This window comes from Neomonachus schauinslandi, chromosome 10, assembly GCF_002201575.2.
Source record: "Neomonachus schauinslandi chromosome 10, ASM220157v2, whole genome shotgun sequence".
In the NCBI taxonomy this organism is placed as follows: Eukaryota; Metazoa; Chordata; class Mammalia; order Carnivora; family Phocidae; genus Neomonachus; species Neomonachus schauinslandi.
In genome coordinates, this window is record NC_058412.1 from 106,916,646 (window position 1) to 107,060,824 (window position 144,179).

At 43.4% G+C, this 144,179-nt stretch overlaps 1 protein-coding gene and 1 pseudogene across 1 annotated transcript; one reads left to right on the forward strand and one right to left on the reverse strand.

The window, feature by feature from the left end:
* Positions 1 to 15,162: 15,162 nt before the first annotated feature.
* SHLD1 (shieldin complex subunit 1) lies at positions 15,163 to 96,563 on the reverse strand. The gene is made up of 3 exons (XM_021689188.1): positions 96,538 to 96,563; positions 85,666 to 85,847; positions 15,163 to 16,102 (listed from the first exon to the last, which is right to left on the reverse strand). The coding sequence occupies exons 2-3, from the start codon at positions 85,841 to 85,843 to the stop codon at positions 15,660 to 15,662; spliced, it is 621 nt and encodes a 206-aa protein (XP_021544863.1). The 5' UTR covers positions 85,844 to 85,847; positions 96,538 to 96,563; the 3' UTR covers positions 15,163 to 15,659.
* LOC110579519 lies at positions 76,817 to 77,084 on the forward strand (annotated as a pseudogene).
* Positions 96,564 to 144,179: the final 47,616 nt, after the last annotated feature.

Below are 144,179 nucleotides of genomic sequence, written 5' to 3' on the forward strand. Positions count from 1 at the left end.
TACAGGGAAGCAAAGCTATTTGGTAAAAGTCACAGTCTACGGAAGCCACAGGGATTTGCTCTTGTTTGTCTTATCTCCATGTTCTCAATTTCACCTGGAAACATCATTTCTCTTTTGTCTTGGCTTACAAGTCAGCTTATGTGCCTAAGGAGGCTTAAATGAATGTGGTAGCTGAGGTGCTGTTTGGTCCAGAATCCAAGGTCTTTTAACTACTCTGTGGCCCAAAGCACTCAGCCAAATAGTAGGATCTGCGGCTTCCATTGTACAAACTACATGTGTTCCAGCCCAGACCATTTCATGTGGAACCAGATGTGATCAAACCATGTCATGTTCTCAGCAATGATTGCTCTTTTGAGAATAAATTATTCTCTATCACCCTATTAGAGATAACGGCATCTATACCAGATGCCCTCTGGTCCTGGGGGACTGGCAAGCAAAGAGAGGGCATGAATGAAATCCAGCAGGCCCATGCTTCACTTCTCATTTCAATCCAACTCAAAATGGAAGCCTCTTTGGTTTCCACTTCTAGGAACCAAAGTTGTCCTTGGAAACCAGGACAAAGCCAGCAAAGAGCTCATGCCTCTTACACTTTAAGGAGTGTGATCGACAATGGTCAACCTCTGTTCCACTCACATTTTTTTTTTAATTTCTTTATTGTTATGTTAATCACCATACATTACATCCTTAGTTTTTGATGTAGTGTTCCATGACTCACTGTTTGTGCATAACACCCAGTGCTCCATGCAGAATGTGCCCTCCTCAATACCCACCACCAGGCTAACCCATCCTCCCACCCCCTCCCCTCTAGAACCCTCAGTTTGTTTTTCAGAGTCCATCGTCTCTCATGGTTCGTCTCCCCCTCCGATTCCCCCCCTTCATTCTTCCCCTCCTGCTATCTTCTTCTTCTTTTTTTTTTCTTAACATATATTGCATTATTTGTTTCAGAGGTACAGATCTGAGATTCAACAGTCTTGCACAATTCACAGCGCTTACCAGAGCACATACCCTCCCCAGTGTCTATCACCCAGTCACCCCATCCCTCCCACCCCACCCCCCACTCCAGCAACCCTCAGTTTGTTTCCTGAGATTAAGAATTCCTCATATCAGTGAGGTCATATGATACATGTCTTTCTCTGTTTGACTTATTTTGCTCAGCATAATATCCTCCAGTTCCATCCACGTCGTTGCAAATGGCAAGATCTCATTCCTTTAGATGGCTGCATAATATTCCATTGTATATATATACCACATCTTCTTTATCCATTCATCTGTTGATGGGCATCTTGGCTGTTTCCACAGTTTGGCTATTTCCACTCACATTTTTGTATGTGGCCAGAGGAGGAGAGAATTAAAATTCTCATTCTGATATAACAAGTAGGCTCTGAGCTGCTAATTAGGTATACAGGTAGATGCAGAAATAAAAGATGTACATCATATAGACATGGATGTTGTCTGTGGTGAAATAGTAGATATTGTAAATGCTGTGATGAGGCTGTCCATGACACAGAAGTAAATGCAGATGTAGCTGATATCTATATAAATATAGATGTACATAGAGTAGCTGCCAATAGAGATGTAGATGGGATTGGCAAAGCTTTAAACAAGGATGTAGTTGATGTGGATGATAGATTAGAGTTTCTCAATGTCAGCACTATTGACATTTTAGGCTGAATAATTCTTTATTGCAGGGGCTGTCCTGTGCATTGTAGGATGGTTAGCAGCATCTCTGGCCTCTACTCACTAGATTCCAGGGACACGCCTTTCCTGCCTGGAGTTGTGACAATCAGAAATGTTTCTGCATGTTGCCAGATGTCTCCTGGGTACAAAGTTGTCCTGGTTGAGAACCACTGACTTAGACAATGTAGATGTAAACGTCAGGTAAACATTGATGTGGATGTGAGCATAGATGGAGACGATGCAGAGGATGAACAAGAAAGTGTAGCTGTAGGTAATATAGATGCAAACATAGATGTCGGTAAAAAATATGTAAAGACAGACGGAGGAGATGATGTAAGAGGAGATGTAAATGCTATCACTTTGAACATAGGTGTAGATAACATACGTGACATGGCTAATGCTGATGGTATAAATGTAAGTTGTATGATCTGGGGAGAAAAATGCTGGTGTTGATGATGCTGACGATATAGATCAGGTATAACCAGCGTTCAGGTATACGAGATAGATATCTAGATAGATCAAAATAAAAAGAATTTTCCCAATGTGAATTTAAGTTTTTTGAAGATGAGGATCATATCTATATATATTGATAGCTCCCAGAGCAATTTGGAGGTACTTATGAACAATCTATTGATTGTTTAATTAGTTCTACCTATTAAGAGCCAATAAAGTTATCTCTTATATTCAAGTATGTTTTCAATTAAGAAAATAGATTGTCTTCAGGAGAGTTTGTGGTTATTTAAAACTCCAAGTTATAAATAAAAGTATGTGGGTAGACATTTAAATACTCAAAACATAGCCTGCATATATTTTCCCAACATTTTGTTATGAAAATTTTCAAACATACAGAAGACTTGATAAAAATTTACAAATAAGACCTATATACCCACCACTTTACCATTAACATTTACTCTACCATTAACATTTACTTCACGATATATAAAACATTTACTGTACATTTACTATACTATATACTTGTTTAACTCATGTCTATCCATCTGTCCATCCATCACTCCATCTTATTTGTTGATGCATTTCAAAGCAAGTCCTACATGTGTTTTTCACTGATTCCCTAGAAGACTAAATTCCCCAAATACTACTTTTGACTTCCTATAATTACATATTGTCACCTTGCCTAGGACGGTCATAGGTCACCTGGGATGTTTTGCAGAATAAACCTTTGTAGAACTTAGGAGATCAAGACATTTGTTAAAAATTTGAAGCTGAAATTCAAGCAAGGATAGACCCAGAGTTTATTAAGGTGAGACACTGAGAACAGGCAGGCTGTGGCATTTCTCCCACTTCTTTAGGAGAGTTTTCAGACCCTGGGCAAGCAGCATCCTGTCAGGAATGGTTTTTTTAAGTGTGGTATTGCCTGAAGGCAGAGAAACTGTCCTGTGATCTATTAAGGTCCTTTTTGATAGAGCCATCTGATTCTGAGGTCTCTCATTCTCCACTAAAGACTGATACTCAGCGGGCGCCTGGGTGGCTCAGATGGTTAAACGTTTGCCTTCGGCTCAGGTCATGATCTCAGGGTCCTGGGATCGAGTCCCACATCAGGCTCCCTGCTTCTCCCTCTGCTTTTCTCTCTCACTCTCTCACGAATAAATAAATAAAATCTTAAAAAAAAAAAAGACTGATACTCAGATTGAAAAAAGAAAAAAAATCAATGATGAAAACCAGAAAGACATTAGACTTCAAGATATAGATAACTTCAGGGCGCCTGGGTGGCTCAGCTGGTTAAGCGACTGCCTTCAGCTCAGGTCATGATCCCAGGGTCCTGGGATCGAGTCCCGCATCGGGTTCCCTGCTCTGCGGGGAGCCTGCTTCTCCCTCTCCCACTCCCCCTGCTTGTGTTCCCTCTCTCGCTGTGTTTCTCTCTGTCAAATAAATAAATAAAATCTTTAAAAAAAAAAAAAAAAAGATATAGATAACTTCATTAGTACAAGATCACATGACAAGCGTCAGGTGGTCTCTCAACTCATTCAGTAAAGCTTTTTTTTTTTTTTAAGATATATGTATTTATTTATTTGAGAGGAGAGAGAGAGTGAGCATGAGCGGGGGTAGGAGCAGAGGGAGAGAGAGAGAGAATCTCTCAATCAGACTCCACACTGAGCCTGCAGCTTGATGTGGAGCTTGACGCAGGGCTCGATCCCACGACCCTGAGATCATGACCTGAGTGGAAACCAAGAGGCGGACGCTTAACTGACTGAGCCACCCAGGCGCCCCTTCAGTAAACCTTGGTAGTATGTTCACACACCAGACAGCAACTGAGGAAATGTTTCTGCTTTCACGGAGGTCCTAGCCTTTCTCCCAGACATTGCCAAGTTGTCAACTCACAGCTGGCTGACCCACAGTTTACGCAATTCATAGTCCTGTTTATGCTATTCATAGTCCTGAGGAACCTGACTTCTTCCCCTAGAAATGAGCAATACTATATTTTTCGGAATCACAGTTCTCTACATACCCAAAACTCATTATGCTTAGCAAATTTGTAAATCTCTCCAAAACATCAAAGCTGACAAGAACCTGCTGAAAGTACATTGGCTGTGGATGGCAGCATTTCCAAATATCCAATCAGATGTTTACTGAATGGAAGGAAGTGTCAGTCTGTCAAGTTTATTGAATTGTTACAGGGCTGTGGTCAGTCTGAGCTGCCAACATGTTACCAGGCTGGGCTAAAGAGGACTAGATGTGGGGTGATCCTACGACATGGGTGGAGAGCTACTGAATAGTAAACAGTGAAATTAGCAATCTGCACCAGTCTGTACTGAGATTTGGTTCGGGGGTGGCACCTCCTACTTGATTCTGGGAAGGTTTCCTCTGGGCTTTGATGGGTGGGGAACAGAAAGTTTGTCTACAAGTCTGGAGGATGAGAGAACACAGAGTAGCAGATGCTGTAGATGCCCAGCCTGTATCTCCTTGGGCCTTGACATTGCATGTATAACTGACGTGATTTCCAATCACCAGCATGTGCCTCTTTACCTGAGGGCTCTGTGCGGTGCCTGGCGTCCCCTCTGCCCATACACACAGCAGGCCAGAAGTGCTGGAGTATGAGTGCCTCCCCGGGTGCGGCCTTTGACAAAAGACTGACGGGAGCTGGTGCTCACATGCCCTCGCTCTCTCACCCCTCGTGCAGGATAACTCTGAGGCTTACGTTCTGCCCTGGCGCCCTGAGTTCTGAAGGGGGATTGAGCTCCAGTTGCCCACAGGAGCAACTTGCTGGATGATGTACCTCCTATTGGCCTCCTTTTCTCCCATCTCAGCTCCCCGCTCTCCCACTCAAATAAACTACTTGCACTTGAATTTGTGCCCCAGAGTCTGTTTCTGAGGGGACCTAAACCAAGCCACACAGGCAGTGAACAAATGCTCTAAAGGTCCCTCTGGCTCATTATTTTCTGTCTTGTAATCCGTGAAGGCAATCAGAATGCAGAGAAGACAGGGCCTGCCAAACTCTCTTACCTCAGCCCAGAAAACTCAAGGGCATCTTTTCCTAGTAACAGAAATTCTGTGCCTTTGGGAACAGCAGTCACGGTGTCAGCCCTGGCTTCACATTACTTAACCATGCACACCACCTCCTCCCATTATGGAATTTGAGAGCCATCAGAAATACAATGAGGGAACAGAGGCAGAATCCTGGCTGTGGCAACAAATCTCCTATGGCCCCGTTCATCTCTGCCCCAGCCTGATCTGTAGCAGCATGGAATACCTTCAAGTGCAAGTCCAGTCACTAATGGAACCCTTGGAGAAGAGGTTTTAATGGGCCTGGAAGACCCTGTGCTTACACTGAGCATCTGAGTGAAAGTCAAGGGGACAGATCGATCTTTGGTTTTCCTCCAGAGATTAGGCCAGGAAACAATCACTGAAACACCAAGACACAGAAGAAACTGTTAGCTCTTCAATGAGGTTAAAGCCTTTGCAAACTCGGTGTTTAAGGGGTGCTGTTTAGGGGAACCTGGATGGCTCAGTCGGTTAAGTGGCCGACTCTTGATTTCAGCTCAGGTCATGATCTCAGGGTCCGGGGACTGAGCCCTGCATCAGGCTCTGTGCTCAGCGGGGGGAGGGGGGGTCAGCTTGGAGATTCTCTCTCTCCCTCTCCCTTTGCCTTCCCCCTGCTCGTGCTCTGCCCACCCCCCTAAAATAAATACATAAATCTTTTTTTTTTTTTGAGAGAGAGAATGAGAGACAGAGAGCACGAGAGGGAAGAGGGCAGAGGGAGAAGCAGAACCCCTGCTGAGCAGGGAGCCCGATGCGGGACTCGATCCCGGGACTCCAGGATCATGACCTGAGCCGAAGGCAGTCGCTTAACCAACTGAGCCACCCAGGCGTCCAAATACATAAATCTTTAAAAAAAAAAAAAAAAGAGTGCTATTCTGTTGATGTAATCCATTTTGGGGGTTGGGAAATACCTCCATATTTTGTTGAAATAAAGTAACTACTGTTGTCTTTGTCTATACACTAACAGAAGTTCAAGTGGAGAGATGGGCAGGTCATTTGCTGTTATGGGGAATGCTTAGCATCCTAATTCCCTTTTCTCTATGATGTGGGAAATGGTGAGAAGCAGGATTCACCCCCCTACTATAGAAGGGAGCCAAACCAGATGGCCCTTTCCCTGACCCCCGGCTGCTAGAGGACAGCCACATGATCTAGCCTCAGCAAATCAGGTGTTCCCACGCAGGACTTAATTTAGATGCAGGGACAGCTTAGAATTTAATGCAGCAGTGGCACCTAGGCTCCTGGACCTAGCTGCAGTGGTATTCAACAGCCAGAGAGCAGAAGGGCCAGAGTTAGGAACATTCCAACCAGACTATCCCTGTAGCATGACCTCAGCTGCGCTCCTCCTGCCTAGCCTCCTTTGGATCTGCCTGTTTTCAAAAACCTGATTATCCAGACTTCTGGTCAATTCCATTTGGCACCCATTCACCTTCTCCTAAAGTCAGCTAGAGTCCACTTCTGTTGTGTGCAGTGCCGAACTCTGACTGGCACAGAAAGTGACATCCTCTAGTATACAGAGTCACCCTGGAGGTTGGACACCTGGGTTCTTGTCGGGGAGGGGGTCATCTAGATAACTAGACAAAGGGGTCTTTACCTCCCTCCCTGCAGAGGGCTTGACTGCATAATTGCTAAGTTTCCCTTACTGTTATGTAAGTATGTAAATTACTGTTCAAAGTCTATGATTCTACATGAAGTATTGGTCGGTGAAGACCCAAAGCTATTTGAGTTTCTGCATCCTTAGTGATAGGGAAAGTGTGTCTGGAAAAAGGTGTCATTGTGTGAAGCCCACAGATAGATTTGGTCCAAATCAAATAATCAAAGAGTGTCTCAAGCCACTATATGTGTTCCCCAAAGGGGTGAATGTACCTGGTAAACACTGCTTTGGGCATGTCAAGGCCAAGAATATGCATGGTTCATTTAATAGTGTCCATAAGTGTCTGCTATATGAGTGGTCCCACTGGAGACAAAGAAAATCAGAGATCAGACAGTGAGAGTGACTGGCACTTTTATATATGCAGTAATCTAAATAACTGTGTAGCCATGAAAACAAGTCTGGGGAGTGGGAAATGTGGTCATAATGTGCACAGACCATGGATTTTTAGGGGGAGAGTAGAGGTCACTCACTTTGAAGCGCTTCCCATGTTCATACTATAACAGATGCTGGAAAAACCCACGGGAAACATGATGAGTCAGGAAAACTTTTGTGGTTTAATGATAAACCAATTTATTTGGAGAGTAATTCCAGTTTTTACAGGAGAGCAGCTAGTGCAGATTGAAAGAGGTTTAAGAAATACAAATGCAATGGTAGATCCTTGTTTAAATCCTGATTCAAATCAAACAACTCTAAGAAGGCATTTTTGAGACAATTGGGAAAAACTGAACATGGACTGAGTATCAGATAACATTAAGGAGTTATGGATGATTATCTTCAGGTATTCATGGTCAGGTGGTGCTTTGTTTTGTTTTGTTCTGTCGAGTCCTTATCCATTAGCGACAGATGCTCCGTTCACAGGTGAAATAAAAGAATGTCTCGGATTTGTTTTAAAATACTCTAGCATTGGGACGCCCGAGTGGCTCAGTCAGTTAAGCGTCTGCCTTTGGCTCAGGTCATGATCCTAGGGTCCTGAGATCGAGCCCCACATCGGGTTCCCTGCTCAGCAGGGAGCCTGCTTCTCCCTCTGCCTCTGCCTCTCCCCCTGCTTGTGCGTGCACGCTCGCTCGCTCTCTCTGACAAATAAATAAATAAAATCTTTTAAAAAATAATAAAATAAAATACTCTAGCATCATACTCCTCAAAGTATGGCCTGTGGATCAATGCCTATTTACAAATTGTGTGCTGTTGGTCTGTGGTAAGTGCAGATATTAACAGTAAGGGTTTAGAAACTGTTATGACACTTTGCATTGTCGTGGCACCCAAGCAGGGATTAGTGTGTCATTGGCCGGAGAAGAGCCCGGTCCCGGTGTTGTTGAACTTGCACGGTGAGCTGCATGTGCCGTGAGCATGAGCTGTGTGCTGGAGTGGGCCAGGACGGAATGGACATCAGACAAAAAGGCGCTTCACCGTTGACAGCTGAAGAAGCAATGCTTTAGCACACATGCAGAAAGGCTGGGGGCAGGGGAGATTAATGAAAAAGAGTGCAGGAGGCTGGTGGCTGTTGAAGCTAGGTGATGGGCACATAGCACAGTGCTCTCTACATTTGGGAAAGGTTGAAGATCTCCATCATTTGGTTTACTAAAAAGTTAAAAAGAAATCTAGTCTGTCAAGGGAGATATTTTAAATAGGTACGTCTTCAGTACATTTCATAGCTTTATATCGACATGTATAGCATATGTATAATAGGTGTGTGTTTCACATAAACTACTATAGAAATGACATGCAGAATAATACATAGTTCACACAGGGATTAGGGTTCAGGTAAAACTTTATTTTACAGAAGTCGTGGGTAAACAAAGTAATTTGCTGCGTCATGAGCTTGGTGAGCTTTTATTATATAATAAATTCTGATTATATAATAAACTCCTTGACGCCAAGGTTTCCTGTGAGATACCACTTCTGTGTCTCCACAGGACTCAACACAGGGTACCTCAGAGTAAATGGTGTTTAATGAACACTCGCCGGTAGGCTAAACTCAGGAAATGAATTGCTCTGAACAGTAGTTTAATTCTCCATGCAGTAACGCCACACCGCTCAATCAATTTGAAAATCAGTTTCCTGAATCCACTCTCGTGGAGATTTGTCACAGAATGTTTGAGCCTGAGGGGGACTTGGAGCTTTGCTGATGTCCTCATTCTGCAGATGGAAATGAGGCCTGGAGGAGTTAGATGAGCCTCACTAGACATCCTGCTTGTTAATGGCAGCATTGTGCCTCTGCCAGCTCCAGTTGGACTCTTCCTTCCGCCACGAGGTTTCCCAGAAGGGCCAAAGCCACCTCCTACTTTCCCCCACCCCTTACTCCTGCTCTGCAATTATATGGTTTCAGTTGCAGGAAAGAGAAAGAGTTGTCAAGCTCCCTCTACCAGGAGGCTGAACAGAAGATGGGACCCCACAGAACGAGCTCATGTCATAATCGGTATTTACCCAGGACTGGTCTGTGCCTAGCCTGGCTAAGATAAGCTCCCTAGCCTTTAGGAACTTTCCATCTCTTTGGGGAGAGATGTACACACATTCATAGCTACAGGAGGGTCCTCCTATGTAAGATTAGAGCATAAATGAGAGGTTGGGTAGAATCATGGGGACTAGAGAAGGGATGGGATGTTTTGGAGGCCATGGAGCTCGGGCATAAGGTTTGAGGACTGAGAAGAGGGAAGAACACAGATTAGAATAGCATGGGCCTGGGTTTGTGCTTCACCCTGTTGGTGTTAAGGAGCTTGGGAAGTTTCTGGGGGGTGAGGGGAATGGTAGAATGGGATCTAGTACTGACTAGATTTAGGAAGACCAATATGGTAGTAACAGTGCATGGGAATGGCTGGAAGCAGGAACCTTAAGGAGGGCCTTAAGGAGATAAAAGCTCAGAGCAGGTAATGGCAGGAGGAAGAGAAAGAAGCAGCAGATGTAAGAATTTCAATTTTTAAGCAACTCCTCCCCCCCCCCCCCCCAAAAAAAAATCTCTAAAAAAACCAACACTAACTGCCAGGTGCTATTCTAAACACCCTACAAATATGAACTCATTTGACCATCCTGAACTAGGGACGATGGTTACTTCTGTTTTACAGATGAGGAAACTGAGACACAGTAAGAGCAAATAACATGCCCAAGGGCATATGCCAATAAATGATAGAGTCAAGATTCATACCCAGGCAGGGCCTCCCAGGTCTCAGCTCTTAAGGACCACTGGCATGCTATAGTGGAATGTTTAGAAGCAGAAGTCATGATGAATCCAAATATTTTCAAGCCTGAGTGACTTAGCAAATGTTAATGCCATTGATGGATTACATATATCAAATGGGAGTATTATCAGCCTGTGGGAAAGAGGATACACTTGACTTTTTATACATTTTGTTTATGGTGACAAGAACACATCTGAGTAGAATGTCCCATGGGAAATCAGAACTACAGGACAAGCTTGGGGAAGACACGGTTGTAAGTTTGTTTCTTTATTTCTTTCAACCCTTGAAAAATGTTGTGCCACTTTCTTCTGGCCTCCATGATTTCAAAAGAGAAATCTGCTGTCATTCGAATTGGTGTTTGCCTGTAACTAAGACGTGCATCATTTCTCTCTGGTTGCTCTTAAGATTTTTTTCTTTAGTTTCCAGAAGTTTAATTATGCTGTGTTTTGATGAGGATTTCTTTAGATTTATCCTAGTTCAGATTCATATTAGCTCTTGAGTCTGTAGGTTTTGTTTTTCACCAAATGGAAGTTTTCAGCCATTATTTCTTTGAATATTTGTTAAGCCCCACAATCCTTCTTGTCTCCTTCTGGGATTCTGATGATATCAATGTCAGTATCTTTTGTTACTGTGCCGCAGATTCCTTTTCTCCCCCCACTCCCTGTTCTCTTGTCAGATTGAGTAAATTTGATTGAACTGTTCTCAATTCAGCGATTCCATCTTCTGTCATCTCCACTCTACCGTTGAACCCATCCAATGAGGTTTTTCTTTTTCTTTTTTAATTTTGGTGGCTCTGCTTTTCAGTTCTATAATTTCCACTTGGTTCTTTTTTGTAACTTCTATTTCTTTGAGGAGGTTTTATATTTCTTCATATGTTTCAAGGGATTTCATAATTACTTGCTGAAACCATTTTATGGTAACTGCTTTAAAATCTCTGCCAGATAGTTCCAACATCTGATTCATCTCACTATTGGTGTCAGTTGACTATCTTTTCTCACTCACATTGTGATTTTCCTGGTTCTTGGTATGACAAGTGATTTTTTTTTTACTGTATCCTGGGCATTTTGCATATTATGTTAGGAGACTCTTAATCTTATATAAATCTTCTATTTTAGTAGGCAGCCACCCTGTTTGGGCTTTGGATTTTTTTTTTAAGGTTTACTTTTGTAGTCTATAGTTTCAGTGACAGTTTTCTGAGCCCTTGCAACGCTGTTTTGGTCTACTTTGTTCTGGTTTTGCTTAAGCTCCCACTGGATCCCTGCATGTGATGCCTACATGGATATCATTGGGCAGATACAGGGGGATGCCCTAGATCACCACCTGCCATTGCATGGAGGGCTGGGAGACACCGGGCCTGCTGGCGCGACTGGTGCACATGAATGTATCTACATCGTTCACTTTTTATTCTAGCATTTTTATGATTTTATCTTTTTATTTTTAATCCATCTAAAATTCATTTGGATATCAAGAGTGAGGTGAAGAATACTCTCCTCCCCCCGTTGGGGAGCCAATTACTCTAAAACCATCTGCTAAAAATTCCACCTTCTCCTTACAAATTTGAAATGCTACCTTCATCAAATTCTCAATTTCCATGTGCATTTATATCTATGGGCCGAACTCTTTTTCTTAGATTTGTCTCTTTTTGTTGCTGCTTGTGTTACTGTAGAGTTAAAAATGTTTTCATATTTGACAAGGCTAGTCCCTTCTCTTTAATTTGCTGACTGTGTTTTGCTTTTTAAAAGGATTTGCGACATGGCTGCAGGGCAAAGACAGGCAAAGGAAGATGTGGCTTGATCTGATAGAAGTTTCTTGCAGTGTTCCAGGAGAGAGATGGTGGAATACTATAAGGTAGGATAGATTATCTATCCCATTGTCTTCCAGATTTCAGTCATTTTCTGGTATACCAGCTGTGTAATTTTTGACATATCTATACGTTGTCTGCACTGTTAACTTTTTCGCTAATTCAATTCACTTTTTAAAAAAAGATTATTTATGGGTCCTGGGATTGAGTCCCACATCAGGCTCCCTGCTCAGCAGGAAGCCTGCTTCCCCCTCTCCCACTCCCCCTGCTTGTGTTCCTGCTCTCACGATCTCTCTCTCTCTCTGTCAAATAAATAAATAAAATCTTAAAAATAAATAAATTAATTAATTAATTTAAAAAGATTATTTATTTATTTATTTATTTATTTATTTATTTAGAGAGCACGTGAGGGGGCAGGTAGGGGAAGAGGGAGAGGGATAGAGAATCTCAAGCAGACTCTGCTGAACACAGAGCCCAACACAGGGCTCGATATTACCGCCCTGAGGTCAAGACCTGAGCTGAAATCAGGAGTCAGACGCTTAACCGACTGAGACACCCAGACCCCCCTAATTCAGTTCACTTTTAAATTTTAAATATTTATATTAGGCTTATCCTCCGTGCTATCTGTAAAAGCACAGATTAGATGCAGTAGCTATATATTTTTCTAGCATATTAAACCAAAGAGATAACAGTGAAAAGAAACATTGTTTTTCCATGTGGTGCCTACGGTATGGTGTCAGCAGTTTGAGAAACAAAGGGTCTGAGCAAACCATTCTCATCTGTTCTCCAGATGAAAATCCTCACTCAGAAGGGAGCCGCCTGGGTTGGCTGGTGATCTCTGTCACTTGAGCTGGATGCTGGGCGCACGGGTGGGTTCAGGGTTCAGTTTGTGAAAATCATCAAGGGGTTCACTTAGAAATACTTTTCTGTGTGATAGGTGTGATTCAATGAAAAGTTTTAAAAGTATCTCCATATTGTTTTGTGCTAATGACTGGTACTAAGATCTGTGGCATGTACTCACGCAGGTCATGCAAAGCAATGACTAATGGAGTGAGTAGCCGCCATACAAACTTAAAACACTGGTAACAATTTCTCTTCTTCAGAGTTCTGATGTTCCTGCAGGCAAATCCACCCTCATGGAGACTGCTGGAAAGGGCCGCAGAGGATATCACAGGCCAGTCAAATTGTTCACGGGATGGTAAGACATTGGTGAAGTAATCTGCAGGGCAGAAACAGACGATAAGGGCGCCTGGGTGGCTCAGTTGGTTAAGCGACTGCCTTCGGCTCAGGTCATGATCCCAGGGTCCTGGGATCGAGTCCCACGTCGGGTTCCCGGCTTGGCGGGGAGCCTGCTTCTCCCTCTGACCCTCTCCTCTCTCATGCTGTTTCTCTCTCGCTCGGTCTCCAATAAATAAATAAATAAAATCTTTAAAAAAAATAAAAAGAAAGAAACAGACGATAATGCCAAAGGCCAGAGCCTTAATATCTTTATCTCTTAGTCTTTATTAAAGGTAAACAGAGATAAATGGAAAATGCCATCCGAACCTCACGAAGATCAAATTAGAGAGCGAGATTGCAGGGAATCAAATTGTACTGACCTGTCACAAGCACTTACTCAGATGTAAGCAAACACACAGCACACTCTTTTCTTCTTCTTCTTTTTTTAACCCTAAGGTGATACTGGCTTTTAGATTTCTAAATTCTTTGGTCTCAGAGTCTGTCTCCTGCTGAGCACCCTCAGCACCCAGAATAAAAAAGGTTACAAAATCACTGATAACTAAAATCTCTCTGCCAAACAGAAGTAGCTTCCATCTTCTGTTCTTTAAGAACAGTAGAAAATAATCCGGTCTCCTCCTGTTAGTGGCCATGGAAACTAATCTCCAATATTTCTTTCGGCGACTGAATAATACTAAAAACCACAGCATTCTTCAGAGTCGTCCATTAACTGGCTCCACACTAAAAAACAATAAAACTACCGGACCTTAAAATTCAACCTGCACATGGTCCATGATAAGTACCCCCGGTTTCCCGATTATTTCGGGGCCAGTTGAATAGGAGAAGCCCCTGGGGAGAGAGTCACATGATGGCTTGTCAGAGGCTGTGTAATTTTTGACATATCTATACGTTGCACTGTTAACTTTTTCGCTAATTCAATTCACTTTTTAAAAAAAGATTATTTATGGGTCCTGGGATTGAGTGAAGTGAAGTGTTTTTTCTTGTCAGAGAAAAACCTGGAGTCTTGTTTCCTCAAGTATCTCTGAAAGACCTACTCCTTTCCTATTTCCTACCATTTGGGTCTCCTTCCAGTGGTGTTTCTGCACTTCAGTGTGAAACACTGTTTCTTACCTCTGATCGTCTCAGAACTGGAAGCCCCAGTATGGAATTGCTGACCTTTAGAAGTCTCCTCTCCCCAGCCGAGCGTTCCCAAGAGACCTGCCTGAGAGGGCTCCCTCACCCTTCATGGACACTTGGAAGCCGATCTATTTGCAAAATCCGCTTTCTGGCAAGCTTCTGTCTTAGGCCAACCAAATTTCACCTCCAGTTTCTCAAAATCTATCTGCACAGGGTTGCCAGCTTCTCGGTTTCCCCCGAAAGAAAGACGAACCTCCTTCCGTCAATGTCATGTATGGGAAGGGCTGTCAAGGCAGGGATCAGCAGGAGGCCTCCAATGACAGTTTCAGAGAGCTTGGTGCCAGGTGATGTCATTCGACCCCCTGAGTCTCGAATGGGGGTTCAGGACACGGCCGTGGAGCGGAGCACCTGCTGGCATGAGCCCGGGGCCAGCTAATTTAAAACCACGAAGCAAGGACAGGACAGGGGCGAGGGGCCAACTGTTCTGAGGGTGCTGAGGGTGCTGGTAGCAGGCAGGCAGAAGGCAACAATGCCGGGGAGGAATCCACCTGGGCAAAGGATTCCTTTTTCTCTTCCTCCACGGACGGCCAAGGCCGTACCTCGTCAGCCTGGCGTGGCCTGATGGAGCTTACACAGACTTCAGTAGGTGGCGCACATTTGTTTTCTTCACACCTTTCACACTGGCAATCTGGTGGAGACAAAGAGCCTTTCTTTCCTTTTTTTTTTTTAATTTGCGAATCTTAGCTCTTATTTTAGAGGGTCCAAATGTTCCTTCCACGCCCTGTTAGTATTATAAAACAGGGAATTCTGGCTTTGGAGAGGCAAGGGTATGATTAATATGTGATGCATCTTAAACCATATTTAAATCTTAAATGTATTTTGGGAAATACATTCTCAACCACATGGTCTCAGTTTTACAACTTGGTAGGATTCTTATACTTGATTCGGCACAGAGCTTTAAATCCTTCAAAAGACTCATCTAATGAAAAAGTCTGTTCTCTTAGGTTGGGTTCTCCTAGAAGCAGACTTTGAGTCAAGGATTCAGGTACAAGAGCTTTATTAAGGAAAAGCTCCCAGGAGACACCAGTAGGTGAACGGGAGAAGGAGGACAGGGAGACGGAAGAAGCTGAGCAAGGTGTGATTTCGTGGGAAGGCCCAGTCTTGGCCTGATCCAGAGGGGAGTCCTGGAGAGTAAATTATGCCTCAGAACATGTCCTTCCTTCCTCGGGACAAGGAAGCTGTGCTTTTGGATTTCCCAACCAGTCAGTCGCTGGCCTTAAGTCAAAGGGAGTGGTAGGGTGGGGTGGGGTGGGAGGTAGTGTGGACACAGGGGCTCTCAGGCCCACAAACACTGCTGGCTCTCCATGTGGGCTGACCTGGCTCCGGTATCAGCTCACAGGGGGCTGCACCCACAGGGCTGGCCAGAGAGGCCCGAGGGGATGTGGGTGGGGCCCTGACAGCCACAGGGCCATCCTCCACACTGCCTGTTTTTACCACCGGGAGCTACTTAGAGATCTTTCATCACCTTCTGCTGCAAGAGGAAACGAATGATGTCTTTTGAAAGTCCCGGGGTAGGCTTTTCATCATCCAGAGACACACCTCCTTCTCCCCGTGGGTAGAAGTGGGTGTCCTTGGAATGCCTCCGTAAGACGGAGCAGCCGTCCCGGTTGAAGATGACCTGGGCCATCTGAAAACTGCGAAGGGCGTACTTTTGGTTCTCCTGGCCCTTCAGTTCGTTGATTTTCTGAGATAGGCACTGGCAGACGGATGCGGAGAGTGGATTTCTAGCGGCTGGCTGGGGATGGCCAAACATTTCATAGAATCTATCCAGGGATTTCCGAAGCCCATCATCCTCCGCCTTGGTCTCCGTCTGGCCCTTCACACCAGGGTCAAGCCAGAAGTTCTCAGAGGTCCAGGAATCATTTTGTTCACTATTTAGGTGACTGGTGTCTGCAAGAGAGAACACATTCCAATACTCGAACACATATTCAAAAAAGCCAAAAGCAGATGATGTCTCTTCAATCCACCACACCTACTGCTCTCGGGTGACTGGTAATGGGCAGGATTAGCTGATTCCAGAATTGATTCCCACCATCCTGGGGTTATGCCCCTTGTTTGCTCAAAACAAGAACATCTTATTTGCATGTTTCAGGAGTTCTTCATCTATGGTCTTTGCATAGAGGTTCAGGGTAGCTGTGAATTTGGATGGGGAAAAAAATCATATCTTATTTTCACCAACCTCTACCAGAAATTAAGCATTTCCTTCCATAATAAATGTAGGCAACAAACCTATTAGCAGCAGTACCTATGACTTTGTTACCAACAGCTCACAGCTATTTTCACATCACATTATAGTTTCCGGAAGATGTTTTTAAATATCATTTATGCCTATCACTATGCTATGGACTGAGGTGTGGCCCTCCAAAATTCTTATGTTGAAGCCCTAACCCCTAATGTGACTGTATTTGGAGATGGGGCTTTTAGGAGGTTATTAGGGTTAAATGAAATTGTAAGGGTGGAAGCCAAATCTGATAGGAGTGGTGGCTTTATAAAAAGAGGAAGAGATCTCTCTTTTTTTCTGTTTCTCTCTCTCTCTCTGTCCACGTGCAGGAACTGAAGGAGGACCATGAGAGGACACAATGAGAAGGTGGCCTTCTCAAAGCCAGGAAGCCCTTCCCAGAACCCAGCCATAGCGGCATTGTGATCTCAGACTTCCGGTCTCTACAACTCTGAGAAAATAAATTTCTGTTGTTTAGGCCACCCAGTCTATGGCATTTTGTTATGGCGACCCAAGGAGACTAAATTACCACAGTTATTAGTCCTGATACTAGATCTTATTATTTAAGCATTAATTTACAAAGCATATATTGGAGACTCTTAACTATAGGGAACAAACTGAGGGTTGCTGGAGGGGAGGGGGGTGGGGAGATGGGTTAACTGGGTGATGGGCATTAAGGAGGGCACGTGATGTAAGGAGAGCACTGGGTATTAAATGCAAGTGATGAATCACTAGATTCTACCCCTGAAACTAATAATACAAATGCAGTAAAGACCCCTAATGTAGACAGTGCTGGGCATTTACACAGTTCAGACACTGTCTTTCTCTATTCCCTACACTCATCCTATAGACTCTTTGTCTCTCAATTAAAATCACCACCTTTGTGTTTTTTAAAAGAGTAACAAATAAACTAAGTGACTCAATAATAGACAATACGAAGCCAGAATTGGAGCCAAACCCTAGTCCCTGATCTCACTTTCTGTACCTCTCTGGAAACCCTAATTCTTAACATGGGAATCTCTCAGCTCTTCTGAAACAAAGGACTTTCCTCTCAATGTGTTCTAGGAAAGATCCCACACAAATAATTTGCAGAATTCCTTACGCACCAACCAGTTTTATTCTTTAAAACTTTATACTTTAAATCAAAATATTATATTTTCTTTTTCTGCTCTGATAGAAGCTTTACTAAATTACTAGCTTTAATTCCACACACACGCCCCTCACCCCCACTAACTCAATTAGTAGCTATCATAAAAATATTTGCACTTGCTAATGATGAAGAAAGTTGTGTGATACAGTGGGTGGTTTTAGAAAAGGAGAAGGGATTTGGGGATTTGCCTTTAGTCTTGCTACTAGCTAGACAGCATACTACCTTGCTGAGCTTTGGCTTATCTCCTTCTCTGTTCCTTGTCTTACCGCAGAAGTTCTCGAAGAGAGACCATTTACTGAAACTCTTGTAGGTGAGAAAGCCAAAGCATCCAAGGATATGGACACATGTGGTATGAGACACACGTAGGCCCACACATGGACAGACATTCACTGGCCCACCATATAAGGAGCCCAACAACAAACCACTTAGCCACCTTGAAGAATGGCTGATTCCAGGGTGGTTACAGGAAAGTACATGATGGCACTGGTATATTTTATTGTTCTAGAATGCTCAAATACTGATGGGGGCTTGTCAAGGGGGAGTAGAGGCCAGCTCGAAAGGGATCACCTGGCCACATCTGGAACAACTTGAGCATGAAAATAAAATGAGAGTAACAGATGACAGACCATTTATTAAAACAGAAAACCATGAATCCATAAAATAATTGAAAGTTTGTTGAGGAACAGGATAGTTGCAGTCTCAGAGTACTTCCCCCTAAAATACTTATTAGTCACAAATGGAAAAAGAATAACTTCATCGTGGAGAAACCTGGCACATATCACCTCAATCAAGTCACCTAAGTGAGGGGACCAATCGAAATCCTGTTGCCATGGGACCAGATGCAACAGGAAGACCCTGAGCCACTTTTCTGATAGTCCTGCCAAAGCTGCATCACCTGAACCCGATTATGAGGAAGTGGCAGACAAAACCAAATTGAGGGACATTCTGCAAAAGGACTGGCCTATACTCTTCAGACGTGCCAAGGTCATGAGAACCCAGAGAAGAGTGAGCAAGGCTGTTCCACACTGAAGGGCACCAGAGAGACATGACAACTAAACACAGCACATGATTTTCACCTGGATCTTTTTGCTATAAAGAACATTCCCGGGATTGCCTGAATGGGAGCTGAGGATTACATGGTAATAATGTACCCCACTAAACTTCCTGATTTTGAGAGTTTCACTGGGTTATGGAAGAGGATGTCCTTGTTCATAGGAAAATCAGGGGTGGTGGGCATCAGGCTGGCAACTTACTCTCAAATAATTCGTGGGAAAAAAAAGTTCTTTGTATTGTACTTGCAAGTTTTCTATGAGTTTGGGATTCTCTCAAGAAAAATAATGAAAACAAACCTCTGGAGGAATAATTGTTAAAACTTCCTTTGGTGGCCTACTTTGATATTAACACAAACAAAAAAATCCTTAGCCCAGGGCTTGGCAAACAGTCCTTATCTAACAAATGGTAGTGGCTATTACAGAGCCAAGGGGAGAGGGGGGCGGGCAAGGGATCCCACGATGGCAGGAAGAGCTGTCCCTTCCCACCTTCTCCCCCAAAGATGATCTAGTCCCGGGGACGTAAGGCAGGAAGACAGGGGCTGAGAAGGGTCAATGGGGAGAGTGGAAGAGAGAAGGAAGATCCTCAGCAGTGACACTGAGAAAGCTGGGGAGTTCCTCAAACAGCCACCCGAGGCAGCCATTGACGCAGAACCCTCCCAGTAGCACAGCATGTACTTGTTAAGGAACTGGTCAATAACTGATTTGAACCCAATGAGCCTAAAAACTGGGCTTGTCTCCTCCGTTTTTCATGTAAATATCAAGCAGATTGCAACTCATTTTCAAAGAAACCCTCCTTCGCCTTTCCAGAAGAGCAATGACAACATGGGTTGAGTTATTTACTACATCAGTTCTTTTGAACACCGTCCACAGCTCATTTCAGTCGTTGACTTCCTTTGAAAACTTGCTTTACTACCAACAACAAAGCTATCTCTCTAATCATGTGGCTGTTGGCAGCCTTTCGGATATCTGGGATTTCTTTGCCAGCAAATAGAGTTAATTGCTTTTCTTTTCCTGATGCGCCTACATATGGACAGCATGGCGATCTTTGATAACTCAGTCAGTCCCTGCACCCTCACAGCTAAGTTCAAACCGCACCTTGTTCTTATATTAACATAGCCCAGATTTGTAGGGCTCTCAACTTGGGACAGTAATGTCTACTCTAGGGAGAGTCTGGGGATGTTTGTGTGTCAGGGATTGGAAAATGCTACTTGTATTTAGTGAGTAGGGTCAAGGATGTAAATATCCTATAAGGCACAGATCAATCCCATACAACAAAGAATCATCCTCCCCCAAATGCCAATAATGCCTCTTACCCCTTGAGAGGAACAGTGGCTCAAAGGCTGGATTCTGGGAAGAGTAGGAAGTGAATGCTGCATCCCACCGCGTTGTAATATATTGCTTTGCCTTGCCCCCAGGCACCTTTGGTGTTGATCCCTGCACAGTGCCTTTCTTGCTGGTACCCATTTGTACCATGCATTCCTCCCTTCTCAGACCTTGAAACCATTTTATTTTTCTCAGCAAAGGCCCCAGTCCCAGTGATTTTGGCATTATCTAAATTGAGTGGAATTTCCCTTTTTTTTTTTTAAGATTTTATTTATTTATTTGACAGAGAGAGACACAGCGAGAGAGGGAACACAAGCAGGGGGAGTGGGAGAGGGAGAGGCAGGCTTCCCGCAGAGCAGGGAGCCCGATGCGGGGCTCGATCCCAGGACCCTGGGATCATGACCTGAGCCGAAGGCAGACACTTAACGACTGAGCCACCCGGGCACCCCTGGAATTTCCCTTTTTATCGCAATTTGCTTCCATCACGAATAGACTTTCTTTAGGAATTGACAAGAAGAAAGGGAGGAGGATGGCGCTGGGTATGGCCAGGCTTTTGCATGCATTGTTTCAAGGTCACCTATCTACTAGAGCATCCGTTTGTTAAATTTTCTTTCAACTGGAGAGAAAACAGCTAACATACAGATGTTTGGGACTCTTACAAACCTAAAAGTATTTTTATATCTTTAGGAGTTACAGATGATAGTTTGTTCAGTAATGCCAGGCAATCAATTAGCATGGAGGATTTGAGATTAATGGTTGCATTCTGTGAGACGCCATTAGCCTTTAGAAACCCAGATGTTTAATGGGGGTTTCTTCTAGAGAATCTTCCATGGCTCCATCTGTGGTTGATAAATACGCAGCAGGATTTTATCTCTGTGAAACATTTTAGCTTTCAACTTTAACACGTTTTTCCTAAATGGATTTGATATTTAGAATTCTGTCTCCCTCATGCACCAGCCTCAATAGCCGCCCACTCCACCTTATTTGTTCAGACTTTCTTTTACTCGCAACTGCTAACTGCGAGGATCTGTGGTTTCAAGGCTGCACAGAGCCGAAAGAAATCAAAGACTTAATAAAAGAAGAGAATTATCAGGATTTAAGGAAGTGTGGCTCATACAGTCTCCTTTTATGTTGCTCAAAGGGAACAGCTGCCCCCTTTCTCAGGGGGGTACATGGCACACTCCTACGAGTGGCCCCACTGCGTTGGTTCATCTGTTGGAGGCTCCTTGGGTTCTGTGTGGCTCTAAGTCGTGGGTGTAAGAAGAACAAGGGGAGTGGGGAGGGGGCATGTCTTTGTCATCAGTGGTCACGAATTAACACAATTTGGATGCACTGACGCCTCTCCTTTATGAGAACAGTCAGACTTCCGAGGCCCCACAGGCTCTCTACATGGGTGACACTGTCGTTTTTAATGTATTAATATATATTGCCCAAGGATCTGGAGCCCCGCTCTGCAGGCCGCATCTCCCTGCCCAGATCTTTTGTTCCTTCCTACCCTCTTCTGTTCCTCTCACCCCTGCCACTCCACTCCATACCCTGCAGAGGAAAAGAGGAGTGAACAGCATCACTGGGTGAGCAAGATTAAGTCCTATACCTCCAGCCCCACAGGCTGCGTGGAAGTCTGAGTGGAGCAACACGTCTGCATCATTGCCTTGAGAAATCTGGCTCCCTTTTCAGAACCTCTGCAGCTGCTGTTCCTCTGTGTGGAACACGCTTTCTCCACATTTCTGCATGGTTGGTTCTCTCATGTCCTCAGGTCTCTGTTCAGATGTCATCTTCTCAGTGAGGGCTCCTGTATCAGTCAGGATGGGCTGGGTTATGCTATGTAACAAGCAAGTGCCAAATCTCAGGGGCTTAAACAACAAAGGATCATTTCTCACTACTTACAGCTCTGTGTCATACCGGTAGATCTGTGTCATGCTTGCCCTTTACCCTGGAACCCAGGCCAACGGGGCAGCCACCACCTCAACATTGCTTAGTGGCTGTGACAGCAGAGGGAAAAGAGCCCGGGGGAGCAGGCAGTGACTGGGAAAGCCCTGTCACGTCTGTTCACAAATCACTGGCCAATGTCAATTCATATGGCCAAGCCTGATTTTAAGAGGATGAGGGTGAAAAATTCTTCTGTAGGGGGAGGCAGAGAGTATTGGTGACCAATCTTCTGTATGAGCCACAATTCCTTCTTTCCTTAAATCCTGATAATTCTCTTCTTTTATTAAGTCTTTGATTTCTTTCGGCTCCGGGCAGCCTTGAAACCACAGATCCTCCCAATGTGTGCCTTCCCTGAGCACACTATTTAAAATGACCTTTCCCTCACTCCTCTAGGCCCTGACTGTCCCTCTATCCCTTCTCTGCCTTGTATTTCCATGTAAACCTAGTAGCGTCTAATAATGTATGATTTGTTTATTGTCTGTCTTCTCCGGCTTATGGCATTTGTTTCCCTGCTGTACCCCCAGGGCCTAAAGCAGTGCTAGCACAAGATAGATAAATTGGAAACTTTTTGATGGTCTGTGTTACTTGATGAATTTCATTTTCAAATAAAGATGTAAAGGTGCATGATTACTAAGGTGAACAGTAAGGCGACTGGGAGGGAGGTTTGCTCAGGACAACCCCCGTTGATGCCTGTTGTCTCAATTAATTATTAATAGCACCCTCGTTCCCTCTCAAAAGGGCCCTGGGGCACATGATTCATTACATGTATACACGTATCAGGATACAGCCATCACATATATGTTCCTGCCATACATCCTGTGTCCCGGGGGGGCTGAGTTTTGATGCCAGAGATCATCCCAGTCTGTGGGTTAAATAATAAGGTGTCTGCACACTTTTTTTCCCTAAACTTTCTATTCTACTGTCCTCCAAGACAATCTTCCTTTCCTTCCCCTTTGTTTTCACAGCAGTCTTTTCCCCTACCCCTTGGCTGTCCAAGAACTGTTTGGTTTCTGCCCTGCAAGTAAAGGGGCTCAATTCATTATACCCCATCGGTAACTCACTCTGATTCCGCTTTCTGGTCTCATGTGACTTTCCACCTCGGTACAATAACGTTGGCATTGGAGTTCTAAGGTACCTTATTTTCTGTCTCTTTAATAACATAAAATTAATGACCAAAAAAATTACAGGCTTATGCCTCCTTTTGCCTGATAGCAAGCCTGCCATCTGCAGCTTGAACATTTTAGAATTTGCAACTGTTCCTTTAAAGGACAAAACCCGCAGACTTACAAAGGGGCGGGGGCAGGGTGTGGATCTCAAGATATTTAATCCAAATTAACACTTCAAAGGATGGGTGGTCTGGTCAGGTGCTTTTGAAACCGCAGTCTGAGTCTGTACTTGTTTACATCTGAGAGCTAATCCTGATGAATCACCCAGAGGGGAGGTGGCATATGCTGTCACCCTTCCTCCTAATGGTGAACAGATGCAATGGGCAGAAGCTAGGGTCCTCTAAAAGGCAACTGCTGAGAACAGAAGTGAATGCTGGAAAAAGCCAAAAATATGTATGATCGGTGAAGAGCCCTAAAATTAAGTGCCCAGGGCAATTAATAAGGCTCATCTCTGCCGTCTGACTGGTAAGCTATCTTACCTGTACCTTGGCATTTTATATTTTCTTAAGAAACTAAAATGTTCTGAAGATTACAAAGAACTAGGATATCCAAGTTCACACCACTTCAAATTGACAACTACCACATTGTCATATTTGCTTCAAGTCTTTTTTCTTAGTAAAGAAGGAAGCACTGGGAAGCCTGGGTGGCTCAGTCGGTTAAGCATCTGCCTTCGGCTCAGGGCATGATCCCGTGGTCCTGGGATCGAGTCCCGCATGGGGCTCCCTGCTCAGCCGAGAGTCTGCTTCTCCCTCTGCCACTCCCCCTGCTCTTGCTCTCTCTCTGACAAATAAATGAATAAATCTAAAAAAAAGAAATCTTAAAAAAGTGAAACAGGTGATGGGGATTAAGCAGTGCACTTGTGATGAGCACTGGGTGTTTTAAGTGCTGAATCACTCTATCGTACACCCGAAACTAATAGAACACTGTATGTTCACTACACTGGCATTAAAATCAAAACAACAAAAAAAAGAAGTAAATATATATTTTTTAAAGATTTTATTTATTTATTTGACAGAGAGAGACACAGCGAGAGAGGGAACACAAGCAGGGGGAGTGGGAGAGGGAGAAGCAGGCTTCCCGCAGAGCAGGGAGCCCGATGTGGGACTCGATCCCAGGACCGTGGGATCATGACCTGAGCTGAAGGCAGTCGCTTAAACAACTGAGCCACCCAGGCGCCCAAGAAGTAAATATTTTAATTAAAGTTGACCACTTCCACACAGAGATTCATTCCTTCTAGGCCATTTTTATTTATGTCTTATTTTTTTATTATTTGTTTTTAAATATTTTATTTTTAAGTAATCTCTACACCCAACGTGGGGCTCGAAGTCACAACCCCGAGAACGAGTCACGTGCTCTACCTACGGAGCCAGCTCTGCGCCCTTTCCAGCCCATTTTTTTTACCTTACATATATTATGTATCCCTAAGCAATACCGTGTTGCTTTGTGTGATGGTCATTTTAATTTTATTTTCCATATACGAAGTTTTGCTTTTTTTCACTCCACTTTATGATTTTTTTCCTTCCTGCCGTTGTCGATATTATATATGAATCTGCTTGAGAGTATTCTAAGAACATCCTGCATTATTTTTCATCCATTTCATCCTCTTGCGATGGCCATGTGGGTTGTGTCTAATTTTTCCCTGGCACAGTGAGCCCCCGGTACCTGCTTCCTGTGTATTTGCTCTACATCCAACCGTAGAACTGCCGAGTCGAAGGGAACGTGCGTTTTCAATTTCACCAGAACCGGCCAAATCACTCTCCAGAGTGGCTGCGGCACTCCCACCACCAGGATCTGGGTTTCCCTGTTTCTCCACAGCTTTGCCAAACTCGGCTACTGTCGGGCGGGCGTATCCAATCCTGGCTCCTCACATGGGGTCACATTTCCCTCCTCACTCAAAGTGGCCGAGCTGCTCTCCAGACGCTTAGTGGCCACTTGGGTTTCCTATACTGTGAAAAATCCATCTTCTTTACCCTTTTCCTACTGGGCTTTGTCTCTTTTCTATCTTCTTTTTAATGGCATACAAAATGAATTACAGAGAAAACAGTGTATTTGACTTTTCTCCGCTTGATCTCATGACTTGATTATCCCAGTCTGAGGCTGGACAAAAGACCTCGAGGTTTGTTTTTGTTTTCATGGCAAAGCTTCTCAAGTACGACAACCTTCACGGTGTCAGTTTATCACTTCCAAAAAGTGATACTGTGTCTCTACTCCATTTAGTAAAAAAGTCACGCACCAAACCGGATCCAGGGGCAGGGCCAACAGCCGGCTCACCGGGTCTCTTTTTCCAGACAAGAAAATTGAGACAAAGACCAAGTCTCCAGAATCACTGCATGAGGGGGTTGGTGACTAGACCATGGACAAGGCTAATCTGCTTATCAATTTTCTTCATTAAAATGATCTTCATGTGGCTAACATTTGCCATAATTAGGACCACGTTGGCCGTGATGAGCCAGGCAGAGGCGTTCTCCCTCGATGATTCAGGTAATACAAGTTTAGGAATCACAGGCCGGGATCCTAAAAATGCTTAACAATTCTCCTCTTTAGTAGGAGATTAAGGTTTAGCCTGAGGCTTGATTTAAAACAGATTCGTTTTGCATGTTGTTAAGTAATAACCAAATTAAAGGATCAGAACCTGACCCCTTTGCAGCTAGAAAAGCCATGGCGGATTATCTGGTTCAGCTCTCACACTTTCAGGACCAGAATCTGGGAGCTGGAATAAGAACTTGGATCCTCTGACCTGGTCCAGGTTCTGGGGCACGGCTCTTGGGCACTTTTGCACCTGGAGCCCCAACAGGGGACAAGAGCGAAGGCTGTCAGACCAGGGAACCTGAGACAGAATCCCCTTCAGGAGCCATTGGGAATTAGGAGCTTCCCTGCAACACTTAAAGCAATCATTTAAAAATGTTCCCCCCCCCACCCCGCCCCCCGCCCTGCCCCGCTAAATGCTTTTTTTTAAATCTCATTTTACATGGGATGTTTCAGCAGATTTGTTTCATATCATGGCCTAGATAGTAAGGCGCAATCAGGGGCAGAAAAGAAAATCAAATGATTCTGATCTAGGTTGCTATGGCAACGTTGCTATTTTTGAATACGATTGTTTACTTCAGCAGAATTAAGTTCAGTGCCAGCAGCTAATTAAGATGAGGCTTGAAACTTTAACCTTAACCTTCACTGTAAGAAAAAAAAAAATAAGCACTTTAAAAATGATGCTTGAAGTGTTGCTGGAGACAGATTTAGCAGAGGGCTCATCTCCCTTTGCTGGGGAAGCAGAAAACGGATTCTTTTTTCTTGAAGAGGAACGGGGACCTACTCACCATCTGTCCAAATCCACAAGTCAATATTTCCTAATTTCAAGAGATAAAGAGGAACAGAACAGAACTCTTATCAAAACAGAGCCAGTTCCAGTGTTGACATCAGCAGACTTGCTGAGACTGACAGACAAGGGAAGTTCGATGCTTTCCTATACACAGTAGTAGTTTTGTTAGATGCGTATTTGTGTAAACAGACTTCACTCCACATCAGATCAACATTAGGTATATCTGTGAAGTAACAGGTTGAATGTAAACAAACACACCGGAAAGCAAAGGTATAGCTGAGCACTGCCCCTTCAAAGTAATCACCCTGCGAGGCCAAGCTCTTATTTTCAAAACGCTGACATCACTGAGAACATGCTGGAGCCTCTCAGGAAGGGTCTCCACTCCCCCTGGAAACCTCTTCTGGATGTCCTCATTGGTGGCAAATCTCCATCCTCGGAGGACAGAATTATCTTTTTGGAAACTGTCAAAAGGCATTAGGAGTAAAAGCTGATAAATAATGTAGGTGATCAAGCAGGGTAACATGGAATGAGGTAAAAAGCAAGGTTTATCTCCAAAAAGAAACTGCTTTTCTTACGTTTCACACACTAGTTCTTACAAAGGAATTCCAAAACCAGTTCTGCACGTGGCAGGCAGCATGGTATTTCGTACTTTCAGATTTGTTACTTTAAAGGGCAGAACGAACGTGAATTTAAGTTCTAGCTTCTGTAAAACAGCTCATAGTCACAGATCAGAAATCTGAATTTCTGTCCTGATAGATGAGATGCTTTCGAGCATGGACTGGGTTTAGAAGGCCTGAGTTTGAGCGCCAATGTGTCCACTTCCTGGCTGTGTGACCTTGGGCAAGTTACTTGACATCTCTGAATCTTCATGGCCTCCTCCGTAAAATGAGAATGATAATATTAATGATCCATACCTCCTAGGACAGTTGTAAGAATTAAATGCTTCATTAGCATTGAGCCTAGCACACAGTTCACAGTAAGTAAAAGCTACTCTGTCATTATTATTATAGTGACAAGAACAGCCCCAGCAGCAGTGATGTTACATATAAATATTAAGGCATTTGTCATTTAACACCCGAGATTTTTAAGAGTGAAGTGCAAATGCTCTTGGGTAACAACCTGCCGCGATAGACACACATCACAGGGAAAATCCCGATGAACAAAGTGTTCATTCCTGACTGGAAGAAACATCACCTTTACCAACAGCTGGTGCCCCATCCTGGCATCAGAGTAAACATCACCCATCTCACGGTTAGGACTGACTCCGGAGAGGTCCCAAGTGCATGCTCTGCAAAGCACACAGGATCCCACTGTGGGTGGGAACAGCAGCTTCCTCAGTGTGTGGGAGTGTCAAACACAGAAGCCCAGGCTGGTGGGGCCCTCCAGCTGTCCCCTGACACATCGCCCCAAGGAGGGGACCAGCACCAGAGAGCGTGGGTGGGATTGAAATGACTCGACCTGCAGCGGTTTTGTAGTTGATGGAAACTATGAATCAAGTGAAGAGCTTCAGGGAAAAGCTGAGGTTAGTAAATACACTGAAGAAGGAGAAACAGACTGCATCAAACAAACAAAATCTCTTTTTTTAAGAGATTGGGAAATCAGGCAGAAAAGATCTATGTTCACAGACTGACTGCTGGTGGAGTCAGAACTGTAGTGCTGAGTTAGATTTTAAAAGGCAAGATAAGACTGAGAAATACACTGCGAAGAGTCAGAGGAGTGAATCCTTCACTCTTCCCCTGCCCTCCCCCCATTCACAGTTGAATCTGAAGAAGGGCAAAGCTATGAGCCTTCTTTTCTGGAGCAAATAACATCAGAAAATACAGAGAGCTCAGAAACTGGGGGAAAGTCATAAATATTCAAAAACAGTGTAACATAATAAAACCAATGCAGAAAAGGCCTTAGAGACAGCAGAGAAATAAAAGCTGGGGTTGACTGAGTGGCAGAAAATATGAGACATGAGGGGTTTAGGATGTATTTGTGTTGAAAATGTTTCCAGCATCGATTACTAAGGGCTAGTAGTGGGGGCAAATATGATTGAATTTCCCACTTTATAAGGACACCTCTAGTAGGATGGCAGAGATAGTTATATATTTTTGACAACAACAAAAAAAATGTAATGGGCAAGATATTATGAAAATCCTTCTTGTTACCAAATATCTAAAAATTCCAGGTAAATTTTTTTTTTTCAATCTTTTAAAATGCATGACTGAGCAGGAGTAAAGGAAGGGGAATCCTCAGAGACCAAAAGCAAAATCACAGTGGGCATTCCAAGAGGTAAATGAACCCTGAGCTGGTGTCTTGATCTGGCAAATCAACTTTAATGGCACTCAGGTTTCAGCACACAGGCTAGCATCGAGGCAAGATGGGGGCTTGAAAGGAGGTCACTGCGTGAAGCTGAGAGCCCTGAAGTTACACCCTGAAGATGAACTAGGAAAAAAAAAATGCCTTGCAAAGGGTCCCAGTAAGAAAACTTGTTTGTCTTGGCTTTGGCCCTGGGTAGAGAGAAGAAAAAAGAAACATCCTTCTGGAGCTTTAACTATGAGCCTGACCTCATATGTGTTTGTGGCCTGAACTGAGTGAGACTATTTTTGTGGTCTGAAAACCCCCAGCCAGGAATTTATTTCAGTATGGTTCCAAAATAATGTGCCCTTATTTGTTTAGAGAAAGCAAATGCAAATCCTCTTTAGAGAAATGTACCCTCACTCAAATGTCAAAAGAAACCCTGCACATAAAATTTCACTGAACAGGGGTGCCTGGGTGGCTCAGTCGTTAAGCGTCTGCCTTCGGCTCAGGTCATGATCCCAGGGTCCTGGGATCGAGTCCCACATCGGGCTCCCTCCTCGAGGGGAAGCCTGCTTCTCCCTCTCCCACTCCCGCTGCTTGTGTTCCTGCTCTCGCTATCTCTGTCTCTGTCAAATAAATAAATAAAATCTTTAAAAAAAAAAAATTTCACTGAACAGGAGGTCAATAAAAACAATACTCACAAAATACGCACTGAAACGAGGCAATGGAGCCAGTCCCAGAATGAATCTCACAGAAACTTTAGACATTAGTTAACGGTCACAGAATATAAAACAAGTATGTTTAATATGTTAAAGAAATAAATTAAGAAATAGAAAGTTTGAGTTCGGAACAAGAGACTACAAAAAATAAATCGGTAAACTAGAAAAAGAAACAAAAATAACTTAGAAAAATGGAGAATTATGATAATAGGTATTTATGCCTCTGTAGATGGGTCAAACAGAAGACTAAACACCACTGGAAAGAGAATTAGGGAATAGGAATCAGATTTGAAGATACTATTCAGAATTTAGCAAAGAGAGACAAAGGGATGGAGAAAACAAAAAAAATGAAGAGATATGTAAGTCCAAGTGAAATGGTCCCACATGCATCTAATTGGAATTTCAGAAAGACATAATAGAGGGAATGGGGAAAAGGCAATGCACAATGAGTTAATGGGTAGAAATTTCCTAGAACTGATAAAAGCATGAATTCTCAAATTTAGCGATCACCATGTTTTGCAAGCAGGATAAATGAAAAGAACCCCTATTGCTAAGCATGAGATAAGACTATAGATTATCAAAGGCAAAAATAAAAATTCTTAAACCACCCAGTTAGAAAAGACAGATTCCCCATAAATGAATGACAATTCAGTTGATGGTTGATGTCTGGACAGCAACAATAGAAGCAAGAAGGCGGTAGAATAGGGGCGCCTGGGTGGCTCAGTTGGTTAAGCGTCTGCCTTTGGCTCAGGTCATGATCCCAGGGTCCTGGGATCAAGCCCCGCATTGGGCTCCTTGCTCAGCGGGGAGCCTCCTTCTCCCTCTCCCTCTTGTCAAATCAATAAATAAAATCTTAAAAAAAAAAAAAAGAAGGCTGTGGAATAAATAATATGTTCAAGTTCTAACAGACAAGAACTGCCAACCTAGGACCACTATCTTCCCTGGCCAGATCAACAGAGTAATATATGTCATAGCCAGATTGCCCCCCTACCCAAAGTTCATTCTTTAAGAACACTCAAAATGGACAACATTCATATCACCTAGGTCAATTTATGGAGATTTTGCCTGAAGGCAAAGAAATGAGCCACAGAGAATTTTCATGTTTTCTATTTCTTTGGTGATGTGAATCTGTTTAATTCACTAATATGGACCAGCTCTCCTTGAAACAGGGTCCCAATGCTAGACTTTGATCCCAAATCACATGTGACCATCTTAAAAGTGTAATTCATGTCCACCGTACATTTTGTGTCTGAAAGTTTTATTCTGTAATGAGCCAATTATGCAAAATAATTCAACTTCAAAGTTGTTCTCGTTGGTTTTATAAAAAATATAGATGCTCTCAATGTTTTGTTTTGCAGATGACATTTTCTCTCTGCAATCAACTGTTTCCATTTGCTTTTCAAATGATTACCAACTTTATCTTCATAACTCAGCTAAAGTCTGCTGCTCTGGTGGTCTTGGCCTCGCAATGCTAATTATGCAGGCATTGGCTCCAAACACTCTTTTGAAAAAAAGGAAAATAATTATTTTTATGCTCATGATATTCACTCTCTTTGAAGAGATCACATGAAAAAAGCTGTATAGCTTAGTTTTAAGAAAGCAGTTAAATTCTCCTTTAGTCAATAAACTATGACAATCCTAAGAAGACAAACAGAGACAGAGGTTTTGACTCACAAAGGCAAATGGTAACAGTTAGTGCCTTACTGATATTTTGCAATTTTCTGTTACCTGAGGTCCTCCTTAATTTCATTTCCTGTGTAAATGAAATCATTTTCTTTCATAAATCTAGAAGGAGACACCAATTTGTAGGGGAGTACGAAAAAGAAAAAAGAAAAAGTGACCTGATTATACTGTTTATTCTAAAGGACTAAATTTTTTTTGAGCTCTGAGTAGCAAAAATCTCAAATGCATTTGAAACTTTAGCTTCTAAAAAAAGCCTCCCCACCAAATCCATACACACAATAAATCTTTCATGCACATTTTTTCTCTCTATCTCGATCTGGGTAGTGGTTAATTGGGTGTATACATCTGTAAAAATCCACCAAGCCATAACACATAAAATTTGTGTACTTTATTGTATGAAAATAGTATCTCAATTAAGAAATTATCTACAGGGGTGCCTGGGTGGCTCAGGCAGTTGGGTGTCCAACTCTTGATTTTGGCTCAGGTCGTGATCTTGGGATCCTGGGATTGCTCCCACTTTGGGCTCCATGCCCAGCATGAAGCCTGCTTGGAATTCTCTCTTTCCCCCTCTCTCTGCCCCTCCCTGCTTTCCCAGGTATGCAGGCACACACTCTCTCTAAAAAAAAAAAAAGAAAGAAAGAAAATATCTACACACAACACACACTCCCTGTCTTCAGTAAGTCCTAGATGTGGTATAGAAATTAAGGTTTTAAAAAAAGATTCCCAGATGGTTCTAATGTTCACTTAGGTTGTAACCACTACCCTAGGGCAGCTGGAACATCTCTTGATTAGAATAAACATTCAGGGGCGCCTGGGTGGCTCAGTCGGTTAAGCGGCTGCCTTCGGCTCAGGTCATGATCCCAGCGTCCTGGGATCGAGTCCCACATCGGGCTCCCCGCTCTGCGGGGAGCCTGCTTCTCCCTCTCCCTCTGCCTACTTGTGTTCTCTCTCTATCTCTCTGTCAAATAAATAAATAAAATCTTTAAAAAAAAAAGAATAAACATTCAGCAAATACTTATTTCAATGAATGAATGAATGAGTGAGTGAATGAACCAACAAACTAATAAATATCTGTGTTATTCGTGGTCGTGGGTGTAACATTGACTAGGTCCAGAAAAAGCCCTAAGCATATTTTAAAAAAGAAAAAGCATGCCAGATGTTCTAAGCACTGTAAATGCTTTATCTCATTAACTCTATCAACAAATCTACAAGCTAAGTGGACTGTTCTTGATCTTTAGGTGCAGCCAACATAACTTTGGCTACTTGAAGAAGAAAGAGAGGTACTTAGATGTAAACCACAGTACACACTGCCGTTGAGAGAGCTGCAGAAATAGACTCTAGGCTAAGCTTTTAGGAATTACTCCCCAAATCAGCCAAAGGAGCTGCCGGCTCTTCATTATTTGAAACCTAAACAATTAGGAAGCTGCTGCTACAGATGCTGCTTCAAGTCAACACAGCTTCTGCTACAATCTGGAAGCTTCCCAATCAGGAAGCTGCCTGTTGGATCAGGAAGCCATCAGTTGCTGGTTCCAGACCATGCTGCCTCTGCCCTTATCCACCCCAGCCAAAAAGGAATGTCCCATGCCCCAGCTCTCTTCCCACATAATCTAGGTCTGAATCCAGATGTTTATGGGAATGCATTTGATTAGCAGATCTAACTCACATCCAGAACACTAGCTATGAGAGATTCTGAAAATGGTAACTTCCATCCTCTGTAAGAGGAGGATGTTGGAATAGGCATTGAGTGAGCTCGTTGATAGACTCACAGATAATGAACTTGAGGCACAGAGATTATGAAACTTGGTCGAAGACACACAGCTAGTAAGTGGCAAGGGCAGGATTCAAACTCAGGAAGTATGGCCCTAAACACTACAAAGGCATATAAGAGAATAATCATACGGAGCACAAGCAAGCTAATGGGCGTAAGGTCTCCAGGTCTTGACATACACACTTTCATGCTCATAGCGACTGTACTCATTAATTCTGACATCACCTCTAGAATTTTAAGTCTCACAGTTTCTCATCTTCATAATTCAAAAATATATTAATTTACTTGACCACTTAATTTTTGGCTTGGGAAGTGTTCTCAAGTGTTGGCGGGGAGGGTTGTCGAAAAGGTTCTATCACCCAACAGTGACCGAAGACACCACACCCAGGCTTCAACAACTACCTCCAACTCTAGCTCCTCACACTAGTTCCATGGTACAAATTAAAAGAACATTTACAAGTATCCTGAAATTATTTTAGGACTTTCTAATGGAACATCTAACTAATTCCATTTTCCTCAAAAAGCTTGGGAAACTGTGTTGGATGTAATAGAATGATGTTTATTTAGCTTCTGCTTAGAAAGCTATTACATAGCTCTTAGGAACTGGAAACCATGTGACTAAAGCTTGTGATGTATCCTCTGTTATCTGAAACTGTATTTGCACACATCTTTAGTACAGTTCGGTCTGTCCATCTATCTCCATCCACCCAACCATCCATCCATCCAACCACCCATCTCTCTATGTGAATGACTCAGATAACAGAATAAAAATATTAAACTGTATCTAAAATAAATAGATCAGTAAATACAGACTAAGGTTGAGAGGAGTGAGAAGAGTCAGTTCCAAATCATAGGATGGAAATGTTGAAAGTTCCTCACAAAGGGGAGTATGTTAGCTCTTTTTAAAAGACTATAATTTTGAAAAGAGATCCTTCTAGGTGCAGGGAAAAGAGAAATGCTACATTTGACATGACACGTTATAAACTGCAAACCTGCCAGTTTGGGAAGGGTAAATATTTGCTGAAGATCAAGTGCATGGCAGAGGGATGTCATTAAATCTACAGTAATTAAAAAGTTCAATTTAGTATTGACGTGCATCTACTCCATTTTTGATGAGCATACAGCCTCAACAACTCCAAGCCATAGTCTAATAGTCTCCATGGTGTAGAAGGAAATGATAAATGTCTTCAGCATGACTTCCAGCAAAGTGAGTCAGAGTTAATTACTCTGTGTGCCAGTGAAAATGGATTTGTTTAAACAAATGAGCCTGCCAGCCAATAACATCGGCCACATGCTGGACTAAATCTCATATAAATCAAATGCACATCAAATGCTATCAGACATGTGCCCAGAAGGAAGGCTTTATTCCTTTATTTCTTATTAGTCTTGGTCTCTGTATGTTGTGATGGAGGATTCTTCCAAGTATCTGGTGATTTTTGGCTATGTGTTCATCATTTAAGGGTGTGGCATTAAAAAGGGATTTTGAAGCCCTTGCCCCGGGTACAGCTTATATAGATGGGTGGGCTTCATATAGGGGGACTGGTAATTCATTCAGGCTTTCCAGAGATGGATCCTCTCATCTCCAAACTGGCCAGAGTGATGGATGAAGATGCTGTTTTAGACAGGAAGGTCCAGAAAGCCCTCTTGGAGGAGGTGGCACTTAACCAGAGCCATAAATGCAATGAGGGAGGGAGGAAGCAATGCAAATATCTGAGTGGCGGGGTCCAGACAGAGGACATGGCAAATGCCGAGTCCCTGAGATGGGGTCAGGTTAATAAGGCTAAGAACCAGCCAGGAGGCCACTGTGGCCAGAGCCCAGTGAGAAGGAGGAGACAGAAAGGAACAGTGTGCATTTATAACATATGAAAACAATTTCCCATGGGGCGCCTTGCTGGTTCAATAGGTAGGGCGTGTGACTCTTGATCTCAGGGGTCGTGAGTTCAAGCCCACGTTGGGTGTAGACCTTACTTTAAGTAAGTAAATAAATAAAATTATTTTTAAAAAATTTTCCACCGGGACCTTGTCAGAGACATTAAAAAGCGTAACATTAAAATATTTAGTGATACCTTATAAAAACAAAAAAAGCACTCTGACTTGCCTTTGGTTTAATCAGGCAGGCTAACAGTTATGTGAAAGTATTTATCACCGTTCAACCTTGTGAAGATGGTGCAAAATAAAAAATCCATACCTCATAAACAGTTACACTAGAGACTCTCTGAATAAGATAGAAATCTGTACACGCATCGGAGCTAAATCAAAGGAAGCAGCTCGCATTGTTGAGAAAAATCAAAAGCTTAAAACAAAACCCAACCCGTTGCCAAGGCAACAAGAAAATCATTCGACAGAAAATATAGTTTCCATCTCAAGCACGTTCACATGGAGAAGCCAAGTATCTTCCGGCCCTTTGTTGGGAGTTTTATGTAACCTTTATCCAGTCCTTTGTGGAGATGGGGCAAGAGTTGAGAACCCACAGCACCGGGACCTGGGTCAAAGCTGGACAGCAGGGCAACTCGCCAGTAAAACGCCCTTTAGGAGAGTGAGAATTAACCCAGTGGTTCACAGGCTAAGGCACAAGAACTCTTCTCTTCTCTTGAAATCATTCGGCCACTTTTCCTGAATGACCCAATTTTACAGAGAACTCCCATTTCTGAGCTAGACACCAGATGATTATTGAGATACTAGAAGGTCACAGAGCTGGGCTGGAGGGCTTCCAAATCCTTCTCCTTGAATTTCTGTAATTTCAAAGAGTGACTCAGAGCTGACTTTAAACACCATCTGTGCCCCTCACTGGGCACCCTGCTCAAAGCTCTGCCACTTGCATGCGGCCAAATATGGTCTTGATTGTCCCCTCACTGGCCTGCTCCACCTGGAGACTCCACTGCTCCTGGGGTCCCTGTGCCTGCGCCCCTCCTCTATGGAGCCTCCCCAGTTGCCCAGGGGCAGCTGGCCGGCCCCTCCCCCAGGGCCCGCAGTGCTCAGTACATGGTATTCAGCGTCTCTTCCCTCCTATTACTGAGAGCTCGTGCATGGCCAGTTTCTTATCCGAGTGTGACTTCCTAGAGATAGGGTCCCTGTCCTACCTTTAGTGGGACACCAGGGCGGAGGTAACTGGTTTTAGCAAATCAGAAAAAACTGAATTAATATATTGCTCTTGGTTTGAAGGTGGAAGGGCGATCCCAAAGCACCATCGACACAACTCACAGGAAGAATCTGAAAGCCCCCGGTGGTAGAGGGAGGCAGCTGCGTCTGGTCCGAGCCCGGGCCCTCGCTAGTGAGACCGCTGAACCTCTACTTTTCTGAACCATGTCTTCAGAACACCACCTGCATCCTGACAGGTGGAGCAGGTGTTTCACAGAAACGAGGACTTGGTTTTCCAATAAGTTCAAGATGGCAGGGTTAAAAACATTAACCAGCTTTATAACAGTATCTCACCCACAGAACTAGAGGGGATGACATGAAGCACAACGGGGAAGCGTGAGTGCTCGATAAATGCTAACTGTTGTTCTCATTACTGTTACTCTTCTCATCCATCTATACTCGGGAGATTTTTTTTTTTCGTAATGACTATAGATCACTTTTAATTTAAAAATAAGAAAGCAAAAACAAAAACAAGCAAACCAAAAATCCAAGAAAGCTATTTTACTCAAAGAATTAGTCCAGTTAGAATGCAACCCCCCTGGATAAGTTTGTAATATGTTTTTTTCCTGTATCGTGATAGAAATTGTCCCGTCCCTAGTTCTTCCTCTGCATGAAAGTTATACACTGTTAATTTTTCTGTCCAAAAATAAAAATTTTTTTTTAACTTTGGAAAGTCATGTTTGAAGAAAAGGACTCCCAGGATAGGAGAACCACTCACCCAGAGGGAGAAAGTCTCCAGCATACATACACCCCGCTCCTGGCGGGCAGCTCTCAGAAGGCTCAGACATGAGTGGGAGTTGCCCATTTGCTTTCCCAAGCACTGAGCATAATAACATAAACATCACATCTATAAATTTGCCCTCAGCATGTATCTGCATTCCAGGGGTCACTAAGTTGAAGGGAATCCAATGTAAACACACGTGAAGTCTTGTCTCCTCAATGCCAAGGACAGCAGGTGCATCTTACCTGAGGATTATAGGACCACTTCAGGTAACTGATGTAGGCCAAGAGTTAGTCAAGAAGGAAATGATAAAGGTGCAAATCCAAACGCTATATATTTCTTTTCCCTTTTCTATAACTATTTTGGTAACTAGATTTTCTAAAATTATTCTCTCTGTCTCTGTTGCACACACACACCATACAGCAGGGGTCTCACTTTAGATGGCTTCTGTTCAGGACAATGATTTACAGGCTTAGGGATAATGCAAATGTCACATGGGCCCCAACCACAGCTGAACAAACAAAACAATGGGCTCGTTAAGGTATTTTAAAGGTCAAGAGAAACAGTCTGTCAGTGTTACGGGAGGGATTTTTTTTTTTTACCAATAACTAATCTCATTTTATTGAGTATCATTTAAATACTTCTTGAGTCTAAAGAGAACCAAGGACAAAGCTCGAGGAGTCTAGAGGAGAAAAACGGAAGAAAGTTAAGGAGAGAAGCACAGGAGTGTATTTCAGGAGGAAAAACAAGAGTGCACACACCACACAGAATGTGCCCACGGGCGCTCCAGGTGATGGATGGGGAGCTCTGGGGCATGACGAAGAAGACACAGCGCTGGGAGAGGGAAGGGGATCACCCCGTGGTTCCAGAAACAGAAAGAACAGTGCAGCCTAGGACAAAAGCCCAGAAATCTCTGCCTAGAGAGGCAATTCTTCTGCTCTGATTCTCAGGCAGAGAATTAGGATTCATGGGATTTCCAGGGTCTGAAAGATGTTGAAGTCTAAGAAATTTAAAAGCTCTCATCCTGCTTTCGGGATGAGATTGAGGACAGTAACATGAGGAAACAGAATAGTTCTATCCTGGAAGAACTCTAAGTTCTTTTTCGTGCTTTGGAGTATAATGTATGCACATTGAAGCTAATCTAAAATCTTGAAGCCGGGGATCAGAGAAGCCTGACTTACATCTTCATGTGATACTATTCTGTAGCAAGGCATGAAAGCCCAGCTCTTAAACTAAGTCACACGTTAGCATATGGAGAGTCAGGAAAATGGAGGCCGTAACTAAAGTGCACGGTTTCTATCCTATCCGAGAACCCTTTAAAAATGCGGAGCAGTAAAAAAAAAATTTTTTTTAATTTAAAAAATGGGAGCAGTTTCTTTGCTTGACTCATTCCCATTACTCTTCAGAAGTAAAAGAAATGGAGTGGAGGGCAGGGAGCATGAAAGCAATGGCATTATAGCAAAAACAAGAAAAAACCAGCAAAATATTAAAAGAGTTTTTCCTCTGAGTGGGAGGATTATGGGTGTTTCTCCTTTACTTCTGTGTGCGTTTTCATAATCCCCAATCTTCTACAATAAACAAGTAAACAAGAAAATTTTAAAGAGAGAGAAAGATATCAAAGGGATTGGAGAAATCAAATTGAGACAATTTGAAGCAATACAACTATTACCGCTTAAAAGCAAATGCTTGCCCTGCCTCGGGCAGAGCCTCTGTTCATCTCCCTGCTTCTTCAAGAGCAACGGTCATTTGTCAAATATTATTCAAATGTCCACAAATGCCTGACCTTGGATGGAGAGGTGAAAGGTGGAGCTGCTGGCCTGGACAAAGTCAGAGTCAAGAAAGAATCAAAAGAAATAAAACACCTAGAGCACTATTAACTGCTAACCGGGTTCTTTTGGTGATGGCTGTAATTGGAGCTCATAAGAGAAGAGACGTCAGAAAGGAACTAGGAGGGGAGCCTGGGTGGCTCAGTCGTTAAGCGTCTGCCTTTGGCTCAGGTCATGATCCCAGGGTCCTGGGATCGAGCCCCGCATCGGGCTCCCTGCTCTGCGGGAGGCCTGCTTCTCCCTCTCCCACTCCCCCTGCTTGTGTTCCCTCTCTCGCTGTCTCTCTCTGTCAAATAAATAAATAAAATCTTAAAAAAAAAAAAAAAAAAGAAAGGAACTGGGAAATTAGAGCTGGGCCAGAAAGGAAATGGGGGTTTGGATAAGCTCCCCTGGTTCTCCACACACAAAAATCATGGCTAGGCTGAAGTGTCCCGGTAGTTTCATCTCGTAGATAATATGGTTCAGCCTTAAGACAAAGCAGTACAGTATTCACGTACCCTTGAACCTTTGTCAAAGTGTCACTGTAAACTTCTGCCTTCTAATGAGTCAACTCAAAAATTATAGCAATGTCTGTTTTTCAAATTGTATATTTGTAACTTTTTTTTTTTAAGTAGGCTCCACGCCTAGTGTGGAGCCAAACTCAGGGCTTGAACTCACGACCCTGAGATCAAGACCTGAGCTGAGATCAACAGTCTGACGCTTAACCAGCTGAGCCACCCAAGTGCCCCTGTAACTTCTTTTTTTTTTAAAGATATTATTTATTTATTTGAGAGAGAGAATGAGAAAGAGAGAGCACGATATGGGGGAGGGTCAGAGGGAGAAACAGACTCCCCGCTGAGCAGGGAGCCCGATGCGGGACTCGATCCCAGGACTCTGGGATCATGACCTGAGCCGAAGGCAGTCGCTTAACCAACTGAGCCACCCAGGCGCCCTGCCCCTGTAGCTTTTTATTAAATTATAATATCATATTTAAAGTGCCTAAATAATGGCTCTACTAATTTTCACAAACTGAACATACCCAGTAGAACGAGCACCCAGGTCAAGAAACAGAACAGCAACAGAAGCCCAGAAGCCCTTCTTGTGTCCCTTTCCAGTTACTACCCTTCCAAGGGTTACTGTCATTTTGACTTCTAACACCTAGATTGCTTTATCTGTTTTATACTGCATACAGAAGGAATTATACAGTAGGTACTTTTTGGCATCTGACTTCTTCCTCTCAACCTTCTATTTGTGAGACTCATTCACATTGTTATACAGAGTAGCAGTTTGTTCATTTTCCACTGTAGGAACACACACCACTTACTTACCCATTCCACAGATGTTAGGCATGTAGGTAGTTCCTAGTTATGGCTGTTATAATTAGTGCTGCTATGACTACTTCCATGAATGTTTTTCCATGGACGTAAGAATGCACGTCTGTTGGGTATGTTATCTGGGAGCAGAGAAGCTTCGGCTTTTGGAGATACTGCAAATAGACGTAGTAGTTTATCCGAGAATTAAGGGCCCATCTCTGCTTTTGCCTGTTCCTGGCTCTAACTAGGATGTCCTGTACCAGGCCTGATCTAAATCTAACCTTCTGTCATCCAAGACTGAGAGCTCCCAAACCATTCTATTTGCATCTACCTTAAAAATATTATCTTCATAGATATTGCCTATGCTTATTTTTTTCCCTAAAGGAAAGTCTGATCACCAGAAGGGCAGAACAAATTATATTGTAGTTAAAGGCAAATTATATTACCAAGGACAAGCCGTCTAGTAAAACACAACTTTGATTCAACACAATTGATTCAAAATGAATCAATTATTCATATAAACCCAACCACTCACTGGTAAATTAATGAAAAATATAACAGTGTTGAGCTTTTAATTGCTTCTATCACAAAACCCTTAACTTAAACTTCGGTTATCAGGCAGAAAAGAGGCAATTGGTTTAAAACAGGTGCATCAGGAAAAGCCTGTTACAACATGGCCCCAGAGCAAATATTCTCCAAGTCTGTGAAGTACATCTGTCCAATTTTTTCAGGCTTTCACTTTAGACAATCCTACGTAGTCCCTCTAAACTAATTACTTTTTTGCTTTTTTTTTTTTTTTTGGATCAGGATCTTTTTCTAACATCTCCAGTATATAAGCTTTATAAGAGTCCTGTTATCTGAACCCTCAAGTTTAATTTCCTCCCCAGAACTGTTTTTTTTTTTTCCAGAATATTAAATGTCAGAGAAACGGAGGATAAAAAGATTACTGAGTGGTGATAGAGCTTCAATAAATGAGGGCTTCCAGCTGGTGTTGCTACTTCCTCTTCCCAAAAAGTAATCTTTTTTGAGGATATTAAACATCACTTGTGACCTTTAAAAAGAACTCCCTGAAGTCATTCATTCACAATAAAATCTGGTTAGACTATCCCAGTAGGGAATAACATAAAATGATGCCAATTTTCCATTATAAGACCCGATAATGCTCCATGACACACTTTCAAGATTGCTGAATAAGTGTGAAATGGTCCAAATAACAATCCAATATATTTTGCTGGGCACCATCAGGTTAATAAACTACAAATAAACACAATCGGGAGAGAGAAATGAGAAACAGAGTCATTTCAGAAAAAATAATTCCCCCCATTATATTCCCTATGAAGATTGAAAGAAGAGGCAATTTGTTCTTGGTACCAGACCTGTGCCCATAGAAGCAGAGAGGGCGGCCGCTGCAGTGGTGGGGAGGGAGGGTCATAAGGAAATGACCCCTCGCAGCAGAAAGGAATGAGCTGAAGGGCATGGGAAGGAACTTCCTGGGCCCTTCCATGGCACCTGGAATCCCCACTCTGCTGGACTCCTGAGGTTGTGACAGGTCACAGACTGTTGTGACGAGCATGTTTATTCACTCAACAAATATGTGTGAAGGATCTATAGCGTCCCATATTCTGTTCTAAGGTTTGGAGATTCCATGATGAACAACACAGATCCGGTCCCTGTCCTTATGGAGCTAAAGATCTAGAAGAGCAGGTAAAACAGGAATAAATGAGTACATAGGTAAATTCTAAAAAGTGAGATCTAGGGTGCCCCCCCGCCCCAGAGAATATGAAAGCAACTAAATCTGGATGCGGGGACAGGGGGCCAGAGAGTGACTTGGTTACGTACAGCATGTGCTAGAGTTCGCCACTGTTAAATATGTTGAATCCATTATTCATAACGAATGCCATCTTTAGCCAGGAGAGTGGTATTTATTGTCTTTCCACTAGTCATTTCCATGCCATTAATTTTTTTAAAGATTTATTTATTTGAGAGACAGAGAGAGCACGAGTCGGGGGAGGGCCAGAGGGAGAGAATCCTCAAGCAGACTCCCCACTGAGCATGGAGCCGGATATGGGGTTATAACCCAAACTGAGTGGGCGCTGCAGACCAGGGGTCCTCAGGGCACAATGCAGATATTTTGCCCCCTACCCTCCGGTCTAGACCCACTCTCCACCTGGCTCCACCCTGCTCTACCCTGGGAGGCTGACTCATGGACTGCATCAATGGATGGGTGCCTTTGCTCTCTGTCTTGGAGCTAGGAACCGGGGGCAGGGTGGGGGGGCTCGGCAGGAGATGCAAAGAGGGAGAAAGGTTAGGTCAGGTTCCTTACTTCCCTGGCTCTCTTCCAGGGTGGTTGCCATGGGCTGGCTGCATCCCTCCACCCAGCTCATGGCTCTGGTCAGGCAGCCCTCTCAACATAGCTCCTGTGAGCGTGCTCTCTCTGGGTTTCTACGCCTGGGCACTGTGCTTCCCCTTGTGCTTTCCTCACCTGCTCACACCTTTGTACATCATGTCTTTATTTAGCTTTCCTCAACTTACCTGGTCGGACAGTGTCATCTGTAGCCTACCAGGACCTGAACTGAAACAGTCATGCAGCAAGGATTTCAGGGAGGGGGTGCTGGTGAAGGCCTGAGAGACAAATGCAGACACGAAGATGCTTGTGGGAGATGGCAGGGGGCGGCGCGGGGGAGGCCAGGGGATGGAAGGTCATGATGGCGGGGAAGAGGGGATGATGGGAGAGGGGGGATGACAGACTAGCCACGGACTACAGCACTTATGGGAAACCTACTGTGTGCCAGGCACTATTCCACAGGCTTGAACATAACTCACTGACCTCCTTGATCTTTCTCATGAAGCATCCCATTGACGGATCAGGAAACGGAGGCACAGAGAGGCCTAGGGAGTTGCTCAAGGTCCTAAGCTAGTAAGTGGGGAAGCTTAGATTCAAACCCAGGGAGGTCTAGTATCAAAATAATGTTCTCAGCCTCTGTGCTAGAATGACCACTCTGGCTGGGGCAAAGAAAGGGACTTCAGAATTCAAGATCTTGCAGGAGGAAGGCACTGGTGATGACATTCTTGGGACAGCCATCTGAGCAGATCGCTGCAGTAAAGCTACTTGAAGAAAGTCTTGCTACCCTCCACAAACCCTGCCTCGGTGACAGTGCAGAATCCTGTACAGATATGTGAATGGCAGAAATCCTGAAGGAAACAAAAAGACCGTATCCAAATAAATTATAGTCATTTGTGTTATAAACCACAGCTATGATCCTAAGAAACCTCACATTACAAAAAAACATACATAAGTAATTATTTCAATATGGGAAAAGGAGGGTTATGGTCACAGAGAATTGATAAAGCTAAATAATTCTTCCTGTAGGAGCTTCGATCATAGAGAGTTTAATGACATTTTGTTGCCATCTGAAAATCATGAACGGCTTGAGCACATACCAACAAAAGAGAACCTTGAACAGCACAGGACAATAACCTGCTGCCAAGTTCACACCCACTGACGATAAAGAAAAGCCCAGGGCTCCCTCCGATGGTGCTTAAATCACAACCCCTCAAGGTCCAGAAAATGCAAACCATGCTTCTCACGTGTGCAGGTTCGTAATAACCAGTTCTCGAGACGAAAACTGACACCATAAGGGAAATATCAATCAGTGATGTTTGTGTAAGGTCTCTTGCAGCAGATAAGATCGTGAAAACAACAGTGCTCGGGAAAACAAGGAGCACCAGGGACAGGGAACGATAGCGCGTTCCTCCCCTTACTTGTTCTAAATGGCACCTCACCATCTTAACTCAGGCTGCCTTCCTTTGGCCAACAGAGCCAGGCCATCCTGTTCCTATTAATATCAGAAATAGCTTCCATGGCAATCGCTTTCCTTTCCTTCAGGAGAAAGGGAGGAGAGGACATGCTCCCTGAGTCAGACTCATCTATTTTTCATTTGCACCGTGGGCTGCCAAGCATGCCAGCCCAGCCGAGGCTGTAATGACGAATCCAATAACAAGCTCGTACAAACGTCGGCTGGGGGCCTGGGTTCAATAATCGCTACGACTGTGTTGACCAGCCTCTGCCTTCCTGTTCTTGCGGAACATCCTCTTGCTGGGTCCCACGCACAGTAAAGACAGGGCTGCACAAAATGGTCCATTTCTACAGTCCTTCACTCAACACCTGGGGCTGGTGGCTGTGATTATGCGGACGCTCAGCTTTTCCGTGCAAGTGGGGGTGGGGGGGCGCGGGGGGGGTAGCAGGCAGATGACACTTGTTCATCAGTGATGTTCCATACGTTCATACAACAGGAGCCAAGAAAAGCTGACACTACTGAAAATATTTATCCTTTCAGGTTCAGACTGCTCATTTGTTTTATTTATTTATTTTTATTTTTTAAAGATTTTATTTATTTATTTGACAGAGAGCACAAGCAGGGGGGAGCAGCAGAGGGAGAGGGAGAAGCAGGCTCCCCTCTGAGCAGGCAGCCCGATGCGGGGCTTGATCCCAGGACCGTGGGATCATGACCTGAGCTGAAGGCAGATGCTTAACCGACTGAGCCACCCAGGCACCCCTGCTCATTTGTTTTAAAGGAGTGCACCCTCTCTTTTGGGTAGAGCAGAAGGAGAGATTTGATGAAGTACTTTGGAAGGGATGTGGCTTAGCTAAGTGTATTGCCAGGTTTTGAAACTTCCCATTTTTCTGATGCCTCAACATCCCCACACACAGGCTGTGAGCCTCCGCCCTAGCAGCGAGATACCCACCAGCTCGATAAGGCTGGTCCCTGCTACAGTTCCTCTTCTTCGCCCCACCCCCACCCCCGCCCTCGACTGTGACTGAATGACACTCAAACACACCAATAAAATCTCCCGCCTTTGCTTGACTAGCCCACCCTGATCACCAAAAAGGCACTTGCCCATGGGTGCATACTCTCGGCTCCCCACCTGCTTGGTTCAGTCTGCTCCCTGGGTGCTCCTCCCAGGTGGCCTCCCTCCTCTAGGCCCTGTGAGTATAATGGATCCTCTCATTTCATATGCCTCTCTGTAATTTCTGTGGCCATGTTGGAATCATCCTCAAAGACCCCACAAGGGAGACTTACTCCCCCGTTTACATGATGCTAAGCCACCCAGTGGTTTTGGAAAGGAAGCTAAGGCCTCTGATGACCATGAAGATCAAGATACAGGCCACAGGAATGGACCCCCAATTTCAGGTTTGAAAAATGCCATCTGAACATTAGGGTTTGGAAAAGACAATCTAAATTTTAGGATCTTCAAATAAAATTGGAAGGACGCAAGCTTCAGTCCACATTGCAGAGAACTGGGGAGTTCATCAGAAAATTGCTCCTGGATACTGGACACATTTCCCCCTTAAACATGCAACCTTCGTGACACCGAATGAACCAGGTGTACCACCATCTTCAGCACAAGTTGTAAAGCAAAATATCTGTGTGTTCTGCTTGGTGAACAAATGGATACTTGCAGATCTTTCATGTGATAGGATTCAAGCTGTTTATAAAAAGCAAAACAAAAAAAATGATATAGAAAATTGCCTTCCTAGACAGAAATATAGAATAACAACGTTTGGGCGCCTGGGTGGCTCAGATGGTTGGGCATCTGCCTTAGGCTCAGGTCACGGTCCCTGCTCAGCGGGCAGTCTGCTTCTCCCTCTGCCTCTGCCTCTCTTCTCTGTCTCTCATGAATAAATAAATAAAATCTTTAAAAAAAAAGAATGGCAACGTTTATGGACATCACAAAGAATCCAATTCTTTACATGAAAAACAAAAAGTAAGCTTCATCTTCTAAAGTCAAGATTGGGAAACCTGTTGCTGAGAGCACCTCTTCTGGTCTCTTCCTCGGGGATCCGACTATACAGAGCACAGCCCTGCTCCTGTGGGCGGGGCTATGCTGTTCAGAGGCGCTGGGGGCTCTTTCTTTTTTTATTATTAAAGATTTTACTTATTTGACAGAGAGCACAAGCAGGGCGAGCAGCAGAGACAGGGAGAAGCAGGCTCCCTGCTCCATCCCTGGACCCTGGGATCATGACCTGAGCCAAAGGCAGATGCTTAACCAACTGAGCCACCCAGGCGACCCCGCCTGTGGTTCTTAAAATTCTTCAGTTAAGGTTCACATGGAGGAGATGGTCCATTCACATCCCGCTCCATTCTATGCAAGGAGTCACTCCGAAATAGTTCTCCTTTTCCCCTTCACCTTGCTCTACCTGTCCCCCCCAATCTGATTTCCCCTTCTCTTGAGCACACAGCTAGGCTGCATTTGCCAGCCTCCTTAGCTGTCAAGTGTGGCCACAGGACTAATCCAGAAGCCCAGTGCCGGACTGTATGTGGGGCAGGGGAGGTGGGGGTGAGTGGAGGGGTGGGTGGGAGGAGAGGCACAGGCCTGGCTGGGGTGGGTTGGAGAAAATGAGAAGGGAAGAATGGAGAGAGTGAGTAGAGACAAATTAGACATGTCTTTCACAGCCCTTTGCTGTAAAAAGGAACAGAAACGTGGGGCAGGAGCCAAAGAGCAATATGGGGTCAAGGGAGGACTTCTCTTTTTTTAAGATGAGGGATATTACAGCCTGTTTTAGGTGGCTAAGATAAGCCAGTCGAGAGGGTAAAATCAATATGCAGGAAAGAGGAGGTAAGTGGAAGTGTGAGGCATGTGACCGTGACCCGGAGAGGAGGTGGGACAGCCTACCTTAGGGACCGGCTTTAAATAGGAGCAGAGATAACGTACCCACTCTAACAGATGGGGGCCTCTGGGGACAGGGGCAGGCAGCCCGCAGTGACAAAGTTCTTTTTCTGTTGTTTGAATTTCCCAGTAAAATAAGAAGCAAAAGCAAGATTTGGGGCTCAGAGGGTGATCCTTAGAAGAGGTAGTAGAAACAACCTGGTTTCCTCTAAACCCCGGCAACAAGCAGCCTCAAGCTGGACCAGTGGGGCGCCAAAGCTCACTGGGCAGCCCAGCTCCCAACCCAAGGACTGCTGAGCCACCTCTTTTTCTTCCCTTCTCCCTTTCTCTCGCTCTTTTTTCAAAAATTATTTATTTACATATTGTCACTGCAGGGTCATGTTCATGTTGTGAGCTGCGACTTAGATTCAGCAAAACAAAATAATGTGTAACATTAAATTAATGTTGATTTATTAGTTTTGTTCTTTACTGTCTTGGCTCTTCAGCTGTGTAAGCACCCTAAGCCTGAGGCATTTTTTGACCTTAAGCCTTCTCACCACGTGTGCACACACACAGTTAATTATGCAAGGTGATGGATGTTAATTATTTTGATCTTGGTAATTATTTCACCATATATAATCAAATCATGTTGTACACTTTAAAGACATACAATTTTATTTGTCAATTATTCTTCAGCAAAGCTGTAAAAAAAAAAAAAAAATACCAGGCCCATTTCTAAGGAGAGAAAACAGTTGGGAAACGCAGGATTAGCAGCCAGGAGGGTCAAATGTAGGCAAATCTCTCAGGAATCAAGACCAGGCAGAGAAAACCCACCAATCTTTTAACAACACTTAAAAAACTAAAAATCCTTGATCCATTCACTCTCAATTTTCCTAGTAAACTCTTCCCACTCCATGAGAAAAATACTAATGCCCCAATAGGAAATATAGGCTGAGGACATTTACAAAGAATTGATAGGTAAAGAAATGTGAATGGCCAATAATATGAAAACATTGCAGGGGCGCCTGGGTGGCTCAGTCCGTTGAGCGACTGCCTTCAGCTCAGGTCATGATCCCAGAGTCCTGGGATCGAGTCCCGCATCAGGCTCCCGGCTCGGCGGGGAGCCTGCTTCTCCCTCTGACCCTCCCCCCTCTCATGCTGTTTCTCTCTCGCTCGTTCTCTAATAAATAAATAAATAAAATCTTTAAAAAAAAAAAAAAAAGAAAACATTGCATTCACCCACAGAGGCAGAAAATAGAATGGTGGTTGCCGGGGACGGGGCAAGGGGAGTGGGGAGTGAGTGTCTGATGGGTACAGAGTTTCAGTTTGGGAAGATAAAAAAGTTCTGGGGGTGCCTGGGTGGCTCAGTCGGTTAAGCATCTGCCTTCAGCTCAGGTCATGACCCCAGAGTCCTGGGATCAAGCCCTGAGTCCGGCTCCCAGCTCAGCGGAGAGACTGCTCTCCCTCTCTCTGCTGCTCCCCCTGCTTGTGCTCTCTTGCTTTCTCTCTCTGCCAAATAAATAAGTAAAAACTTTAAAACAAACAAAAAACCATTTGAGCCAGGTGCCCCTCAATATACATCCTAAACATGCATCTTCTCAGAGTTGCCAGTTCCAGTGTGTGTGAAGCAGGGCCCAACACAAAACACGTGGGACAGTTATGTTCATAGTGGCATTATCTGTAAGAGTAAAAATATTAGTGACAGTCAGCAAAACACAGTTAATAAATTATGGCATGGCTGTATAATGGAATGTTTTTCAGCCATTAAAAAATGATATTTTGGGGGCACCTGCGTGGCTCAGTGAGTTAAGTGTACAATTCTTGATCTCAGCTCAGGTCTTGATCTCAGGGTCATGAGTTCAAGCCCTGTGTTGGGCTTCATGCCTACTTAAAAAAAAATATATATATATATTTATTTTATTTTATTTTATTATGTTACGTTAATCACCATACATTACATCATTAGTTTTAAAAAAGATATTTTTGAATTTAAATGCTATTTTTAAAAGGCTCACAGTAGGGCGCCTGGGTGGCTCAGTCGGTTAAGCGACTGCCTTCGGCTCAGGTCATGATCCTGGAGTCCCGGGATCGAGTCCCGCATCGGGCTCCCTGCTTGGCGGGGAGTCTGCTTCTCCCTCTGACCCTCCTCCCTCTCGTGCTCTCTGTCTCTCATTCTCTCTCTCGCAAATAAATAAATAAAATCTTTAAAAAAAAAAAAAAGGCTCACAGTATAATGTTTACAGAAAATTGAGACAGTTGGCAAAAATGGAATTGGGTCTGTAGCTTAGATAATAGTTCTGTATAAATGTTCATTTTCCCAATTTTCATAATTGCACTGTACTTATATAAGAAAGCAACCCTGTTTTTTAGGAAATACACACTGCACTAAAGTATTTATGGGTAATAGAGCATCATGTCTATACTTACTCTCAAATGATTAAGAGAAAATAATAATATACAGAGAATGATGAAGCAAATGTGGCAAAATGTTTACAATGGGAGAATCTGGATAGAGGGTATAATTCTTTTTTTTTTTTAAAGATTTTATTTATTTATTTGACAGAGAGAGAGAGACAGAGAGAGAGGGAACACAAGCAGGGGGAGTGGGAGAGGGAGAAGCAGGCTTCCTGGCGAGCAGGGAGCCCCATGCGGTGCTCGATCCCAGGGCCCTGGGATCATGACCTGAGCCAAAGGCAGACGCTTAACGACTGAGCCACCCAGGCGCCCCCAGAGGGTATAATTCTTTTTTTTTTTTTAATTTTATTTATTTATTTATTCATGAAAGTCAGAGAGAGAGGCAGAGGCAGAGGGAGAGAAGCAGGCTCCCCGCCTAGCAGGGAGCCCGATGCGGGACTCGATCCCAGGACCCTGGGATCATGACCTGAGCCGAAGGCAGACGCTTAACCGTCTGAGCCACCCAGGCGCCCCAAGGGTATAATTCTTTAGAAAAGCAAATAACCCAATAAAAAAAGGTCCAACGATACGGACAGGCCATTTACGGGAGAATAAATAAAGATGTCTAATAAAATTCTACAGGATGATGCTCAACCTTATTAATAAGCAAGTGAAATGCAAATGAGTTATTTTTTACCTGTGTTGGCCAGGATGTGGGGCACTTTTGGCACAGCCTTTTGAAATGTTATCAGTAGTTATCTAACAAATTTGGAGATGTGCATGCCCTTTGATGCAGTAATTCCGCTTCTAGGGCGCTATTCTACAGAGGGGAAAAAGGTGCATGCACAATTATACAGAGAGTGTGATCCTTCTTTGGCTAACAATAAAAAGCTACAAGTAAATCACAAAAATGGGAACAATGATTAATGATTACCTCCTGGTTTTAGAAAGGAGACTGGGTTCTCAGCGCTGCTTCTTAAAAATATATGAAATAGTCCACAACTGCCAAACGATGGAAAGAGCCCAGATGTCCATCAACGGATGAACGGATAAAGAAGATGTGGTGTGTGTGTGTGTGTATATATATATATATATATACACATATATATATATACAGTTGTGTATATATATATATACAATGTGTATATATATATATACACACACACACACACAACTGAATATTATGCAGCCATCAAAAAATGAAATCTTGCCATTTGCAGCGACGTGGATGGAACCAGAGGGTATTATGCTAAGCAAAGTAAGTCAATCAGAAAAAGACAATTATCATATGATCTCACTGATATGTGGAACTTAAGAAACATAGAGGCAGAGATCATAGAAGAAGAGAGGGAAAAAGGAAACAAGGCCAGAGAGGGAGATAAACCATAAGAGACTCTTAATCTCAGGAAACAAACTGAGGGTTGCTGGAGGGGAGGGGGGTGAGGGGATGGAGTAACTGGGTGATGGACATTGGGGAGGGCATGTGATGTAATGAGCACTGGGTATCATATAAGACTGAGGAATCACAGACCTGTACTTCTGAAACCAATCATACATTATGTGTTAATTAACTGAATTTAAATTTAAAAAATTATATCAAAAATATCTGAAATATTAAAATAGGTAGGAAACATACAAAAGCGACTACAGCAAACCTCCATGTACCCGCCAACCAGAGTTAACAAATGTGAAGTTATAAGTCATTAGATATATTTGAGCACCATCCCAACTTTTTTCCACCCTTCTTCTTCCAGAGGTTCTTCTTCCTAAGCTTTCTTCTTTAAGCTTTTCTATATTTACCATGAAAACCTACTATCCTCATAATAACCATAAGCCTTTGGGAAAAGCAGCATGGATGCAAAACAAGCAAATCACTTGCACGCTGCTCAGTATGTCTGGGAGACTCTGGTAATTCCGTCTGACTACCTGTTACTGGAGAAACTGCTATTGTCAGGTACCTTCACTTGCATGCCACAGGACTGGCTCATTGGAGGGTTGAAATAAAATGCCATTTGGGAACCAGTAGCTTTCACGTTTTAATGCGCAGGTAATTCTCCAGTGGAACAATAGCTGGAACAATACCAGTTGCAGCACGACTTAGCCAGGAGGTGCTGTACCCATTACCTTTCCTTCTAGTCCAACTGCTCTGTTACTGTTAAGGAATCTACCATCCAGAGCAAGCATGTGACTTGCTCGAGACCAGACCCCAGGTCTGCTATGGGGGAGAATAAGGGAGGGCCTCCACGAGCAAGATGGCACTGGATCCCTTTGCATCCCTTTTTGGAAAATAAGAACTAGAAGGGTTCCCAGAATGTTCCACTGAAAAAAGGTTCCCTCTTCAGATTTCCCACAACTTAAGCCTGGTCAGTGCTCCCTTCGATGAACAAAACAGATGGGGCTTTTCCTTTGTACTGGACCACTGGTCTTATTCGGGTTGAGATTTATTCAGCCACACTCAAAAGTCTTGGCAAGCAAACCCTGCCTCTCAGGTGTCAGCTCTCTGACCCTATGATATGACAAGGAATTACACAATTGGCCTCATTGCTGAGACTTCAGGACACACATACACACACACACACGCACAGCCCCATAGCTCTGGGTTTTCACTTTTACATCTCTCAAGAAGATAAACAATGGAAGCAGTAAATATCAATGCCCCTGAGCCAACATCATAGACTTTTAAATGAAATTTTGCATGGCCAATAGCCCATGTGGTAGCCAGCCTCCATGATGGCCCCCAGAGATCCACCTCTCCTGATGTTCACACTCCTGTGTAGTCTCCTTCCGGGCTGTAGCACGGTTGGTCTGTGTGACCCAGAGAACAGGCAGAAGTGATGTCTGTCACTTCTAAGATTAGGTTATGAAAGGCACTGTCGCTTCTGTTTTGAACCCCCTCGCCCTCCAACTCTGTCTCCTCACTCGGGCAGAAGTCAACCGCCCTGTCTTGAGGACACTCAGCAGCCCTGTGGAGAGGCCCATGTGGAGAATTAAACGAGTCACATGAGTGAATCTTCTGGGAAGCAGATTCTCTGGCTCCAGTCGAGGCTGTAGCTTGATTGCAACCTCGTGAGAGACCGTGAACCAGAACCCTCCAGCTGAGCCACCCCCAGACTTCTGTCTCCAGAAACTGTGAGATAATTAATGTTTGTTGTTTTAAGCCACTGAGTTTTGGGGTAATTTATTACTCCCAATAAATAACTCCCTCTCCCTCAATATCCAGTCTGTTATAACAATAACTCTAGTTTTACTAAACTATATTTTAGAGGTTAAAAAATGTTGGTCACAGACTTTCTTTCTTTTTTTTTTTTTAAAGATTTTATTTATTTATTTGTCAGAGAGCTAGAGCACAAGCAGGGGGAGTGGCAGGCAGAGGGAGAAGCAGGCTTCCCACTGAGCAAGGTGCCCGATGCGGGACTCAATCCTAGCATCCTGGGACCATGACCTGAGCCGAAGGCAGACACTTAACTGACTGAGCCACCCAGGCATCCTGGTCACAGACTTTCACATAATTTTTAAAGCCCTTTATTTAATACATATAATTGATGGATCCAAATTTTTAAAAAATTTTCTCAGTTGACTGAACTCAAATAGTAAAAGATTCTTCAAAGGACTACAGATTGCTGTCATAACATCCAATATCCAAGCAAATTGTATATTTCAGAGAAGGACTGGAAAGCTCTTTATTTCATGAGGCTTTAGGGGAGCTGCCTTCCCAGCAGGCTCTCCCTGAGCACCTGCTGAAATCCTCCATGTGGCTCTCAGCCCGCTCCGGATCTAGGACAACACAAGGGCTTTTAGGTACGCCTGGCTGGCTTTGTCATCCCCGGTCTCTTTCTCTAGAACACTGTAAATCAAAGGCCCCAGCTAACGCTTATACATCAAACCTGGAGATGAAAAGAAGACGAGACCAAAAGAGACATAAATAAAACCCTTCCCCTGTGAGATAGTACGGCAGCTGGCTAAGCAATCACTGAATGCCAGCCTCAAGTAACATTTTCCCTTCTTGATTTTATGAACTTAGCCTGGTCTTTCACAGCTCTTCTTTTTTAAGCCTACCCATGACAAACAATTCCAAGCTTGCCTAGTAAAAATACCACTGAGGGAGAATGTCTTCTAATCTGAACATTTCAGAGGCTGATTTCTTGGATTTTCTATCGCTAGAGGTAAGTACGTATCCAGCTCACACTTTATTCCCAGGAACAAACGCAGTGCCTGGCACACAGTAGGTGCTCACTCAATATCTGAATTTACTTTCCATCTCTGAGGGCCTATCAATCAATCGATCAATCAGTCAAAGGGTATCTGTTGAGGGGCTATGGGTATAGCACAGAGCCAAGAGCTGTGAGGACCACGAAACTTAACACAGCAGATACATACCTGAAGCACTTAAAAAAAGATTATCAAGCCCTCCTGGTGAATCCACTGGAATCCAGTGTTCTTTATATAGAAACACAAAGTTGTGACTTTCTTAGCAAGTTACGTGTTTTAAATATTCTACGTAGTTCCTGTGGTACCTGAAAGTGATAAGCATTCACTGGGTACTTTATCTGCTGAGGGCCAAGCAGTTACACAGGTGAGCATTACAGTTCATAAGCAAAGTCTGGGATTGGAAATAATGTATAAGGGTAAGAGTAGAGATGATTTTGTTTCCTTCTAATATTCTGTATTTTCAACATCTCCTCCAATTAGCATGTATTAGTTTAAATAAAGTCAGAGGAAATAAATGTACTCTTAAAGGAGTGGAATGAGATGGAAGGGGGAAAAAGATCAGGCAAGTCAACAACGAGTCAGGGAAAGGCGACCTCTGAGGAAGAGCATTAGCTTTGGAGTCTTCGGATCTGGGTTCAGATCTCAGCATTGCTACAGTATCAGCTGTCTCTGGGCAGATAAGTTTGCCTTTCTGAGCCCCCACTTCCTACTCTGTAAAATAGGGATAATAGTGTCTTCTTTAGGTAGAAAATGAAGATTAAATGAGACAGTATACTTGAAAGCTCTCTGCACAATGGTCAGGGTGGAGTCATGGCGGGTATTATCTCTACATTATCATGGGTGACAGGGAGTGATATCTGATGCAATTCTTGGGGTCTCTGTGTCTCTCCTGATAAACAGCTGAAGAGCTTTCCCCTCCCCCCATTCTTCTACACCATCCTGTTTTACCCCTTCTTCTCTTCTTTTTTCTACTGCTTTTGTCTCTGCCAGTTACGTAAACCCGCCAGCGTGCTTGGGTCTGCCGGTGGGATCTAGTTTCGCGAGGCAGGGTCAGGTCACGTGATCCAGGATCCTGCCATCCTACCATCTCAGTATGTGATTGCAAGCCTCTTAACTCACTCTTGGCAACTTTGTGTCATCTAACCTATAAAATGGTGACAGGACCCCTGCCTTTACTTACAACAGGAAAATATTCGAAGAAAAAAAGATCTAAGTAAATAGCCTCCAGCAAGGACAGAGTAGCTGGCGCCAGACCTGCCCTTCTGCTGTGAACAGCTAGAAAGCTGGACAAAACCCTGCTTCCAGATACTGAACACAGGACGTTTAGGAGAGAGAGGGGAAACAAGTAAGATGTGCCTACGACTGCCCCCACTTTCTGCCTGGAGGCAGCTTCTGGCCCACAGTGCCAGGAGGGAGAATCCAAGCAGGGCACAGAGACTGGAATTTGAGGTACCTGAAATTTAGGAAGCCAAGTCCTGCAGAGGAGGGAGTTGCATAGAGAAGAAACTCCAGAAATCAGCATAGAGTTTATTCTTTAGAGTTTCACTGAATACTAACCTGTGCATATTTAAGACAGAAGTCCATAAAGCCAGGCAAAGCCAGGCAAAGCCAGGGGAGCTGGGAGCTGGACACCTCTCAGAAGCCCCACAGGGCCGGGAGGCACGCATGTTCTGACGGTCGAAGTGGAGCGCCCTTGTTGAACAGCTGGGGTATTCAGGACAGACCCAGCAAGGTCACACCTTGGTAGGAACCTAAACTAGCTATAGAGTAAAGGCTGCCCTAAAATCTCCCCAACAAGCTTAGAAACAAGCTTTGAAAGGATCAAGTCCACTAGCAAGTAATCTACCAGTTATACCATTACTGTTACATAAAAGCAAATTCCGTACAGGAAGAAAAGCAGCCCATGGGTCCCATTAAGTGGGATAATACTAAGAAGGATTTTCAGTGGTTACAGGGGGCTTTATAAAGAGTCCTTCTAGGGCGCCTGGGTGGCTCAGTTGGTTAAGCGACTGCCTTCGGCTCAGGTCATGATCCTGGAGTCCCTGGATCAAGTCCCACATCAGGCTCCCTGCTTAGCAGGGAGTCTGCTTCTCCCTCTGACCCTCCCCCCTCTCACATGCTTGCTCTCTCTCATTCTCTCTCTCTCAAATAAATAAAATCTTTAAAAAAAAAAAAAAAGAGTCCTTCTAGAGCAGGCGTTGGCAAACTTTTTCTGTAAAGGGCCAGAAAGCTGTACAAAATCAGGCCTTGGGTCAGATTTGGTCCACAGGCCTTAGTCTGCCAACCTCTGCCAACCTCCGTCTTACTGAGCTATCACTGGTCTTTCCACGGCATACTCTACGGAGTTAGAATCTGCACTTTCACCAGCTCCCTCCCGGACTGATACACACATTTCCTCTTGAAAAGCACTGCCCTAAGGCAGCAGTTTTTAAGCTTGGCTGCATATTAGAACCACCTAAGGAGCTTTTAAAAAATTCTGATGCCCAGGCTGCCCTCCTTACCCATTAAATCAGAGCTTCTAGAGGTAGATCCCAGGTATCAGTATCATTAAAGCCCCCTCCAGGTGATACCAATGTGCAGCTAAGGCTGAGAACCAAGGCTGAAGAGGCTCATTTAGTACAGTCACAACACAGAGAAAGCAGCCCGATGCCCCACCAGGCCCACTCGCTCTCAGAGACGAATGGATTCCAGAATCACAGAAAACCCCAAGGTGCGTGAGTGGTAAAAAAGAATGTTGGAGCTAATTCTTTTTTTTTTTTTTTTTGAAGTATAGTTGACACACAATGTTACATGAGTTTCAGGTGTACAACATAATGATTCCAGAACTCTCTACCTTATGCTATGCTCACCACAAGTGTAGCTCCTATCTGTCACCATACAACTCATTAGAGCTAGTTCTTTTTTTTTTAAAGATTTTATTTATTTATTTGTCAAAGAGAGAGGGAGAGGCAGATGGAGAAGCAGGCTCCCCACTGAGCAGAGAGCCTGATGCAGGACCCGATCCCAGGACCCTGAGATCATGACCTGAACAGACGGCAGATGCTTAACTGATAAGCCACCCAGGCGTCCCTAGAGCTAGTTCTTGATGTCTGTTTCCGGGACCCTGGTGGTGTGTGCCATTAAAAAAAGTAATCTTGGAAATGTAGACTCTATTTAAAAAGATGTTATCGATTTCAGACTCAAAAGTTAAACATTTAGCTAAAAGTAGACAACTCATTAATCTTTTTTTGACTTTGGAATTACGTTAAAGACTTCATTCCATAGGGCTGAGCTCAGAAGCATTTTAAATTCAGGAACATTTAACACAAAAAATACAGATATTCCTAAATAAACCACCACTGAGTGCTCAGTACTTTTCTTCAAGATTCTTGGGTCCCATACAATTTCACAGATGAGCTTTACTTTTTCCAGTGTTTATAAATATTTAACATCTTTACAGATGCTTTCTGGATCAATACTCAGGATGCCATGGAAGAGAGGCAGTAATAGGTGTTTTGAGAAAAGCTGGCTCATTTCTTGATATACAAAACAACCACTTAACTCAGTTCTTTTTGTTTGTTTCTCTTTGCCTTTATCATTTGAGGAAATAGTGCTGTAAATACATGATTCTTCTTCCTGCTGCTCTTTTATAATATTTGCATTTTCTCCTGTCCATAGAAAAGTACAGAAGCTCTTTATCACATGATTAAGTTTACAAGCAAAAGAAAAATCTATTAATTTACTCCATTAATACTAAAATTCTTCTAGACTCTATTCACATGTCACTTCTCAGAGAGGCCTTTCCTGGCCATGGTGTTTAAATCACACCCCCATCACTTATATTGCATTCCCTTCTTCCATAGCACCAGCTGATATATTATTTAATTTTTTGTTTTGTTGTCTCTGTACCCCTTCTGTACCCCCTCTAGCCATGACCGCAGTAACCAGAATTAAAGCTCCTTGAAGGCAAGGTCTTCACCTATTTCGTTCACCGTGTCTCCCCAGTGTCAAGCACAGGGCTTGGCACATAGTAGATGCTCATTAATCATTTCTTGAATGGAAGAACAAACAACATCCACTACATTTTAAAGAATCCAGTCATCAGGAGTTCAGGCAAACAACCCAATACAGTAAGGAGAAAACCAAAAAGAACTCAGTGTGATGCATATGGCAACCTCGCCTCTCATCAGTGTAACCATTTACCCTGAAAGGCAGAGAGACAGACAACGTCACTGAGCTTGAAGCTTATAATCTACTAAAAATATCATCCACAAACTTCACGAAAATCTCTCCACCAAAGGAAATGTAATCCACAGAAAAGAATAGCCTTGCTGTCTTATAAGAGGCCACCCATTCACTTGTTCAAAGATACCAGAATTTTTAGAAATGGAAGAAAGGGCTCTTAAATTTCAGGCAGCATCATCTCTAAGCAGTAGGTTATTAATCATCCTACTACATTTTCCAGTTGCCTCTTAAGCACCCGGGCAGAGGAAGGAGTGCTTTATGCACTATGTTCATCAAAGTGTCCCAGGTACTGGCCTCTAGACTCATGGTAGGCCATGATGAAATTCTCACCAGTCCATGGCCAACCGAGAAAACTAGCAACCACAGAAGGCTGATCTTTATTTGGGGATTAGGTCCTCTTTCTATTTTACATATTAAAATAGGCTTTCTTTTACGAAATGAGAGTAGATTTGTGGAGTCAGTGGTATAAGCTGTTTTTAAGGTCTTTCCTTGACAAAACAGAAAGTGGGCCCATCTATGTTGGTCCCCAAGAAAGAAGGAGAGGAGGGAGAAGGCGAGAGAGGAGGAGAGGGAGAAGGAAGAAGGGAAAGGGAACCAAAAATGTATCCAAACTTTGACAAATGTCCCTAGGGTGAGGAGGGCAAAATTGCCCCTGGTTGAGAAACACTGGTTGAGTTATCTACACAAACAAGGGAGGATGGATGCAGTTATCATGAGATAGTGGTAGTTAGAAGAAAACCTGTCCAGGGCTGTAGCTAGATGCCGAGGGCCAACTGCACAGAGTCATTCTTGGTGGTAGAATGGCACTCCACCCAGGAGCAAGCTGAGGTGGGGAACTGGAGACCCACCTCACGCAAGACCATGGACGCTGCTAATCAGACACCTGACCGCATGGATGTGCCTATAAAGGGAAAGAGGGACTTAACTGCGAATTCAGAGCGGATCAATCTAAATCTAAGGATCTACTTGAGAGCCATATCTGTTCATGCCATTTAGATGAACTCTAAACAGTTAGCATTCATTAAATTGGGTTAGTATTCATTAAATTCATTGAAATGGGTTGTCTATTCTTGTGCAAACATGAACATTCAGATCCCTTCTATTAGGCATGCATCTGGTTCTATAATGACTTTTTAAAAGCTGTCATTGTAATCACTTATGAACACAGTTTTAGAAAGAAAAATCCACCCCCAACATTTCTCACCTCCTTGTATGAGAAATTATTCTGTTTTAGCTCCACCTCTGGAAGTACATTCTCATGATATATGTACCACAGCTCTTTATCGGCCGCTATGGCAACTCGTTAAAAAGTGCCACCCCCTTAATTCCTGTGGTGTATTAATTTGGTGTTCCAAAACAAATATTTTACCATGAAATAATTCCTAGCAAATAATAAGATTAACCTCACTAAACTGGCTTCTATAACACTTCCACTATCTGTAAATATGTTTTTTGTACGTTTTTAAGGAGATCTTCTGTGACTATTGAAGGCTTCATTTTAAATATTCTCTGCTAGGGGCACCTGGGTGGCTCAGCCAGTTAAAATATTAAAATAGCATCCGCTGGTCGTTATGCAGCAAACCCTTACAGAGGCAGCTCGTACCTTGGAAGTGAGAGCAGCCCTGCCAAGCTCCTTCCTGGGACCTACACTCAGCATCTCTGCATCAAGCCACCATAACTTTGAACTGTGTCTGTGGGCCTCTGTGTTTTACCTCAATTTATTCCATGCATCTGTTAGCAAGGTGTGTCCTAAGGTGTCAGGAAAGCTTAAAAGAGGTTATTTTTGGAATCTGGGAATGTTCAAAAAATTTTCCATATAAATTAATGGTAACTGCTTCTTCATTTTATTGCATTTTACGAAAGCTTTCATAGGAACACTCTACTTATGGATAGCACAGGAAACCTGTATCTAAAATGCAGCAATATAGTTCTTAAGGTATGATACGACTAATGAGAACAGGCATTCACCAAATGCACTGGGTAAGATAGATATGAGGAAGTCCACTACAAGATTATTTGTGAGAGGAAAATAGTGTGAACAACCTCAGCATCCATCAACAGACATCACATTAAATAAATTATGGTCAAACCACACAACCGAATAGTACATAGCCACTAAAAATATGAGATCTGCATGTACTAACATGGCAAGATGCCCTGATACAGCATTAAGTGAAAAGAGTAAGATAGAAAATGGTATGTCCAATAGAATCCCATTGGTATTTCTAAAGAAGAGATATGCACACTCTGTGTGCAACATACGTGTATATGTATGTATGTATATGTATAGCTATACAGATATTTATGCTCAGAAATGTTGCACGGAAAATATCTGGAGACATACACAAAAGGTATTTACAATTACCTCTAGGAAGCACTGAGGAGACACCAGACTTGTACGTTTCATTTTGTGCCTTCTGTACCACTTATTTTCCCAGCTTTTTCTTTTAAAAGGATGACTATTGCCTTCCTCACAAGTATCATAACTATCATACGTATATCAAAGTGGAGACCTCCCCACAAAGACAAGAAGAAAGATATGGTTTGGATTTATTCTCTTCATTCCCTAATGGCCTCTAGGGAGCATGAGTCCTGAAGCCTGACAAAGAAAGGCTACATCCTCAAAAGGGAAGTCTAAGGGGTGCCTCTTTTCCAGCAATGTTAAAATAATTCTAGGGCATTTGACTTGCCAAATTGGGAACATTCCACAGAAATAGGACTCTAACTTACGAAACGGCTTTGAATAATGCAGTGTTTTAGAGAGAGAGAGAGAGAGAGAGAGAAATGGATATTATCTTCAGAAATATTTTCGGAAGTTAGGAGTTTCTATTATATTTGTGGATTTTAATCTTTTTTTTAAAAACCAATGATATCACTGTGCCAGTTTTGAGTCACAATTCAAGCACAATCAAATGTGGCCAAGAGCTGCCCTCGGCCCCGCACAGGAGAGGGACTTGAGACAAGGCTGGCTGAGGACTGGCACGGCGCTGTGGGACTCTAGCTGAAAGCAGGGGGCGCTGTCGTGGCACACAGCTGCGAGCCCATTGATTCCTAAGCCAGTGTGTCCAGGAGCAAATACGAGAACTCAAGGCAGAAGATTACAGGTAATGGTTACAAGACCACTTACTCTCAGACACCAAAAGCAAGTCTTGCAACAGAAAGAAACAATGTGTGGCAACCATCTCAATCACCACTCTGCACCTTCCCCCACCCCAGGTCCCTCAGTTCAAACCCCCTGGGCGCGCCAAATCACAAACACGGAATGTAATAAGGAATGCTGGGACCTTGTCTGAGCAGCAGATCATGGGCAGGCCAGGTGGCTAGGAAAACCAACTCTACCATCATTCTGCAGTGACATGGAGATGCTGAATCTCCCTGTCCATGGTCAGAAGCAGATGTCAGGAACCTCAGCAGTCCCTGGGACAACACCATGGGCCTCTGTGCCCTTTCTGTCGAGATTACTATTTGGTTTCTTTTCGGCCTAAACCTAATTCCTTCAGCACCTAGGAAGCTGCTTATCAAAACTGCATGCCCGACTGGTAGGAGTGGAAATGGCCCCCAGCACCTATTGCAGAGAATCTGCTTCCTCACACTAATACAGGAAATGATCAGTGCTCCTTAACCATCATAAGGGATGGGACATATGAATGGCAGAAAAAGAGACAGGCAAATGTTCTCATGTTCAGCGGGGAGGAAGAAGATACAATCCATAAGTGTATTCATTACGGACCATTGAGCCTGATGCCTGAAGAGTTTAAACTGTGGGGTGGGACTGTCATCTGTGACACCTTTGTGTGCCCAACTCCATTGGGGAAGTATTATTATCCCCATAAAACAGATGAAAAAACTGAGGCTCGGGGAAGTTCTTTAACACACCTAAGGACACCAAGTAAAATGTGTTAAAGCCCTTCAAACCCCAAAGGCTGTACTTTCTCCAAATTCATCAGAGAAACTGAGGTCACCAGGCCCAGCCATCAGTCCTACCACGCTAGGCCCACCTGTGTCTGATCACAAATTTAGCAGAGTTCAAGCACTTACATTCCTGTTTTGTTGTCTGTCCCACATAATCTACCTTTTCCTCTTTTTTAAGGAACTGAATGGCTGTTAACTAGACTTCTTGTGGTGATCATTTTGTAATATATACATATACTGATTATGTTGTACATCTGAAACTAATAGAATGCTATATGTTAATCATATCTCAGTTTCTAAAGAGATATTACATAGGGGCACCTGAGTGCCTCAGTTGGTTAAATATCTGCCTTCGGCTCAGGTCATGATCCTGGGGTCCTGGGATCAAGCCCCACATCGGGCTTCCCGCTTGGCAGGGAGCCTGCTTCTCCCTCTCCTTCTGCCCCTCCCCCAGCTTGTGCTCTCTCTCTCTCTCTCTCTCTCTCTCTATTTCTCTGTGTCAAGTAAATAAATAAATAAATAAATAAAAAGACATTACATAAAAAAGAAAGTGATACAATGTATTACTATAGAAAAGCCTAATTTCTTAAAGAATCCAAAAGGGGGTTTGGGACACTGATCGATAAAGAAGAGTAAGAAGGAGAAACAGCATCCTATCCCTGCAGCTTCATGACCCGTAGACCAAAAGTCAGGCATTAAGGTGCAGCTTGCCTACGTTGGGACAATACCGTCTCCTTAGAGGGAAAAAGGGCATTCGGGGTTCGTGCTGTAAGATGTTGCTTTTCTCTCAGCTAATAACTAGAGCCTTGCCTGGGTTCCTGCCACCTGGACTCCACCCAGATACCCTGTGTGGGGCCTGGGCTTTATTCCAGCACCAGCGCATAGTCTTCTTTCCTGCAAACCAACTGCCAAGGAGTCTTTGAATATGTACAATCTCTTGGGTTGTTTGTTGTTCTCCTGCCTTTGAACACCTTGTTTTCCAAAAGTCAACAGGAAACATCTTGTGCAAAACTGAATAAAATCCTGCTTCTTGGGCGCCTGGGTGGCTCAGTTGGTTAAGCGACTGCCTTCGGCTCAGGTCATGATCCTGGAGTCCTGGGATCAAGTCCAGCATCGGACTCCCCGCTCGGCGGGGAGTCTGCTTCTCCCTCTGACCCTCCCTGCTCTCATGCTCTCTCTGTCTCATTCTTTCTCTCTCAAATAAATAAAATCTTAAAAAAAAAAAAAAATCCTGCTTCTTCACGCAAATTCCCGCTAGGAGCACCAGCATGTGTCCCTGTGCCAGGCACAGAGTGTCAAGTGCACTGGGACATATAACTGGGTGACAGGGATGGCGGACGGACGGACACCTGCACCACAATAACTTCTGCCATGAAATTCTTGGGGTACACCTTGTGTGAGGCCATGATTGACATGTTCTTTCTTAAAAAATATTTTATTTATTTTAGAAAGAGAGCATGGCAGGGAGGGGCAGAGGGAGAAGAGAATCTTACGCAGGCTCCACGCTGAGCACAGAGCCCAAGGCTCGATCCCACGACCCTGAGATCATTATCTGAGCAGAACCCAAGAGTTGGGCGCCCAACCGACTGAGCCACCCAGGTGCCCCAGGCTGTGCTTGACATGTTCTTGTGCAGCCACAGATCAGCTCTACGATAAAAAAAGATTACAGACCCTGAGCAAACAAAACTAGCCTGCAGGAACTGTTACATAAAAAACACTAAAGGAGGGGCGCCTGGGTGGCTCAGTTGGTTAAGCGACTGCCTTCGGCTCAGGTCATGATCCTGGAGTCCCGGGATTGAGTCCCGCATCAGGCTCCCTGCTCAGCGGGGGGTCTGCTTCTCCCTCTGACCCTCTTCCCTCTCGTGCTCTCTGTCTCTCATTCTCTCTCTCTCTCAAATAAATAAATAAAATCTTTAAAAAAAAAAAAACACTAAAGGAGACAGTATAAACTAGTTATTTTTTTCTTGCTCTATGCTAATGTTTCACATTAATTTTATTTTTTAAATTTATTTTTTTAAAGATTCTTTTATTTATTTGAGAGGTGGGGGGCAAAGGGAGACAAGAGAGAATCTCAAGCAGACTTCCCGTTGAGTGCAGAGCCCGATGCAGGGCTCAATCCCAGGACCCTGAGATCATAACCTGAGCCAAAATCAAGAGTGAGACACTTAACTGACTGAGCCACCCAGGCATCCCTCTCGTTAATTTTATTAATCCAGCATAGGATCTTTCAACTGAGGCAGGAGACAGGCTCCCAACACCCCAATAGCAAGCCCACCACCACCTACTCTTATTATTCTTGTTTTATTCCTTTAAATGTTAAATCCAAGGCCGAGGCTTCTAGGGGTTCCCCTGAAACCACATGCCACATTTGAAGGCCATTCTCCCCTCCCCTGGGGAAAGCTTTTTACTCTATCAGATTCTCAAAGGGATCTGAAATCAAACCACGGTAAAGCACAAATGTCTTCAAGCCTTCAAGAATGTTGTGTTAAAATACAGCCCCTCTTGAGTTGCAAGTGTTGGGGGCTGACTGAGTATGGGCAGAGGTCAGGAATAAGCCCGGGACAGTGAGAAGGAACAGCCAGCGCTGGTCATCAGGCCAGATGGGAGCCAGAGCAAAATGTAACCCATTTCACTTTGTCTTGGCACTGGCCCTGGCCTGTAGCATGCATGACAGAGAATTTGATTGTGTAGCCATTAGAAGTAACCTCCAGAAGCCCTGCTGCATTACAAGGCCGTGGCTTGAAGGAAGCACCTGGTTAGCTGGGGAGCAATGTGGCATGTGGTGATCGCTGACTAAGCTCTGGAGATCAGCTGCTTAGTTCCACCACGGCCTCAGTGAAATAACCTAGCCACGCATCAGTTTTCTCAACTGTCAACGCGGATAAAAATAGTCTCTCTCCCCTTGCTTACTGGGATAAGGCCAAGTAAACACTCGATAAATGTCAGGGATCATGATTACTATTTAGAGAAGACATTTCACTCCTTTTGTAATCATTTTCTTGTGTGACCTTTGCAGTGAACACTTCCTGACGATGCAAGATTTATTGTCATCTCTATGTTAATTTTTCCCTTTAAGAACTTGCGGCCACATGTTTTAAAAAGCATATTCTTAGCTCTCCTGCCTACTTCAGAACTTCGATCTTCAAAGGACCGAAGCAAATGTATCTCCTCCACATTTTTCTTATATTCTATTTTCTGTAAATATCACATGAAGTCAAGTTGACAATGATTTGAACGTTTCTAAGTTTGACCGACAAAACGACAAAGTGGATTTTTCCAATCTCCGCCACAGATAACGCTTTCCGGCTAAAAATGCCTTGTGTGTGTTTGATGCTTTGACCTTCTTCCAGCGCTTTCATAACTACTCCTTATTTTATTTATGTGCTTCTTTATTTATTTATACCTGTACCTTTTCCCATCAAGGACTGAAGGTGGCTTTAAGGACACACAAAAGTTGACAGGTTGGCATGAAATAAAGGCAGAGCCAAAGAAGAAAAACAAGGAAGAAAGCAAATCGAAACCCCTGGGAAAAGGTAAGAAAAAGGCATTATTTCTACTTCACAGAGAAGGAAACCAGGACACAAAGCCACGTAATGCTTTTTGAAGCAATGTGGGTTAAAAGCTAGAAATAAGCTGACACTAAGCCAGCCCTACAAATATCCTGCGGCTCTGGGGTATTGGGAAATCGACTCAAAACAAAACACACCAATCCAAAAAAAGACCACCGTCCAGCTCAGCAAAAGTGGGACAGAGAGATGGGGACTCCTCCCGGGAGAAGTCCTGGGAGCTGATGGGACGGAGCTTGGAGGAAAGTGGCGTTGACAGCAACGATGATGATCCATACCACGGATCAGGTATTAGAAAGGGCCAGGCACCATTCAAGAGCTGTTCCTCATTCATCTCCTCATTCACTACTCACTACAGTGCCTTATGACATAGCACTGGTATTCAAATTTTGCAAAGGAGGCCCAGAATATTTAAGTAACTTGCTCAAAGTCATAGAGTGAGTGGGTGGCAGATTTGGACCCAGGCGATCTGACTCCAGAACACACTCCTAACCTCTGTTTCTCCAGAGACCCAATGCAGACAGAGCCCATCGATGGGAAAGCTGGATGACCAGGGACAGCCTCTCACAAAGCTGAGAGGGTGAGGAAAGCATGCCATGGTAGGTGGGTCTAGGAAGTTGCAAGGGAAAATGAGGACACAGACACAGTTTTTTCTTGTAATTTCTTGAAGTTTGAGATGAAAGAAAGAAGGTGGGATGTATGGATTACCAGCCACCTTGATCCAGTCTCTGTATATAAATTATTTAAATACAAAAGTCAGCGGAAGTTGTAGTGGGGCACCTGGCTGGCTCAGTTGAAGAAGCACGCAACTCTTGATCTTGGCATTATGAGTTCAAGCCCCACGTTGGGTGTAGAGATTGCTAAAAAAAATAAATAAATAAACTAAGAGAAAAAAAAGTTGCAGACTTTGAGAACCCTTAGAGAATCTCACAATTTGAATCTGGAAATATATAGATAAAAGATTTCTTTGTAAGATGAAAGGCACAAATGATGTCTTAGGGTATAAAAAGCAATGCATTCTATATGAACGAACAAGGCAATCTAGGAAGCCTCTTTGCTCCAATTCAGGGTTTCTCAGCCTCAGGACTACTCACATTTGGGGCCAGAAAATTCTTTGTTGTGAGAGACGGCTGTCCTATGTAGGATGCCTACTATCATCTGGCTTCTACTCACCAGATACCAGGAGCACTGGCCTGCACCCCAGATGTGACGACCAGAAACGCCACTAGACATTGCCAAACACCACCTGGAGAACAAATCATCTTCAGCTGAGAGTCACTGCACTAGCTATCATCACACACAGACCTGAACCTTCTCCCACAGAATTGGATGTCAGTTTTCTTTCATAGAAGATGAGTTAGTGTCGTGTTTACGACACAAGTGTTGTCCTAATGCCACCCACCTGGATCCAAGACAAATCAGTCTGGGCTCCAATGGTTATAGGTGAATGATAGCTCACCACCTTGTCCAGTATTACTTCCAGGGCGTGAACCTCGAGCCTGTGAGTGTCCTTTTAAAAGACTTAGACTCAGGGCGCCTGGGTGGCTCAGTTGGTTGAGCGACTGCCTTCGGCTCAGGTCATGATCCCAGGGTCCTGGGATTGAGCCCCGCATCGGGCTCCCTGCTTGGCGGGGAGTCTGCTTCTCCCTCTGACCCTCCTCCCTCTCATGCTCTCTGTCAAATAAATAAATAAAATCTTTAAAAATAAATAAAAAGTTGGAAATAAGTCTTTAAAGGGCTCTCATATAAACTCACTGCTTCATTCAACCAATAAAAAGTAATGAAGAAAAGGGGCGCCTGGGTGGCTCAGTCGGTTAAGCGACTGCCTTCGGCTCAGGTCATGATCCTGGAGTCCCGGGATCAAGTCCCGCATCGGGCTCTCTGCTCGGCGGGGAGTCTGCTTCTCCCTCTGACCCTCCCCCCTCTCATGTGCTCTCTCTCTCTCATTCTCTCTGTCCCAAATAAATAAATAAAATCTTTAAAAATAAATAAATAAATAAATAAATAAAAGACTTAGACTCAGTTAAGACAAATTTAAAGGAAGGTAGTATTTACCCTATAGTAAGATGGTCACTCATTAACTTCTCTCCCTGTATGCATATGCCATTCCTGCATCAAGAGTGGAGTCAATTCCTTCATCCCCTTGAATCTGAGCTGGTCTGTGACTGCTCTGACCTACAGAATACAACATAAGTGAGGCAAGCCTTTAAGAAGACTACCAGTTTCTGCTTGTCTTCTCTTGGAAGGCTCACTCTTGGGATTCTCCCTCTAGGAACTCTCCCTTTAGAACTCAGCCGCCATGCTGTTAGAAGCCCGAGTCATGTGGGCACAAAGAGGTCCCACGTAGGTGTTCCAGTGGACAGCCCCGCTGAACTTCCGGCTGATGGCTAGCATCAACTGTCAGCAATGTGAGTAAGATCTTGAACTTCATTTCAGGCAATTCAAGCTCCCAGGGGACTGCAGCTCCAGCCAACATCCCACGGAGCGTAAGCACCACCCAGCTGAATCAAGTCAACCCAAAACACTGTGAGAGAAAATAAAATGATTGTTGTTTCAAATCACTACGTTTTGGAGGAGTTAGGCTGCAAAAGATAACCCAAACACAACCGCAGGTCCAAATGTACATATGTGACATGCATGGAGTCCAAGCAATAGGACAGGAGATAGTGAGCAGAGAGGTCCAGAACAATGGCAGAGTCTAGGATTGCATGGCCAGGAGGGTGTAATTCCAGAGAGGTCAGTGAAATCAAGTCATTGTATGTTCATGAGTAGCAAAGTCATTATAATGTGACTTCTTAAATAAGTGTAGATGTGCCTTCAGTCAAATACTATTCCTGGAACATACAATTTTACATGATCATCATCACGGAGGATCCTATTACTGGTGCACCTAGTGTGTGTGAACACAGTGCTGGGTACTTTACACGCATTGTCCTTAGTCCTCGAAAGAGCCTTGAAAAATAAGCATACTTATCTTTCCCTCTTTCCTTTACACTCTCTCCTTCCCTCTCTTCTACTTCCTTCTTTCATGAGAAAAGGTAGTTTAAAATTTTTGTAAATCACATCACACATTGTTCAATGCAAGAAAGCTTCCTCTTATTACTTTAAGCAAAAAACAGAATCCAGAGCTCTGTTTTTTCCTTCCCAGTTCTTTCTTTTTTAAATTCCAGTATAATTAATGTACAATGCTGTATTAGTTTCAGGTGTACAATACAGTGTTCGGCAGTCTATCCATTACTCAGTGCTCATCATGATAACTGTACTCTTAATCCCCCTCACCTGTTTCACCCCTCCCCACTGTCCCTTCCCTTCTGGTAACTCTGTTTGTTCTCTATAATTAAGAATCTGTTTGTTTCCCTCTTTCTTTTCTTTGTTCGTTTGTTTTGTTTCTTAAATTCCACACATGAGCGAAATCATGGGGTATGTGTCTTTCTCGGACTGACTTAGTTTGCTTAGCATAATTCTCCCTAGCTCCATCCATGTCATTGCAAATGGCAGTATTTCATTCTTTTTTATGTTTCTTAATATGCTGAAAGACATTCAATATCCTTCTTAGTTTCCTGGCTAGTTATGAACAACTTCAACTTCCCATGCCTGCTGAAGGTTGAGTTACTATTTGGAAAGTGATATGTGGGTTTACAATCTGCTAGTGGCAGAAACCAAGTATCCTTCAGCTCACCTCCCATGCTCTGACACCTTGCACGTGTTTACTGAGTGTCCACCACATGGGTGAATGCCATGGCCCCTCCTCAGTAGATGAAATCAGGAAATCGATCACAAGTAGGAAGATTCTATCTAGACGGACATAAAGGCTGCAGCTAGGGACAAGTGTTGTGGCAACACTCTAACAGTAGGAAAGACATTTCCTTTCAACCATTCTGTAAGGTAGCTGGATCGCCAACAGCAAGCACAGCATTCAATACAGAGCACGCACTTACTCAGTGCTTACTGGATGAATAAACAGCATTAAATAGACAGCAATATGAATGTGTGGAAATGTTAGACAACTGTGTTCACTGTATAAAATAAGTAAAGTAGGATTATCTGATATTATTGGTTCATGCTGACCCCACAAAATTCACCTGAATGCATAAAAAAAATTCTCACTTATGGGTGGCTCAGGCTGTTAAGAGTCCAACTCTTGATTTCGGCTCAGGTCATGATCTCAGGGTCATGGGATTGAGCCTCGAGTGGGGCTCTGCACTCAGCACAGAGTCTGCTTGTCTCTCTCCCTCTGCTCCTCCTCCTGCTCTCTCTCTTTCAATAAATAAAATCTTTTTTAAAAAAATTCTCCTTAACAGTATTATGTAGATAATTCCTAATTTGTTTTTCCCAATTTCTGAATCTTGCTAATTCCTATTTTTGCTCAGGTTGCTATTGTCTTGAAGCTGTAGGAAGTTACCACGTAATCCATATTCATGAGGTACCTATTTGAGAGACAACATATTTCAATCAACTCATTCTTTGAAGGAAGAAGGCACAATTAACCACAGACTTGGCCACAAAGACCAATGATCTTCTCATCTTCACAAAGTAATTCAGATTCAAATTTAGGGAATTAGCTGAGAATTTATAGGCAGAGATAAAGCAGTGGGAAACTGTAGGGCACTTCTCAGTTGTAGCATAAAAGGAAAAATTCCACTGGCACCACCTTAAATCATAATTGAGCAATTGCCTGTTTCTTATTATGACTATTTATCTATACTTCATTAATAATATATTAATAACATTAATAATAACTATGGCCAACAGGGCAATTTAAAAAAATAATTTAAAAACTCTACAGGTAATTCTGAAAGTACTCACAATAAGAAAATTCTCAAGGTCTAGTAATAAACAGTTATAAAAATGTTCCCTCCAAGGGGCGCCTGGGTGGCTCAGTTGTTAAGCGTCTGCCTTCAGCTCAGGTCATGATCCCAGGGTCCTGGGATCGAGCCCCGCATCGGGCTCCCTGCTCAGCGGGAAAACTGCTTCTCCCTCTCCCACTCCCCCTGCTTGTGTTCCCTCTCTCACTGGCTCTCTCTCTGTCAAATAAAGAAATAAAATCTTAAAAAAAAAAAATCTTAAAAAACAAAACAAAAAACGCCATAGGATACATTCTCCCAAACGTGGCTTTGCTTAAAACCACCTCAAGTTAATTAGGATCCTTCATCATAAGGTGATTTGTGGAGACTGCATGGAAGGCATCTTCAAATACAAATCAAAGGACTTTGCAAATGAGAAGGCATCTGCTGACATACACATTTGCAATGAAGAGATTATATGAGAATAGGATTAGATTATTTGCCTAAAATTATACCCAAAGTTAGGAGAAAACATTTATAGCAATAGCAAATGCTAGGAAGTAATTCTATGGATACTTTGGGTCAGTATTAGAACAACTTCCCTGTAAAGGCTCTGTGCCAGTACAAATCACGTTTTTGCCCAGTATTGAGCAACATGAAGGATGAGAAGTTTTAGTCTCTTCCTGAAAGGAGTTCAGCAAGTAACGAAGTCTAGAAACACCTGCAGGGGCTCTACCAGCTGCAACAGCAGCAGTGGTAATGACCGCTTGCTTTTACTAAGTGTTCTAAGCTCCGGTGCCTCACTCAATCATCATGACAACCTAGGAAGCACGCAATATCATCATTTTCATTCTACAGACGAGGAAATTGAACAAGGCGAAGTATAGCAACTCGCCCAAGGTCAGAATCAAGGTCAAACCCAAACTAGTCTGGCTCTAAAGCCAAAAATAAGAATGTAGATGTTATTTTTTTTTTTTTAAGTGAGGGCAACACTTAAAACCAGAGGGAAATGATAGAATTAAATCAATAGCATTAAGGGGTGCCTCGGTGGCTCCGTCGGTTGAGCTTCTGACTCTTGGTTTTGGCTCAGGTCCCAATCTCATGGGTCCTGGAATCAAGCCTGGCGTGGGGTTCCCTGCTCGGTGGGCAGTCTGTTTGAGATTCTCTCCCTATGCCCCTCCCCCCCACACTCTTTCTCGCTCTCAAGTAAGTAAATCTTTAAAATAAATAGGTAGATAAATAAATGGGGGTGCCCGGTTGCTCAGTTGGTAAAGAGTATGCCTTTGGCTCAGGTCATGATTCCAGGGTCCTGGGATCGAGTCCCACATCTGGCTCCCTGCTCAGCGGGGAGCCTGCTTCTCCCTTTCCCCCGATTGTGCTCTTGCACATGCTCTCTGTCAAATAAATAAAATCTTTATTAAAAATAAACAAGCAAATAAATAAATAGCATTAAGACAACTGACTCCCATTGGGAAAATAATAAAGCTATCACCCTGCCTCACACCTTACACCAAGATACACATTTCAAAGTAGAAAAAAAAAATTAAAACTGTAAAATTGCCAGGAGATTCCTATTCATATAATCTCGGGTGTTATAATGAATTTCTAAATATTGCACCAAAGCAGAAGCATTGATTGATAACATTAACTATATAAGAATCTAAAATCTCTGTACAACAACAAAAAAAACCACATTTCCTTATAGTAGCCAAAACTGGGAGACAAACTAAGGACCACTAATAGGGGGAAAGTTAAAAAGACGATAGTGTATTTGTACTCCAGAACACCTTAAACTGGCGTAGATATTAACATCTAAAGGATGGTTGTGATAGAATGGGGAATTTTAAAAGGCAAGTTGCCGAACAATACGTTTTTGTTAGAGATTTCTGGCGTGCTAAAATCAAACACAGAGACCAGACTTGAAAGTTCACTGAGAGGACACAACCAGTTAATCACACAAGCAAAGCTTAATTCAGTTTATTTTGCGAGATAAGAGAGGTTAACTTGACCTGGGTCACTTCTTGCTTATGCCTCTGAAAATCATAAGCAAAACTTAAATTGTTCCTCCAAATTGATTGGCGGTAACCACTCACCAATTCCTTTACCTTTAAGAAAATTCTAACATTGTAACCAATTACTGCAAGGACTACATAAGCTGCTTTATAACAATATACCTCTGAGCCTTGTTCCATGTTTCGGTTTGAGCACTCCCAGTTTGCAAACTGGCTTTTTAGTGTGTGTACGATAAACTCTTACTAATTACTACTTCAGGGATTCATTGGGTTTTTTTTTAAGATTTTATTTATTTATTTGACAGAGAGACACAGTGAGAGAAGGAACACAAGCAGGGGGAGTGGGAGAGGGAGAAGCAGGCTCCCCGCTGAGCAAGGAGCCCGATGCGGGGCTTGATCCCAGGACCCTGGGATCATGACCTGAGCCAAAGGCAGATGCTTAATGATTGAGCCACCCGGGCACCCCCAGATTCATTGGTTTTACTTGTTTTCTTTCCTGAACTTTTGACAGGTTAAAAGCTACGCATAATCAATTGTACTAAAATACATACATTTACATACACAGTTTACACCACGGAGATAGATATATTTATAGTACACCCCCCTAAAAATATACACAGTGCTATTGGTTACCACTAGGAAGGAGAAAGGGAGGGTGAGAATAGAGAATGTTCTCTTTTTGCTTCCTTTTGATCTACGTATTTTACTTTTTTTTAAAGTACACATTGCTTTGGTCACTTTATTATTTTTTTTATTTTACTTATTTGAGAGAGAGAGAGCACAAGAGGGGAGAGGGTCAGAGGGGGAAGCAGACTCCCTGCTGAGCAGGGAGCCCGATGCGGGACTCGATCCCAAGACTCTGGGATCATGACCTGAGCTGAAGGGAGTCACTTACTCAACTGAGCCACCCAGGCGCCCTACTTTGGTCATTTTAGAGAAAACAAATATTTCAATCAAAGTGTATAAAAATTAAAAGGCAAAACTGGGAAAAATTTTTGTAAAAAATGCTAAAGATTTAGTATTCTTGAAGTATAAAGTACTCTTATGAGTTAGTAAGGTTACAATTCCAATAGAAAAAAGGCAATCCATAGAAAAGAAAATGTCCAAGAAAACACAATATTTCTTCACACTGAAATCTTTTTTCCCTATGATACAATAAGCAGAGTTTCAAAAATTATAATATTAGTGTTAAGAAGAGTCTTGGAAAAAATGATTTTCATCCATTTTCTGGAGGACAAACTAGTAATATGTGCCAAAAAAGTTTTAATGTGATAGAGCAATTTTTCTTATAGAAATTTAGCTTGAAGAATAATTTAAGATAAATACAAGGGCTTAATCAGAAGGATGTTGAACACAGCTCTCTACAGCAAAGCCTCAGAAACAATGAAAACGATCAAAGATAGGGAACTGTTTATTTGTGTAATGATCTTTAAAGTTGTTTCAGAGAAAAAATTATTTCAGAGAAACACAAGGAAGCAAAGGAAAACAAGGAAAAGGTGATCTCATAAGCACTTAAAAGAAAAAGGGCCTGGGGCGCCTGGCTGGCTCAGTCGGAGGAGCATGCGACTTTTGATCTCAGGGTCATGAGTTCGAGCCCCATGCTGGGGGTAAAGATTACTAAAAAATAAATAAACTTGAAAAAAATAAAGAAAGAAAAGAAAAGAAAAAGGGCCAGGATCTTTTTGATGCCCTACAGATTTTTTAGTTGAAAGTTTTACTGAGTTCGTTAAGACTTGCATGCAGTGCTAGGGACCAAAGCAGACAAATATTGTGAACCTTTATCCACTTTCCCCCCGTGTACTTCAAACTATGGAATACTGGCAAGGATAAATCCGGATTTCTCCAGTTTTCCCTGTACTCATTTATGTGTGTCTCTACAATCTTATCACATGCCTGGGTTCACCCATCCACAACCACAGTCAACATACAAACTATTTCCATCACAAGGATCCCACATGTTGCCCTTCTGCCCAACCCCAAACCCTGACATCCACCAGTCTGTTCTCCAATTTCTAAAAATTTTGTCCCTTCAGAAACATTATGTAAATGAAACACAATATGTAAACTTTTGAAATTTGCTCCCCCCCGCTTGCAGCTGAATTCCCTGGGAGATTCACCCACGTCGTTGTGTGTCTGGATAGCTCATTACCCTTAACCGCTGACGGGTACTCCCTGGTACGGACACACCACAGTTTGCTTAACCATCTCCTGAGGAAGGATATCTGGGCTGTTCTAGTTCTTCGCTGTTATAAATAAACCTGCTACGAACATTCGTGTATAGGTTTTTGCTTAAATGTAAGTTTTCGTTTCTCTCAGCAATCACTGGGTCATATGCTAATTGCCAGTTTAATTGTATAAGAAACTGCCAAACTCTTTTCCAGAGCAGCTGTGCCATTTTACGTTCCCACCAGCAATGTGTGAGTGGTCCAGCTTCCCTGCTCCTTTACCAGCATTTGGTGGTGTCGATTTTTTTTTTTTAAAGATTATTTATTTATTTATTTGACAGAGAGAGACACAGTGAGAGAGGGAACAGAAGCAGGGGGAGTGGGAGAGGGAGAAGCAGGCTTCCCGCAGAGCAGGGAGCCCGACGCGGGGCTCGATCCCAGGACCCTGGGATCATGACCTGAGCCGAAGGCAGGCGCTTAATGACTGAGCCACCCAGGCGCCCTGGTGGTGTCGATTTTTATCCTAGCCATTTCTACAGGTATCATTATTAGTTTAATTTGTTTTTCTGATGGCTTACCTGAATATCCTCTTCGGAGACATGTCTCCCCGTGTCTTTTGCCCATTTTCTATTTGAATGGTTTACTTTTCTACAGTTGAGTTTTGACAGTTCTTTATGTACTGGAGGCACTAGTCCTTTGTCAGATAACAGATTTGCAAATATTTTTTCCTGGTATGTACCTTGTCTTTTCATCCACTTTATGTGGGCTTTCAGAGAGCAAAAGTTTTTAATTCGGATGAGGCCCAATTTATCAATTTTTTGGCTATTGTAGATTTCATGTCAATCATTTCCATTTGCTTTTTTTATAACTTGGATTTCTTCGCTGGAGCTTTTCTATTTTGTCATCTGTTTCAACAGAATCTGTAACCGATCCTGGAAGTGCTTGTATGGTGACTGCTTTAAAAGCCATAGCAGTTCATGCCAATGTCAGCTTCGTCTCAGTGTTGGTGTCTGTGACCTGACATTCCAGTTGTGATTTTTGTTTCTTGGTAGGATGAGTGATCTTGGTCCTATTTAAATCCTTTATTTTAGCATATAGCCATCCTGTTTAGGTTTAGCACACAGCTCATGGCCTACTTTTATGGGCTGTGGTTCTAATGACAGGTTAATTTTCAGAGCCTTTGCTGTTACTTTTGGTCTCCTTGGTTTATTGGGTGCGGCTGCCCGAGGGACTAGCCCAGCCTCTGGGTGTCTTTCAGTGGGGGGTGGATCTCAGGCCCCTCTAAAGGTAGGCTTTCCGGGTGGGCTGCTTGTTGTACTAAAATTCCCCTTTTCCAGCGCCCCCAGCTGCTCCCCAGCTGCCCCAGTGAATGTAACAGGGAAGGGAGCAAGGGGAGTCTCAGGCCCATGGGGACAAAGGGGCTTCTCAGGCCAGGTCACTTACTGTGTTGGCAGAATCCCCTTGCTTATGCCCCCTCATCACCTGGGTCTGGCTTAGCAGAGGAGTAGAGTCTCTGGCCCAGTGGAGGAGAGTGCTTCCTCTGGTCTCTGATTATTATGGGTTTTTCTACAGATTCCCTTTTGGTGGGTGCTGGGCTCTCCTGGTGATGTGGCAGTCCTGGGGAGAAACGAACCTACCTGGGCCCCTTCTTGTTGCTAGGTGGCAGGCTGAAAGGCACCAAGTTCTGGTCACCTTCTGTTGGGGGGGGGGGGGGGAACAGAAGACACCCTGCCTCTGTGTGGTTCCTTCAGTCGTGGGGCCCAGAACCAATTCATCTTCTTACCATTGCTTGATATTCTTCGACTGCCTCCCACACTTCTACGGTTTATAGTTGTGTTTAGCAGGAAGTAATGGGTATGCCATCTTGTCAGATTAGAAATCCCAAAAGATTTTTAAAATCTCATTATCCTTTAATGCTACTATAATTTCATCAAATAAGGCAAATTTAAATCCTTTGGTCTTATCTTTGCAGAAAAGCACAACTTTTCTTGGCAAAGGAACAAAGAAAAATCAGATATCATTTTCTAATGTTTGTATTCTAGCCTGCTATCAGTCAAGAAAGATAAATGAAAAGGTGTCCTCAAATCGTACAATGCATGTACAGTAACTAGATTTAACACTGGTGGCCTTAAGACAAGTTAGCTTCTCAGATCCCAACTGAGTAATCTCTAATAACTTGGAGGTTTTATTTCTAGTAGGCACAAAAACTCTGCAAACAATGAATTATAAAGGCTTAACACATCTGGTACACTTAAATTCTTGTTTTTGGTAAGGCTCAGGAATATGCAAAAAGTAGTCACTAGAGGGCAGCAGACTCAAACACTGCCTCATAGCAAGCAATTGCCAGGCGCCATCTCCAGGTTCTAGACCCAGGGCCAGTTTTACCGGCTAAAAACATGCAATATTATTTTACCCCATTGTCCCTCAAACTCAATTTCTAAAATGGCATGGGCCCATGGGTAACTGCCTTATCTTTTTACTTATCCTGTGCCCAACATGCCCTAATATTTTCCAGGAGTTCTTTATAGAAGAAAATTCTGGATCTATTGACTGAGTACATTGTGAAGAAATGGGGCGAAATCTCTTGGCTTGTTTTTAGAACTTATTTAAATTTTCCACTCAATTGCCTTATTTTGTGAGCAGGAAAAATTCATAATGCTATGAAATGTAATGAGAGTTTTCTCGGGGCGCCTGGAAGAGCGTGTGGATCTTGGTTTGGGGTCATGAGTTCAAGCCCCACGTTGGGTGTTGAGATTACTTAAATAAACTTATTAAAAAAAAAGATAGTTTTAAAAAGCAGTCCTTAGGGGCGCCTGGGTGGCTCAGTCGTTGGGCGTCTGCCTTCGGCTCAGGTCATGATCTCCAGGTCCTGGGATTGAGCCCCGCATCGGGCTCCCTGCTCAGCGGGGAGTCTGCTTCTCCCTCTCCCTCCGCCTCTCCCCACTGCTCCTACTCTCTCTCTCTCTCTCTGTATCTCTCTGTCTCAAGTGAATAAATAAAAAATTCTTAAAAAAAAAATAAAGCAGTCCTTAGAGGGTGCTTTGCAAGCGAACTGGGCATGAAGTTGTAACAAACCAGCAGCTGGAGTTGCCACTGTTCTGTCTGCAGCTTCCTGATGTTCCCATGGCCAAAAAACCCCCCAGCTCTAAGCCATCTCCAAGTTCAAAGGATTCGGCAAACAATGGCAAAGCAGAGCCACCAGAAACGGACACCTGATATCCGTGACAAATATGGTAAGGCTGCCTCAGCCAGTGGGGCCACTTTCTGCGTTGCTGTGTGGGCATACAGAGCAACACAAACTAGAAGAGAATGGAATAGAATGGAACCTGTCCCCCGTTGGCAGAGTCACCCCAAAGAAATGGAGAGATCAGTAATTATCCCAGCTGGTGTAATACTGAATTGTTTCAAAACCAACTCATAATTGATGCCAAGTAAAAGCACTGTGCACCCATTAAAATAAGGCACGACTGAAGAAATAAAGTACATGTGAAACCTTCAAAAAAATTAAAATAAAATAAGTAAAAAGCAGTCGTTAGGGATATTCCTTAAAGCCATAGTCTCATGCACTAGAATTAAGAGAAATATTTGCTGGAAAAATAAATTAAGGAAACAATTCTGCTTGGAACATACTTTCTTCACCATAGAGAAATGGGAGTGATCATTGTCTGCTCTCAGAAGCCTTCTGTCTCCTCACAGATGTTCATTTCTCTGCTGTATTCTCATCAAGAGAAAAAGCTGAGGGCTTTTGAGAGGCCAGGGTGGGCTAGTCTGAAGACTTTCCAAATGAGAGTTAAGCAAATCTGCAGGGATTAGGTAAGAGTATATACTATTTAACTTAGAAGCTTTCTCATCCTAGAGTACACGTAAGATCACTCACAGCTTAAATTTGATGACAAAGCTCTAATCTGGTGATCAAGGGACTGTAATACTTTATATCTATTTTCATACCTTATCAAATTCCATGTATATATGCTTTCCATTGATTCATTCAACCAGCCTTTACTGAGCACCTACTATGTGCCAGGCACTATATACCCTTATTCTCTGCTCACCCGTCAGGGTCTAGGTTTAAAAGGCAACAACTGCAGGCACCGTGTGATGAGACAGGCAGAGAACAAAATGTGAATCCTGAAAGACAAGTATGGGTGACCCAGGAATGGATAAAGCACTTACCCTTAAAAAGTATGTTCCAGTAAGCTGGGTTTTTGTCACTTCAAGCACGTTATCAAAACCCAGCTCTAGGAAAACCTCCAGGGAGCCTGGAGGTAAATAAAGGGCAGCCACTCAGCAAACAGCATGATTTATAACTTCAAAGGGCAGAGAGCCAAGTTAAGAATAGTTCCTGGGCCAGATGAGAAAATTTCTTCTGGACAGAAAAGTTATCAAGGGTTGTATTTATTCCAGCAAACAGACTGAGAAGACTCGTTTTCTTCCCTTGGTTTTTAAAGATTTTATTTATTTATTTGAGAAAGAGAAAGAGAGTGCGAGCTCGAGCAGGGGGAGTGGCAGAGGGAGAGGGAGAAGCAGGCTCCCAGCTGAGCAGGGAGCAGGATGTGGGGCTGGATCCCAGGACCCTGGGATCATGACCTGAGCCAAAGGCAGACATTTAACCAACTGAGCCACCTAGGCATCCCTCTTCCCTTGGTTTTAACATAAGCAGTTGGATCCTACTTGGTGTTGAGAAATTTAACTGAGAAGGCAATGCCTTCTCTCCAATTAGTCTGCAGGTGGTTAGAGCTTCTTCAGCAATGGGAAGATGAGAGGCTGAAAGGCGAGCTCAGGGAGCAGTGGATAGGACCCTGGTCAAAATGAACCACAGTCCTGGTCACCCCTGGGACGGTGCTGATACTAAAGGTATATTCAGGGTTAGCAGGGTTAGCAGAAAGAAGCCAGCAGAGACTGAAGGAGAAACACTTAGGAGGAGAAATATTTAAGACTTACTACTTAGCACTTACTCATGCCTGAATGTTTGCATTTCTTTAAAGTTCTGCCTTTGAAGTCAGCCTGACCCAGATTTGAGTCTTGGCTTTCCATTATTCTTTGGGTAACATATCAATATGTAACCTCTCAAAGACTATTTCCTCCTGGGTAACATGGAGATCACAACAGTACTTATTTCTCAGGGGTGGATATAAGAATCAGTAGGAACGGTGCACAGAAAATGCACAGCACGGCGCCTGGAATGTACGTGTACAACAAATGATAAACTATTAATCTCTTCTCAACTGCATATAGTGTCCTCTGTCCTACAAACACATCACAGTGAATGGTACTTATGATGGGGTACATTTGATTATTTCAATCAAGTTGTTTTCTCATACTTTAAGAAGACACAGGGCGCCTGGGTGGCTCAGTCGGTTAAGCGTCTGCCTTCGGCTCAGGTCATGATCCCAGGCTCCTGGGATCGAGCCCCACATCGGGCTCCCTGCTCAGTGGGGAGTCTGCTTCTTCCTCTCCCTCTGCCCCCCTGCCCCCGCTCATGCTCTCTCTCTCTCTCAAACAAATAAATAAAATCTTTAAAAAAAAAGACACAGCTGAGTGACAAGTCATGAGTGAATGCTCACTTGCAGTAGCCTTGAGAGAGAGCTATCAGGTCGGACTCTGTACACCTGAACTTCAGAGATAAATGTCAGTAGGTGCGGCTCTCAACAGGAATACAGCCTGTCTTTCAAATCAGCTGGGATTTCTTTTTAAAACTATAGGGGAAGGCGAAGTACACAGAAGTAAACAAGTCTCTTCTCCCACAGCAGGTGTCTTTGAAACTCAGAACAGAGGAGCAGTGAGAGATGCCGCAGTCAGCAAATAGCCTTTGAAAATAATTCTCCTCTTATACTAGTATTTCTAATGACTATTTAACGTTATCTACAATTTAGTAGCCTAAAATAGAGAACTATATTCTTCTATTTTTAGAAAAGGGGTGGAAAAGTCACAGTTACAATAGTCTGTATAGAGGGTCACCGAGGAAATAGGAGTTGCCAGGTTACTCTGTGACCTCGGGTGATTCATTGAAAGGAAAAAAGATATAGTTATCTACTCTTTTTTTTTTTAAGATTTTATTTATGTATTTGTCAGAGAGAGAGAGAGCGAGGGAGTACAAGCAGGGGGAGTGGCAGGCAGAGGGAGAGTCAGGCTCCCCGCTGAGCAAGGAGCCCGATGTGGAACTTGATCCCGGGACCCTGGGATCATGACCTGAGACGAAGGCAGACACTTAACTGAATGGGCCACCCAGGCACTCCTTATATTTATCTACTCTTAAATAGCAAATTCCTTGGATGAAATGCCTAAGTATACATTAGTTACAATGTATATTTGTACATAAATGTACATAAATATATATTAAATATGTAATAAACATAAATATACATTTCTACATAAATGTACATAAATATACATTAGTTACAAAATGGCCTTTGAAGATTGGGATGTTGACAGATTCCAAAAGCAAAAAAAGGGGACATTAAACCGCTATTTAACTTTAGACACAGAGCTTGGGCAGTCAGCTAGGGCTTTTAATCATCAAAGACTTACTGTGTTTAATGTTCAATTTGCTGTATCAGCCAATTTCTCAACAGATGCTCTTCGAAGTTAAAGTTTGAGGAAAGGGCTCAAAAAGAAAGATTTCCCACCTCCATATTGCAATGTGTAAGCAAAAACTTCAGAGGAGCTCTTTGTCCTGATGAGAATGTGTCTGGGGCACTCCCCGGAACAAAGGTTGCAGAGGGCCCTGATGAGATCAGCAACATGAACTAGGCAGACTTTCTCAAGCGAGAGTAGTACACACAGGACTTCACCTCCAGGAAACCTTGGTGACTGCTTTTGAGGGGTTTATCCAAGACCATTGACCACCTCCCTTGGCACTTCCATTCTGCCTACTCTATGCTTTTCTCAAGCCCAGTAACAAAAGAGAAAGGGAACAAGTATTTAAGAGGCAAGGCGTCCAAGCCCATCAATAAGTGTGTGTTGGAGATTAACGGACGGGCTGAACTGGACTCAATTCGGCAGTCTCTGGAGTGGCCTGCAGTTGACCAGGGAGGAAGGAGCACATTTCAAGGACCCAAACAATGCAGCTGAGGCATTTCGGCCTGACTCTGCGTTAAAACCAGCCCAACAGGAGTGGCAGGCCCATGTGAATGGGTAGTTACACATCCACCAGCAGGGGCCTTGGCATGCACCTGTATGTTGCCCGGGGCCTTGCCAGTTATTAAAATATTGCAATCCTGCAGAATTGTCGTTAAATATTTTGAACACACGCCCCGGACATGAGATTACACACATCTCCAAGGGACTTAAACAGAGGAATGTGACAGAAATGCGGTTTCAGGAAGACCTTTTTGGCAAGTGTGGTCTTCTGCCGGATCTCACCAGGAAGGACAGAGGGAGGCACTTTCATGCTCCTGCGCCTGGCTTAGGTGACAAGTTGTTTGTTCTATCATCACTTCATAAGGAGTGGTCAGACAACCCTCGCCCAAGCCACCAGTTCAAGACAGATGAGCTGTGTTCATGTGGACAGACACAGCCCAGTCTCGCCTGCCTTTGGGTACTCAGACTGAAATGACCAAGGCTTTCAGGTTTTTCTGACTAATACTTTCAGATTCTTATCAACTCATTGAGTTTCCTAGAAAGTGCTCTTAAGTCTCATGTCCCTTGCTACTAATATCCTCCTCCAGGGCATGAACAGTGATATGGCAGTTGGGCATACAAGATAAGGGCAGGGAAGTATCCATTAGGGGGGCACCTGGGTGGCTCGCTAGGATATGCATCCGACTCTTGATTTCGGCTCAGGTCATGATCTCAGGATGGTCAGACTGAGCCCCTCTTTGGGCTCCGAGCTCAGCGGCGAGTCTGCTTGAGATTCTCTCCCTCTGCCCCTCCCCCCACTCACATGTGCATGCTTATGTGCGTGCGCACACGCTCTCTCAAATAAATAAATAAATCTTTTATTTATTTGACAGAGAGACAGGGAGAGAGCGAACACAAGCAGTGGGAGTGGGAGAGGGAGAAGCAGGCTCCCTGCAGAGCAGGGAGCCCAATGCAGGGTTCGATCCCAGGACCCTGGGACCACGACCTGAGCCCAAGGCAGATGCCCAACGACTGAGCCACCCAGGCGCCCCTCAGATAAATAAATAAATCTTAAAAAAAAAAAATCCATAAGGTTTAGCTCCTGGGGAAGATCACTGGCATGGGAGCAAGGGCAGGCCTAGTCTTGTGCGTAATGGGGGTGGAGGATATGTGCCCAGGAATGAGGAACAACTGTAAGAAGCAGCAGAATGGAAGATAGGCAACCCCTTCAAAAAGCCTCACTGGGAAGAGCAGGTGAGTGATGGCCAAAGCCAGAGGCAGCTGCACGGTGAAATGGGGGATCCTCTACAAAAGTGAGGCTTCAGGGGTGCCTGGGTGGCTCAGTTGGTTAGGCGACTGCCTTCGGCTCAGGTCATGATCCTGGAGTCCCTGGATCGAGTCCTGCATCGGGCTCCCTGCTCGGCGGGGAGTCTGCTTCTCCCTCTGGCCCTCCCCCCTCTCATGTGCTCTCTCTCATTCTCTCTCTCTCAAATAAATAAATAAAATCTTTAAAAAAAAAAAAAAAGTGAGGCTTCAGCTTGGGTCCCTTTCCTTACAACGTGGCTTCTCCAGTGGTCCCTGCCATCTCCTAAAACAGAGGCCACTCGTCCCTAGCCTGCTACTCTTCCAGGGTTTACAACTGTGATGCTGACTCCAACCTTGAAGTTGGGACCTCGCCACTCACTGATAAGCCATCTGCACACTGACTGCCACCTGCCGGGATTTCTGGGTACTCTCGCTGCGTTACCCCTTGCAGGGCTGTGCTCTGCTACCAGTGGGCTATTCTATACCACCATGGTGGACCCCACCCCCTTGCTAACTGTGTGTCTGAATTTCGACTGTAGGTTTTGACAATTGGGCTAATTTGACTGAATCTTTTTTTTTTTAGATTATTTATTTGTTTTTGAGAGAGAGAGAGAGAGAAAGAGCGAGAGCAGGGGGAGGGGCAGAGGGAGAAGCAGACTCCCCGTTGAGCAGAGAGCCTGACACGGCGCTTGATCCTGGGACTCCGGGATCATGACCTGAGCCGAAGGCAGATGCATAACTGACTGAGCCACCAGGTGCCCGCCCATGACTGAATCTTAAAGGTCAGCTCCTGGCTCCTATTTCACCCAGCAGCCAGAGAAGCCAGATCCTGGCTTCATCCTCAGACCTCCATTCCACTATGAGCAACCTACCATACTCAACCAGTTCTTGAGACAGTCAACCACACGGTGAGCCAAACACAAGCCACATGAGTGTAGCCAACAGTGAGCGAGTACTAGGGTGGGTACAGCTCAATGGTGACTGTCAGCTGGAAATCTCTGACTGTATTCACCAACCCCTAGAAGGTCAACTTCCTAACAACACACAACAGCAAACAAGCAAACCAAGAATGCAAGTTGGCCAGGGAGTGGGATATGTTAAGAATCTGAAATAGAAGAGTAGCCATCAGAGCACCAAGAGAGACCAATGTGTCTCTGAGTAAAGAACAGATCCAGAGTTATCAGAACTAGATTAAAATGTGGGCAAAATCTGCTGGAGGGCTATGGGGGAGGGAACCTGTAAGTACACCTACTCATGAACACAGTGAAGGGAAGGAAAGTGGATCTACTTATAAACAGAAAATCAAAACTCAAGACCCTGGACAGTTTTGAGAAATTGGAGATGGAAGATGATCAGCCCAGAGTAAATCAGGCTGGGCAGTTAGGACAGCGACTTCCCCCAGAGTTTAGGACTGCATTTTAGGAACATCAGAAAGAGCCTCCAAATCTCTCTTCTACCTGTCCCTGATTCCTGAAATTAAACCATTCTTTTAGGGCTAGGTCCTCTTGAACAAAGAGCTTCCTGGAAAAGCCAACACTTGAAGCTACGGTTAGTCATTTGTCTTTCAGTCTAAGTTTCAAATTGTTTTTTGGGAGGCTTTGATGGGTGACATGTGAAGGCCCCCAGCACCCAAGGATGGGGCGGAGGCCCAAGCAGGGAGGAGAGAAATGAGAGCTGAGACCCCAAAGGGCACAGGCCCAGAGTGACTCACCCGGGTGTGGGGTGCCCATTATAAGCCTCTTGTGTTCGTTCTATCTTGACAAAAATGGCACAGGATTTATATCACTGCACATGAGTTGATAACTTCCTTTGCACACACTGATGGCTGACAATTTGGCCGTGTCTCCAGCAGTTACACAATTTGACTTTTCTTCTGGAAGCCAGAGGCAATCTGACAATCTCCTCCAACACTGATCGTGCTATGGGGCTAAATTCAGGCTTCACCTAATTCAGTGCCGCCTATGACTCCCACTCCTTATACATGGAACGTTCCAAAGTCACTCATAACCAGCCTTAAGCTAGGCGTGTAGGGAGTAGAGAGGAGAACAGAGTTTTATGTTAGGATCGAGTTCAGCCCCAAATCCATACAGGTATATCTCTTAATGAAATAATAATGGCAGTTAACATTTACTCATTCTTTCCTCATACAAGTACTTACTGAGTACCTCCCATCCTGGAGTTTATATTCCAATGCAGGGAGACAAAGAAATTAACAGTCCTACCTAGGGTGCCCAATGGCCCTGCTGCTGTGGAGAGGAATAAAGCCGGGGTAGGGGATGACAGAGAACCTCAGTAGGAGGGAGGGGGGCTGGCTCTTAGATGCGGGAGGCAAGGGTGGGCCTCCGTGAAGGGCGACGCACACTTGGTGTGGCGGAGGCCCAGCCCGGAGAGGGCAAGGAGATGGGTAGGAGGTGAGGTTAGAGAGGTGGCAGGTCCAGGGCCCAGAGGGCATGGGCACCAGCTAAGGACTTAGGCTTTTGCTCTGAGACAGATGAGAAGCCATGGGAGCTTTGCGCCAAGGACTAACATGATCTGATTTGTATTTTAAAGGGATCTTCTGGTGGCTGTGTTGAGAAGAAACTTTAGGAGGACAAGGGCAGGTATGGAAAGAGGTGGTTAGGAGATGTAACAATAATCCAGAAGACAGACAACAGTGGCTCACACCAGGGTGGTGGCCATGGAGATGGCAAAACTCTTCAGATTCTAGATTTATTCAGTGGAGCTGACAGTGAGGGACCGAACGTGAGAGAGGTTGAGAAGGACTCCTAGGTTTGGGCCTAAGTGAACAGATGGGTAAAAGTGCTTTTCTGAGATGAGAAAGCCTCAAAGAACAGGTGTGTGTATATGAGAGGGAAGGAACTGGGGAGGCGGGGAGAGAAATTAGCAATCTGGTTTAGGATGTATCAAATTTAAGAAGTCTAACAGAAGTCTAAGTGATGATGTCAAGTACACAGAGCTCAAAACTGTTAAGAAATGTCCCCCCAAGTCCCATAGCCAGTAAGTGGCAGAGCTCTGAGTCCATGTCCGTGGACCTCCGGGTCTGGACCGGGCAACGAATGGGGAAGACAAGGGCTTTGCAACCAGAGATGGTCACTAACTATGTCAAGGAATCATCAGTAAGCTTAAGTAATAGACTTTTTGGCAATTCTGCCAGGGAAACTTGCAGAAAAGTTGTTCCCCAAATGCAGAGCATACTTCATACAAGGAATACTAAAATCCCTGTTACTATCACCTATAACGTAAAACAGGCCCACACTGCCACTTTCTGAAGTTTTAAAAGAACAAAACAAAAAACACTTCCACCCTCTCCCTGTTGAGCCTCTGAATGCAGCTGGACGGAGATTAGAAAGGGACTGAGACAAAAAAGGCCTCCAGGAAAAAGCTCCCTGTCATGGTTACACCAGGGAGCTTGTCCTTTGAAGTCTCTCCCCACAGTGCTTAGATAAGATGTTTTCTACCCCAGACAATGGGCCATTCCTCAGAGAGGTGCTACCGGAAGGGAGAGAAACAAACATATACCCGTATGTAGAGTGTGTGTGTGTGTGTGTGTGTGTGTGTCAATGTTAGCTTGTTTTGAACTCTGCTTCTTACCTGAATCCACATCGGAAGAGGAAGGAAGAGAAAGGGTTTCCACAGAATTAAACGCCTCGCTGTCGGCCTCCTGGTGGGGTCTCTGCAGCACATAATCTCTTATGTCATCAACTGATGGCAAGTCCAAAGCACTGCTCTCCTCTGACTGGCTGTCTGGAGTGGCTTCCTGGGTCGCCATAGTCCTGCCATGGGAAAAACAATTCAATACAAAAGGCACTGCAGAAGAGGAGTCTCCATTTCCTCCACAGCTTGAAGGGCGAAAGTCCCAGAATACTTCATGTTCCCGTTAGTAACGGTCTTCCTTGTCCTTACTTTAGACCCAGTATTTGTTTACCATGTTTCTTCATCAGGAGAAACAGACACTCTCAGCACAGAAAGAAGCCATTAATAGGGCACCTGGGTGGCTCAGTTGGTTGGGCGACTGCCTTGGGCTCAGGTCGTGATGCGGAGTCCTGGGATCGAGTCCCGCATTGGGCTCCCGGCTCAGCGGGGGGCCTGCTTCTCCCTCTGACCCTCTCCCCTCTCATGCTGTTTCTCTCTCTCTCAAATAAGTAAATAAATAAAATCTTTAAAAAAAAAAAGAAAGAAACCATTAATAATTTCAGCTGGAGGGCGCCTGTGTGGCTCAGTCGGTTAAGCGTCTGACTCTTGGTTTCAGCTCAGGGGGTGATCTCAGGGTCGTGAGATCGAGCCCCACGACAGGCTCTGTGTTCAGTGTGGAGTCTGCTGGAGACTCTCCCTCTCCCTCTGCCCTTCCTGCTCATGCTATCTCTCCAAAATAACAAAGAAGGAGCACCTGGGTGGCTCAGTCGTTAAGTGTCTGCCTTCGGCTCAGGTCATGGTCCCAGGGTCCTGGGATCGAGCCCCGCATCAGGCTCCCTGCTTGGCAGGAAGCCTGCTTCTCCCTCTCCCACTCCCCCTGCTTGTGTTCCCTCTCTCACTGTGTCTCTCTCTGTCAAATAAATAAATTTAAAAATCTTTAAAAAATAAAATAAAACAAAATAACAAATATATCTTTAAAAAAATAAAATAATTTCAGCTGGAGAATAAGCTGCATGTCTGATAAGGATGAAACACCATGTAGCACCATAATCCAAGGGCTACAAGAATATTTAATGAGACAAGAAACTGTTCATGAGGGTGCCTGGGTGGCTCAGTTGGTTAAGCTACTGCCTTCGGCTCAGGTTATGATCTGGAGTCCCCGGATTGAGTCCCGCTTCGGGCTCCCTGCTCAGCGGGGAGTCCGCTTCTCCCTCTGACCCTCCCTCCTCTCATGCTCTCTCTCTCTCAAATAAATAAAATCTTTAAAAAAAAAAAAAAACTGTTCATGATATATTACGTGGAAAAAAGATTTCTATAAAATACAGTATCGTGTGTGGGGTGTCAGCGTGTGTGTGTGTGTGTGTATGTATGAGTAAGAAATCTACAGTTCTATAGCTAAAAAAAAGCATCTGCAAGGGTATATTCCAAATTAACTTAATGGTAATTAATTCAGTGGTTTAGTTTCTGAACAGTGAGATTATAGATGATTTGTATTTTTATCTGTGGCATACTCAAACACACATTCACTCAATTATTTCACATGCCAGGCCCTGGGTATACGAAGGGGAATGTAATAGACCCTTCCTTCAAGTTGCTCACAGCTTGGGACGATCCAAACACAGAGATATACCATGTAAACACAAGGACAAGACAGAGGAGAACCCAGAAAGGGACAGTAAGCTTTCTGGATGAGGTTATCCCCAAGCAAGGGGCAGGCCAGACCATGGCTGGAGGAGAGCATAAACACCAGTAGAACCAGCTTAGGCAACCACAATGGCATGGCTGTCGGAAGTTCAAAGTGAGACTCAAAGAATAGTCACGCATGAGTAACTGGGGAGAAACAAACCCTGTGGTTTCAGCTGGATGACCGTGGGGCTCTCTCCTGTTCCTACACCAGCTCTGGGAAGGACGGCAAGGCCCGGCAGCTGTCAGCAACGTGGAAACACAAACTCTCCAGCTGAGCTCTAGAGACCACAAAGGTGACTTACTGGGTTCATCATTTGGACATTCCTTGTTAAAAATTAGGTGTTCCGGGGCGCCTGGGTGGCTCAGTTGGTTAAGTGACTGCTTTCGGCTCAGGTCATGATCCTGGAGTCCCTGGATCGAGTCCCGCATCGGGCTCCCTGCTTGGCAGGGAGCCTGCTTCTCCCTCTGACCCTCCCCCCCTCTCATGTGCTCTCTCTCTCTCATTCTCTCTGTCTCAAATAAATAAATAAAATCTTAAAAAAAAAAAAAAATTAGGTGTTCCTAAAAAAATAAAATAAGGGCGCCTGGGTGGCTCAGTCAGTTAAGCATCTGCCTTCGGCTCGGGTCATGATCCCAGGGTCCCGGGATCAAGTCCTGCATCGGGCTCCCTGCTCAGCGGGGAGTCTGCTTCTCCCTTTGCCCCTCCCACCTGCTCGTGCTCGCTCGCGCTCTCTCTCTCTCTCTCTCTCTTGCAAGCTCGCACACAAAAATAAATAAAATCTCTTAAAAAACCAACACTTAAAAAATAAAATAAGGTGTTCTCCCTCTGCAAGTCTGACTCATAAATTGCTGTCATCAATAAATCATATTGTAGCCAACACCACACATTGTGACTGCCGTGGGCCACCACGCACCATGCAGAGGAGCTACACGGTCAGATCTGCAGATTTGGCAGCTGGATAGGAGATGCACTTGCAGGGTTTCAGCCCAGTGGCAGGCAATCTCAGAAGCAACAGGAATTCCTTCACCTGTCATGGTCCCAGTGAGAGAGGAGGAGCATGTGACTAAGGGCAGGGCAATAAAGAGCAGGGGACAGATTAAGTGACATATTTAGGAACTAAAATGAGAGTAGAACTTAATAACTGAATGGATAACAAGGTTGAAGAGAAACTGAGAGTCAACAAGGAGTGGCAGCTTTGACGATGGGGTGGTTTTATGGCCTGAGTTAGAGAAGAGTAGAGGAGGAATAGCTTTGGGAGGAGGCCGTATTCCAAATTATGGAATATGGTGCAGCTGTTAAAATGATGGTTGGAACTTGAAAGATCTCAAAGACGTATGTTTGAATGAAACAAGCAATTTCAGAATAAGCATAAGAGTAGATAACATTTATCCAGTGTTGGTTGGATGCCAAGCCTTGTGCTAAGAGCTTTATGGACAACAGCCCTAGGAGGCAGGTAATCCTGCTACTACCCTCATTTACAGTCAGAGAGTCAGACACAGAGAGAAGCAGAGTAACCTGCCCAAAGAAACTCATCTAGAAAGTACCAATCTAGGATGAACCCAGCTCCAAGGCCTCCCAGCCTCCTGCGTCTGCACAGCCCGAAGTACCACCTGATCAGGCAAAGATAGGGGTGTATAAAAACAAATCAACAGAGAGGCCTGGCAAGATTCTTCTTGTTTGAGGACGCCTGATCACATGCTGTTGTGGACATCCGCTCAGGCAGAGAGTGAGCCAAGACAGCAGCTGATTGCTTCTGCAAGAAGCAAAGGGATCAAGGTTCCCAAAGAAGCAAGAACATCCTATCTTTCACACATTATATTAGCCAACCAAGCCTGAAGTTTTTTTTTTTTTTAAAGATTTTATTTATTTGGGCGCCTGGGTGGCTCAGTTGGTTAAGCGACTGCCTTCGGCTTAGGTCATGATCCTGGAGTCCCGGGATCGAGTCCCACATTGGGCTCCTTGCTCGGCAGGGAGTCTGCTTCTCCCTCTGACCCTCCTCCCTCTCGTGCTGTCTCTCATTCTCTCTCTCGCAAATAAATAAAGTCTTAAAAAATAAAAAAATAAAATAAAAAAAGATTTTATTTATTTATTTGAGAGAGAGAATGAGATAGAGAGACAGAGCATGAGAAGGGGGAGGGTCAGAGGGAGAAGCAGACTCCCCGCTAAGCAGGGAGCCCGATGCGGGACTCGATCCCGGGACTCCAGGATCATGACCTGAGCCGAAGGCAGTGGCTTAACCAACTGAGCCACCCAGGTGCCCAAGCCTGAAGTTTTAGCAAAGACCTCCACCACAGGCATCTGTGTCTCCTTCGCCCCTCATGTTACCAAACACTGCTCTGGAAGCTCCTGGAAGGGAAAAAAAAAACAGGTCAGTGAAGGACAGCTGTATATCCTGCCTGCCTGAAAAGGAGCCTTGAAATCGCCCCTCAAGCAAGAGCATCATTAGTGATACAAACTAAAGGAATCCTTGGAAACAAACAGCACAACTGATGTGACATCTATCTTTTCTTTTAGAATCACTTGTATTAAATGTCAAATACATTCCAAACTGGGCATTCGAACAAAAAGAGAAAAAAGAAAGCCTACTGAAAGGCAGAATCCTGTTTCTTACAAAGTCAGAATCTGTGACTGCAGAACATCTGGAACTCTGTGTTTGCACAGGAGAAAGCAAGTACGAGGGACAGATGAGACCCTTTCTATCGTCTACAACCACAAGTAAAATGTGATGATTATTTTTTTTAATATTTTATTTATCTATTTGAGAGAGAAAGAGAGAGAGCACAAAAGCAGGGGGAGGGGCAGAGGGAGAAGCAGACTCCCCGCTGAGCAGGGAGCCCGATGAGGGGCTCGATCCCAGGACCCTGAGATCATGACCTGAGCTGAAGGCAGACGCTTAACCGACTGAGCCACCCAGGTGTCCCCGCAATGATTATCTTTGCCCTAAAACTTTAAATAGGTGGTTCCACTTCCTTCTCCAGAAGAGCTTATTTTCCTCTCTTAAAAGTACTTTAGTTACACAATTTGAGCATTCTTTCCCAATACTGGAGAGGCAGAGACACAAGAAGTCTCTCTGTACATCAAAACCTGCTTGCCGAGCAAAGACAGTCATCTTCCACGATTACGGATTCTTACAGACCTACGAATCCAAGTCAGCCAGGGTCCCCATATAAAAGGCTGTTTAACTTCACTTCTTTTTTCAATCAAGGCTCTTCCCTCCCAACATTTTACATGAAAACTTTCAAACGTGAAGAAAAGTGGAATGAATTATCCAATGAATACCCCTATAGCTACTGTCTAGAGTTCACAATCAACATTTTACTGTGATTTTCCTTATCACAATACTGTCCACCTACCCAACTCTCTATTCATCTGTCAGTTCATCTTTGTATACATATTTCCATTTAAATGTAATGAAAGCTTCTGAGTTAGGGTATGATAAGATCAATTTGCATTTCCCCATGCTCACGCCGTTAGCCAAATGAAGCATGAGTGGGAGGAGGGTAAAAGTGAAGCAGGTAACACAGCTGGGAAGCTCTGCAGAAAGGTCCAGAGATGCGCAGGGTCTCTGGAGTGAGAGACTTGGGTTTGAACCCCTGCTGTCACTTTTTAGCTGTGTCACCTTGGGCAGGTCATCTCATCTATAACAATGGCCTGGGGCGCCTGGGTGGCTCAGTCGGTTAAATGTCTGACTCTTGATTTCAGCTCAGGTTGTGATCTCAGGGTGGTGAGATCGAGCCCTGTGTGGGGCTCTGTGCTGGGTGTAGAGCCTGCTTAAGATTCTCTCTCTCCCTCTCCTCTGTCCCCCCTCCCCACTCATACACACCCATGTGCTCTTGAAAGAAGAAAAGAAAGAAAGAAAGAAAGAAAGAAAGAAAGAAAGAAAGAAAGAAAGAAAGAAAGAAAGAAAGAAAGAAAGAAAGAAAGAAAGTTTTTTTAAAAAATGGCTTGATGACTATGCTTACCTCATAGGGTTGTCATAGGAATTACATGAAATTAATGCACATAAAATACTCAGTACAGAATGCATGTTCAATAATGTCAAGCTCCAATAAGTGAAATAGTAATAATTAAAAAACAATTTACAGGCTCCTATCTTCCCAGCCTACCTCCCATCCATTTACCCTTCTATTTCTTTTTTTTTTTAATTTTATTTATTTATTTGACAGAGAGAGACACAGCTAGAGAGGAAACACAAGCAGGGGGAATGGGAGAGGAAGAAGCAGGCCTCCTGCGGAGCAGGGAGCCTGATGCGGGGCTCGATCCCAGGACCCTGGGATCATGACCTGAGCTGAAGGCAGAGGCTCAACGACTGAGCCACCGAGGCGCCCCTACCCTTCTATTTCCCATTCAGTAGCCATCTTATTTCTTTCATCCTTATCCAGTGTATTCTATAGTCCATTATCTTCTTAGTACCCTAAACTTCCCTTCCCTAACCATTCTGTCCTTTTATCATACTCCTTTGGCAAAACTCCAGCCTAGATGAACTCAACTTATCTACCCACTCTCCAGTGCTAAACGTGAGTCACCAAATAGGACAAGCTGGCTTACCCTAAATGAATGAGCATCAGCCTGAAATGGGCTGTCTGGCCACACGAAACTTGAGATGTTTATCTCATAACTCCCTCTTCCCCTCTCCTTGACTCTCGCGTTTTCTCCAATCTTCTTCAACTCAGGCCCTTCCCATTTCTCACACACCTTCCTGCTCTTTTCAGTAGATCTGTTCACATCCTAATTGATAAAGGAAACAGAATCCAGCAGAGAGGAACTTCCTCCACTCCCCTATCAAACAGAACAAAGATTCCCACATCTGCCCACTGCTTCACCTCTCTTCACAACAGAGAGCCGTCCCTCCTGTGGCAAAGTCCAACCCCTCCACCTGCACCTTAAATCCCACCCTCTGGACCCTTTAACAAGCCTTCAGTGATGACAACCCCTTCTCCCACTTCTGTTCCACTGGACCTTCACTTGGATATTTCAATATGCCCAAACCCATTTTCAACAAAACCTAGTATATAAGAGAATGTCCTTGTTCTTTGGGAATGCCACTCAAATATTCATTGGTAGGGGGACATAATGTGTGCAACATACTCTCAAATAGTTCTGTGTGTGTGTGTGTGTGTATGAGAGAGAATGATAAAGTAAAGGGATGGGGCAAGTGTAGACAATAGACAACTGGCGAATCTGGAAAATGTTATTTGGGAGTTCTTTGTACTAGTCTTGCAATTTTTTGAAGGTATAAAATCATATCAGCATTATGATGGGAATGCAAGCTGGTACAGCTACTCTGGAAAACAGTATGGCGGTTCCTCAAAAAGTTGAAAATAGAGCTACCCTACGACCCAGGAATTGCACTACTAAGGATTTACCCCAAAGATACAAATGTAGTGATCCAAAGGGGCACCTGCACCCCAATGTTTATAGCAGCAATGTCCACAATAACCAAACTATGGAAAGAGCCCAGATATCCATCAACAGATAAATGGATAAAGAAGATGTGGTGTATATATATACAATGGAATACTACTCAGCCATCAAAAGGAATGAAATCTTACCATTTGCAACGACATGAATGGAACTAAAGGGTAGGATGCTAAGTGAAATAAGTCAATCAGAGAGAGAGAATTATCATATGATCCTACTCATATGTGGAATTTAAGAAACAAAACAGGATCATAAGGGAAGGGAGGAAAAAAAAAAAATCAGAGAGAGAGACAAACCATAAGAGACTCTCAATCATAGGAAACAAACTGAGGGCTATTGGAGGGGAGGGAGTTGGGGAATGGGGTAACTGGGTGAGGGACATTGAGAAGGGCACATGATGTAACGAGCACTGGGTGTTATATAAGACTGATGTATCACTGAACTCTACCTCCGAAACTTATAATACATTATATGTTAATTAATTGAATTTAAATAAAAAGTAAATATATACATTACTTTAAAAAAATCATATCAACATTAAAAGTTGTCAAGAAAGAAAGAAAAGTGAAAAGGAAATCTTTGACACCTGCCCTCCCCACAGCCAGTCTCCTCTCCCTTCCACAAACTTCTCAAGAGTCTAAATTTACTCACTTCCTCATCTCCACCAACTCAATCACTTCAGCATATAACTTCTGGAAACTCTGCCATCCTTTGTTTGCTTTTCAGGGAGCCAGTCTCCTGATTGCCCTCCCATCTCTTTGCCTTTGTTCCTTCCTGCCTGCTCTGTGGCTCATCTTCCAATCCCAACTGGGCTTCCTCCATGCTTAGCCCAAGGCTCTCTCTTCTTTCCTCCTCTGAGACGTTAATCACCACCTAGAAATTTCTCTCTAGCCAAATCCTCCAACCTTCACTGCTTTCCAGGCTTCAAGCATAATGGCTTTCCTTCAGGTTCTCCAATAAGCCCTACTTCCTCCTATTGCACTTGTCCTTCCCTCACCTAGATAACTCCTAAAAAATGGAAGAGGAGGGAACACGTCCCAATTTACTCTAAGTCCACGTATCAGCCTGACACCAAAACAAGACAAAGACATCACAAAAAACTAGAGACTGATATTATGAATATAGACACAAAAATCCTTGACAGAAAACAAGCAAACCAAACCCATCAAAATATAAGAAGGATTATACTCCATGACAAGTGGAACTTATTCTAGGAATTCAAAGTTGTTTTAACATCTGAAAATCAATGTAATATACTATAATAGAATAAAGGACAAAAACCACAACACACACAGACACACAGAGCATTTGATAAAGTCAAACACTCATGATCAAAATACTCAACAAACTAGAAATATAAAGGAACTTCCTCAATCTGATAAATTTTTTCAAAAAATGCATAGCTAGCATCATACTTCGTGGTAAAAGACTAAATGTTTTCCCCCTAAAATCAGGAACAAGGTAATGATGTCTGCTCTGATCACTTCCATTCAACATTATACTGGAGGTTTTAGCCGCACAATTAGGCAAGAAAATGGAGTAGAAGTCTTCCATAAAGATTTTCATAAAAGAGAGAAGTAAAACTATAGAAAATCCCAAGGAATCCTCTTTAAAAACTAGTAGAACCACTAAACAAGTTAAACAAGATTGCTGGATACAAGATCAATATAGTAAAAGTATATGCAAATGATTTTACACTAGCAATAAAGATGTGTCAAATATTGTGTAAATATTTATATACACTAGCAATAAACCATCCTAAAATTAAGAATATAATTCCATTTACAATAGCATCAAAAAGAATACAATACTTAGGAATATAATTAATAAAAATGTGTAAGGCATGTACAATGAAAACTAAAAAAAAAAAAAAAAATGTTGAAAGAGGGGTGCCTGGCTGGTTCAGCCGGTAGAGCATATGACTTTTGATCTTGTGGTTATAAATTTGAGTCTCACATTGGGTACAGAGAATACTTAAAAATAAAATCTTTAAAAAAATGTTGAAAGAAATTAAAAATCTAAACAAATGGAAAGACATCCTATATTCAGGGATTGGAAGACAATATTTTGAGATAGCAATATGGCTCAAATCGATCTACAGAGCAATGTAATTCTTAGCTGCATCTCAGTTGGCTTTTTTTTTTTTCTTTTTGCAGACATTGACAAAAGTGTTTAAAAAATTCATACAGAAATGCAAGGGACCCAGAATAGGCAAAACAATCTTGAAAAAGAACAAAGTTGGAGGATTCATACTTTTTTATTTCAAAACTTACTAAAAAGCCACAATAATCCAGACTGTGTAGCACTGGCCTAAGAATGGACATACAGATCAATGGAATAGAACTCAGAGTCCAGAAGTAAAACCTTACAGTTATGGTCAATTGATTTTCCACAGGGTGTCAAAACAATTTCACAGGAAAAGGAAAGGGCAGTCTTTTCAACACTGAGACAACTGGATATCCACATACAAAGTCACTGGCACTTTGGAAAACAGTTCGGTAGTTATTCAAAAGGTTAAACGGGGTTACTCTTTAACCTGGCAATTCCACTCCTAGGCATATGCTCAAGAGAAATAAAAATACATGTCCACACAAACGTTCACAGCAGTTTTATCCATAATAAACAATAAGTGGAAACAATCCAAATGTCCATCAACTAATGAATGGATGAATAAAATGTGGTCTATGCACACATGGAATATTTTTCAGCTTTATAAAAAAATTAAATTCTAATACATTCCACAAGGACAAACTTTGAAAATATTATACTTAGTGATAAGAAGCTAGTGTTAAAAAACAAGACAACAGATCCAAAATGATGTCACTTGTCTAAACTCCACAACCAATCAGGAATCGCCTGATCAGCACTAGTTAGGTAATCTGCCAGGTAGATCCTTGCCATCCCCTAAAGAGATGTAACGTTGCAATAACCAACCTGCTTTCTTGGCCTAGTATTACTTCCTTGTTTCTCCTCCCTTCTGCCTATAAGTCTTTCATTTTGTTCAGCTCCTCAGAACTCCTTATTAACTGCTGCATTGGATACTGCCCAATTCGAATCGCTTCTTGCGCGAATTAACTTAGAATTTTAAATATGCCTCAGTTTATCTTTTAGCCACATGTTGTATGATTCAGTTTATATCGAATTCCAAACTGGCAAATCTATAGACAGTAGGCTAGTATTAGCCTAAGACTGAAAGGTCATGGTGAATGGAGACCGCTAATGGGTACAGGGTATTTCTTTAGGGTGATGAAAATGTTCTAAAATTAGATTGTGGCGATGGCTGCACAATCCTGGGAATATATGAAAAGCCAGTGAATTTTACATTTTAAACAGGTGAATTTTATGGACTGTTAATTATATCTTTAAAAAGCTGTTTTTTAAAATAAATAATTATATAAAAATAAAAAGCTGATTTTTAAAAAAGGAGAAGAGGAACGGAAGAGCATCCGGTCACACTGTCTGCAAATTTAGGGGATTTCCCCAAAGAGGTGGCTGCGGAGGCCATGTGTTGCTGGGGAGAAGGAGGCGGTGGGACAGGGGGAAATTGGAAGTGTGCCAGGAGAAGCCGCCGTAATTTCCCAATTATGAGAGAACGATCTGATGCGTTGCCCAGACCCCCTACCTACTCCTAATTCCAGGTCACTCCTCAGTCCACGGAGACAACTGATTGAGAAAAATTGCAAAGTCCCCGTTACACTCACCGACCCGCAAGAGAAGCTCACCGAAATCCGGAAGCGGAGGCGCCATATTTGTTGTGGGAAAAGCCGGTTTGAAAGGAAGTCACTGGAGCCACCTTTGCTGAGGGCAAACAAGGGCAGTGGAATGTAGCCGCAGCCATCTTGACTGAGGGCATTCTCCCAGCCCGTGAAGTTTTGCGCACTTGACAGTTTGGGCAATTTCTAAAGGCTTATTGATAAATGCTCTTGGTGGACGCGAAAGGGAACAGGAAAAAACATTTAAATTAAAAAAATTTAAATGTCTACGTTTTAAAAAACATAAAGAGTAGAGAGAAATTATCAAAGACAATGAAAATATTTTAGTATGTTGCATGTAACTTAGCTGTACACAGCTGCTGGAATTGCAGGACCCCAGAAAGGACACTGAAGGTTATTGTCCCATTTCGGCATCTTCTTGAAAGAGTCCTTTACATTCACATCCTCCTACAGATGCCTATCTTAGGATAGAACCCCATAAATTAGGGAGTCCTTCACTTGCGATGAATATTTTAAATAATGCTAGCTGAGGTTTGGTCAACCATATGCCAAATTTGAAGGCAAATTTAAAGATAAAATCAGAAGTAAAAACATATTCAGACAAACGTAAAACAGCAACTGTAAATTTCATTTTCTCTTCCAGCGTTGGTAATCAAAGTGTATAGATTCATTTTTCACCTTTTTTGGTGTAATGAATCTCACAAAAACATTCTTCTAAAGTAACATAGAGGGGCACCTGGGTGGCTCAGATAGTTAAGCACGTGCCTTCCGCTGGGTTTGTGATCCCAGGGTCCTAGAATAGAGCCCGGCATCAGGCTCCCTGCTCAGCGGGGAGCCTGCTTCTCCCTCTCCCTCTACTGCTCCCCCTGCTTGTGTGCTCTCTCTCTCTGTCAAATAAATTTTTAAAATCTTAAAAAAAAAAAAAAATAAATAAAATAAAGTAACATAGATTGTGACAAAGCCTGGAATAATACTAAATTACTTTCCTGTTTGTTTCATAAAATGACTAACTCAAATATAATTGAATGAACTTAATTATCTGGATTATTATATAAGCATTAAAAATGATAGAAGATAGAGCAAAAGAAAATCCCAGATCATGCATTGCATTCTCAGTTTTCATGGTTTGGTTTGGTTTTGTTTTGTCTCCTTTAATCTCCATTTCTCAATCTTTGTATTTCTTGGTGTTGACATTTTTAAATGTCAGTTATTTTGTAGAATGTCCTTCAGTTGGAGTTTGTCTGATGCTTCTACCTGGTTTTCAATGGCATTGAACACTGTTGATCACTCCCTCCCCCTGGAAAACTCTTGTCCTTAGGTTTCCCTGATACTACCTTCTTCTGATTTTTCTTTCTTCTCTCAAAAAATCCATCTAAATCTCCTTTACGAGCGTTTCTTTCTCTTCATTGTGGGCCTTTCTCAGGAGTCTGTCTTGAACCTTCTCTTCTCCCATTTATGCAGATGATTCCCAAACCGCTAAGCTTAGTCTCCTGTGAGTCAAATCAACGCACCCTCCAGCCACCTTTAACTCAACCTTCCCCCACCTCTCAATCAAACTACTCCTACCCCAGTGTCTCCTGTCTCAGTTGAGCTGGACTATTCAGTTGCCAAAGCCAGAAACTTTTTCTACCCCTTTGTCCGCTTGTCCTGTACCCATCCATAATCAAATCCTCTCCTGCTGATTCTTTCTCTTTAAGATCTCTTGACTATTTCTTCATTCTCTCCATCCTCACAGCAACTTTCTGGGTACAGCTAACCATTAGCTGCCACCTGGGTGACAACAGCTTCCAACTCTCTGGCAGCCAGTTGTTTTTTTGTTTTGTTTTGTTTTGTTTTTTAATGAAGATTGAATATACCCCTTCCTGACCCTCAGGCTAAATCTCAAACTTCTTAACTAGACTTAGAGGACGCCTATGCCTTATTTCTCATCACTGTCCCCAACCCTCCACCATTATTTTCTTTTCCTTAAACACACCATGCTTGCCCTCTTTCGCCTCTGAGCTTTTTACCTATACGATTCCCTTCCTTAGGGACACTCTTCTTTGGTCTTTCTCATCCTTCAGATGTCAGCTTTAAGGAATTCTTCCAGGAAACCTCTGACTTTTCAAATTCGAGGTAGTTGTCCTTCCAGGAATCCCCGTGTTCCTCCATTTACCCTGATTAGCTTCCTTTGCCCTTTGTGTTCCTCCCACTAACTGTAACTCCTTTGAGGACGAGGACCATGTCTATCTCATACTTACTTGTAGTCCAGAACCCAGCCCATTGACTCACACACAAAAGTAAGTGCTCAGAAAGCGTTTAAAAAAAATTTTTTTTTAGTTTTTAAAAGGTTTATTTAATTATGTAATCTCTACTCCCAATGTGGAGTTTGTACTCAAAACCCCGAGATCAGCAGTTGCATGCTCTTCCGACAGAGCCAGCATTTTTATATGCATGAATGGATAAGTCTCTTCCCAGTGTCCCCCATCCCCCACTGCCATCCAACTCAACCCATCCAAGAAGTCTCAAAAACACAACTTCTTTGGGCCCCTGTGTGGCTCAGTCGGTTAAGCGGCTGGCTCTTGATTTCAGCTCAGGTCATGATCTCAGGGTCATGGGATTGAGCTGGGTATAGGGCTCTGTGTTGCAGGGGGGGGGGGGTTGGGGGTGTGGGAGTCTGCTTGAGAGTCTCTTTCCCTCTCCCTCTGACCCTCTTCCTGCTTGGCCTCACATGTGTTCTCTATCTCAAATAAATAAATAAATAAAATCTTTAAAAAAAAACAACAAAACTTCTTCCTGACCTGTTAATCAGTGAAACAAACCTTGAAACCCTTTGTCATTGTCACCCTTTCCTTGAAAAACAAGTTTGTTTGCTTATAAACTACTTATGTACTCTCCTGTGGCCTTTCCATGAGAGGTTTTATCTTTCTCATGGACTTCCTGGAGCAAATTTCTGAAGTCTCATGTGACTTTTCTTTGCCACATAGCATGCCTCTGACCATCCTTTCTTACCACTTTCAATTGGTTAGTGCACAAGAGATGAAAACTAATTGAAGTCATCATCAAAACAAAATAGGGACTTTAAATCTAGAAACAGCAAAATAGAGATTTTATTGCATTCCAAAAGTAAGGTATAAACTACTTTTGTTCCCCTGCTGTTCTGCCATTGATTATACAATGGCTGTAAAAATGGGGCCATGTCACAATCTTATGAAACCTTTATAGCTCATGGTTGATTTTTCTGCCATCCGCTAGGCTAGCTGCTGCCAAATCTCTTTCAGCAGAAAGAAGTCACTTTAGGTGAAAGACCAAAATAGGACTTTCAAAGTGGGATGATGTTGTTTGCAGTTACTTTATCTGTCTTTGTCATTCTGAACCTTGATCTAATTAATTACTCACCCATCTGGGGATTTAGCTTTAAAAAAAAAGAAAGAAAACCTTACAAAAGTTCAAGGGTTAAGTAACTGATGAGTCTCAAGGCATCTTATTGCTTTTCATTCATACAATATTAAAAAACCATAATTAGGCAATAAGTTGGTAACCAAGAAAAAAAAATATCAGACAGACTGTAAGGTCCCAGACTAGACTGGAAGATCCACGAAAGTGAGGGTGTGGGTTTTATTTGCCAGTGGATACCCAGCACTTGGACAGTGTATATTTATAATGAACATAAGCTTGGACCTTAATTTCTAAGGTCAGTACTAGCACAATGGTAAAGACTTTAAAAATATTGCTGGAGGGGCGCCTGGGTGGCTCAGTTGGTTAAGCGACTGCCTTCGGCTCAGGTCATGATCCTGGAGTCCCTGGATCGAGTCCTGCATCGGGCTCCCTGCTCGGCAGGGAGCCTGCTTCTCCCTCTGACCCTCCCCCCTCTCATGTGCTCTCTGTCTCTCTCATTCTCTCTGTCTCAAATAAATAAATAAAATCTTTAAAAAAAAAAATATTGCTGGATGGACATTCCATGACGCTAGGACAAAGCATCCATTTCCTGGCACCCCACACCAGTGAGGGCTTAACAAGTGACATATAACTTCATGATAGGGACAGACACATCTGAGCTATAATCAGAGCCACTCTGGACTATGCACACTCAGAGGTGAAGAAACATGTGCCCTTAGCTTAGAGTCAGGAGGCTGGGCTTCAACCTTAGCTCTCTCATTAACCAATTATGTGGTTGTAGTCACTTACTCTCTGTGAGCCTTAATTTTCTTATCTGTACAAAGGCAACAATAAATGCCTTCCAGGACTACTTAAAAAAAAACAAAAACAAAAAACTGCTTGATGGAGTAATTGACAGACTGATGGCCAGCAATTCTAAATTCACTTTCCTCCCAAATTAATGATTTGAAGAATGCCAGGTATAACGAAAGTATTACGTCAGCCGAAAACAAATGCAGCTTGTAGAGGCTATAGATTTAAAAATTGATGATGCTTATGAATACTAAAGAAATAATTTGATTCTTTTTTTTTAAGGATGTATTTATTTATTTGAGAGAGAGCACATGGGGGGAAGGACAGAGGGAGAGGGACAGAGAGAATCCTCAAGCAGACTCCCCGCTGAGCACAGAGCCTGATGTGGGGCTTGATCCCAAGACCCTGAGATCACGACCTGAGCTGAAATCAAGAGTCAGACACTCAGCCAACTCAACCACCCAGGTGCCCCAAAATGATTTGATTCTTATACATTTATTGGGATGTGATGTCTGAGGTCTTAGTAGTTACTGCAAAGCTTAGAAACCATCAGATACAATATGGTGATGAAGATTTTTGTGTGTTTATGTTCTGTCCACCTCCAAGAATTATTGAAGGAAGTGAATGAGCATTTTACTTGGGGACTTTAAACAATATGTAACATGCCATTTATGATGGCTGCATAATAAATTACCCCAAAACTTTGAGGTTTCAAATAACAATTGTCATTTATTATCTCTTATGGCTGTGCTTCAGCTATTGTTTTAGCTAGATGGTTCTGGCTCAGCGTCTCTCATGAGGACACAGGCTGATGGCAGGTAAGGCTGCAATCTTCTGAAGGCTTAACTGGAGCTGAAGACTCTACTTTCCTGCCGGTTCCCTCATGACTAGCAAGCTTGTGTTGACTCTGGGTGGGAGGCCTCAGCTCCTCTCCATACTGGCCTTTCCATAGGACCATCTGAGGCCCAGGACACTCCATATACGTGTCCTTACAGCAAGGTGCTGCATTGCTCAGAGCAGGGACAGCAAACTCTTTCTGTCAAGGACCAGATAGTCAATATTTTAAGCCTGTGGGCCACCTCCAGTCTCTGTTACATATTCTTCTTCTTTAAAAAAAAAATTTTTTTTTTAAATAGGAAAACCAATCTTAGTTCACAGGCATACCAAACAATCAGCAGGCTGGGTTTTGCCCATTACCCCGAATTCTAGTCCTTCCCCTAGAGTAAGCAATCCATGAGACCAAGATGGAAGCTGCCATATCTTTAAAGACCTAGCCTGCCAAGTCACACGCTATCCCCTCCGTTGTATTCTTTTGGTCAGTTAGGGCTTGATTCATTGCGGGAAAGGACTATACAAGGGTTTGAAGACTATGCCAAAGGCAAGGATCATCAGAGGCCATCCTGGTGGCTGACTGCTACACAGTGCCTTTAAAAATAGTATGTCTGAGGAGCATACCGATTAACACGATAGACCACACAGAGAATTGTCCTTACCATAAAATATAAAATATTCTGCTCCTAATTGCTTGGTGTTCTTCTAAATTATTGCCTGAAAGGTCTAGAAAATATTAAAGAATATAAATAACTAGATTATGAGACTATCTTTTTTATCTTCAAAAATCTTACAACTCCTAACGACATTATTTTTACATAGTGGACGTTAAATACATGTTTGTTGAATATATATATATTAGTATCAATAAGGCCTCAAAATAGGCCTTCTTTTTTAATTGATCCAATTATTTGGCACTCTGTAAGTCAAATATAAAAGATTATTTAATTATCTAGTTGTGCTGATTTTGTATAGACACAGCATGCGTCTACTGAGAAAGAAGAGGAGTAGGAAAAAGCATGAGTAGTAAGATGTTTATGGAAATACCTCACTGTCAAAGATATAGCAATCACTCAATTTTTTTCTTTTTAAACATCCACTTGTCTTTTTGGCAAATACCTTTGAGTGATGTTCTCAAAGGTAGTGTCTCAATGCCCAGATGTGAGCAAGTATGCAGAGGACTTGATGGAACATGCCAAGAACTACTGCCTTCAGCTGGCTTTGTTGGTAATTTTGAGGCTCCACACAATTTTGCTCTCATGATCTTTGACAATGACCTTCTGAAATGAGGTCATTGAAGGTAAAGCCAGCTTCTTACACTCCGTGCTGGTTAAAGCGCAGGTTCAACTTCATCGAACACCAAATTATGGACTTCTACCCCCGACTCACTCCACACCATGACCTATAAAAAGCCTGTGGGTGCCATGAAGAGGCCTGTGCAGATTGTGGGGTGTCTTCACTCCTGCATTTCTTGTCTTTAGCTGAAGGTAGCATTTCCCCTCAACACCTAAAAGCATTTCAGTCTTTGAACCTCTCCAGTAAAAAGTAAAATACACTCACACTAATGAATCACAAAGTTTAATGTATGTTCCAAAAGTTCTCTTGAACTGTGCAAGTCTTTGTTTTCCAGTCCTGGGAAGTGTATTTCTAAGTGCTGGTCCCAGAGGAGGTCTTCCTACGCATTGTACATACCCCAGGAGGCGTAAGGAAAAGAGCAAGGATTTGACTGCACAAAAATGTGAAAAGCTGCCTTAAACACATTCTGGAGCCACAGACAAATCAGACGAGGAGCTAATGCCCATCTTGTGTAAAGAGGGGGCTCCAGGGGACCTGCTTAGGGAGGATGTCCACGATCAGTTGTTAGATGGGGCAAGGAAAGTTCTAAGGTGGTTGCATGAATGTGCATAGAAAAATTGCGGTCAATATACAGTGGCTATCTCTAGAAAGTATGGCTGGATGGGGCTGGGTGAAGAGTGGACACTATCATTTTTTACTTTATAAACCTCTACATTGTTCGGATTTTTTTTTTTTTACAACAAGTACGTATTACTTTTGTAATTCAAACAGTTATAATATGCTAACGATAGCTAAGTTTGGTAGAGCACTCTAGACTGTGCTAAGGGCATTAATGACACAGATATGTTCATGTAATCTTCAGAACAAAGCTGTGAGTAAGGTACTATTTTTATGTCTGTTTCACAGATGAGGAAACAGAGACACAGAGAATGCAGGTAACCTGTGACAGAGCTCGTAAATGGCTGGCTAAGATTAAATATTATTAAAATATATAAACTGCAAAGAATATGATTATCCTTAAAGGAATCAGTGGTACTATTCCTAGCTTCCGAACATAATTTAAAAATAATTTATAATTTATAAAAGGATTTAAATTTTAATTTTAAAAAATGACCCAGAGCACACTGAACTCATAAATTATTTTCTTTAAAAACATTATTAAAATAGAGCAGACACGACCTTCTGCTAGATATCTGTGACCTAAATCCTTTGTGTGCTTTAGAAATATCCCTGTTGTGTGCTATAAAAACCCCATGTCAGGGTGCCTTGTTGCTAAACTGGCTCATTTAAAGGCCAAGAGAGGGAAACATCACTAGCAAACGAGCATAGGCAAGGAGAAATGTGTAATTACAAAGCTCAGATGCTCCAAACCGATTGATGTAGAAAATAAAAATGTGAAGACATCTCCCTTCCTTGGGCTTATTATCTTAAATTGGCTACATCCTTTGTTGTGGATAGCCAGACAGACTCGTTAGAGAGGCAGAGTGCTCACATCATGTCTGGGGACACTCCAAGAGTCAGCAGTTTCAGCTCCTGGGGTTCCTCATGTTCCTTTTCTATAAAGAGGAGGTAATAAAATCCACCTCCCCTCAGTACCTGAAGGCAGCGTGTGAAACATGCTCTCCCTTTGCTATCAAAGTGATGGGAAAAGCACTGACCTACTGTTTTTTACTGATAATATTGAGTTCTAAATACCCATTAACAGTAAGTCCTTGGAGTGAACCGAAATCCACCCACCTTCGAGAAAGACAATGAGTCAGATGTTTCTGAAGTTCCAAAAGGCAGAGCCAACCCTCTCAAAAGGGCAAAGTAGGAGAGGCTACCTAGTCAATCATTTGAAGAGCACAAGTTAGAACATCCTGTCCCGAAACATCTTTGGTCACACTAGGTACTTGAAGTTCCACCATTAGAAATTCATTCCTTTGAATGGTTAGCATCCTCCTGCAGAATGAAAATATCTTCACATCAGCTTTCCACTGCCCAAGTTCAAAGTTGATTCACTGGAAGTAATGCTTAGAAGGTCCATCAGTCCTCAAGTCAGGAGGTGGGAGGGGCCTGCCCAGGAGAGAGACACAAAAAGATGTTAAAGTAAACTGCAAAGAATTTGATTATTCTAAGAGGAATCAGAGTTACTGTTCCCAGCTTTGAATCAGCCCTAGGACTCCAAGAGCTCTAGTCTTTCCCAGGTCAGTATGTCCCACATAAATAAGGTCAGGCTGGTCATGTACTTTCCAACTGCACAAATACCTCAAACTTTGGCTGGGTTTCCTGCGAAGTCACCTCCCTCCCTACCTGGGAATAGCAGTTTTCCAGCAAATAGCCAGACTTGGTGACTCACTGGCATATTCTCTCTCCTGCTTTGAGGCCCCATAGACACACAGAGCTGGGCTCTGGCAGTGCCTAGATGCAAACATATCTTTCCAAGCTGGACCCCTGAACCCCAGAAGATTGGCTTGTTTTTGTTTTTGTTTTTGCTTTTAAATGATATTGTCATCATAGATTTTCTAATCCTTTCCATGGAGAATGAGTCCGTATTCTGCTCCGATTAAGGCTCTCAAGGTCCTAAACAGGAATACCTTGTCCCCTCTGCAAAAGGAACTCACTCCATTCACATTCTTCCTCTTAGCACAGAACCTACCATCCCCTGAGCACCAGCAACACTAAACCAAGGGTCATTCCCACCAGCCCTGGCTGTGAAGAGGTTTTCAGAACAGAAAACTATTATTGTATATTTAATCTGAAGACTGAATGGAACTGGGGGGAGGGGGAAGCAGCAGGCAAGGAAGAAGGAACTAGCAAATTGCAAATGTTGACATGTCTGCTGCCCCTACAATCCATCAAGAGACAGACACACCCCCTGTACCAACCCCTTCAGAGAACCACATCAAAGATTAACACCATTAGGAAGCGTTCGGACTTTGAGCTCTAAGCAAGGGCTTTTTCACTCAACCATGGAACAAAATGCCATGAGAACAAGCTCTGAATGAAGGTGATAAGATAAACTTAACCGCTAGCCCTCTCCTAGCAGCTGTCCCTAATGTTTCTCTCGGGACCTTTGGCAATTCTCTGCCTCTCTGCATGTCTGACACTGCTTACCTGTGTTACTTGACAAACTGAATGAGTTGGTTCATAATATTTTTCATATAAATTCAATTGCTTCTTGCTGACCATGCCTTCATTTCCTCCCTCCTCCTGGATCTGGAGGAAAAAAGTTCCCAGGATGATAGAGTCGAATTAGGAGGAACTCTTTTCCCCAAGAAGACAATAAAGAGTCGAATAACTCCGCTCTCAAGGACTGCCAGGGAAAAGTCCCTCGTGGGGCACAAGGGCTCCTTTGTAAGTTCACCCTCACCAACTGCACTCACTCAGCAGGCTCTGGTCTTTCTGGGCATTTCTCTGGTCAGTGCAGGTTCCTTCCCTCCACCATGATTATTTTAAATTTCTTTCCTTTCCCTCTGGGCTGCTCACTTGCTTCCTAATGCTATTAAACATCCGACCCCATCCAGACCCTCTTTCTGTCCATTTAACACAGAAGTTGCTGATGGTCCCTTTTTGTCTTTCTCTGCCCTCTTCTCTGTCCTGGCCTGTTCACATGACACTCAAACTATTGATCTTCTCTGCTCCTTCCCTTCCCTCCTCTTCCCTCCCCTTCCCTTCTCTAACCAATTGCTTCCTCTCCACTGTTCTTTATATCTATATCTATATAGCCATTCCTTTACCTGTAACACACATAACATATATAATGCATGCTGCAAATATTTCCTCCAGGTTGTCATTTGTCTTTTAACTTTGTTTCTGATGGGTTTTTTTTGTTTGCCTCCTTACTGTGTTTTTTTGGCATGCAAAGGTTTCTAAATGATAACATTTATCAATCTTTTCTTTTATTGCATCTGGATTTTGCGTTAAAAATACTTTTCCCTTACTAACTACATAAATACAGACAGACAGACATGCATACATACATACAAAGGGACGTCGGGCTGGCTCAGTCAGAAGAACGTGGAATTCTTGATCTCGGGGTTGTGAGTTCAAGCTCCACATTGGGTGTAGAGATTACCAAAAAACCGACCAAAAACAAAACCTTGCCCTACCCTTAAGATATCAAGGAATTCATGCATGTTTTCTTCTAGAATTGTATGGTTTTGTTTTTACATTTTTACGGGCAGGGAGCCCGATGTGGGGCTCGATCCCAGGACCCTGGGATCATGACCTGAGTCGAAGGCAGACGCTTAACTGACTGAGCCACCCAGGTGTCCCTCCAATCTGGTTTTTACCCTTGTCATTCCATCAAAACATTTTGAGCTTGAATCATCACCATGGCACTGGATTCCACTGGCAGATTTTGGGCCTCATCTTCTTTGTTCCCTCAGCAGCTTTTGACATTGTCGAACACTCCTCGAAATGCTGTCCTGATTGGCCTGCAAGTCTCCACCATCTCCTGCTTTTCCTCCTTCTTCCTTAGCCAGTCTGGCCCCACTTCCTTCGTGGGTTCCTGCTGTTCTACCTGGCCACCCAGCCCTGGTGGTTCTCCCGCTCACTCCCCACACACACACGCCACCAGGCGGTCTCATCCCTGCCTCCCAGCCTGCAGTTTCAGTTCGAACCAACCCAAGGTAACTCACCCCTCTCTTCCACCCAGTTGCTGCTTCTAAGTGATTCTAGATGACATTTACACTTGGGTATTTCAAAGGCATCGTAAAATCAGCATGTTCAAAACCGGACTCAAGAAAGACCCATTTCATGTTACCCTCTTCCCCAAATCTGGTTTGTCTTCTCCCCATCTCACTGGATAATATCATCATCCACGGTGACAAAACCCAAAAACCCAACTGTCCTCCTTGCCATCTCTTCCCTACATCCCAGACCCAAGCCATCGCTAAGTCCTCCAGAAGACTCCTCCTATCAGTCTATTTTTCCCCACAACACACCCTTATCCAGGCTAGTCTCAACTCACAGCTGCATTCCTGCTGTGGCTACCAAACTGGTCTCCCTGCTTCCTACTCTTTCCTCACCCCTACATTTCACTCTTCGCTTGGCAGCCAGAAAGATCTGTTTGAAATCAAATCACTTCACTTGCTTCCTGTTGCTCTTCTAATAAGCCAAAGTTGTAATGTGGTCTACAGGAGCCTCTGTGGTCTGGCGCCTGCTTACCTCTCCCTTCTCCTCTTACACCACCTTCCCTTTGCTAGGCTCCATCTCCACCTCCCCTCCTCAGCCCAGCCCCTGCCATGGTCTTCCTAACAAGGACCAACGCTCCCATTATTTCCTCTCTGGGTACCATATATCTCCCCTTGGAAATGTTTTCATCACAGTTAGCGTTTGATGTTTACATGGGAGACGTATTTTTAATATCTATGAGGACAAGACCCCATCAGTCATTTGCTTCATTATTACCCCAACATCTACCTCTCATCCTGACAATGGTAAACAAATGAATAAACTTAAATCAGCTCCTACTTCTTTCACAGTCCTTGTTTTCTTTTTTTAAACTTTTAGATAAGTAAGATTTTGTTTTTCAAGATGTTTTTATGAAACATGGGATGATGGCTTAGGGTGGAGTCTGATATGACCAGAATACTGAGGATCAGGAAACTCTAGTTCTAATGCCAGTCTTATAAACTGCAGTGGTAAATTCAGGAAAAGAGTTTAAATACTGCATACTTCCCCAAAACATGCTAAATATGGCTGCCTCACTTCTATTTTCATTATGTTAATTGCTTTCATATTCTTCTCTTCCCCTAGATCGTCAAATTCTTGATGGAATACCCTATTGTGTCATAGTGATTTTTGTTTCTCCATGGTGTCCATCACTTCAGAAAGTGATCAAAGTTGAATAAATGAATTAATAAACGTGTAACATATGATGGCACGATTTTTTCTCTTTTTTATTATCTTTTTTGGGGGGGGGGGCTGTGTAGGCAAATAGAGAGAGAAGAGGGAGATAGCCTGATGAAAACACACAGGCAAGGGAGGCCTGAACCTTTTTTATTATCTTATTTTATTTAAATTCAATTAATTAACAAATAGTGTATCATTAGTTTCAGATGTAGAGTTCAGTTATTCATCAGTTGCATGTTACACCCAGAGCTCATTACATCACGTGCCCTCCTTAATTGATAGCATGATTTTTAATAGCACAGTGAAAACAATGCAATACTAAAAAATAGTTGAGGAAAAATTGAGGGTATTTCCACTTAATCAGAAGTAAAATATAAACTGAAATGCCCCAAATATGATAAGCCTTTGGCCAGAGTTTTGAATAAGCAGGGCTGATGTCAGATCAAACCATGAGGTAGGTGTTCAGGAAGACTTTAGAGGAAGCTTAAACCGGGAGTTGAGGAATACATAGGCATATGGAATTGACAGACTATCAGTGTAGATGAGGGTCTCCAAGAGAGCAGTGAATATGGACGTTTAGAATTAGCTTCACTTATATAAAACAGAAAATTAATTTAAACATAGTAGAATATTTTTCTTCACGTAAATGATATTCAACGGTAGCTGGTCCAGCACTGATATATTGGCTCCATGACATTTTGGGACCAAGATCCTTTCTATCTTGTTGCTTTGTCATTTAAATACGTGGCTTCTCCCTCATAATCCAAAATAGTTGCTCAGGTTCAAGCGACTGTATCTGCATTCCAGCTGGGGAGAAACAGGAAGAGAGAAAGATGGCCATGCCCAGTACCTTAAAGACCCTTACTGACACTCTTATCCCATTGGTCAGTATTTAGTCACATGGCCACAACTAACTGCAAGGGAAGCTTGGAAATACAATCTTTTTTTTTTTTTTAAGATCTTATTTTTAAATAATCTCCACACCCAACGTGGGGTCAAACTCACAGTCCCAAGGTCATGAGTTACACTCCTGACTGAGCCAGCCAGGTGGCCCAGAAATGTAATCTTTGATCAAGAAAGCCACGTGCCCAGTAAAACTTAATAATCAGAAGAACTAAAAGAGTTTGTGTTGCACGGAACAAAGTTAGGAGGAAATCCATGGATTGAGCCAGTATTCACATTTCTAGTTCCTACACACAGACTGCCAAGTGCTACTCAGTTTGCACAGGGAGTGGCCAGATGAGTGATCATCAAGCCTCAGGTGGATCTCAGCATCCCAGTGAATCCTGCATTGGTGCCTGGTCAGCAACCTCCTCCACACCCATAGAGGCTGTTCCAAAGCTTCTCCACTCTTCTACAGCCACTGTCTTCCTGGCTCTTGGATCTCTGAGCATCCAGAGGAAATGCATGCTATCAAGCATGGGTAACTCATTTCCCCATCCCCAAATCTACAACCTTATCGCTCTCATTCACCCCCACAATGCCTACCTACCCTCTAGTTTTGTGTTTGTTTTCTTTCATTCTTTGTTTTGTGGCAACCTTTCTCCTGATTAAGATAAATCTTGCCTCTCAGGAAACAAGCCCCAGTGGATATTATGGCTTTTCTTTTTTTTTTTTTAAAGATTTTATTTATTTATTTGAGAGAAAGGATGAGAGGAGAGAGAGAGCACATGACGGGGGGGAGGGTCAGAGGGAGAAGCAGACTCCCTGCTGAGCAGGGAGCCCGATGCGGGACTCGATCCCGGGACTCCAGGATCATGACCTGAGCCGAAGGCAGTCGCTTAACCAACTGAGCCACCCAGGCGCCCTATGGCTTTTCTTAATATCTTCCCTGTCCCAGCCCTTTCTAAATATTTTCAAGCCTCCTGTATCTTGAAAGACAAAAGGAAGGTTCAGGCCTCCCTTGCCTGTGTGTTTTCATCAAGCTATCTCCCTCTTCTCTCTCTATTTGCCTACACAGCCCAAACTCCCAGAAAAAACAGTCTACTTCCTGCCTGCCACTTACTCTTCAACCCATTGTAATCCTCTTGCAACATGACCCCTGACCCCTATAGTCTCCTGAAACTGCTCTGATCAAGATCTCTGATGACCTACTCGTTGCCAAATCCAACGTTCTCTATTCAGTTTTCATCTTTCCCAACACTTCCTTGGCACATGGCATTGTTGATACGTTTCTTCTTCTGGAAATTCCTCTTATGGACTCTATGAGCTCTATGCCCATTTCTTTTCCATTTTACTTTCCACCTCTCGCTGGTGCTCCTGAGATTGCCCCAAGGCGGCCTCATCCATTTTTACCACTTCGAATACGTGCTCCCTATGGGCTTGATAACTCCCACATCTCTATCTCCGGCTTCAGATCAAAAAGTTCAGGTAGCTCCTGGGACGTTTCCACCAGAATCTTGATTTGCTTATATTTCTGTGAGGAGCATTTTGGGCTGGACTCAGCTGGGCACTTCTACTGATCTCACCAGAGTTCACTCACGCAGCTGCAGTCATCTGGTAATTCATATGAGCCTCAATGGTCTAAAATGAGCTCACTCACATATCTGGTGGTTGGTGCTGGTTCCTGGCTGGAGCACTTCAGTTCTCCTGTATAGAGCTCAGCAGGCGTATGCAACCACATAGTTGTCTCAGTGTTCCAGTTCTGGCTGAAAGAGAGCAATCCTCCGTGTGCAAGTGCTTTTTAGGGCTCTGCTTGTGTTACCTTCACTAATGCCCTATTTGCCAAAGCCAGTCACACAGCCAAGCCCCAGTCCAAAGAGCGGGGAAATAAATTCTACCTCTTGATGATAGAAGCAGCGTCTCATAGCAAAGGGTTATATATACAACAGTGGATGAAATTATTGCAGTAGACAATCTACCATAATGTTCTTCCCATTTCAAACTTGTTTTTTCCCATGGCTTTCCTATCCTAGGGAATAGTGCCAGTGTTCCCATATTCACTCAAGCTGGAGTAAATCTAGTTTACTCCTTCCTTCCTTGCAGATACTGTAGATTGGAGGGCTTAACACCAATTCCCAACCTCTTTCTCTACCATGGAGATACCAATGATAAACACTTTCTCACACTATTTTGTAGCAATAGGTGGTCGTGTGATGCAGTTCTGGCCTATACGTAGAAGTCTGTGAGTGATTTTTTTTTTTTATTTGAGAGAGAGAATGAGAGAGAGCATGAGAGGGAGGAGGATCAGAGGGAGAAGCAGATCCCCCGCTAAGCAAGGAGCCCGATATGGGACTCGATCCCGGGACTCCAGGATCATGACCTGAGTCGAAGGCAGTCGTTTAACCAACTGAGCCACCCAGGCGCCCGTCTGTGAGTGATTTTACAAAAACCTTTGCTTTTTTTATTGAAAGGAACAGACCCCATGGCGCCTGGGTGGTTCAGTGTGTTAAGCATCCAACCCTTGATCTCAGCTCAGGTCTTGATCTCAGGGTTGTGAGTTCAAGCCCCATGTTGGGCTCTATATTGGGCATGGAGCCTACTTTTATTTATTTATTTTTATTTTTTAATATTTTATTTATTTGACAGAGAGAGAGATAGTGAGAGCAGGAACACAAGCAGGGGGAGTGGGAGAGGGAGAAGCAGGCTTCCCGCCGAGCAGGGAGCCCAATGTGGGACTCGATCCCGGGACTCCGGGATCATGACGTGAGCCGAAGGCAGACGCTTAACGACTGAGCCACCCAGGCGCCTTGGAGCCTACTTTTAAAAATAATAAGTAGGGATGCCTGGGTGGCTCAGTCGGTTAGGCGTCTGCCTTCGGCTCAGGTCATGATCCCAGGGTCCTGGGATCGAGTCCCGAATCGGGCTCCCTGCTCTGCTTCTCCTCCTGCCTGCAGCTTCCCCTGCTTGTGCTCTCTCTCTCTCACACAAATAAAGTCTTAAAAAATAAAGTAATAAATAAATAAACAAATAAGAAAGGAACAGACCCCATCTTTCTTATTTGCTCCTTCCGTCCCTGAACACAAACACTCATCTGGAGCTGCAGCCGCTACCGTGTGACCATGAGGTGACAAGTATTAAGAAGAGGCCAAGAGAAATCAGAGACACCAGCCTTGCTATTATTGAATCATGAAACAAAAGCAGCAGTTGCCTCCATCTAAGACTTCTTGCTATTGGGAAAAATAAAGTCCTCTTTGTTCAAGCCACTCTAAATTGGGATTTATTTTAAAAGATTTTATTTATTTATTTGTTTGTTTGTTTGACAGAAACAGAAAGCAAAAGAGCACAAGCTGCAGGGAGCAGGAGAAGCAGGCTCCCCGCTGAGCAGGGAGCCCAATGCGGGGCTCGATCCCAGGACCCTGGGATCATGACCTGAACTGAAGGCAGATGTTTAACCGACTGAGCCACCCAGGCACCCCTGGGATTTTTTGTTACTTCCAATCAAAAGAATTCGTGGCACACCTTCATCCACTAATCCAATCACTCATCACACCCTGTATACTCTTCCTTCTGAGGTTTTCCCATGTGTACTTCCTTTATTCTATCTCTGCTGCCTCTGTCTTAGTTCACACACCTGTGGAGCTACCTCAACAACCTTCCATCTGGTTTCCCTCCCATCGTTTCTCCAACCTAATCCTGCTTATTGCCAGCACTTGACTCACTGAGAGTCAAGAGATTTCCAATTTCCCGTCCTGTAAAGCCTTAATTACTTAGAATGGTCCCCAGTGGTTTTCTCGATCAAGCCCCTACACGTGTCTCCATGATTCAGCAGGTCTAGGGTGGAGACCCGGGAATTTGTATTCCTAACAAGCTCGCCTATGATGGTGCTACCAATAGTGGATAAACCACTTTTTCAGTAGCATTGGTACAAAATTCTTTTCCTTCAGAGTATTTGCCTTCACGTGTAATGAGAGATTCCTTCATTCCTTCATTCATTCAGTGGTTCTCAAACATTAGTGTGCATCAAAGTCCCCTGGAGGACTTGTTAAAACACAGAACACTGGCTTCTCCCACCAGGTTCTGATTCATCAGGAGTAGGGTAGGGCTTAAGAATTTGCATCCCTAATGAGTTCCCAGATGCCACTGATACTGCCTGTCAGAGACCATACTCTGAGAATCACTGTCTTGGTACAGGGTTTATCAATCAGGGCTCTATTGACATCTTGGGCCAGATAATTCTTTACTGTGGAGAAGTTGTTCTGTGCATTATAGGATGTTTGGCAGCATCCCTGGCCTCTACTCAATAGATGCCTAGAGCAACTCCTCCAGTGGTGACAAAAAATGTCTCCAGAAATTCTCAGCTGGCCCCTAGTTGAGAACCACCACCTTGGAGTGATGATTTGATCATCCATCTTTTCCCTTAATCTCTATGTTTCATAAAAGCAAGGGTCTGGGGGCGCCTGGGTGGCTCAGTTGGTTAAGCGACTGCCTTCGGCTCAGGTCATGATCCTGGAGTCCCAGGATTGAGTCCCGCATCAGGCTCCCTGCTCGGCAGGGAGTCTGCTTCTCCCTCTGACCCTCCTCCCTCTCATGCTCTCTGTCTCTCATTCTCTCTCTCTCAAATAAATAAATAAAATCTTAAAAAAAAAAAAAAGCAAGGGTCTGCTTTTTGTATTCCCAATGCCTAGCATAGCCACTCAATAGATATTTGTTCAACAAATGAATCTAATTCCAACAGAGTTTAGGGTCTTGCCTTCTCCAATCCCTTTCTGGTATCTCTCTCTGATCACCAAAAAGCATTTAAAAAAAAAATCTTTCTGCTGTCACCCTACCCTGAACAGCCAGGTAATGACAATGTTTCCAGTCTTTTTTCTGTACTTTTATAGTACATCTGTGCATTAGCAGTGACATTCTGGAAGCAATATCTTAACCCAAAGAACAACTTAATAGTGAGAATTTATGAATTTCGGCAGGCTGGTAGAAAGAGGATACTTTTGGTCAGGGCACTGCTGCTCCCCAGCAATAGCATCACATGGGCAACTGCCTATGAGACGAACACATTTGAGTGAGCCTCAGGAGGCTGAGGAGGCAGCAAGTAGGAGCCAGGGAGCTTGCAAATCTGGTGTCACAGTCTGTTCTTGCTCCAGCATATTTAACTTTCTCTGATTTCCTCCTACTGCCACCTATCTCTAAATCTGGGCGGCTTGGTGAGCTCACACTGGTCCAGTTGGGTAATTAGGGAATAAATTGCTCCATTCTGGGTTGTCTTGGACCACAAACACTTTGCTGTATGTGCCAACCAGGTCTTTAGGCCAGCTTTTGTGAATGCCGGAGGGTAGTTAAAGACTTGTTCATTCACCTGTGGGGAGGTTAACAATCGTTGTGCTCTCAAGCCTTCAAGAAGGAAATTCTCACAGGGAATGAAGTGGAGCAGAACTTTCTGACTCACTGAGAGTGTGAGTGTAATTTTAAGATGATTTGCTGGGTTAATTGGGTCTTTGATGGTATGTTAGAGAAGTTACTTTGAGCTACTTTGAGAGGCAATGGAGAATTTATGCCTATATTGTACCAGTATTGACATACTTCGTGGAGCAGGAGCTGGGTGTAGGAGGACATTAGGAAAGGAGGGAACCTGGAACAAGGAGGGAACCTGGAACCAAATCTTCTCTGATTCTCCGAGCCATTCTCCTCTCTCTCTCTCTTTCTGTCTACCCTGCCTCCTTGCACTGCCCCCCTGCCCTGTGCTGGAGACTGGCTTTTCTGTGCTTCTCTTACCCTTTGGTACCCTTGCAAAGCTCTTGAGTTTACATATGAGAGCCCCAGCCTCCTGCAGACACTGACCAATATCCTCTCTGTTCTAGTACAGGATTCCAGGGAAAGAATCTGATGGGTGCAGCTTGGGTCCAGTCAGCTGTGGGAAGCATAAGCAAGATTGTGGGGGTCCATCCTGAAGAAGGGACTAGTCCCCAGATATCATGCTGTCTTAGATTGGATCCCCCAGAAGCAGGCTCTGAACCAAGAATTTGAGTACTAGTTTATTTAGGAGGATGCTGGAAAAAGATACACTCCCACCTTTGCCTTCTTAATCCTTTTGGTCACCTGCTGGAAATCTTTGCCAAAGTCTCAAGCCAGAAGGCAAGGAAGCCCAGGGAGCCTACTGAATTGGCCCATATTAGGCCAGCCTTCTGGGGCACAGAGCAGGATAGAGAAGGGAACCAAGTAAATCTGGAGGGGCAAATGGAGACATGATTTGGACAATTCTCAAGAGAATCATGTTATTTATATATCCTAACACAAATATGAAGAAATAAATGATACCATTCTTTAGTCATAGGTAATTGTAGCATTTAGCCATGTCTAATTTCAAAGTATTACTTGTCAGATTTGGATATCTGTTGACACTTGACATTTATCACTGTTTCACACAACCTAGAGTCAGGAGTGTCAATAATTTTCTGGACAAATTTTAAGCATATTTTCATTTACATAAATAAGATCCAGGCCTGTTGTAACAAACTTAACCAGTCCAAGTATCAAATACAATATGTTTATGTTATGCTCCATGTGAGTAGTTATATCCTAAGCAAGATGAAAGTTAGTGGTTTTTAGAACAGTGATATCAGATTTTGCTCTTCTTTATATCATCATGTGTAGCTCCCGGAAGTTACTGTGCAAGGCTTCATTTAAACTCCTTTCATACTGATTCAAAGTCAATCCATACAGATTTATAGAAACATTTCTATCCCAAGCAGCTTTCACCAAAAGCCTCATGTCGTTTCTGAAACAAACAACCACAATAAAAATAAGTGGTTTGTATTAGTTTCCTCCTACTGCTATAAGAAATTACCAAAAACTTGGTAGTTTAAAACAAACACATTTATTATCTTAAAGTTTTGATGTCAGAAGTCCAACATGGGGGCGCCTGGGTGGCTCAGTTGGTTAAGCGACTGCCTTCGGCTCAGGTCGTGTTCCTGGAGTCCCAGGATCGAGTCCCACATCGGGCTCCCTGCTCGGCGGGAGTCTGCTTCTCCCTCTGACCCTCCCCCCTCTCGTGTGCTCTCTCTGTCTCTCATTCTCTCTCTCAAATAAATAAAATCTTTAAAAAAAAAAAAAAAGAAGTCCAACATGGATCAACAGAATTGGATTCCTTCTGGAGGCCGTAGGGAAGACTACGTTTCCTTGCCTTTTTTAGCTTCAAGAGACCGCCTGCATTCCTTGATTTGTGGCCCCTTCCTACATCTTCAAAGCAGGCAGTTTAGCATCTTTGAATTTCTTTGTCTCTCTCTCTTTCTCTCTCTCTGACCTCTTCATCCATCATCACATCTCCTCAGATTCTGAACCTCTTGCCTCACTCTTATAAAGGACCCTTGTGATTACATCAGCCCCACCCAGATAATCCAGGATAATTTCTCCATCTCTAGATCTTTCACTTAATCACCTCTGCAAAGTCCCTTTTGCCATGTGAGGTAACATACTCAGAGGTCTCAGGGATAAGGACATAGATATCTTTGAGGGGCCATAATTCTGCCTAGTACTGCTAACAGGGTCATTGCCTTGGTACCACAATTTATAAATACCCCAACCTAATTAAGGATGACTTCTATCACTCTACACATTTTTAGGTGATGGTAAGAACCTCCTAGTGCTCAAGGGAGAATCTCAAGTCTACCAGCAGAAATGTATAATATGGAACTGCAATGGAGTGGAAGAGTACTCTCTCCCAGCAATTCACCGAAGTATGTGCCTTTTCGGAGTTGAGACTGAACTTGGGGTAAAGGTTGGGTGCCAGAGAAAGCAAGAGAAGAAAAAGATGGAGGAGAATTGTGGCAGAGAAACCTCTTTGGGCTAGCTGCAAAGAGTTTGCTTTGAGTCTTCTAAACACAACATTTGGTTCTGGGAGGGAAGAAAGGGTAAATAAACCCAAGGATTCATTTGTTAGTTTGGGGCTGATTCTCCAGAGAGATTTCTTGCTTCACTGATACTTGACTTTACCAAGTTTGGTTTTATCCCAGCTTCTCCCAGAGGCTGCTGTTGATCTGATCAAGCATCTTCTCCCACTCATTCTAACCCTTCTTGTTTAGTTTTAGTATATTGTCAGGTCTCAAGGAGGCCTCATTATTATCAAAGTATGTATACTTACAAATTATTCCCACTTTCTCTATCTTGGTCTGTGTTATTTTTTCCCCCTCATCGGTCTACAGAGAAAAAGATACTAATTAACTTTGTTCAAAATAAGCAAACAGATTCAAGGGCTAGAGATACTTTTGTCTGCCACACTACCATATAAGAAAAATTAAAATATATTTTACACCCAGTGTGGCACCTTGTATTTTCTGAAGATGGCCACAATATCTCCCTTCCCTCTCTTCTTAACTGACACTCAGTGGAACTGACATGGAAAGACATAGTCTGTATTCCCTCCCCTTACATCTGGGTGGGTTTATGACTATGGTGGAATTGAAGCTATGTGTAACTTCCAAGGCTTGATCATAAAAGATAGCACAGCTTCACTCATGTTGTCTTAGGATGCTCACTCTTAGAACCCAGCTCAAGGAGGTGCCTGGGTGGCTCAGTCAGGTTAAGCGTCTGCCTTCGGCTCAGGTCATGATCCCAGAGTCCCGGTATCGAGCCCCACATCAGACTCCCTACTCGGCGGGGAGTCTGCTTCTCCCTCTGCCCTTCACCTCACTTGTGCTCTCTCTCTCATCTCATTCACTTTCAAATAAGTAGATAAAATCTTTAAAAAAAGAACCCAGCTCAAGTAGAGACATAGAGAGGCCAAGTGTTGGCATTCCAGCCAACAGCCCAGCTGAATTCCCAGCTAACAGCCAGCAAGGACTGCCAGACGGGTGAGTGAGCAGACCCTCAGATGATGTCAGCCTCAAGCTCTCAAGTCACTCCCCGCTGTTTGAGTTTTCCCAAATGAGGTCCCACATGTCGAGGAGCAGAGACAAGATGTCTTCACTCTGCCCTTTTGACCCATGGGATCCATAATCATAATAAAATAGTGGTTGTTTTATGCTAGGCTTGGCACAGCCTATGTCACAGTGAGAGTAACTGGAATATTTGGGTTGATATAAACGTTGAAGGACACAGGCATTCTTGCCAGCAAACACGATAAACTTAACAAGATGCTTGAATCTTACCATTTTCCCCCAGCTTGTTTCTTAAGAATAACAAATGTGTCAACCCCATTAGTCTAATCCAGAGTTGGCCTTTCCTTCTTCCTCCGATGCAATTCATCTTTTCCAAACTATTCGTGTGGTCAAAGCTTAGTGCTCTAGAGATTTCATGAAACCTCATAGAAGCCAGAAACAAATCCCATTGAAAAGGATAGACTGCATCTTTTCCTTAAAATTCATTTTTTATAAAATATGGTCAATGGGGCAACAAAGCAAAAAGGAAACCCCTTTTTTTGAGGGGTGGGGGTAGCATGGGATTAAGGGGAGAGGAGCAGAACCAGATGACAAAAGTTGAGTGTGAAGTTGCAAAAGATGATACCCAATCAAGAAAAAAAAGAAATCCACCTGGGTGGCTCAGTCGGTTCAGCATCCTTGGATTGAGCCCCACATCAGGCTCATGGCTCAACGAGGAGTCTGCTTCTCCCTTTCCCCCTTCCCCCACTCATGCTTGCTCTCTCTCTCTCTCCCTCTCTGAAGTAAATTAAAAAGAAGAAAGAGAGAAAGAAAGAAAGAAAGAAAGAAAGAGAAAAAAATCCAATTTTTCAATTCTTTGTGGTTTCCCCATTCTTAGAATAGGGGAATCGCTGAAGGCAATCCTTCAGCCACATGCAGAAGAATGAAACTGGACCATTTCCTTACACCACACACAAAAATAGACTCAAAATGGTTGAAAGACCTAAATGTGAGACAGGAGTCCATCAAAATCCTAAAGGAGAACACAGGCAGCAACCTCTTCGACCTCAGCCACAGCAACTTCTTCCTAGAAACATCGCCAAAGGCAAGGGAAGCAAGGGCAAAAATGAACTATTGGGACTTCATCAAGATAAAAAGCTTTTGCACAGCAAAAGAAACAGTCAACAAAACCAAAAGACAACCGACAGAATGGGAGAAGATATTTGCAAATGACATATCAGATAAAGGGCTAGTATCCAAAATCTATGAAGAACTTATTAAACTCAACACCCAAAGAACAAATGATCCAATCAAGAAATGGGCAGAAGACGTGAACAGACATTTTTCCAAAGAAGACATCCAAATGGCCAACAGACACATGAAAAAATGCTCCACATCGCTCGGCATCAGGGAAATCCAAATCAAAACCTCAATGAGATACCATCTTACGCCAGTCAGAACGGCTAAAATTAACAAGTCAGGAAATGACAGATGTTGGCGGGGATGCGGAGAAAGGGGAACCCTCCTACATTGTTGGTGGGAATGCAAGCTTGTGCAGCCACTCTGGAAAACAGTAGAGGTTCCTCAAAAAGTTGAAAATAGAGCTACCATACGATCCAGCAATTGCACTACTAGGTATTTACCCCAAAGATACAAATGTAGGGATCCAAAGGGGTACATGTACCCTGATGTTTATAGCAGCAATGTCCACAATAGCCAAACTGTGGAAGGAGCCAAGATGTCCATCGACAGATGAATGAATAAAGAAGATTATGGAATATTATGCAGCCATCAAAAGGAATGAGATCTTGCCATTTGCAATGACGTGGATGGAACTGGAGGGTGTTATGCTGAGCGAAATAAGCCAATCAGAGAAAGACATGTATCATATGGCCTCACTGATATGAGGAATTCTTAATCTCAGGAAACAAACTGAGGGTTGCTGGAGTGGTGGGGGGTGGGAGGGATGGGATGGCTGGGTGATAGACATTGGGGAAGGTATGTGCTATGGTAAGCGCTGTGAATTGTGTAAGACTGATGAATCACAGACCTGTACCTCTGAAACAAATAATACATTATATGTTAAAAAAAAAAAAAAGAAGAAGAATGAAGGGGGGGAAATCGGAGGAGGAGACGAACCATGAGAGACTACGGACTCTGAGAAACAAACTGAGGGTTCTAGAGGGGAGGGGGGTGGGGGAATGGGTTAGCCTGGTGATGGGTATTAAAGAGGGCACATTCTGCATGGAACACTGGGTGTTAATATGCAAACAATGAATCATGGAACACTACATCAAAAACTAATGATGTAATGTATGGTGATTAACATAACATAATAAAAAAAAGAGTATTAGTGATCCTAGATCTATTCATATGGAGCCTTTCTCGGATCTATTTTGCTAGGTTAAATCCCCCTCAAATATCTGCCCACCCTTCAAAAATATTTGTCGACTCAGAGTTCAGAGAGTAATTGTTTCCTGGTGTTTTATGAGATCAGCTATAAGGAGGAAGCTATTCATTATTTCATTCAGCAAATATTTGTGTTGGCTTTGTGGACAGGAGGGATGATAAGATGAAATGATGGTTGAGATGGGCATTTGGGGCGGGGCATACACGTTTTAATCAACCTAAAAATAAAGCCCATGTTATTTAATTAAGTGCTCCAACGCTGACAACAAAGAATTTGCTTATTCCTCTGTAGTCATTTAAACTTATCTTGTGTTCTTTGAAATTCTTTTAAAGAATGGGAAGTAGAGAATTGCCTTATGCAATGCCTCTTGAATAATTACAGCAGGTGCTTATTCTTTTTAACATCAGCTATTCTTCTGAACGTCACTGCTTTTTTGATGGATAGCTCAAGAATGCCAAGACTGGGGGCGCCTGGGTGGCTCAGATGGTTAAGCGTCTGCCTTCGGCCCAGGTCATGATCCCAGGGTCCTGGGATCAAGCCCCACATCAGGCTCCTGGCTCAGTGGGGAGCTTGCTTCTCCCTCTCCCTTTCTCCCTGCTCATGTTCTCTCTCTGTCTCTCTCTCTCTCTCTGTGTCTCTTTGTCTCAAATGAATAAATAAAATCTTTAAAAAAAAAAAAAAAAGAATGCCAAGACTGGCTTGCATATGTGGATTGATGGATAGAGACTGTGATTTTCCTAACAGTTTGTTAACACTTGACTTCACTTAAAAACACAACTTATGGAAAGAGGCGGCTAAGAAAGCATGGATGATTGAAATCCTCTGACGTTCTCTCAACCTCAGTATTGACACTGACCAACTCCTTCCCTGAGCTTTATACTGCAAATGCAATTTGCAAATAGTCTCAGTACTATTTGACTGTCCTCCCCTCCCTGAGCTGCTGCTGCTATTGTTTTTCAGCAAGAAAAAGGTGATGGCCGTTTTGATGATGACCAGGGACACGAATAAGCATCCTCATAACACGGTGACATCTCTAAGAATGTCTCAGATTTTCTCATTGGTTCTGCTCCAAGCAGGGATCAGAACTTCAGAATTATTCGCCCATTTAGCCCTTGTAACAATTATTAGGGGTAGATACTAGTATTATACCTCATTTTAAAGACAAGGAAACTGAGGCTCACATAGGCTGAGTAACTTGCCCAAGGTCATAGTGAGTGGGAAAGTCAGGATTTGAATTCTGATTTCTGGCTCCAGAGTCCACACTCTTAGCCATTACACAATGACGCTATTGAGAGTTTGTATCCTTCTTTATTTAAAAAGAAGAAAAAAAACAACAAGCGGCTCTTGGGTGGCTCAGTCAGTCAGGTGTCTGCCTTTGGCTCAGGTTATGATCCTGGGGTCCTGGGATGGAGCCCCACGTCAGGCTCCCTGCTCAGCAGTGAATCTGTTTCTCCCTCTTCCTCTGCCCCTCTGCCTGCTTGTGCTTGCTCTCTCAAACAGATAAATAAAATCTTTATATATATAAAAAAAACAACTGAGCGTTGCTGGAGTGGTGAGGGGTGGGAGGGATGGGGTGCCTGGGTGATAGATACTGGGGAGGGTATGTGCTATGGTGAGCACTGTGAATTGTGTAAGACTGTTGAATCACAGACCTGTACCTCTGAAACAAATAATACATTATATGTTTAAAAAAAAAACAGAAGAAGATAGCAGGAAGGGAAAAATGAAGGGGGGGGGAATCGGAGGGGGAGACGAATCAAGAGAGACCATGGACTCTGAGAAACAAACTGAGGGTTCTAGAGGGGAGGGGGTGGGGGGATGGGTTAGCCTGCTGATGGGTACTAAAGAGGGCACGTTCTGCATGGAGCACTGGGTGTTATACTCAAACAGTGAATCATGGAACACTACATCAAAAACTAATTATGATGATTAACATAACATAATAATAATAATAATAATAAACAAAAACAAAAAAATCCCCTCCACAACAAAAATTCTAAGAGGCTGAATTGCTGATGCATTGGTTTTTGTTCTAGACTCACCTATCCACAAATCGATAGCCAGAAGCCAAAATTCTAATCTTTGGTAGCTAATTTTGACCCAAAGAGCATTAGGACATATTGTTTTGGAGCGTCCCTTCTTGGAAAGGACATGTTTATGACTAGCAGACAGCAGGATCTGGTTTGCACAACATTTTCCAGTGACACACTCTGTTTTCAGAAGTTGCCAAGGCTTCTGAAACAAAACCGGGGACAATGTTCATACCAGAAATATGCAGAGGGCAGGAAATGGCTAACTTCTCACAAACATCTGAGGCAAACTAGGAGGGCTTAATTGGTCACTTATGTCATTCCATCGTATCTCTGTTCATAAGTTTACATGTCACTAACTTTGTGGTTGTGCGTCCATTGTGAAGGCCAAGTGGGAGGTTCAAGATAATTATAGGGCAAATTCAGCTGATGTATATTATCAACATTAATTGCCTTGTCTACAGGACTTCCACTGAATAACTCCACCTTCACCTCACTCTCACCACCCTCCTCCCTCTACACACACACACACACACACACACACACACAAACACAGTGTCATAGATTCAGGGAAGAAGAGGCCTCAATATATTGCAATTTCTCCCATCAAGGGATAGAGGGCTTTGGGGGGATTTTGGGGGGGGCTGTCTGGCTCAGTCAGTAGAGCATGCAACTCTTGATCTCAGGGTTACAAGTTTAAGCCCCATGTTGGGTGTAGAGATTACTTAAAAATAAAATCTTTAAAAAGAGAGAGATGGAGGTTTTTGGGTGACTTGAATCTGGGCTTGGCTATGTAACATGCTTTGTCCATTAAGATGTTTGCAAATGGGATGCAAACAGAGGTTTGAAAAATACATTGCGTTGGGGCTTAACTTGTTGCTGGGGGCTCTTATGCCATCATGTGAACAAGCCCAGGTTAGCCTGTTAAATGATGAATGACATATGGCCAGTTCATCCTGTCACCCCAGCTGATCTCAAACCAAGTGCTGGACATTGTTCATACCACCACCCCCAAAGCAAATAGCCTCACCAACCTCCAGACAATTGAGTGAGGCCATCCTAGATCATCCGGCCCTAGCTCAGCAGACCCAAGCAAACAAAATGCCAATTTGACCAGCAAAATTGTGAGCAACTAAAATGATTGCTGTTTGGAGGTGGTTTATAGTATAACAAAAGTTAACTGACACCCATCCTTACCTACCCACACAGCTGTGTGTGAACCTGCTCTTTCTTACATGGTTCTCCCTTCCTCCTTCCCTTTCCTCACTCAGCCACAGTTGATTGGCTCAGAAATGATGACTGACCCAAGTCTGGCCAATTGGATTTCATCCCTGGGATTTTTCAAAGAGCACGTATGAAAAAAGTAGTCTCTTTCCAATAGTAGCATTTATAAGGTGTGAAACTGGGGATTTGTTCATAGCTGTGTTTCTTACTAGGAAGACAATGCTAGTCCACAGTGGATGGGAATAAAGCCAGCATAAAGAAGAAGTAGAAATGAGGGATGGTAAGAAGATTCCTTGGTGGCTTTAAGTACTTAAACATCATTCCTGATACTCCTGCATTTGGATGAGTTAACTCTTCCTTGAGTTTCATGAGCCAAAACTTTCCACCTTTTCCCTAAGCAGTTAGAGTTGGGTTTCTATTACTAACTCCCGAAAGAATCCTAATTGATATACCCTATCCATTTGCATACACAACTGTTATTTATGCAATAAACAGATCAATGATTATTTCTACTATTTTAATAGGCTCTACGCCCAGTGTGGGGCTTGAAACTCACAACCCCTAGATCAAGAGTTGCATGCTCTACCGACTGAGCCAGCCAGATGCCCCTTGATGATTATTTCCATCCATATGTTCAGTAGCACCTTAAGGACTGTCTTGGTTATCTACTGCTATGTAACAAACTGTCCCCAAATTAGCAGCTGAAAACAACAATGGTTTTATCACCCCTCATGGATCTGTTGGTTAACTGTGATCAGCTGGGTGGTTCTTCTGTTGGTTTCATTTGAGGAGTCTCATGCGGCTATAGTCAGATGGTGGTTGGGGCAGAGTCACTTGAAGGCTAAAGTCTCCGTTAGTTAGAACATCCAAAATGGCTTCTACCTTACACAACAGGCATCTCAGGCATCTCTACCTGGCCTTGTCTCCACACTGTCCACAGCTTGGCCACAGTTTTTCCCTTTCCAACAGGATAGCTGGACTACTTACATGGTGGCCCAGGGCTCCCTGAGCATGTTCTCAGAGATTAAATTTCCTTGGGACCAAGGCTTGGAAGCCACACAGCATCACTTCCACTGTATTCTGTTGGTCAAGCCAGGCACAAAGTCATTCCAGTTTCCAGGAGAGGAAATTAGATTCTGACTTCTTGGTGATAAGAGAGGCAAAGAGGGGCGACTCTTGATCAGTAGAGCATGCAACTCTTGGTCTCGGGGTTATAAGTTTGAGTCCCACGTTGGGTGTAGCGATGGCTTAAAAATAAAATCTTAAAAAAGAAAAAAGAGTTGCAAAGAAATTGTGGCCATTTTAACCTACCACAACAACTTTTGGATTTTAACAGATGTTATTTAAATTTCAGCTTCAAGGTGTGTGGTATTCAGAGATTCAAGGGATAAGAAGAACTAAACTTTAAAAAAAGTTAAAGGTCAATAAAAATAATTCCCCCTCCAGTCTAGTATTTCCATGTCTATGGGTTTTATTCTAGAACTGGCACCTGCTTGAAAAGGTCATTCAGATTTTCTATTAAATACAACTTTCCCCCAAAAGTGAGTTATTTGTGTAACTGTGCATTTAATGTTGGCCTCCCTCACTAGACTATGAAGTTTGAGAAAGCAAGAACCACATCCCACTGGCACGCAGTGTCTCCCCTGACCCAGGAGGAGAGGCACGATGTCTGCCACATGATGAATATCTCCTTCAATATTTCTTGAATGGATGAATGCAGTGATTCTTACCCAAAGGTGATTCTGCCCCTAGAGGACAATTGGAAAGGTCTGGAGACACTTTTGGTTGTCACAACTGGATAGAGTGTTGCTACCAGCATCTTGAGCGTGGAGGCCAGAGGTGCTGCGAAATATCCTACAGTGCACATGATAGCCCCCTACAAATAAGTAGCTGGCCCCAAATGTCAATAGTGCTGAGTTTAAGAGACCTTGCATGAATGGTTAGGGTGTGAAACTGTGTTGTCATAGCCTAGTATATTGGGAATCTACTGGGCTGTGGATGTCCCAATCTTGTCTGCATGGTCCCAGTTGATTAACCCTGGTTTCCATCTGATGACGTGGTTCCTGGTGGGGGAAGGGAGGTGGGGAGGGGGTTCAGAGCCAGGACTGGAAGCCCATGCTTAGCCCTTACCAGCCACCTCTCCTCCGGGGTCCTCACTGTCCTCCTTCTGTTCCAGCCTAGGAGTGTTACCCTGAAATGGATGTGCAGACCACATGATATACTGGGTATCTTACATTTTGCCCCTCTGCGTCCAATCTCTACCTTTGTCCTTTCTGTCCTGTGCCCTAGAAGGCTGCTAGAAGTCCTTGTGGACTGCTTCACTGGGCGCCTTCCTCTGGTTTCCCTTTGGATTCAGCCAAGCAGAGTAATGGTAGAGGGAGAATAAGGCTGGAGAGCTTACTGTCCTGGAGTCCTCCATGCTGGTTGCTGTGGATTGGCTGCATTCTTCTGCTGAAAGCCAGACTTTCTGCCAAGAGGTTGCCACTCTCTTTAACTATAACCACAACTGCCTGTTGACGCTTTAGGCCTAGGGGTGGCTCCCCACTCTGCCTAGTCTCACTGCACTGCACCATCCACTTTGGTTTCCCTTAACCAGCCACATCTTTCTAAATAGTCTATGAAGCTCTCCTCAATTACCCCATTTGCACGTGACATCAGTTTCCTTCTGGGAAATACACTGTGAGTTGCAAGGCAGCCATATGCTTTATTTCAGGGAAGACTCACCATCTATAAAGACTTTTGCCTGGTCTCACCCCTTGGTTTTGATCATCTTGGATACCAACAGCCACCCTAAGCAAGCTGAGTGTGCCATGCTCCTTTGGATACTGAATAGTCCAATGGTGTTACTTCATCTTGAGTTGAATCTTACAGTCCATCATCCCTTTCCTTACTACCCACCCTTGCATCTCAACACTCTATGTCCCAGGATTAACCAAAACGAAGTCTTTCCCTTTACCCAAGTGTGTCATGCTACTGAGGCCGGCAAGTACCAGAGACCAGTTCCCTGCTGAACTGTGACATATTGACCCACATTTTCCTGGGTCAGCTTTGTCCAGCTCTGAATTCTGGGCCCCTGCCTGCTGACATGAAACATGCTGCAGGTTTGTCAGGAATAACTCTCTGTCTGGCCCCTGCACCTCTGCTTCTGTCTGTGGCATATATATGATGTAATATTTATGATAGTTACTTTCCAATTTGTTGTCCTTATAGATTCCCAACATTATCAGATGCTTTCTCTGGCATCTTAGTAAGTTATCTGAGAAAGGAAAGAAGAAAAGAATGAATTTCTATAGTTATGTGTCATATCTTGCTTTAGCAATTACTATTGCTACATAAACAATATCTCCAATTTTAGCAGTTTAAAACAACCATTTTATTCTGTTTGCAGGTACCATGGGTCAGGATTTCAGGTAGAATGGGAGGGATTTGTCTCTGCTCTCTGATGTCTGGAGTCTCAGCTGGGAAAATTGAAGGCTGGTGTGACTGGACAGCTGGTTCGGAATCATCTGGAGTTCCATTCACTCACCTGGCTGACTTCTGGGCCAGGCTGACTCAAAGACTGGGATTGCCAGCCAGCGGGCTTACGTGTGGCCTCGCTATGTGCTACCCATGGCAGCCGTGGCATTGTCAGAATTCTTACATGGTAGCCCAAGGCTCCAAGAGTGTTTTTTCCAATGAACAACGCAGAAACTGCATAGCCTTTTATGAACCAGCCTCAGAAGCCAAAGAGCATCACCACTCTTGTGTGCCATTGGCTGAAGCTGCCGCAATCCTCACCCCCACTCCCCCATTCACAGGGAAGTTAACTGGACTGAACCTCTTGATGAGGGAGGGGTGAGGTCCCACTGTAGAGAAATAAGTAAGACAGCACCATCTTTGAAAAGTGCCATCTGCCCAAAGAACCTTAAGAGTGCTTCTTTTAATCCAGCAACTCTGAAAGACAAGTGGTGGTTCTCCCATTTTACGGATGAGAAAACGAAGTCAAAGAGGGTGAGGAACTTGCCCAAAGAGAAAGTAGCAGACAGGAATCGAGGCTGATCTTTAAATTCTAAAGCCCACCTTGAAAAATAAACCATAATATGTATGTATATATAAATATATAAAATGTATATATTATACATTTATAAATAATACATAAATGTACATAAATATATAAAATATATATAAAACTTCTGAATGTGTGTTTAAATTAGGATGTCTCCTGTAAAGCAGAAGCACTTACATAATACTGAAATCATGTGTAGGCCTTTCCCCAGCTTAAATATAGTCTTCAAGATCTAGATTTCCATGTTTCCCCTGGCTTCCTTTTCATGTACTTGTTAGCAATCTGTCTGTTTTCTTTGGGAAAATGTCTCTTCAGATCCTCTGTCCATTCATTAATCAGACTGTTTGGGTTTTTTGTTATTGAGCTGTATGAGTTCTTTATACATTTTGATTTGCAAATATTTTCTCCCATCCGGTAGGTTGCCTTTTCATTTTGTTGATGGTTTCGTTTACTGTACAGAAGGTTTTTAATTTCTGTAATGTTTCTTTATATCTGAATGACAGAAATATCTAAATGGCAAGGTTGATTGACAGGGTAGAAGCCGGAAGCATATTTAACCAATAAGTAATACTGAATGGCCTCTCATCCCGGGGGGCCAGACACGTACACACCGTGAGAATTTTTCAAAGGCGATAGTATAAATATAGACAGTTATCCATGATTATAAGAGGCGAGAAGAATCTGAGAAATTGAAACTTGGAGGTAACATATAAAGAAACAAAATTTTTAAAAAGTCTTTGTGGAGTTACCGGCACAGGAATTCTCTCTCTCGCTGAGTGAGAGACCAGATCAACTGGTGAGGGATTTGGGGAGCTGTGACTGTACTCATTTCCCATAGAAATGTGAATTTCTGATAATGTTAAAATAATTAAAAAATGATGTGGAAAATCATATTTCCTTGTATGGCATATCCTACTTGGATTACTTATATTTCTTTTCTTTGGTATGAGAGATGAAAGGAACAAAATTTTCCAGGTTTGCCTTTGTCATCAATTTTGTATTGCTTTTAGTAGGCTACCTAACATATGGTCAGTATACACTCAACAACGTGGATGAATCTTACAAGCACCATACTGAGCAAAAGAAGCCACACACAAAATGGCGACACACCGAGTTATTGCATTCATATGAAATTGAAGAATAGGCACAATTCATCAATGATGATAAAAATCATGGGGCACCTGCATGGCTCCGTTGATTAAGCGTCTGACTCTTGCTCTTGATCTCAGGGTCATGAGTTCAGACCCCGCCTTGGCTCCACGCTGGACATGGAGCCAACTTAAAACAAAACAAAACAAAACCAAAAAAATGATGATAAAAATTAGAACACCCTCGGTTGCAATTCTCTAACACTAGCTTTCCAACAACAGTTTACCAGGGAGAACGTATTTTGAAATTCCAAACCCTGCCTGGCTTCAGAGGCTTCTTAGTAATTGGGTTCAACTTGTCTTTGGGAATGTTCCCTATTCCAGGGAGACTGGAGTCCCGCCTGTTGTCTCTGATATGCTTGGTGGATATGGTATTTCCTCTTCCAGAATGGGCTCCTGGTTCCCACAGATCTGACTGTCCTCCTCCTCCCTGCCTCACTTCCTTTCCAGGGCTGACTTATTTCCAGAGTGTCTCCACTCCAGTCTGCAGTAGGAACTGGCACAGCCAGGAACCAAAATAAGAACTCTCATCACAGGGCGCCTGGGTGGCTCAGTTGGTTGAGCGACTGCCTTCGGCTCAGGTCATGATCCTGGAGTCCCGGGATCGAGTCCCGCATCGGGCTCCCTGCTCAGCGGGGGGTCTGCTTCTCCCACTGCCCTCTTCCTTCTCGTGCTCTCTGTCTCTCATTCTCTCTCTCCCAAAAAAAAAAAAAAAATCTTTAAAAAAAAAAAAAAAAAAAAAAAAGAACTCTCATCACAGTACTGGGAATGCAGGACCATATGCAGCCCTGAGTGGCTCTGGGCATAACTTTAGGTTCAAATCACTGGTTATCTGAAACATTGTCTGAGTTTGAGTTCTCCCAAAAACAGATCCTGAGACTGACAGCACTCCAATCCAACTTAAGGGTTAACTTGCCTCAAGGGTATGTTCTCCTTGCTTGCTAACCTAAGTCCCTTGATCTGTAGCAGAACTAACTTATAGATTGGCAAACCACTGGCCTTGAGGAGTGAAGGATCAGACTTTCCCAGAAGATAAGGCCTGACCACATTTGAAAACGGCTGCCCCGGAGGCCAGCAAGTCTGCTCAGGGTCATGTCAACATAGGACTAATTGCCCAGACACCTGCTTCTCCTGCATGCAGCTCCCCTCCTTTCCCTGTGCCTTCCCCTATAAAACCCTCCAGCTCCCCCTGGATGAGGAAGATGGTCTTCTAGATATTAGTCTACCACCTTCCCAAATTGCTGGCTTCACGAATAGAGCCACCTTTCCTTTCCCACTATGACTTGTTTCTCAAGTATTGATTTTGAGCAGCAAGCAGCTCAACCTGCGTTTGGAACCGGTTCTCTGTCTGGTAACAAGACAAAGTCTTGAATCTAGGTCATTTATTTAGGAGGTGACTCCAGGAAGCTCAGTGAAAGGGGAGAGAGAAAAGCCATGAAAGAGGAAATTAATAAGCAAGTCATAACTTCGGGCAAAACTGGGTTCAGTTCCACTGGGGACCTGCTAAGGAACTGTGTAAAACACGCCTCAAAAACAGCACTCCGAGGGAGCTGGTTTTTTTTTTTTTTTTTTTATGTCATGTTAGTCACCATACATTACATCATTCGTTTTTGATGTAGTGTTCCATGATTCATTGTTTGCATATAACACCCAGTGCTCCACGTAGAACATGCCCTCTTTAATACCCATCACCAGGCTAACCCATCCTCCCACCCCCCTCCCCTCTAGAACCCTCAGTTTGTTTCTTAGAGTCCATAGTCTCTCATGGTTCATCTCCCCGACCGATGTCCACCCCCTTCATTCTTCCCCTCCTGCTATCTTCCTCTTCCTCTTCTTCTTCTTCTTCTTCTTCTTCTTCTTCTTCTTCTTCTTCTTCTTCTTCTTTTTAACATATAATGTATTATTTGTTTCAGAGGTACAGGTCTGTGATTCAACAGTCTTGCACAATTCACAGCGCTCACCACTGGGGGTTTTATGCACTGTTATGAACTAAATGTTCGTATCGCCAACATCCCCCTCATATTCACATGTTGAAGCCCTAACCCCGAGTGTGGCTATATCTGGATATGGGGCCCTTGTGGAAATAATTAAGGTTAAATGAAGTCATAAGGGCGGGGCCCTGCTCTGATAGGATTAGTGTCCTTCTAAGAGGAGACTTCCCCCTCCCCCGTCTCTGTCTCTGTCTCTTTCTCTCTCTCTCTCTCTCCTTCTCCCTCTCCCTCTATGTGTACTTGCTGAGGAAAGGCCATGTGAGGAGATAGTGACAAGACAGCCATCTGCAAGTCAGAAAGAGAGCCCTCACCAGAAACTAAATTGATCTTGAACTTGATCTTGAACTTCCAGTGTCCACAACTGTGGGAAAATCCATTTGTGTTTTTTTTGGGGGGGGGAGAGGGGTTGAATTTTTGTTTTTGTTTTTAGACAGACTCACCTGTCTCTAAAATGTCTGTTTTTTTTTAAGATTTTTTTAAATTTATTTATTTGAGAGAGAATGAGATAGAGAGAGAGAGCATGAGAGGGGGGAGGGTCAGAGGGAGAAGCAGACTCCCTGCCGAGCAGGGAGCCTGATGCGGGACTCTATCCAGGGACTGGATCCTGGGACTCCAGGATCATGACCTGAGCCGAAGGCAGTCGCTTAACCAACTGAGCCACCCAGGTGCCCCTAAAATGTCTGTTTTTTAAGCCACACAGTCTGTGGTGTTTTGTTAGGACAGCCCAAGCAAACTGAGACATGCACTCTCTCTCATTCTCTGTGATTAAAGGTTGCTCCTGAGGGCACTGCAGGTGGCGCAAGGTGGGAAGTTGGGAAGTTTTGCTAGTGTAAGCAGAATTTCCCATCCTGGCTGCCAGTGAACTCAGAGGTTAGCCGAGGGAATATGGAAAGGCCAAGTACTATGGGTTCCTACCACTGTTTCCTATCTTTGAGAAACACTGCTGTATTGCCTACCCTTGCGCATACGTCATCTTGCAAGTATTAAAGAATAAACTGGGGATAGATTTGCACAACCAAATGGCATGGGCATTGTAAGTTGTGATTGCCATGACCATGTTACTCTCCCCAAAGATTTATATCAATTTCTATTCCACCTGCGATGTCTGTTTCTTTAACACCTGTCTGACATTTTATCAGGTATTTTTTTTTTTTTTAAAGATTTTATTTATTTATCTGAGAGAGAGAGAATGAGAGACAGAGAGCACAAGAGGGAAGAGGGCAGAGGGAGAAGCAGACCCCCCGCCGAGCAGGGAGCCCCATGCGGGACTCGATCCCGGGACTCCAGGATCATGACCCGAGCCGAAGGCAGTCGCTTAACCAACTGAGCCACCCAGGCGCCCTTATCAGGTATTTTGATCTGGCCAGCCTTGTAGGGAGAACACAGTGTCTCGTTGCGACTTTCATTTCTTTTTTTTTTTTTTAAAGATTTTATTTATTTATTTGAGAGAGAGAGAATGAGAGACAGAGAGCATGAGAGGGAGGAGGGTCAGAGGGAGAAGCAGACTCCCCGCCGAGCAGGGAGCCCGATGCGGGACTCGATCCCGGGACTCCAGGATCATGACCTGAGCCGAAGGCAGTCACTTAACCAACTGAGCCACCCAGGTGCCCGTGACTTTCATTTCTAAACTTCTTTGGAATCTGTGTCACAGAGTGTGAGACAAATGCAGGTGAAGGACGCTTTCCTGCTTCTTGGGCAACCTTGGCTCCTATATCAGTTCTTCACCAAGGGCATGGATAGGCCTCAAAGGTTGTGGTGTCTTTGGTCAGGCTGGCACAGGAAGGAAAGCTCCTTAAGTATAATCTGGTCCAGGTATCACTTGATCTTGGCGGTAGCCATGGTAACCATATGGCAACAGCACCAAAGGCAGCAGAAGTAGTTTCAAAGCCTCAAAGGCCTTGGTGCAGATTAAAGCCCAGGAAACCACAGTGCGTTGAGGCTGGGGTTGAGGACTGATAGTCCACACTGCCCTGTAGCTGTGTTTGTGAGCTAGCCTAAGTTTCCCCTGCCCACTGCCAGAAGAGATGAGATCAGAGACAGAGAAGAGCCCCATGTGCTGTTACTGTGCGCCTGTATTTTTATGTCTGCGCCGAGTCCATGGTTATTTGGCCAGTCTTCATCAAAGACACTATATCCTTCTAGAAGAAAGAAAGACCGTAACCTTTAAGCAGCTGAAAACCACGATTTGTTGTCACCTCCACTATTCCTATAGGCAAATCCAAAACGGGATGGCGGTATGGAATGCTGGAGAGATCATGAGGAAGGTGGCAGGGGATTAAGCAGTAGGAAAATTTGGGAGATACAGGACCTATAGACAGAGAGTTGTATATGGACAGAGCTGTACAGTGAGAATGCCCTTACAAAAATTAAATTTCCAAAAATCTCACATTGGTAAAGGTCTGTGCTAAGAAATTATTTGACTTTGCTTCTGGTAGCGGTGGCCAGATAATTCAAGCTAACTCTTGTATTGCATACAATTTAAAAGCAGGTTGATATATAAATATAGATTGAAATCATTGATGAGTTAACAATAAAGAATTACTGAGCCAAAATCTAAGGTAAGGCAATAATCTAGAAAGGTAAGCATGGTGCTCAGAACTGTTTTTGCCCCTAGAGCATTTGTTGATTTAAAAGTAACAGCTACAGGACTGAGCTGTGATTTTGAAGGTGCCAAAGGGTGAGAACAAATGTCAAAGCTCGGAGGCTGCCTAAGGAAAGAAGAGCGATGTAAGTCTAAATAAACTTTCAACATGCAAAACAAAAATAATAATGTCACGGAAGGTCTTAAAAATATAGAATTAGGGGCGCCTGGGTGGGTCACTCGGTTAGGCATCTGCCTTCAGCTCAGGTCACAATCCCAGGGTCCTGGGATTGCGTCCCACATTGGGCTCCTTGCTCAGTGGTTCTCCCTCTACCTGGCACTCCCCCTGGTTGTGCTCTCTCTGACAGGTAAATAAATAGAATCTTTAAAAATATATATATAGAATTAAAGTATAAAGAGAAACAAGAGCTTCAGTGGGGTGATGGGGATTCGATGTTCAAGGATTTCAGGTTTGCAATAACAAAGTAAAGCTATTTTAAATCCAAGTTTGGGGGTGCCTAGGTGGCTTAGTCAGTTAAGCACCTGCCTTCAGCTCAGGTCATGATCTCAAGGTCCTGGGATGGAGCCCCGCATTGCGTCAGGCTCCCTGCTCAGCTGGGAACCTGCTTCTCCCTCTCCCTCTGACTCTCCTTTCTGCTCATGCTCTCTCTCTCTCTCAAATAAATAAATAAAATCTTTTAAAAAATAAATTCAAGTTTGGTTTTATTTATTTTCTATTTTTTTAAAGATCTTTTTTTTTCCTTAAAGATTTTATTTATCTATTTGACAGAGAGAGGCACAGCGAGACAGAGAACACAAGCAGGGGGAGGGGGAGAGGGAGAAGCAGGCTTCCCGCTGAGCAGGGAGCCCGATGCGGGGCTCAACCCCAGGACCCTGGGACCGTGACCTGAGCCGAAGGCAGAGGCTTAACAACTGAGCCCCTTCTTATTTTTTTAAAGTAATCTCTATTCCCGGGGCGCCTGGGTGGCTCAGTTGGTTAAGCGTCTGCCTTCAGCTCAGGTCATGATCCCAGGGTCCTGGGTTCAAGTCTCCCATCGAACTCCCTGCTCTGCGGGGAGCCTGCTTCTCCCTCTCCCTCTGCCCCCTCCCCTACTTGTGCACACACTCTCTCTCTCTCTGTCAAATAAATAAAATCTTTAAGAAAAAAAGAAAAGAAACACTCTTAAGAAGTGTTTTTATAAATAAATAAATAAATAAATAAATAAATAATCTCTACTCCTAGTGTGGAACTCAAACTCATGACCCCAAGATCAAGAGTTGTGTTCATTACTGATCGAACCAGCCAGGCACCCCAAGTTCTTTTTTTTTTTTAAGTAAAAGTGTTTTTATAGCTGTAAGGGTGTAATACCTAAAATTTAGTGGGCAAATCCAGTTTGCTTTGATTAAACATTCTTCCAAAAGTGAGGGCCCTGTCGTTGACACAGACTTGTTATATATACTCTTGACAACTTTAACATCCGTTATTAGGAATATAGGGGACAAAAGACACATAAGAGGTTTTTAAAAAATGAAACAGGAGATCAGAATAAATGATAGACCCATTCACAATCACCAATGATAAATAAAAGGATAAAATACCATGTAAGCACAAAGATACAAATGCAGAGATCCGAAGGGGTATGTGTACCCCAATGTTTATAGCAACAATGTCCACAATAGCCAAACTATGGAAAGAGCCAAGATGTCCAACAACAGATGAATGGATAAAGAAGATGTGGTGTATATATATATATATATATATATATATATATATATATACCATTGTGTATATATATATACATATGGAATATTATAGAATATTATGCATCCATCAAAAAACTTGAAATCTTGCCATTTGCAATGATGTGGATGGAACTAGAGGCGAAATAAGTCAATCAGAGAAAGACAAGTATCATATGATCTCACTGATATGAGGAATTCTTAATCTCAGGAAACAAACTGAGGGTTGCTGGAGTGGGGGGTGGGGTGGGAAGGATGGGGTGACTGGGTGATAGACACTGGGGAGGGTATGTGCTATGGTGAGTGCTGTGAATTGTGCAAGACTGTTGAATCACAGATCTGTACCTCTGAAACAAATAATACATTATATGTTTAAAAAAAAGAAGAAGAGGGCGCCTGGGTGGCTCAGTTGGTTGGGCGACTGCCTTCGGCTCAGGTTATGATCCTGGAGTCCCGGGATCGAGTCCTGCATCGGGCTCCCTGCTTGGCAGCAAGTCTGCTTCTCCCTCTGACCCTCCTCCCTCTCATGCTCTCTATCTCATTCTCTCTCTCAAATAAATAAATAAAATCTTTAAAAAAAAAAAAGAAGAAGAAGAAGAAGAAAAAGATAGCAGGAGGGGAAGAATGAAGGGGGTGGAAATCGGAAGGGGAGACGAACCATGAGAGACTATGGACTCTGAGAAACAAACTGAGGGTTCTAGAGGGGAGGCGGGTGGGGGGATGGGTGAGCCCGGTGATGGGTATTAAAGAGGGCATGTATTGAATGGAGCCCTGGTGTTACATGCAAACAATGAATCATGGAACACTACATCAAAAACGAATGATGTAATGTATGGTGACTAACATAAGATAATAAAATAAAATTAAAAAAAAAAAACCAGATAAGCAGCCTAACAGACAAGCCACTGTGGGTGCTCGGGCTGGCCTTACACCCTATTCTTTCCCCTTGTTGCCAATCCTTCGCTGAGTTCACATTCTGTAGATTCATGTCCCGTATTAATGAAAGGGATTATCTTCATTTTCTCTTCAGAAACTTGTGTTATTGTAAGAGTGCGTTTTTAGTGACAGAAAAAGCCGAAGAGAAGCACAGAATCTCTGGGGCTATGGGGGGAGAGCTGGATTGTCAGATATCGGGGGGCATCTCTGAGCCTGCTGCCTGCTTATTCCTGGAAGTCTATGCGGGGTTCCCAGCCAGGGGTATCTTATTCATTCTGTCCTCTTCCGCTGATGCATGCTTTTTTCCATGCTGATCACATTACAGGGGTGTTCTGTTTTAGGCTAACCTTGAATGACTTGGGTTCTTTAGTGAACACTTACATTCTGATTTATCTGCTTCCATCAGTGGGGTGGATCATCAAAAGGACACCTACCACATATGGTGGGTAAAGCCAAAAAGACCCCTCCGTTTTCACGAAAGACAGCCACATCCCAGCCTGTGTACAACAGCTACCTGCGCCCCCCAAATTTGCATGTGCTGTATTAGTGTGCACATTTCCTGTTCTAATGTATTGAGTTGGTTCCAGGCAAATATCATCTGACTGGGGGTCATAACAGTAGGAAGGTTTCAACCACTCTTGCAGCTTTTACCACATAAGGGAGTGGAATTCTCTAATTTCCAAGTTTTCTGGAGCTTCCCTTGACAGCTATAGGGCAGTTAGCCTCACAATCTTTCCCTCCCTTTGCCTTTCACCACTGTGCTCTAAGCACTGTGTACATGATGCCATCTTCTAACATCCCCTGCCGCCCCTGTTTCCCTAGGTCAAGTTCTAACACTCAGTCAGGTTTAGGGATCTCTGGGAAACTGCAGCCTGAGAGCAGGTGGGAAGGTGATTTATTCAGTAACATTTCCCATGTGATTCTCTTTCCCCACATAAATCCTTTGAAATCTTTCTGGTGGGGAAAACATTTGGTCCCAAACTCTTTGGTCAAGATGAAGTCAAAATTTTTAGGATGATAGTTCAAGATTTTTTTTACTGAATTCAGGATAAAATTAGAATGGCTCATCTTTCCTGAGAGTAATTCATTGAACTAGTTACACTATACAAATCACTTTAGGATTAAAAGAAGTCGGGGCACCTGGCTGGCTCCTTCGGTGGAGCGTGTGACTCTTGACCTCGGGGTCGTGAGTTCGAGCCCCACATGGGATGTAGAGATTACTTAAAAATAAAATCTTAAAAAAAAAAAAAGTCAGGAAGAGTTTGGTTGGGTAATGTGGCATTGACTTTATGTTTCTTGGCTGTCACCGAATAGTACTGGTATTGCCAAATTGTTAACAATAAATTGATTCAACCATACTCTGAATAAAATCTCTATTACAATTTTGTAATAAATGCTGTGCATCCACACATGGTATATAATATAATATTTATTATTATATATACTACAACATATGATATGTAATATAAAGTTGTTACGGCAGATTCAAGAGCCCATGGGTTATAAACCAATAATAGAAGAGAAAACCAGAATGCCAAGGACAGAAAAAGTTAGTAATGTGCCAATTTCTTAAACTCTCATATTTTTTAGGCTTCCTGAGACCATTCAGCTGTAGAGGTAGACTGACCCACCAAGAATATACCAGCATGAACCATTCTGCAGGCTTTCCATCAAGGATACAGCCAACAACTGTAATATCATCTTTGTTTCACTGATCAGGTAACTGATAGAGAGGTTAAGTAGATCCCCCAAGGTTTTACACCATAAGCTGGTAACAAAACCAGGATTAGAACCAAGTGGCATCTAACACTGAGCAGGATGTGCCAAGTACATCTGTGAATTGGCAGGCAGCCTTGCAATATTCTGAATATGACCTTTTTTTTTAACCATCTGTCACCATACAATGCTATTTTAATACCGATGACTGTATTCCCCATGCTGTACCTTTCATCCTTGTGATTTATTCATTCCATAACTGGAAGATGATAATTCCCACCTCTTTACCCATTTTGCCCATGTCCCCACCCCCCTCCCTTCTGACAACCACCAGTTTGTTCTCTGTATTAATGGGTCTGTTTCTGCTTTTTGTTTGTTTATTCATTTATTTTGTTTTTTAGATTCCACATATAAGTGAAATCATAGAGTATTTGTCTTTGTCTGACTTATTTCACTTTGCATAATACCCTTTATGTCCATCCATGTTGTCCCAAATGGCAAGACCTCATCTTGAATATAACCCTTCTTTTTCGCATATTCTGAATGTTAATGGAACCCTTCGTGTTCCAGATGGTTCTTCTCCAGAGACTATAGGGTTTGAATACAGAAAAAACAGATAAGCCCCACAGGCTTTCTCAGAAGGCACATCTCTTGGGAGTAGAAAGATTTTGGCAAAATCAGTCTTGGTCTCCTGTATGAGTGTTTGTCCTTGTGAAATCAGATTTAAAATTATGTCAGAATCAGACCTAAAGGTTAAAAAAAAAGAGAGAGGGACAACCTACCTATTTCATTTTGTTCTTCAATAGGGCAGACAGCTTATAGTCCGAAACCCAAATTCTAGGAAAGCTACATTTTGGTAGAACCACATTTAAGAAAGTTGCCTTCCAGCTAGGGTCATGGTCCATGATCTGACGTGTACTATCCCACACACATGTGAGTACTGATAAACTACATGTGCGTACATATTTCTGTAAACCAGTTCCTTGTCACTATGTCCTGCGGTTGAACTTGAAATCAATAAAATAATGACAATAAAATAAGGATATAATAATAAAATAATGACTCCCACTTGGCCCATGTATCTGTGTGTGGCACCCAAGTGTGCTCAGGGCTCAGTAGGTTGCTGCAGCCTGAGATTCACAACCCCCAATCCTTCTGGGTCTCAGATGGCTGAATTGCCACCTCTACCCACCCCCTAGGAATCCTTTCTTCTTCCAAATCAGGAACCTGAAAGGGGATACCTTCCAGCTTGATGACATCCCGAGTCAGTCATCTTCCTCAGGTACAATGAGCAAGAAGCCAGCAAAGAGAAATAACTGGAAGTATGAGTTTTGCAGTCAGATCTGAGTTCAAATCCAACCCCTGTCACTTACTAGCCATGACACATTGGGCAAGTTACTTAAATTGCTCCAGTGTCCTGGTTTGGATTCCCTGGAAACAGACCTTGAGGCACCTAAGAATTTTCCCAACCACAGGGCAAGGGAGTTGGTTCTTTATCAGTTATTGATTAAGGGCTGTTTGGGGGAGCATTAATTCCTTGGCCTTTTTGGCTGTCCCCCTCCCCCACCCCCTACCCCCATGAGAGCAGGACAGATCCTGGCAGCCAGAGAAAACCCACAGGCAAATAACTGTAGGGGTGGGCAGCTGAATATCTACCCCTGGGACCAGAAATGGTAAAATGTGAGAGGACATAGTCAGAGTCCAGACAGTATATGGTGTACCCAGCTGCATTTCTGCTGTCTCTAAAACCCACCTCACCCGGCCTGCACATATAAGCTACTATCATTACGGCCAGGCAGGGGAGTTGAGAGAAATGTGGTGAACGGAACCATCATCTCTCCAAAGATGGCCACATCCTACTCCTCAGAACCTGTCAATATATTACCTCACGTGGAAAAAAAAAAGGACTTTGCAGATATGATTAAATGAAGGATCTTGAAATGGAAAGATGATCCTGGATTGTCCAGTTGGTTCCAATGTCATCAAGACGGTCCTTATAAGAGGAAGGCAGGAGGGTCAGAATCAAAACAGGAAATGTGATTTTGGAAGCAGTGGGGTCAGGAGCCAAAGAATGCAGATGGCTCCAGGATCTGGAAAAGGCAAGTAAACAGAATCTCCCCTAGAGCCTGCAGAAGGAATGCAGCCCTGCCGTGGTCAACTTCTTTTAAATTAATTAAAGCGGGAGGCCATTCGACTGAGGTGGTTCTAATACCTTAGCAGCCTACGTAAACAAGCCAAACCCTAAACCCGGTCATGCCTCAAAGCTAAGAAATTGAAACCAATTACAGTCACTAGGCTCTCCTGAATAAGGCAGGTGCTTAAGCCACAGCCAATCAAATAATGTTCTTGCTCTGTTTCCACCTTTTCTCTCTAAAAGACTTTCTCCTAGCTTCTGTCCATAGAGCGCTTCTACCCACTTCTGGTTTGGCACTGCTCAATTTGAACCCATTTTTGTTCCCACTCTTAAAGTTTTTATTATGCCTCAAGTTATCTTTTCTGGCCTGCAGAACTATAAGATGACAAATCTGTGTTGGTTTTAGTCACTAAGCTTGTGGTAATTTGTCACAGCAGCCGTAGGAAACTAATACAGAAGGGGACACCAGGGATAAGAATAGTTACCACGTAATAATATTTCCTATGAGCCGGCACTAAGTGCTTTAAGTATCTTGACTCCTTTAATCCGGAAACCAACCGTAATATATTTGCTACCTGGACGGTAACTCATCTTGCCATATTGAGTGTCCTTTTATGCCTCTTCTTTTCTAGAGCTTAATGATAAAAAGCTTTACATTAATTTTATCATTATGGTTTCCTTATGCGTTCAACCAGTTCTCTTCTGTGAAAATGTCTGATGGCAAAAGCCTCCTCTTCCTGGGGCGCCTGGGTGGCTCAGTCGTTAAACGTCTGCCTTCGGCTCAGGTCATGGTCCCAGGGTCCTGGGATCGAGCCCCGCATCAGGCTCCCTGCTCGGTGGGAAGCCTGCTTCTCCCTCTCCCACTCCCCCTGCTTATGTTCCCTCTCTTGCTGTGTCTCTCCCTGTCAAATAAATAAATAAAATCTTAAAAAAAAAAAAAAAAAGCCTCCTCTTCCTGACAACCAGAGGGTGGAGGCCGACACAGCTCCACTCGAAGCAGGTTGAATAAAAATTGGCCTTGGCTCCTTCAAGTCCCCCTGATGACAAACGGATGCTTTTTATCCTTTGCAGTTTGCTCTGGCTTAGTACAGTCATTTAATCATTAAAGGAAGGTTCGATGCTACTTTCCTGGTAGAAAGTGCAGCTTGGGCTAGAATCTTCCTTCGATCATCTCCAGTAATGAAGTTTCCAGCTGAAGCAATGTTAACATCAGCAGTGTGGCGTTCCTGGAGTTCATTCTCTTCGCTCCCCAGGGAAAGCTAGACTTGGCTTCTGGTTGTTGTAACATGAATTTCCTTACTCAGCTGGAAAATCCACCAGGGACTCGGGCCAGCAATGGTATTGCTGTGAATATAAAATCACCCTGAATATAACAATGAAAGGTTTTGTATTATGGGAAAAGTCCTGGAGCTTGGAGAAAGAACCTCTGTTACCTTGCAGGTCAGTATGCTATTATATGAGACCTTCTCTCTGTCTCTGTCTCTGTCTCTCCCTCTCCCTTTGTTTCCCATTTATTTCTAAATAGTGCTACATATAAAGGGGGAAAGGCAACTGGGCTACCACTTCATTAAGAAAGAAAGAATGAGGGGCGCCTGGGTGGCTCAGTCTGTTAGATGTCTGCGTTTGGCTCAGGTCATGATCCCAGGGTCCTGGGATCGAGCCCCGCATCGGACTCCCTGCTCGGCGGGAAGCCTGCTTCTCCCTCTGCCTGCCGCTCCCCTGCTTGTGCTCTCTCTCTCTGACAAATAAATAAAATCTTTAAAAAAAAAAAAAAAGAATGATGACTTATAAACAGCAAAGTCATTTCACCAAGGTTTTTAGGCACAGATTATGAAACTGTAAAGAGAGAAACAAAGGTTTGTTTGACTATGAATCTTCTTTGGGTTTCCTAGGGAGGATTCAGACTCTTGAATTTTCACCTGGATTATTACATGAGTTTCCTACCTGTTGCTTTATCTATCAATCTTCCTTTTTCAGCTGTAAATTCCTCAAGGTAAGCCCCCGGTCTTATTTATCTTTGATTCTCCAAATCCCAGGGGATTCCAAACACATAGAAGGTACTTGCTGCTTACTGAATGGAATGACAAATTGACTGACTGTATACATTCGTACATGAGTAAATAAAGTTCACACTTTATCATTGTTGAATTATGCCAGGGTGTAGCTGAATGCCCAGCACAGAGTCTGAGTGAGCTCAGTGACCACTTGTGGTCCCTGAGCCTTCCCCCACCTGAGCCTTACCCATCCCCTTCTCCAGGACTCTCCAACAGCCAGCCCTACTGTGGTGACTTTATTCCCCCACATGCTTAGTCATTGCAGGGCAATTCAATAAGTATTTTTTTGTGCTCTGGTGGAGAAAAACTGTAGTGATACCCACACCGTTATGCAGCTCACAATCTGCGGGAAATTGTTCAACTCCAACAACCAAATGACATCACAGTTGTATACTGGCCCATTCCATGGCATTCCTGCCTTCACAGGTGAACCACTCCCACCACAGTTAAGGAGATACGAGCAGAACAAAGAAACAAAGACGGGCCCTGTTAAGATGAGGAGAGCAAAACAAAGGAATGAGTACCAGTGAGACAGGAAATCCTACAGTACAAGGGATTAACCTGGAATTCAAAGGGGAAGAGAAAACACTTTCTCCTTAAACCCAGAATAAGAAAATGTTTTCAAAAACAAGGATTCTACATCTGTGATTTGGGAAGGTCATAAGGAAAAGAGGAGACCTCTGAGGTTTTAGAATCTGATATCCTTGGGGCTAGTTCTGAGATGCTTCTAGATAAGGTCAGGATTTCTCAACTGGCCTTAGAGATGCCACCTGGCTCCGTGAACTTGGGTGATTTACTTGACCTCTCTGTGCCTCTTTTTGGAACTATATGCCTCATAGAGTTGTAAGGATAAATGAATCATAGGCCTAGAATGATGCCTCGCACATAGTGAGTATACTATCATTATTATCCATTATTATTACTTTTTATTGTTGCTGCTGCTGTTGTTAGAACAATTCAGCAAAATAAGATTCCAGCTAATTTTTGGACATTGTTTCACACATACATCAAACAGGCCAAACAAATAAATAGCAACTTCAGTGGCAAAAAAAGGGAGGAGGTGGACCTTATCTTCGGCTTTTTAAACCACCTTGTAAAAACCAACTAGTTATAGGACAGCTAAGTACATTGTAGGGGAGGAAAAGCTTTTCTTCCACCCTCTTATGTTCAGTACCTGAGGCCTGTGAACTAAACTGACAAAGGAGAAAAAGGTTTATCTCCTACGCATACAAGAACCAACAGAGGAAGTTGCTGACTTACCAAATGGTTAAAGTTCAAGCCCTGTGCACCTAACTTAGTAGGGAACATGGAGGAAGGAGAACAGCTTCTCTGGGAAGAGCTAGGAAGTTTCTTTAGGAAAGAGGAATGAGTTTTTTTATTTATTTTTTTTAAAGATTTTATTTATTTATTTGACAGAGAGACACAGCGAGAGAGGGAACACAAGCAGAGGGAGCGGGAGAGGGAGAAGCAGGCTTCCCGCCGAGCAGGGAGCCGGATGCAGGGCTCGATCCCAGGACCCCGGGATCATGACCCGAGCCAAAGGCAGATGCTTAGCTTAACGGCTGAGCCACCCAGGCGCCCCAAGAGGAATGAGTTTTTAGAACAGATGGAAGATAAACAAGTTTGTGATAACATATGTCTGTACAGGTGTGAATGGTATTTTCATCTTCATAAAACTCCTCCCTCCTAGGGGATTTACAGAAGTTGCAGCTTTTAGTCAGATAAGGGAAGCTCGAGGAGGCTTTTTTCTGCATCTGTTGAATCTCAAATGTC

Excerpts from the sequence above, each read along its gene's own strand:
- SHLD1 (XM_021689188.1), bottom strand. The coding sequence starts at position 85,843 with ATGGCGACCCAGGAAGCCACTCCAGACAGCCAGTCAGAGGAGAGCAGT. Across the intron at positions 16,103-85,665 it reads CTCTTCCGATGTGGATTCAG|ACACCAGTCACCTAAATAGT; the intron begins GTAAGAAGCAGA and ends TCTCTCTTGCAG.